This window comes from Melanerpes formicivorus, unplaced genomic scaffold (assembly GCF_026170545.1).
Source record: "Melanerpes formicivorus ecotype bairdi unplaced genomic scaffold, bMelFor1.0.p_v2 SCAF_1, whole genome shotgun sequence".
Classification (NCBI taxonomy): Eukaryota; Metazoa; Chordata; class Aves; order Piciformes; family Picidae; genus Melanerpes; species Melanerpes formicivorus.
In genome coordinates, this window is record NW_027142353.1 from 28,535,410 (window position 1) to 28,658,446 (window position 123,037).

At 41.8% G+C, this 123,037-nt stretch overlaps 3 protein-coding genes across 17 annotated transcripts; all 3 read right to left on the minus strand.

The window, feature by feature from the left end:
• Positions 1 to 8,721: 8,721 nt before the first annotated feature.
• IL18R1 (interleukin 18 receptor 1) lies at positions 8,722 to 36,695 on the minus strand. 12 transcript variants are annotated; one of them, XM_068138031.1, is made up of 14 exons: positions 36,444 to 36,688; positions 35,892 to 35,980; positions 35,621 to 35,760; positions 33,826 to 33,933; positions 33,116 to 33,225; positions 31,880 to 32,120; positions 26,776 to 26,953; positions 25,066 to 25,219; positions 24,496 to 24,558; positions 17,024 to 17,180; positions 16,714 to 16,847; positions 15,216 to 15,377; positions 13,050 to 13,208; positions 8,722 to 11,411 (listed from the first exon to the last, which is right to left on the minus strand). In XM_068138031.1, exons 5-14 carry the CDS (start codon positions 33,159 to 33,161, stop codon positions 11,011 to 11,013), a joined length of 1,695 nt encoding a protein of 564 aa, XP_067994132.1. In that variant the 5' UTR covers positions 33,162 to 33,225; positions 33,826 to 33,933; positions 35,621 to 35,760; positions 35,892 to 35,980; positions 36,444 to 36,688; the 3' UTR covers positions 8,722 to 11,010. The 12 variants fall into 12 exon arrangements, with proteins under 12 accessions (XP_067994132.1, XP_067994154.1, XP_067994173.1 ...); XM_068138053.1 differs by having other exon boundaries at positions 33,813 to 33,933; XM_068138093.1 differs by having other exon boundaries at positions 8,723 to 11,411; positions 33,175 to 33,225; positions 36,444 to 36,686.
• Positions 36,696 to 46,899: 10,204 nt separating this feature from the next.
• Positions 46,900 to 75,126, minus strand: IL1RL1 (interleukin 1 receptor like 1). Its single transcript, XM_068138134.1, has 11 exons — positions 74,621 to 75,126; positions 73,574 to 73,641; positions 70,817 to 71,018; positions 70,363 to 70,531; positions 70,118 to 70,280; positions 67,727 to 67,795; positions 64,201 to 64,333; positions 63,958 to 64,115; positions 55,163 to 55,306; positions 53,169 to 53,327; positions 46,900 to 48,983 (listed from the first exon to the last, which is right to left on the minus strand). Exons 2-11 carry the CDS (start codon positions 73,632 to 73,634, stop codon positions 48,637 to 48,639), a joined length of 1,605 nt encoding a protein of 534 aa, XP_067994235.1. The 5' UTR covers positions 73,635 to 73,641; positions 74,621 to 75,126; the 3' UTR covers positions 46,900 to 48,636.
• A 15,948-nt stretch (positions 75,127 to 91,074) lies between these two features.
• On the minus strand, positions 91,075 to 119,096 carry LOC137441154 (interleukin-1 receptor type 1-like). 4 transcript variants are annotated; one of them, XM_068138162.1, is made up of 12 exons: positions 119,005 to 119,090; positions 118,124 to 118,193; positions 114,961 to 115,030; positions 110,923 to 111,040; positions 110,317 to 110,503; positions 109,175 to 109,337; positions 107,542 to 107,607; positions 106,899 to 107,019; positions 102,964 to 103,112; positions 102,521 to 102,664; positions 100,989 to 101,150; positions 91,075 to 100,528 (listed from the first exon to the last, which is right to left on the minus strand). In XM_068138162.1, the coding sequence occupies exons 3-12, from the start codon at positions 115,010 to 115,012 to the stop codon at positions 100,137 to 100,139; spliced, it is 1,554 nt and encodes a 517-aa protein (XP_067994263.1). In that variant the 5' UTR covers positions 115,013 to 115,030; positions 118,124 to 118,193; positions 119,005 to 119,090; the 3' UTR covers positions 91,075 to 100,136. The 4 variants fall into 4 exon arrangements, with proteins under 4 accessions (XP_067994263.1, XP_067994247.1, XP_067994273.1 ...); XM_068138146.1 differs by having other exon boundaries at positions 110,797 to 111,040; XM_068138172.1 differs by lacking the exon at positions 110,923 to 111,040 and having other exon boundaries at positions 119,005 to 119,096.
• Between the last annotated feature and the right edge of the window lie 3,941 nt (positions 119,097 to 123,037).

The window sequence follows — 123,037 nt, forward strand, 5'->3', positions numbered from 1 at the left end:
GTTAACTAAGAAATATTATAGATTTTGTTTTTTGTTGTCTTTTTCTATCCATGGGAAAATAAATTGCTGACAAGTTGTTTTTTTTCCTAACAGAGAATCCTTTTATTAGAGAACTTTGGAGACCGCATTTTCATTGTGCTTAAAAAGTGTGGTAGAGTATAAAATTACAAAGTGTTTTCTTACAAGTGTGCTTGAGAGGAAGGCACAAATTCACATCAGAAGCAGACAGCAATTACCAAAGGAGGGGGGACCTGAAACAAGACAATCTTAAGCTGATCATTCAGATGTATTTGTACTGCAGGTGAAATTAAGATGATTCAGTGGCTCAATATATTCAGTAAATCATTTTGTCTTGGTCAGTACCTACCAGGAAAAAAAGCAACTTTACTCTGGGTAACATTGAGTTTCTCCACCTTCTCGTGCTCTGTACACACCCATATCATATCCTTACTTTAGGGATTTAGGATGCCATGTAATTGGAAAGTAACTCATATAGAAAGGAAACTAATGTGGTCTTTACATAATTTCCTGTAGCAAAAAATGTAAGAGAGAAGAACAAGGACTGCGTTATTTCACCTATGTGTCAACTCCTAAAGGACACTCACGAGAAAACAGTAAATGTCTGTTTCATAAAATTGTGTATATTTACACAAAATTTAAGCACAGGAAATTACAGTAAATTTCTTGAGAGCTGCCCCAAGTTTCATGGTGTCTCTGAAGTCTAGTAGAGTGGCATGCCACAATCTTACAATCCACTCTTCTGCATTTGGTGAAAATCATTTCAGTGCCAGAGCTATCAATTCCTGTATCTTGTGTTGGACTAACATCAATGAAAAGGCAAACACAATCTGCTTTCAGGAGTAAAATTAATAATCATCATAAAGGTGAAGAAAAAAACTTCACCATACTTATAAAGAAACAAAACAAACAAAAAATAATTAAGCTACTTATTAAGACATCACTGTTTCATCTGACCAAACAAATAAAACAAATTTACTTTAAAATGTATATTCAAAGACAACAAAACCAACTCACCTGTCAAGCAAATGGGGTAGGGAGGACTAAAATCTGAAGATTAAGGCTTTAATTAGAAACAAACTAGAATCATCTGAAAATCTTACCTACACATCCTACACTACACGGTAAGAACTGTGGTTAGTTCTAGCTGTGCACATGGTCGAGTCTGTTTCCTTTACAGGAATTTCCTCTACCTTACTGTGATCATGCCTTCCTTTCTCAGTTTAGCTGCCTTAGGTTCAAAATTTCTGGGTCATTTTCTTGTAAAAAAGAACACAGGAAAAAGTTTTGCTCCTAGTGAAAGATCAAAGTGGTTTTAAAATCTTCTGTTTGCATTGTGTGCAAAAATGCATTGGATTTTTAATTTCTTCATTGAACAGGAAGAAGGGTAAAAGTTTATTTCTTTTTGGCCCAAATGTTGGTACTAGATGATTTTTTAAAGTATGAAATATCTGAAATCTACAGGATCTGAAATCTACAGAACCACACTTCTGTTCAGTACTGAGTAATATTCTCTGTAAGAGCCAAGTTCTCCTTATCCTTTATCTCCTCAGCTGTGGGCACTATATAGAGGCTGTTACACATTATTACTTTCTCTCTATGTTCTCCTGGTTAAACCTTGCTTACCCAAATGCAGCTTTGTCAGAAAGCAAAAAGACAAGCCCTGATGATCCTGAGCTATCTGTGACTTGCACCTTGGACCTGTTAGGCAAGCAGAGCACTTCACTCTATGCAGTCCCACACAGTCCAGACCCTCTCCTAGGCTTCCAGTATGGATGCAAAAGCCATATAAGACAGGCTGCACAGTGAAACAAACTATGTACATCTGAGAGCACCTTGTCATCCATTTAGATCTCAGTTCTCCCAATTTCAGTACAGGTTATATAAATATACAGGTCGATCAGTTTGCTGTGCAACAGGTAATTACAATGATACATCTCTCTATATACACATTTCCTTGTGCAATGATCAGTATTAACACTTGATTCTATTGGGCTCTGAGCATTTGCAGATGCAGGATTTGCACTCTCAGTTTCCACAATGTGTTTAGTGCTCTGGAACGGAGCTCATTGACAATCAAGCTTGGTGATTACCACCTAAAATATAAAAAAGTAGAAAAAAACCACAAATGGACAAACAACAAAAAACCCAACTTTACTTTCCTCTTCCCTTTAGGGAATTGCAGAGTGCAACAGAGTTAAAGTCAAGCCCATACTCCTTTCAAGCCATTGTTCTGAGCATCAGAAATTGGGTTCTTTCACAAAGGCTCATCTTACAGACACAAAATATACTCTATTTGTTTTCAGTATCAATTGTCATACTCTCCATGTAACAGAGAAGTATGTATAGCAGTCCAGCAGTTAGAGTAGATCTTGGCAAAAGAAACAGCCACAGTTTCATGCTGCAGAAGCTACAGAAGAAACAGTCACAGTTTGATGCTATGCTGCCAGAATACTGAGTGGTAAGTCATTCTGATTACCACACTAGATGCATATCTTGTCAAATAAACCCAAGTATTTCGTTGTGCCTCCTCTCCAGTTCACCTCTTCCTCTTTCACCAAAGTAATCTATATACCAAAAAAACAGCCTTGCACACCTGTACTTTGCAGATTTGTATTTACCCTTTGCTGCTAGAGCAAGTTTACAAAGGAGAAGGCAAACAACATCAGAACATAGCCCCTGCTTCCCCTCTCCTTGCTCTCCCCTCCCTCACCCTCTCACTTACACATTGCTATATTTTTTTGCCACCACTCCAGGAAACTGCCTCCTCACCCCTGTGGATAGTCATAGTGGGGTCCATATCTTACCATGATCATCTCACTTTTGCTCAAGAATTTTGTCAGCCAAGAAGCAGGGGGGGAAATGCACCACCTCAGTGTGTATGTAGTGTGGTTTTATAGTGCTGGTAAGATTATGTCTCTTTAGTATTCCAATCCTATTTTAGCTTGACACATTTGCACATAGCCTCTTCCTTAGCCCAGCTATGGTTAACACAAACTGGGTAAGAAATTTTCTGCTCCAAGTATCTTCTACACCAAGTCAGTGGTGTTGGTTCTGCCAGTTAAAGGCTGCCTATGGAGAAGTGGGGCTACTCACCCACACCTTCTCTGTGAAATGAAGGAAGATTCAGTACAAATTTGCTGCACTACAGTGCATTCTACCTTGAGTACAATGTGGCTAGTGCTACAGAAGTACTTTGGATGCACTAATAATTGAAGAAATGGCTTCTTGATAGAGAAAGAGTAAAGTAAATATTCATGACCAAGACCTTTAAAATCTCTTAACTCTGATGATCCTTAGCAGTTAATTAGAAAAGGTTGTTTAGAGCCTCAAATTCCTTGGAAATACCTCCTGCCTTTCCTGATAGTCCAGTCTACCTACTACAAGCCAAGAAACATAAAACTCACAAGAATTATTGTTGTTGCATTACAGGTTTTCTTTCAGAAACTTGCGTGCTCCAGCACAAAAGTAGGCTGGAATAGTTTCCTCATCACTCCCATTGAGCTCTTACTGTTCTAATGGCTTTAATGTCCATCAGAAATTTATTCATGGCCATGTGTCCTTGTGTGAATATTGTTCTGTAGTCAGCTCTTCTTCTTTCTCTAGATTTTTCTTCTCCTGTAAGCTTTGTCAACAATTCCTTTCTCCATTTTACCAGTCTAAACAGTTTAAACACTTCTAAGATCCCCTCACATGGTTTTTTTGGTGATCCTCATGGTCCTGCCTTACATGTCTAAAGGTCTCACTTCAACAGGAGAATTGTATTGTTTGACTTTACTCCTTCACACTGACAGCAATCCTGAGGTTCTCACAAGTTTTCATTTCCAAAGTATGAGTTCCTTCCTTGTAGATGAATTTTTTGCTGTTAGTCCCCAAAGGCAGTATCTCCCTTAACCACTGTGTGGTGGGTTGAAATTTCCCCCAATCTTAACTTTGCCAGACCAGCTCAGGGGGAAGCAAATGAAAGCTCTATTTACAGGCAAAACTACAGTCTACAACTGCATATGTAGATGAATGAATATGTACAAAACAGACAGTATTTACAATATTTACAGATATTTACAATTAACAAACAACGTGAGAACCCCCCTGGTCAAAGACTAAGGAGAGATGTTTCTCTGCCCCTCCCCCCCCCCACATCCAAAAGGGAGAAAGGAGCAGAGAAAAAAAGGTATCTGTTAGACTTCAATAAACAATTCAGCCAAGGTCAAGCAGAAGCAGATTAGTATCCCTTCAGAGCATGAAGCGAGCAGAGAAGAGATCAGAAGAGAGAAGATTGTTTTGGTACAGCCAGTCTGTGGTGGGCTGAAATTTCCTCCGCCAGCATTCACTTTGCCAGACTAGCTCAGCTGGAAGCAAATGGAAGCCGTAACAAAATTTTAAAGGCATAACCTAAAACCGCCACACAGTCTTCACAGTATCACAGTATCGCTTAGGTTGGAAAGGACCTCGAGGATCATCGAGTCCAACCTATCAACACAGACCCCATGACTAGACCATGGCACCAAGTGCCATGTCCAATCTCCCCTTGAACGCCTCCAGGGTCGATGACTCAACCACCTCCCTGGGCAGCCCATTACAATGACGAATGACTCGCCCGGTGAAGAACTTCCTCCTCACCTCGAGTCTAAACCTTCCCTGGCACAGCTTGAGACTGTGTCCCCTTGTTCTGGTGCTGGTTGCCTGGGAGAAGAGGGCAACCCCTTCCTGGCTACAACCACCTTTCAGGTAGTTGTAGAGGGCAATGAGGTCACCCCTGAGCCTCCTCTTCTCCAGGCTAAACAATCCCAGCTCCCTAGTCTTATAGCAGATATCTTTCCAATGTAATCATTTACAGGTATCTTTGGTTTTCCTTTTCACACCCAATAGTGATTTATTTACATTTTTCTGCTTGAAATCTGTAACAAAGCATAGCCTAAAACTACCACACACTACTTAAATAAATCTTTAATATGCTGTATGTTAAGCCACTATACACAGATAGAGGCATTGCTATCACAGCTGAGCTGAATATTTAGTCTTGAGTCTCCAATTGAATGCTTGAACTCAGAAATGAGGTGTACCCCACAATGAAGTCATTCAAGAGGTCTCTTTGCTAGGGATTTTCAGATTATTTCTAGTATGTACTGACAGCACTTCACAAGCAGACACAGTCACTTGTACATTTGCCCAATTGTTTACAAAAATCAAATTCATACAGCATTACAGATAGTTGTGGAACATCTTATGTAACAGAATTCCTTCACCATAGTAAAAAATTCTCAAACAACTACAATTTTCCTGCAGTTTTGTAACTGCACATTCAAATGAGGTCTGCAGCACGACTGAAATGGACCTAGTGGTCAAAAGAATTAGAGCTGTGAATCCATTTGATTATTTTTCACAAATGCCTTAAGTCATGAACTCTTTTATTTTTATATTTGATGGGTAATAAACCACACATTTATAACATTGGAGTGTGATATATCTTGTTGATGTACATACTATATCTCACCAATAGAGGCAAATCCCTGTGATGAGTCATTTCTTTACCTAGCTGACAGTGAAACTAAACCAGTAAGATTATTGTCATCTATATGCAGCTGCTTTCACTGAAACACAGGAAATTTGGATTGCTGAACCACACAAGACTGTTAACTGGTCAAAACTGGAATAGATTCTCATGGAGCCTTTTTATTTTCTGCTTGTATTTCACATAACTTGTAGTTATTGCAGAACTTTATAACTACTGTTTGGCTCAGGCATGTTATCTAATTACAGCTACTAAATCAGAAAATTGTTTCACGAAAATGAAATCACATTTTCTTTTTCAAAACACTGGATGGTTTTCAACTATTTCAACTATTTTTAACACAAGTATCTAACTAGGAAAGGCAACATTTCAAACTTTAGTTAAATATATATAGGATTTAATGGTCCCTTCCAACCCCTTCACCCCTGAGGAGAGGGACTTGGGGGTGCTGGTGGACAAAAAGCTCAACATGAGCTCTCAGTGTGCACTTGCAGCCCGCAAAGCCAATCAGATCCTGGGCTGCATCAGGAGAAGTGTGGCTAGCAGGTCGAGGGAGGTGATTCTCCCCCTCTACTCAGCCCTGGTGAGACCCCACCTGGAGTACTGCATCCAGTTCTGAAGCCCCTATTCCAAGAGGGATATGGAGGTGCTGGAAGGTGTCCAGAGAAGGGCCACAAGGATGATCAGAGGGCTGGAGCACCTCTCCTATGAGGACAGACTGAAGGAGTTGGGGCTGTTCAGTCTGCAGAAGAGAAGGCTCCAAGGTGACCTAATTGTGGCCTTCCAGTATCTGAAGGGGGCCTACAGGAAGGCTGGGGAGGGACTTCTCAGGATCTCAGGTAGTGATAGGACTAGGGGGAATGGAATGAAGCTGGAGGTGGGGAGATTCAGGCTGGAGGTGAGGAGGAGGTTCTTCACCATGAGAGTGGTGAAGCCCTGGAATGGGTTGTCCAGGGAGGTGGTTGAGGCCCTGTACCTGGAGGTGTTTAAGCCCAGGCTGGATGAGGCTCTTAAACCTTTATTAGAATAAACCAAACCAGGTTGGAAGAGACCTTCAAGATCATCGTGTCCAACCCATCAACCAATCCAACCCACCCAAACAGCTAACCCATGGCACCAAGCACCCCATCAAGTCTCCTTCTGAACACCTTCAATGACCGACTCCACCACCTCCCCGGGCAACCCATTCCATAGCGCAATCACTCTTTCTGTATAGAACTTCTTCCTAACATCCAACCTGAACCTCCCCTGGCACAGCCTGAGACTGTGTCCTCTTGTTCTGGTACTGGGTGCCTGGGAGAAGAGCCCATCATCAGCCTGTCTACAACCTCCCTTCAGGTAGTTGTAGAGAGTGATAAGGTCACCCCTGAGTCTCCTCTTCTCCAGGCTGAGCAACCCCAGCTCCCTCAGCCTCTCCTCATAGGGCGTGTGTTCCAAATCCCTCACCAACTTTGTTGCCCTTCTCTGGACTCGTTCCAGCAAGTCAACATCCTTCCTAAACTGAGGGGCCCAGAACTGGACACAGTACTCGAGGTGTGGCCTAACCAGTGCAGTGTACAGGGGCAGAATGACCTCCCTGCTCCTGCTGGCCACACTGTTCTTGATGCAGGCCAGGATGCCATTGGCCCTCTTGGCTGCCTGGGCACACTGCAGGCTCATGTTCAGCCTACCATCAACCAGCACCCCCAGGTCCCTCTCTGCCTGGCTGCTCTCCAGCCACTCTGACCCCAGCCTGTAGCACTGCATGGGGTTGTTGTGGCCAATGTGCAGAACCCGGCACTTGGATGTGTTAAATCTCATGCTGTTGGACTCTGCCCATCTGTCCAGCCTGTCGAGGTCCCTCTGCAGAGCCTCTCTACCCTCCAGCAGATCAACTCTTGCCCCCAGCTTGGTGTCGTCAGCAAATTTACTGATGATGGACTCAATGCCCTCATCCAGATCATCAATAAAGATGTTAAAGAGCATGGGGCCCAGCACTGATCCTTGGGGCACACCACTAGTGACTGGCTGCCAGCTGGATGTGGCACCCTTCACCACCACTCTCTGGGCTCGGCCCTCCAGCCAGTTCCTAACCCATTGCAGTGTGCTCCCGTCCAAGCCATGGGCTGACAGCTTGGCCAGCAGTTTGCTATGGGAGACGGTGTCAAAGGCCTTGCTGAGGTCCAGGTAGACTACATCAACAGGTCTCCCCACATCCACCAGGCGGGTCACCTGATCATAGAAGGAGATCAGGTTGGTCAGGCAGGACCTGCCCTTCCTAAATCCATGCTGGCTAGGCCGGATCCCTTGGCCATCCTCTAAGTGCTGTGTCATTGCACTCAGGATGACCTGTTCCATGATCTTCCCTGGCACTGAGGTCAGGCTGACAGGCCTGTAATTCCCTGGCTCATCCAACCGGCCCTTCTTATGGATGGGCACCACGTTGGCCAGCTTCCAGTCCTCCGGGACCTCGCCAGTGAGCCAGGACTGCTGGAAAGTTATGGACAGTGGCTTGGCCAGCTCATCTGCCAGCTCTCTCAGCACCCTAGGATGAATCCCATCTGGTCCCATGGACTTGTGGGGATCCAAGCTGCTAAGGAGAGTTCCAACCACCTCCTCATGGTACATAGGGAAACTGTGCAGCTCCCTGGCTCCTTCTGCCAGCTCTGCAGGCCAGCTGACAGGAAGACGTTCTGCCCTTCTAGTAAAAATTGAGGCAAAGAAGGTGTTAAGTATCTCTGCCTTTTCCTCATCCTTTGTTACAATGTTCCCCTCCGTATCCACCAAGGAGTGGAGGTTGTCCTTCCCGTTCCTCTTACTATTAATGTATTTATAGAAGGACTTTTTGTTGTCCTTCACAGCACAAGCCAGTTTAAGCTCCAAGTGTGCTTTTGCCTCCCTAATTCTCTTCCTACAAGACCTAGCAACATCTTTAAACATTCTGTGGGTTGCCTCCCCTCTCTTCCAAAGGTGATACACCTTCTTTTTTTCCCTCAGTTCCATTAAAAGTTCATGAACCATCCAGGCTGGCCGTCTGCCCCGGCGGCTCATCTTCCGGCACATTGGCACAGCCTGTCCCTGAGCCTTCAACAATTCTTCATTGAAGTAGGTCCAGCTCTCCTGGACCCCTTTGTTTTTAAGGGCTTTATCCCAAGGAACCCTCTGAATTAGTTCCTTGAGTAACCCAAAGTCTGGCCAGCCTGATCTAGTGTGGGGTGTCCCTGCCCACGGCAGGGGGGTTGGAACTAGATGATCCTTGTGGTCCCTTCCAACCCTGACTGATACTATGATACTATGATACTAATGTTCTGTGATTCTGTGATGGATTCTCTTATTCATTCAAGTAGCCTCCCCAGAACTGGTGCAAACACTGAAGGTAGACACATAGGGCAGGATGCACGGACAATAATTGTTCACAAACCTTCTACATTTCCAGGCTTTTATATGGTACTATGCTGCCAGTACTGATACTATATGCAACAGTCAAAATTCTTGCCAACATTTATGTTCAAATTGTATTTCTGTAAAACATCATTGCAGTCAAAGTGTGGATGGTCTCAGAGTCTTCAAGGTACAACTTCATGATATATAGCAGGCATATGCAGCCACATCAGCTCTCCTGACTGAAGTGAGGGGGCATTCATGGCAAATTTAATCTCAATTTATAGAGATTCTCATAGAGTGTAGGCTCAGTCCACAGCTTTTAACAAACCATGTTCACTAACCATATTGACACGCATACCATAGCAGATTTGATACTGTATACTGTTAAGCAATCTGTCAGTGGCAGCACGTGAACAGCTATGTGGCTGAGGAGCAAGTTTACGATCTCAGTTAAGTATCAGGAAAGTTACTAACTTTTTTCTCAGCTGTCTGGCCAAGAAATGGATGTGCCCAGCAGGTCTGATGGAATTTCTGAAGTAGGAGCACCTATTAATCCTGAAGGAGAATGTTAAAACTGATCTGTGATTACCAGTCTCAGGACACACTAGTAGAGAACAGAACCTCAGGACAGATTTGCAAATATAAAGACACATGTACAGAGCAGAAATACTCTTTAGTAAAACTTTAAGCCAGGAAGCAGCTTTTGCCAAAGTACCACATTTCACTATCTCTAGCTGCCTGATAGAAAGAGGGAGACTGATCTGAAGGACACCACAGATGTGTGCCTTATTCCTTTGTCCCTTTTCATCTGAGTGTTAACCTGGAAATCGTATTGTTTCCATTTTGTAAATCCACATTTAGCCTTTACTTGAACAATTGTCAGAAATTATGCTAGATTACAGGATATTTGACAAACAATACAGTATTTCATTCTCTTGAATCTTGAGGCACTGCCATGACACCCAGCATTCCAACTGTCTTCTCAAGCATACTGAGAAGATAACAAAGCCCCTCCACTACCACTGTGTGAATTGTCAGTGTCAAAGAGATATCTCCTCTGAACTAGCATCAACTGAATACAAGAAAAACATGAGCATGGGCTTAGCCTTGATGGTCTCTTATCAAACTGATGAAAGGTCTTCCAAAATGATTCTCCACTGAATTTTATCCATTGGTACTAGGAGAGTATATGGTTCTGTTTTATCCAGGAAGTTTTGTCAGATTGGTATCTTCTGCCAGGCAACTAATAATAAGGGAGGACTGCCACGGTTTTGAATGACATTACTAAGTTTGTTTTTAAAAAGTGTTCCAAAAGGCTAGGAGTATACATGCCAAAGATGTCATTTGCACATAAATCCCCTACATCCTTCAGCTGAAGGTAGCTCAGGGTATAATGCAGATAGCAGTGTCCATGAGAAATAATAGCATTACCTATGTCCCAGCCCCCTCTTCTACCTGCCAGAAAGAGCATTTACAGTATTCTCAATGAAATAGGAGGATATAAAGTCTTTGCCATGGCTCCAAATCACTCCCACTTGGCTTGTCTAGACCACAAACAACTCAGTAGCTAATGCTGTTAACTCAAATATATCTGTCCTATTCTTCCTAACCTCCTTTCCTGTTTTCACTTGATTTTTCATATTGACATCGCCCAAAACCTGTATGCCAAGCTCTCTAGGGCTTGAGCCATTTGGGTCTACTCTCAAGCAGGATCCTTAACAAGTATCGAAACACAAAACCAAGAACATCTAAATAACAAATTTTTGCAAACACTGAAACATATATTGAGAAGCCACAGAATGTATGCAAGTATAACTAATATTCTACATTACTGGAAAACGTGAAATCAAACTGGTTTTAATTGTGCTTCATGCCATGGGGTAAGTCCTATGCAGAAGAAAATTTCTGTTCCTTTTGCAGATTGCTGAGGAAGCTCTCTGGAATATAATTTGTCATTGGGCTTAACATCAGTTTATTCACTGTAACAATTTCTACATTAATCTCAGATCTCAGAGCTGGCCTCAATAGAACACTTTCTTCCCAAAGTAAGTGTGCATTTTGTATTTTCTACTAGCAAAATACACAGTTTTACACAACATCTTCTGTCTCCAGAATTGTTACAAAGGTGCATTAAAGTCACAGTCCTCAGTCCATGGTTTAGTCCCTTCTGAGCCTAGGTCAAGAATATTGTAGTGCCCTTTGGTGTTTATCTTGGTAGGTTTGGCTGGCATCAGGTACCGAAGGTTCTTCCAAAATCTGGAATTCACAGGAAGAGAGTTATCCTTTTTCCACTTCACCACCCTCTTTGATGGTAAAAGAGACAGTGATTCTGGCAAGAAACTGTAGTCACTTATAGGCATATATTCAATTAGTATGATCTTAGTTTTTCTTTCAACTAGAGCTTTATGCAGTCCACTCTCAAGTTCATATATGGCTCTGTCAGAAACATAGTTTTGGCTCAGTATAATGATTAATCTTCGGCTTTTGTCAATGAATGAGTGGATATCATCAAAAACTGCTGCAAATTGAAGATAAATGTGTTATTAAAGTAAATTGAAAGGACAGGCAATGAACTGACTAATCCTTTGACTATCATATGTGTACCAAAAATATTCTTTTTATAAAATGACAACACATAAGCATATTGTCCCTAAGAAGAGATAACATGCATAATAGATGAAGAGTCTGCAAAAATGAGCTCAGGTATGACCAAAGCTTATTCTCTGGAGCAGGCAAGAACTTTCATACAATCTCCAGCTACCATAGGCAGCTGTACAGCACTGGTGACATGTCTAGAAGGTGACAGCAAACTTTATTTTTACTCCAACCAGACACCTCTTTGCTCTTTCATGATAGATACTATTGGAGTTGTTCCACAGAAAGTTATCAACAGCAATCTATCTCTGCAAATACGCAGTAACCCTCAGGTTACTCCTTCCATTATATCACTGAGCACTCAAATTATTGCCAGTAATCCAAGGTTGAGAAGATTAGCATGTGATGACAGAATGAGTTCCAACTATATTTTAGATCCTCAACTTTTGTCATGACAAGCAATGAATGAAATCAAATGATGATGCCCTTCAAATATCTATGCATCAAACTGAATTCTCATGCACAACTTCCTGTGATTCCTCCAGCACCATGGAACAAGGTCTAGAGAGACCAGAGCTCTAGACAACTTGCCTTGTAGGGAAAAGCAAAGCAAACTTTAGGAACAACCTAAAGAAGAGAAAACAAAGGGGAGAAGGAGGCTAACAAGGATATTACAACGTACCAAATGCTTCTGCAAATAAAAGGAAATACTCTGTAACAAAGACATTTTGCAATATTGCAGGGCAATGAGATTAAACTGATTAAAGAATCAGATTGAACATTCCAAAAAGCTTTTATCTAATACTTACAGAGGGAAAATAACTGGACAAACTGGCTTGGAGGAGCTGTGGCACCTCTTAGGTTAGAAAAAAATGTCAGAAATGGATACAAGGAAATAAGACCCTGCCTTGTGAGGGACATTGACTAACCTTATTGTTCAATGTTTTTAACAATTGAATCTCATTCCTCAGCTTTGGACTAAATTGAATCATACACTACCTTTTTTTCCCAAGCATTTGCAAAAGGCCATATATCCAGAGGCCACTTAGAGAAAAAAAAAAAATCCCATGTTCTTGTTTCTGTGTTGTTACCACACTGTTACATTCACAAAATAGTTTCAACCACCATAATGAAGATAAAGTAAATATACAAGTTACCTGAGAATAACTCAGAGTACCAGAAACACCATCTGCTTTGTGCAGTAAATGTAAGTTCATTCATAGGTGCCTGCTCACAGCAAAAGCAGAGCAAGATCACTGTCACTGTGGAGCACCTGACATATACTGTGTTTTCACTTTCTCTGTGCTAGCTTTTAAATCTGTTCATCTTGGTTCTGAGTAATCAAAGATGTGTGCATGTGGAGGCGCACGTGAATTCATAAATAAATTTATATAATATGTAACATGTATGCATGTGAACTCTGCATGCACATGGTCTAGATTACATGGAAAATACAGCATTTTCATGCACAACACATTTGACAGAATTCCTTCTAATTACAGACTTCTAACTATGTGTGAAGATGCACTTATTTAATGACAAGAACACTTAATACACTTACCTCCTCCAGGGCATACATCCCTCTCAAATATACATAACTTGTACCCAAAGTGTTTTTCTAATACCATGGGTAATATCTTCAAAGCAAATTCTCTCTCTTCTTCAGTAGGAGAAGCACAGTCTTTCAAGTAAGACACAAATGCATCATATTCTTTTCCATCTAGAAAGAAATCACCAATTGCTTTCTTGTTGATAACCATTAGAAATACAATACCTGATCTACCATTCTGGTTTTCAAAGTTACTGCCTCAGTAGCAAAGCACTGAGACACCCTGCTCTTTCCTTTGATACTTAGAACAGTCTTCAAATAAAACAAAACAAAACAGAAAAACCCTGAATCAATTTAAATTCAATAAAAAAGATTCTGATTGTATTTGACAATTGATTTCCACATTTGCTTTACTCTTTATCTAAGACTATCAAGTAGCTCCACAGAATGAGTACTGGCTACAGACAATAAACTAATTTATTATTTTAATTACAGAAGTATACCATGTCTGGTCATGCTTTGGGCTGTAAGTTGCAAACACAAAATCAAAGACCAATCCAGAAGCTGGGTTTACCCCATAGAGTGATATCTAATTGAACTTCACTACAGAACAGCTTTCTGGATTGATACAGTGGGGCACAAAGCTTTGTGTCTCAAATTGTGTTCTTTTTTTCCCTTTTTCTGGATGCTTTACTACATGTTGTAGCAGTTTCAGGCTATGCCTTTAAAAGTTAGCTGCAGAGTTTGAGCAGAGGAGTGGAGAAGTATAAACAATTCACAGTTTGTTGTAAAAAGGAAAACAAAAGATTATTCTAAATGAATTTCATTGGGCAGATGTGTGAGATGTAGCCCCTAGCATCACACATCCCACTTCATTCCTTCCTTCCTTCCTTCCTGGCTGCTGGTTCTGCTCTGCTCGGCTGGGAGAATTTTATCACCACTGACCTTGAGATAAGAACACTAATGAGTAAAGACACTCTGAGCTAACAGTGCTCCTAACTTCTTTTCTCTTTTCATTCTAACTAAGCAGAGAAGGGGGGGTGGGAGGGAGGTTAGGGGAGGGCAGAGCAGTTCCCCCGCTCCTTTTGGGGAATCCCAGAAAGGGGTTCAGTTGGGTTTCTGTGCTGTTTTCTGATTGTAAATACCTGTATACTATTGTAAATACTGTATATTTGTACATATTCATTGCAGTCCATTGTAGAGTGTAGTTATTGCTTGTAAATATAGCTTCCATTTGCTTTCACGACTGAGTCAGCCAAGCTTTTGTTAATGTGGTGGTAAATGCCAAACCATTACACAATAAGAGAGAACAAACTAAAGTACATGAAAACCAACACATACAAGAACTCTACGAGTAGGAAACCCATAGCCTACTATCAGAAGCTCAGGTCCCCCAGGTTGACATAGTCCAAGTTCTCAGAAATCCTCCCTGTAAGCCAGTGACAGCTAATGTCAACAGATAGCTAAATAACAGTGACTGGCATAAATGGCATCCACTAGGAATTCTCCAAACAATGCAGTTTATTTAAGCTATATCCAAGCTGATTTAGCAACTAAGGAAATCTAAAAGAATAATTTTTGAGTACACGTTTCAGAAAAATCATACCCAGGACTGGGTAACTGTCAAACTTGCTCCTTTAGCAAAGGTCACAGCAGTGCTGCTTGGTATGATACTGCTAGCACACTCTTCTGCTCTCCTTAAGTGCATTTCATGACATACCTGCATACACTACAGTCAAGGAAGTATTTTAACCTTCACCTCACCAAGCTGTATCAAATGATGTGAAAAGAAATTTCTGTCTCTTTGCCTGCCTGCCAGCTCCAAGAGTGCTCACCCTCTTTACAGATAATTATAAACTTCTTCACTTTAGTCAGCTTTTGTGATGAAGAATATGTCAGAACAGAGCACATTCAAGCAGCATCTAACCATGGCCATTTTACTACCTGCTCCAGAGACAAATTTTTCTCTGTGTTTATCTCCTGTTACCACCTCAGGTGTATAAAAAACTCGCTTTAGAACCTGACAAGGTTCTCTTTTATGTATTCTTTGCTGTTTCTACTCACAAAACTCTTGGATTTATTTTGTCTTTTCCTCAAAGATGACTGTTTATAGAACCAATCAGAAACAATTTTTTAATGAATACACTTACTTCAACGTCAACATTAAACAAGTCATACCTCCAGCAGTGTCATCTCTTCTGCATAGGTTCCTGTAAAATAGAACTAATTCGATTCTAAACATGACACAGAAAAACATCACAGCTACAGCAACACATGGAAATAGTACAGCAAGGACCATTGCAGTTGTAAATATGTGCTCAGGCATATCTTGGATCTTCCCTGTAAAACAAAACCCAAGAAATTATACCCTTAACAAAGAGTATTATATGGCGAGATTATTGTGTTCAATATTGATGGCACCTTAAAATCAAACTCAAAAAAATCACACTGGTGATGTGAATTCTTTCCTGCTAATACTTGAAGTATATATGCATATCATTTGTCCTGGGATGGAGAAGAACTACAGAACATGGATTACTCTAAAAACTAGAGAAACATTCACACACCCTTTACGCATATAAATCACTATAGTTGGGACTAAGACTGACACTACAAATCTTCATAGATATACAGCATCCCAAACATCACTCACTTCTATGGCCAGGCTTTTTTCCAGTTTCTTTCCTGTTATTCTCACCCCTCTCTCAATCCGTTCATAACAGTACCCTTTAAGCTCTTTGGACAAGAATTCCTTTTCCTTCTACCTCTAGTCTCTATCAGGTTTTATGTTTGGTTGTTTTTTTGTTCCCCTAGTTCCCTTATCTTTGTCTTTTTAGTTCCAAATACATATTTTCAACCCTTGAATCTCTGTGAAGTCTTTATGAAGGTACTGTCAAGTCATGCTCATTGTAGTCTGTATTTCATTTGCTTTATTATATACATCCTTGTTGGACTACTCTAATTTCACATATTTCCTTTTAGTAAAACTTGTAAAGGCCTGAGAGAAATGGAAAATAAGCAAGGAATGACCATTGCTATGAATCTCCAGGCCATCTGGTCTATAGATGTGAATCATGACTATAGAGTAGCAGTTAGCTTTCTATACCTAGAAGGATAGGGTCCCTGACAAGGGAGAAACCATCAACCAGTATGTTTCAGGCACTATCAGGAATATAAAAGACTTACATTTTGGGGAGGAAGGAGTCAACCAATCAACCAAAACCACAGCAACCAATGAAAATACCAGATTTTCATTTTAGAAAGAGCTGCTTAATAAACAAATCTGTCCAAACAACAGACACTAGACTGCACCAAGCTTTGGGTAGTTACGCTCTGTCATCCCACTGATTTGATGATGAAAAGAGGACAAGGAATACTCTGTCATGTGATCTAACAAATTGCCACCCAAAGATCTGTCATCCAGAGATGTGTCCAGAGCAGAGACCAAACTGTAGTCCACACACATCTGCTCTAGCAGATGTAGCAGCAACCCCTGCACCCCTGTGCAGGAGAAATAATCACCCAGGGGATTGTTAGGTCCAGCACTAGGGCCTTCAGAAGCAGACAGACACATCTGGAGGGATGTTGTTAAGTCTGTATCATGTCGTCAGGATTGAGGAGGTTGGCATGGTTAATAGTTACATATGAGCAGTATAAGTCATAGATAACACTGTACCTTTCTTCAGTTTCACTATTTTTATTTGTGTATTTTCATCCATTTGAAACACGCAGGTAAAATTATGATGCATGTCCTCATCTGTTACTTTTTTAATCCGTAGTAACCTTGTGACATAGACCTTGTTTCCCAGCCTACAACAAGGAATGGTATTAGCAACACTACAGAGACTTACAACTGGCTAAGGGGAAGACTTTGCAGAAAAGGCTCTAAAAGAACCTCAGGCTGAGGTTTTACTGAATTTGCAGTTCCACAGAATACAGGAGATTATCACATAGAAACAAAAGCATAGTATTTTCAGGAAACTTACTGTAATGTCTTTGACTCTTCTTCACATATTGAAGGTTCCCTCTCAGGGATACCTGTGCATTTCTCTGGAAATGTTTGATTAATTAACCAGTAGAGGCTGGCATCTTCTTGCATACAATAACCCAAGAAACCTGTGCAATTTAGTACCTCTTCTTTACCTAAACAAAGCATAACATGAAAAGATCTAGTCAGAAATACCATTCATATTTACAGTGCAGTAAAATGTTCACTTTCCAAGCAATGTATCTGATGAACTGCGCTCCTTTCTGGACTTTTCAGCCCCTGCATAGCATTTCACATGCACAGGGCTCTGTTACACCCTGTTGTCGAGTAACAGTCATCCACTGCTTTCTCTCAAATAAAATGTCACAGTCAGAAGAATTTTAAAATATGAGAGAATTTCAAGCTTTAGAGAACTAAAAGCAGAGAACTAAAAGCTCCATAGCACCAACAGAACCTCCACCTTGGACTTCCAAAGGGCGAACTTCAGCCTATTTAAAAAACTTGTCTGCAAAGTCCCCTGGGTACCAGCCCTCATGAACCAAGGGGTTCAGGAGGGTTGGACCTACTTCAAACAGGAGCTCTTGAAGGCACAGGAATTGGCGGTTCCCATGTGCCGGAAGGCAAGCCGGCGGGGAAGGCGACCAGCCTGGATGAGCAAGCAGCTCCTGGAGGATTTAAGGGGGAAGAGGAGGCTGTATCACCTTTGGAAGGAGGGGAAGGCTTCTCGAGGTATGTTCAAGGAAGCTGTTAGATTATGTAGGAATAAAATTAGGGAGGCTAAGGCCCAGCTGGAACTGAAGCTGGCCACCTCAGTCAAAGATAATAAAAAGCATTTTTATAAATATATTAACAATAAGAAGAAGGGCAGGAAGAACCTGAACTCCCTAGTGGACCTGGAGGGGAACACAGTTACTGAGGATGAGGATAAAGCTGAGGTCCTGAACACCTTCTTTACCTCAATGTTTAACAGCAAGGCAGGAGTTCAGGACGAGTGGTCTCCGGAGCTGGGCGTTGGGGTCGGGGAGCAGAGTAATACCCTGGAAATCCATGAGGAGTTAGTTCGGGACCTGCTGAGCCACTTGGATATCCACAAGTCCATGGGACCAGATGGGATCCATCCTAGGGTGCTGAGAGAGCTGGCGGATGTGCTAGCTAGGCCACTCTCCATCATTTTCCTCCAGTCCTGGCTCACTGGTGAGGTCCCAGATGACTGGAAACTGGCCAACGTGGTCCCCATCCACAAGAAGGGTCGGATGGAGGAACCTGGAAACTACAGGCCAGTCAGCCTGACCTCAGTGCCAGGGAAAGTGATGGAGCAGATTATCCTGGCAGCAATAACTGCGCACCTGAAGGATGGCCAAGGGCTCAGGTCCAGCCAACATGGATTCAGGAAGGGCAGATCCTGCCTCTCCAACCTGATCTCTTTCTATGATCAGGTGACCCGTCTGGTGGATGTGGGGAGGCCTGTGGATGTGGTCTACCTAGACTTCAGCAAGGCCTTTGACACCGTCCCCCACAGCAAACTGCTGACTAAGCTGTCAGCCTGTGGATTGGACCACTACACTCTGTGCTGGGTTAGGAACTGGCTGGAGGGCCGGGCCCAGAGAGTGGTAGTGAACGGTGCCGCATCCAGCTGGAGGCCAGTCACCAGTGGTGTCCCCCAGGGATCAGTGCTGGGCCCTGTCCTCTTCAACATATTCGTTGATGATCTGGATGAAGGGGTAGAGTCAGTCATCAGCAAGTTTGCAGATGACACAAAGTTAGGGGCAGATGTTAGTCAATTAGAGGGTAGAAAGGCTCTGCAGAGGGACCTCGACCGACTGGAAAGATGGGCAGAGTCCAATGGGATGGCTTTCAACAAGTCCAAGTGCCGAGTGCTGCACTTTGGCTATGGCAATCCCATGCAGAGCTATAGGCTGGGGTCGGAGTGGCTGGAGAGCTCCCAGACAGAGAGGGACCTGGGTGTGCTGATCGACAGCCACCTGAATATGAGCCAGCAGTGTGCTCAGGTGGCCAGGAGGGCCAATAGCATTCTGGCCTGCATTAGGAATAGTGTGGCCAGCAGGAGCAGGGAGGTCATAGTGCCCCTGTACTCCGCTTTGGTTAGGCCGCACCTTGAGTACTGTGTCCAGTTCTGGGCTCCTCAGTTTAAGAAGGACATTGAGACACTTGAGCGTGTCCAGAGAAGGGCAACAAGGCTGGGGAGAGGCCTTGAGCACAAGCCCTATGAGGAGAGGCTGAGGGAGCTGGGATTGTTTAGCCTGGAGAAGAGGAGGCTCAGGGGTGACCTTATTGCCCTCTACAACTACCTGAAGGGTGGTTGTAGCCAGGAGGGAGTTGGCCTCTTCTCCCAGGCAACCAGCACCAGAACAAGGGGACACAGTCTCAAGCTGCGCCAGGGGAGGTTCAGACTCGAGGTGAGGAGGAAGTTCTTCACCGGGCGAGTCATTCGGCATTGGAGTGGGTTGCCCAGGGAGGTGGTTGAGTCATCGACCCTGGAGGCATTCAAGGGGAGATTGGACGTGGCACTTGGTGCCATGGTCTAGTCATGGGGTCTGCGGTGTCAGGTTGGACTCGATGATCCTCGAGGTCCTTTCCAACCTAAGTGATACTGTGATACTGTGATACTGTGATACAGTTGGAATGGATGATCTTTGTAAGTCCCTTCCAATTCAAGATAGTCCATGATTCTATGAACTAGACTGTGTTCTGCAGACAGGGAACAGGAGAGCATGGCTCATCACCAGTGCCCCAGGGGCAGGTAAAATAAGTAACTGGTAAGGGGAATTACAACCAATTGATTACAATACCTAAACTACACACTATGACTCAATAAAATCAAAACTGTTAGAGCCTCTGCAGAAGTGTCACAGAGGAAATTCTCATCCCAGCACCACTTTGGGAATTCAGCATAATACCAAATATGCAAAGAAGTATCTCAATCAGTCAGCTACATTAGAGAGCTTCAAAGCACTAAAGTGTCAAGAGTCCAGTTAAAGGGTAGGACCCAGTTTCACTATGGGGAACCAGCCTACAGAATGCAGAAAGAATAAAACTAAAAAGACAGATGTACCTTTGGGTGGCAAAGGTCAGAAAACTGCAGCTCTGGAAGGTGAGATCTGATGATTCACAAGGCATTTTATTTTAAACAGTGTCATGGAAAGCATGACCTGAGCTTAGCTGCAACTATAGAATAGAGTAGAGTAGAGTAGAGTAGAGTAGAGTAGAGTAGAGTAGAGTAGAGTAGAGTAGAGTAGAGTAGAGTAGAATAGAATAGAATAGAATTAACCAGGTTGGAAAAGACCTTTGAGATCATCAAGTCCAACCTATCACCCAACACAATCTAATCAACTAAACCATGGCACTAAGTGCCTCATCCAGGCACTTCTTAAACACTTCCAGTGATAGTGACTTCACCACCTCCCTGAGCACCCCATTCCAATGGCCAATCACTCTTTCTATGAAGAACTTCTTCCTAACATCCAGCCTAAACCTCCCCTGGCACAGCTTGAGACTGTCTCCTCTTGTTCTGGTTCTGGTTGCCTGGGAGAACAACCCCACCTGGCTAAAACCTCCCTTCAGGTAGTTGTAGAGAGCATTAAGGTCTCCTCTGTGCATCCTCTTCGCCAGGCTAAGCAACCCCAGCTCCCTCAGCCTCTCCTCATAGGGCTTGTGCTCCAGACCCCTCCCCAGCTTTGTTGCCCTTCTCTGGACACATTCCAGCAAGCCAACATCTTTCCTAAACTGAGGATCCCAGAACTGGACACAGTACTCAAGGTGTGGCCTAACCAGTGCTGAGTACAGGGGCACAATGACTTCCCTGATCCTGCTGGCCACACTGTTCCTGATACAGGCCAGGATGCTATTGGCCTTCTTAGCCACCTGGGCACACTGCTGGCTCATGTTCAGCCTACTATTGACCAGTATCCCCAGGTCCCTCTCTGCCTGGATGCTCTCTAGCCACTCTGACCCCAGCCTGTAGCACTGCATGGGGTTGTTGTGGCCAATGTGTAGAACCTGGCACTTGGATGTGTTAAATCTCATGTCATTGGACTCTGTCCATCTGTCCAGCCTGTCAACCCCCCTCTGCAAAGCTCTCCTACCCTCTAAGAGATCAACACCTGCCTCCAGATTGGTGTTATCTGCAAACTTACTGATGATGAACTCAATCCCCTGATCCAGATCATCAATAAAGACATTGAACAGGACTGGGCCCAGCACTGAACCCCGGGGGACACCACTAGTGACTAGCCGCCAGCTGGATGTGGCACCATTCACCACCACTCTCTGGGCTCGGTCCTCCAGCCAGTTCCTAACCCAGCACAGAGTGTTGCTGTCCAAGCCAAGAGCTGACAGCTTAGCCAGCAGTTTGCTGTGGGGGACGGTGTCAAAGGCCTTGCTGAAGTTCAGATAGACTACATCCACAGCCTTCCCCACACCCACCAGACGGGTCACTTGATCATAGAAGGAGATCAGGTTGGTCAGGCAGGACCTGCCCTTCCTAAATCCATGCTGTCTATAGAACCTTGAAGGGAGGTTGTAGCCAGGTGGGGGTTGGTGTCTCCTCCCAGGCAACCGGCAGCAGAACAAGAGGACACAGTCTCAAACTGCACCAGGAGAAGTTTAGGCTCGAGTTGAGGAGAAAGTTCTTCACTGAGAGAGTTGTTAGCCATTGGAATGGGCTGCCCAGGGATGCGATGGAGTCACCGTCCCTGGAGGTGTTCAAGAGGGGATTGGACGTGGCAGTTGCTGCCATGGTTTAGTAACCATAAGGTCTGTGATGATAGGTTGGACTTGATGATCTTTGAGGTCTTTTCCAACCTTATTGATTCTAAGATTCTATAATTCCATGATCCCTTGGCCATCCTGTATGACTTGTTCCATAATCTTGCCTGGCACTGAGGTCACACTGACAGGTCTGGAATTCCCTGCTTCCTCCATCTGGCCTTTCTTGTGGATGGGTATCACGCAGGCCAGCTTCCAGTCATCTGGGACCTCTCCAGTGAGCCAGGACTGTTGAAAAATGTTGGAGAGCGGCTTGGCCAGCTCATCTGACAGCTCTCTCAGCACCCTAGGATGGATCCCATCCGGTCCCATGAACTTGTGGGGATCCAAGCGGCTAAGGAGGTGTCTAACTACTTTCTCCTGGATCACAGGGGAACTACACTGCTCCCTGCCTCCATCTGCCAGCTCAGGAGGCCAGTTGTCCAGAAGACAACCTATCGTGCTATTAAAAATTGAGGCATAGAAGGTCTTAAGTACCTCTGCCTTTTCCTCATCTTTAGTTACAATATTCCCCTCTGTGTCCATCAAGGAGGTGAGGTTGTCCTTGCCCCTTCTCTTGCTATTAATATATTTGTAAAAGGATTTTTGTTGGCCTTCACAGCAGAGGCCAGTCTAAGCTCTAAATGGGCTTTTGCCTCTCTAATATTTTTTCTACATGACCTAGAAACATCCTTAAACATTTCATGAGTAACCTCTCCTTCCTTCCAAAATTGATACACCCTCTTTTTTTCCCTTAATTCGTTCTGAAGTTCATTGCCCATCCAGGCTGGCCATCTGCCCCAGCAGCTCATCTTCCGGAACATTGGCACAGCCTGTTCCTGCACATTCAAGAGTTCTTTCTTGAAGCAGGTCCAGCCCTCCTGGACCCCTTGGTTTTTAAGGGGTCCAGGAGGTACCTTCTGAGTTAGTTCCTTAAGTAACCTAAGTCCAACCTCTGGTAGTCCAGAGTGGCGGTTTTGTTGCTGCCCCTCTTAGTTTGACTGCATATTGAAAGCTCAATTATCTCATGGTCACTGGACCCCACACAGCCTCCAACCACCGTATCTCCCACCAGCCCTTCTTTGTAAAAAGAAGGTCAAGCAGAGCCTTACCCCTGGTAGGCTCACACAGCAGCTAGGATAAGAAGCTATCCTCTATACACTCGAAGAACCTTCTAGACTGCCTCCTCTCTGCTGTGTTAAGTTCCCAGAAGATATCAGGCAAGTTAAAATCACCCATAAGAACAAGGTCACGATTTCTAAGTTATGACAGCATCATTTCCAGGGAACACATCTAGAATGCCCTTTATTAAGCCACAGAAGACAGTTGTTCAGACCATCATGCACAAACGCTTTTCAGTAAGCAAGATCTCCCCAGGAATTCTCTAAGGCCACACATTATAAGCTGACTACAAGATTTATCAGTGTGGATGCTTCTAGTGGAAGTTTAAAAACTTTAAAAGTAGGATCTATCTGAAAATCTGTCCTTCTAAGATTTGAATCTTGGAAACTCAAATCATAGTTGCACAAATTGAAATATAATCTTCTAGTATCATCTACCTCACAGCTTTTTCACCATACACAACAGCCATTTTCAGGGAAATATTATAGAATGCCATCTAAAAAATTACGGGTTAGAAAGACCATGGCCCTAGCTCATCCAAGCTCCCCTTCACTCTCTACCATGTCATCTGTCTCATCACTTAGCAGGTAGTTCAACGACTTTATCAAATGATCTTGTCAAGGTAGATAAGGAATGGAAGACAGGGGGTTCATAATCACTTGAATCCTGCTACATTCTAAGGGCTGGGACAAGCACAGTAAGTGGAAGGTAAGAGAGTACTGGGAGGTTGGGAGCATCGTAGGATTGTGGCATAACCACTGGAAAAAGAACCTCCTAACTGGTATTTGTAGCAGGAAATAAAATCAGCATATGCAGGTCCTGGCTAAGCAAAGGAGGTAAATACAAATTTTGAGACTTGAAAAGGAAAGACTAAGTAACCAGGTGAGAGATGCACTGTGCTAGAAGCACAGTTAAAGTCTTGGCTTTTAATAATACAACTAATTCTTTGGAGCAACAGACCTTCATGCTTGCTTTGCCAGGGCTGTCAGTCCTCACATTTCTCATTTCTCTGCAGAATAACATCCTCATCTGCATCAGGTACTAAGGTGATTAATCATTACTGCTGTAATGTGTCAGTGAACATACCAGGTGTCTTTCACACACTACTCCATAGGGTTGCCTATCTACAAAGGCGAGCCATAGACAGATGGTTTTGGCAGTGTTAGGTTAATGGTTGCACCCCTGTTATAGTTTATGATCAAAATTATAAGCCAGAAATATGATTAAATGTGAATGTGATTTATTAAATACCAAAAACATTTTTCCAACCCATGAATTCAACCTTTACAGCCTATGCAATTCTATGACTCTGTGGTTTCATGGTTTATCACCAACACCATGTTTCCTTGCTGGTCATAGCAGTTTCCACTTCTGCATCTGTAAATGGGTACATTTAGTGTACTTGTATATCAGTCATGAAATACACTATGCAAAATATAACCAGATGTGAGGACAGATCAGATCCTGAAGGGTGCACACAGATAATTATTAGTTTGATTACACACAACCAGGCTATCAACCACAACAGAACAAAAGTATGCATATGCAGTAATTACCACAAAGATTTATGCACTAATTTCATACCTATTTCTGTTTGAATTTCTTCATTGCGTCCAACAATCTCCAAAGTTGTAGCCTCTGGTGCATCTAAAATACAAAGTACTGCTATTGAAGTAATAGTTTGCTCACATTCTACCACAGTAAAAGTTACAGATTTGCTTTATTTCTACAACTAGTCATATACATTCCATTTAATTTAAAGAACAACATCTGGGGCCTTGAATTACTGAGTAATTTAAAACACAGAATGCCCTGTTGATATTTTTCCACATGCACATATACACAATGCAGTTTACAGTGCTTGGGAAGACTCCTCCCTGCAACTCTTAGTAGGCTTTTATGGCTTACTTAGAACAGCTAATTTTGAAAAAGCACAACTGTAGGGAAAACATTCTAAACACATTTTTCAAATTTGGTAATACATCACACAAACTTATGCTGCTGCTTTCTCAGTTTTGAAATTACTGTGAAATAGTTTAGATTAGCAGATCTGATCCCTCTTGTATATATTTGTCAAATGAGAACTGTGGTTAAAATGTTATATAGCAAAGAGAACTAAAAAGCATGCTACAAAACTTTAAAAAGCTTTCTTACCTTCTTTTACTACCAGCTTAATTGTATTCGTGCTGTAGTATGTCTTCCCTTCATGATGAATTAAAATTTTACAGGTATATATCCCTGAGTGCTCCACTGCTAAGGTTTTAAAATCCAGTTCCCGCTCTGTTTCATTTTTGTAGTTCTTACAGTCCTTCACAGAGACAGAAAATGTCATTCTATAACAAACATGCATTCAAAACTTTAATGATATAAATAGAAAATTTTATACACTCCTCATCGCTTTGTCACTATCTCAATGACATTCATCTGATCCAAAGGAGGCGTGGGGTTGTTGGGGTTTTGGCTTGGGTCTGCAGATGTCACCTGCTTGTGGCCAAAAGTTGTCTAGACTTCTGAGGAGCATTCAGGTTAAAGCGAAATGCCTCAACATTAGGGAAAGTAACCATCTCTGGGGACTTATGTTTGTATACTGTCCCTATACCACAAAACAAATTTTGGTTTTGAGTTGAATCACAGAATGGTCTGAGTTGGAAGGGACCTCCAAAGGTCATCTAGACCAAGCCCCTCTGCAGAAAGCAGGGGCATGCTCAACTAGATCAGGTTGCCCAGTCATGTTGAGCCAAAGCTTGAGTATCTCCTTCTAATTTTTCCTTCTGATTCTTCTGAATATCTTGTTTTAATTCATAGCACATGATAAATTCAATGTCTGGTGAAAATGTAGCAATATTTGTTTCTGGTCTGGGAAGGGAAATGGTCACTGCTAGAAATTGTCCACCAAAAAGGCATTTCCTCAATGCATATGGAAAATTACTAATGGGATCCTATACACAAAAGCACATATAACCTCACCTGTTTTATCTCAACCAAGAAGGCTTTGAAAACTTTCAGAGTTAAGCATCAAAGACTGTTTAGATGCAAGGATGGCTGCATCATCTGTCTCACACAGTATTTATTGGGTTTTGTATTAGGCACTGGCGTATTCAGATTAACTAAGAGGAAGTTTGGGGTACGGTCCTTCACTAAGGACAACATATCCACCTATTGCCCTGCTCATCAATGGTCCTATCCCCCCAGGCCCTGAACAACAATGAATTGAAAAAGGTCTGTTACTCTAACCAGGACCCCGAGAGGAAAAAGGAGCACTGGCCAAGGTAATGCATATCAACAGGGTGGAAGGGATCTATTCAGAGTGTTTCATCTAGTAGATGAGCACAACATCCAATAGTTACAGGTGTTTTACACAACTATCATCTGTGCTCTGGAAAAAGCTGCTGGAGAGAAGACTATGTCCAAAATAAGCAGAACAGTATCTGTTACAGACTTTGTAAAAAGTGTTTAAAACCAGCAAAACCAAAATGTTTGCTTTTTCCTTTTTCTTATTACAAGCACATGTCAACTGTAAAGCAAGTATCTTGGCACCTCATTTAGTTTCAGGATAATGCATATATCAGCAAAGTAGTAGCTGGTTAACTCAGCAAACAGGCATGTTCATCAGATCTTTTAATTCCAAACTACCAGTTTATTAATGATTTCTGATTGCAGATATCTTTTTCTAACAGAACAGAGAGCAGAGAAAAACTGTATCTGTCTAAAGGTTGTTGTTTATTTTCCCCCAAATAACCTGAGAAAGTAAAGCATTACAAGATTTGTAGATGAATTTAAAAATTTGTTTGCAATGCATTTTTCCCTGTAATCACATTTTTCTTCTGTATCCAATGATTTCAGTGACACTGTTTCAGTAATTACCTTGAACCATGCTATGCTGTCATTTTCATTGACAGACAAATCACTGCATTTCAGCGAGTGGCCAGTTCCAGCATTTTTAATTTCTGTAGTTAAATGATTTTTGTTGAAACAGCTGCTTTTATTTCTTTCTAGTACATTCAATGTCCACTTTTGAACTGTGAAATTTTGTTTTCCACTGCTATGAAAAAAAAATAAAATAGGAAAATCAGGTTTAGGAACTTTTTAAAGGAATGCATCTTAGTAAGTTAGACAATAAAATACAAATAATTTCTTTAATGTATCTGTTAGGCAGAAAGTACATCTGCAGTGACCTAGTTATTTGTATTCCTTTTTATTACATTTCCACCCCCAAATATGTGTTATTTCCCATAGTAAAAGAGATTATGTAACTAAGGCATAGTGTGGCCAGCATGAGCAGGGAAGTCATTGTGCTCCTGTACTCTGCATTGGTTAGGCCACACCTTGAGTACTGTGTCCAGTTCTGGGCCCCTCAGTTTAGAAAGGACATTGAGACACTTGAGCGTGTCCAGAGAAGGGCAACAAGGCTGGGGAGAGGCCTTGAGCACAAGCCCTATGAGGAGAGGCTGAGGGAGCTGGGATTGTTTAGCCTGGAGAAGAGGAGGCTCAGGGGTGACCTCATTGCCCTCTACAACTACCTGAAAGGTGGTTGTAGCCAGGAAGGGGTTGGTCTCTACTCTCAGGCAACCAGCACCAGAACAAGGGGACACAGTCTCAAGCTGCACCAGGTGAAGTTTAGGCTCAAGGTGAGGAGAAAGTTCTTCACTGAGAGCGTCATTCGTCATTGAAATGGGCTTCCCAGGGAGGTGGTGGAGTCACCATCCCTGGAGGTGCTCAAGAGGGGATTGGACGTGGCACTTGGTGCCATGATCTAGTCATGAGGTCTGTAGTGACAGGTTGGACTCAATGATCTTTGAGGTCTCTTCCAACCTTGGTGGTACTGTGATACTGTGATACTGTAATATCTATCACAAAACATAAGACAGTAAAATTGTAAGTGCAGAATATGACGGTATATATTGTATCAACCAAGGATGCATCAATCTGTGGTATCGTGTGTAATTACAAGGGAGCATGAGAGTTTTAGGACCTTGAGCCAGATAGTGGTCTTGCAGGTTCAATCTCCTAAGCGTTGCTAAGGTTTAGAGGAGTCACAAAAAATATGTTTGTAAAATAGATTAAAAAAAAAAGATGGACAACTCTGTTATCATTCACAAAGCAACAGTATTCATTGTTTGAAGTCATGCAGATAGTCATGGATACTTTGGAAATATTTAAATATTACAGAAGTCTCATGAATTACTGAATCACAGTTGGACTCAAACACGTCTGCAAAACAAGACATTTTGGAAAGGATTCACCTCCTTTGTCTTTCAGTCTGCACTGATAAGAGATCTATGATACCTGGCCATCGCAGGTTGACTGGTAGAGACAGGAACTACACTTCTAAAACAGAGTCATGATGTCCCATGCAGTTTTGACAAAAAAATCAGGAGAATATGCTAAAAAAATTCCTCTCTTGAATATCTAGAAACTGAGTGTTGACCTTTAGATATCTGCTATGTTCTATCCACTTATTTCTCTAAAGAATCAGATTATAGCTGTGGGTTATTTCATTGCTAGGTACTTCAAATATAAAAGAAGAAAGAATCATTCCTAGGAGAACAGAAACCACGTCAAGAACCATTTTGATGAGAAGAGCTAATGGACAAAGCAGTTGAAATGGAGAAGCAAGCCTTACAAAATGTATCAGCTTAAATACCATTCTTGATGGCATGCCTTTTAATAGAGAAGATTCAGAAAAACTATTAGGACAGGCTTGAAGGGGCTCTGAGATGTCCCTGCAACTGTAGTGGGTTTGGACTATATGACCTTTAAATGTCCCTTACAACTCAATGCATTCTGATTCTATGATCATTTATATGATGAATTTACACCAACTTTTGAGTTGGCTTTGGTTTGTTTTCTCCCTGCCCCTTTTTAAGATCGCCCTTTTAAGATCACTCATTGTACCTTTTTTCCAGCCTTCACAGATTCTCCTTATTTTCCTTACTCACTTGACTACCTCTTTAGTCATAATGGCGACTGACTATCTAAATCAAACCATCGGTGTTTGGTTTCTCGATCAGTTAACTATGGTGGCATAAACAGGAAAAAGCTTATCAAAACTTTCCCATCAGAGATGTACTCGCTTGGGTATTCACAGTGGGTGGAGTCCTCACCTATTGTTCAGCAAGACAACCTGTGCCCCAGAAAGGCCTCTCTCTCCCCCTAACAATAGAGATACCTAAGATAATTTTAATTGTATATATAAACATTAGTTCTGATTAATTCCATGAGTTCTTTGTGTCTCTTTAGGTAACTACACATCTAATGATAAAATCCAAATGATTTTACTATCTGGATTCAGCAGACAGAAGAGAAGGATCAACACAGCTACACGTTCTCCTCAACACTGTCACTCCACAGAGGCTTTCTTCTGTGATCATATGTGGTGAAATCACTTCAACAAATAGGAGTATTTCACCTAAACTGGATCGAGATATTCTTCTACCTGGTGAGCCAAAATCTGGCAAGGAACAGCTCTCTGGAAGGTAACAAAAACATGCCTATGCACTCTAAGATTAGTTTGGCTTACATAACTTTAAGTTGTCTGTTATATACATGATTTTCAACAACGACAAATATGCATCAAATTGTCTTGTTTAAGCTGCTAGGCTGTGAACTGTTATATTTCTGTTCAGATTTCACTTGTCTGAGTCTTTACTGATAATTTGTGGGGAACAAAACTATTTCTGGCTTAACAGCCTTTCTACTTCCCCCACCAAACACACCAAGTAGGAACAATTAAAACTATCTTGACTCAGGAAGTGAAAGCCCTTAGAAGATTTTATTTTTTTTTCCAGGAACCTACCAATTCCCCCAGTTTCTAGGTCACTAATACAGAGCAACCAAACAACCTGCCTTTTTTTATGTATTCTACTTTTTCCTTTGATAATCACAGGATATAGGCTATGAGAAAAACATACAAATTAGAAATCTGGACAGAGATGTGTGACAGTTTTTCTCTTTACCTCTGCCACTACAAGTGCATGTGAAACCTTTCATTTTCAAGAAGTATTGCTGAAGATGGACACATACAGGCTTACAGATGATGTCTGTGAATTCCTGAATTTATATCCTAAGTCTGCTATACTAACAAACACACATGAGCATATAACACACACAAACACACACTAGCTATCTGTGCTGTGTCTCAGAAGGACATTTCTACATTAACTGGAAAACTTCTGATTCTTACATCCAATATATTTAGGTGTATTACCTAAATATTACCACACATACATGGTTACAGCATTTTTACCTCTTGCTGCTTGCATATTGTTAGTTGTAACATGATAAAAAAAAAAAATAAATCTAAATTTAGTTAGATTGCAGTATCTGTTAATATGTGTTCTTTTACTTGTCTCAAAAATCTGCAGTATGTTTGTAATTACGCTCTCGAAAACTGCCCAAACAGTTACAGGCACATCATTTCCCTAGAGCTTACAAATACTTATCTCTAAACAGATTAAAATAAAAAAAAAAAAAAAGTTAAATAAAAATATACTTGGAGTTTCTGCTTTCAACTCTCCAAATTTTAATCTATTATTGATATTCTGAACTGAAAATTATTCCATTCTAATTGACATTGTTATTAAATACTAAACATCCCTATCTGAAGAATCCCTAGCTGCAGAGATGGCTGAACTCCTCTATCTGAAGAAAGCTGTATCTGTAAATAATCTTTTGCATTTGCAGAAATGTAATTCCATTAACATGCTCTCCAATAGCTAAATATCCCAATTAGAATCCCCTAATAATTGCCTTATTCCTATTGCTCCAGTGGTAAGGCCTGCGAAGAGTTCCTGCATGAGGAATCCTGACACATGTTTTCACTCTGGTCCTAACAAAATTGAGTATTCAGGGGGAGGGGGGGAATAAAATTAAAGTTATTTCAATGGTCAAAACATATTTTTAATGAAGAAACATTTTCTTTTTCCAAAATACAAATGCTTTCCTTGCAAACTGAGTTTTAAAATGTAGCAGTATTATAAAGTCCTAGAAAATTAATAAAAAGGCAGAAAATTAAAACTTTGAATCCCAAATGAATGCTAATTCAAAACCTTTCTTCTGAGTTTCTAGCTTAAGCAGATCAGCAAATCAAGACATTTCACAAAGGGTTCAGACATTTGTGTTTTCCAGTGAATACTTATCTTAACAAACTCCATCCTAACAGTTTGACTTAGTCTTTTTCTGGCATCTCTTCCTATATAAAAGGCTGGTTTTCTCAGTTTTGAAACTTGCATAATTTTTTATATTCATTTGTAGAGTTCTTGTAATTTACTGTATTTTTTTCTGCTTAAGATTAATGATTGCTTCAATTTTAAATGCTGAGGTACAGTTTTGGTGCAAGTTATTCATCAGAACTCCACACAGAAAACTTTTCATTTAGTCCTTTAGTCTTTCATGGTGGTCTAATGGAGATTATAACCAAATAGCTGAGGCAAACCCTTATTTATCATTTTGACTCATGATGTTCTACAACAGTAAGAAAACAAATCCAATTATTTCACTTTTTCTTTCAATGTCCTCAAGCATGCAAGGTTTTACACAGAAAGCAGAGTTAAGATATGTCACAGCTTGACAGGCTTCATAGCATAAGATCCACTCAAGACATTAAGGAAGAACAAGTCTGGTGGAAAAGACAAGCAAATGTTTCCTTTTATTTGCCAGTGGATGGGAGGATTGCCTATCACTCATTTTGCTTAGGTAATTAATCACAAAGCAGCAGATATGCTACCTGCCTTACCAAAGAGTTTACAGAACCTTTAAAAGGCTGAAACTGCTGATTGGAAATTGTAAATATCATAGGTCTGCTGGATGGTTACACTGAAATGAAATGGAAAACAGCACTACAGTTAATGCTGTTTCCTGCACCTCCTTTGTACAGATGCCACAAGCCATACAAAGCAAAACAAAGAAATTAGCTTCTTCATAGACAATTGCCAAAGGAAGAGGTTCAGCCACCAGCTTGTGTACCCACCTGTAAGTGACAGAGTAATTCCCGGAGTCACTGAGTTCAGCTGGCCAAAACTCCAGCAAATTCTTTTGGGAAACAATCCTGTGTGTTTCTTTTATCGGTTGCTGCTTTCCAGCATTTTCTTTGTACCAGTTTATTGTGTACACTTCTTCCTGAAAATGTTCTTGCATTGACTCAAAATAACAAAGGAAAAAATATTCCCCTTCTAGCACATCAATGGAGGCACGAAGGGGACACAGCTTGTCTTCAGAGAATGAAGGAAAAAGACACATTAGAAAGCCAGGTACTACTTTCAGGAAATTACATTAGTCTGACTTTAAAGTGATTTGTTACACCGTTGGTCTTTTACAAAGCTACTTCCCTTCAGCAGAGTGGTTTGGCAGTGTTTATTTATTCCAGTTATGCCCACCAGAAGACTCAGTTTTCCAAATTGTTATTTTATCTCACCCAAGCAAAACCAGCAGGAAAAGAAAGGTAACAAAAAAGGCATCACCCTAAGATTATTTCTTGTGGGTCCAACAGCATCAGAATCAAATAGGCACAAATGCACAAATCTGACCTCACTCTATAGTAAAGCAGCTACAACAAATGGAAGGAGGGGAAGAGAAATTATTCACATATGGTTTGACATGACAAACATGGCTAATCCTTAGAACGGTGCAGCTACCACAAAACCAGAGATCCTATGAATTAACATTTGCCTTTTCTTCCCAAAACTAAGCCATTCCACATCTAGATTTCTTTTAAAATTTAGTCTCAAAGTCTGCTTTTCCAGTCAAATTTCCCATATGTACCTTTGCATAGAGTAGTCATTAAAAATACAGAAAAAGGACCATGGTCTAGCATTATTAGTCAAGAATAAAATAAGCCTTCGGTTTCTATTTCTCCTGAGGTTCTCACAGAGATTTTTGCTGTTTAGCAGCTGTTGTGACCACACTACTGACTAACAGAAAAATAAGCAGACTCATCCTCTTCCTAGTGGTGGCTCTTTATACAAACATTCTCCCATACCACATCATCAGATGTCTTCAGGTAGCCTCTTTACTCTTTTTCTGACTTTGGTATTTTGGACCAAATTTCCTAAGTCTGGAACTGGGCTAAAATTGCCCAAACCTTTAAGATTTTGTTCAAAACTGCGAAACACCTAACTTGCCCCACTCTAAGCAACTATCAAGAAAATGCCACATATTCAGCAAATGTTTTGACAGTTCTACTAGTGAAATGAAGATTTATACTTACCAGTGGCAGCTTCAATGACAAGCATTAAAAAAAATATTAGAGACATTTTATTGACCTACTTCTCACTTTTCCAGAGGAATGAAACAATGGTTCTTTCTTGTTCTGAAAGCCTAAGAAAAACAGATTCCAATTTCATCACAAGCGCAGTGAAACAAATGACTTTGAACAAGTCAGCAGTGTAACTATTGCCTGATACTGAAGAGGATGTTCCAAATCCAATGTTTTATTTTTTAATCACAACATGTATCAGAAAAGGTATCTAGATTTGTCATGGTAATTTTATTTTAAATTCAGAAAGCAATTCCTTCTTTCATTTTCTTGTTAACTAGAGAAATTTTACATTTCTGATTAAACTGACATTCTCATAGAAGCATTCAAATTTAGAGGCCAAGCCAGCTGACACCACAGGACAAGGCAGTGCTTTTTTCCTGCACACAGAATATAAACTTTGCAAGACTGGATCTTGTAGACACAGCTATCAGGAACATCCCTTGCTTTCAATGAGAACAACACAGTGATAGAGTGGACATATTTTGACAGCTAAATTTGAGCCTGCTGGAAAAAAATGTGATCAACAATTTTGTCTATATAACCAATAAGCATTAGCTGAGGAGGAGAAGGAGCAGCTTGTACTGAACTGTTTCATATGTAGTCAACTGTACTTTCAAACACAGTGGGAAACACCTCTAAATAATACCTATGTGGAGTACCTTCTCTGAGATTCCTCAGAACACCAGTTTAACTGGCAACCAAAGGCAGAGCTAGTCCTTTGCTTACAAATCAGACAGATTAGGAGCATCATCAGCTCAATTCAACATCTGCAACCAAGACAGAAAGCATTGCTTGGTCACTGACCCAAAAATGCATGGACAAATCACACACACATGCAGCACATTTCACAGAGAGCTGCCAAAAGAAATCTTGTTAGCATTCCATTTGGTTGGGTTTGTTACTTAAACCTTTTGCAATTTCAGAAAACATATACTTACTGTTGTAAGATTGCTGCCCTGAGATTTACAATCAGAAATTTCCTAGTATCTGAAGTAGCTGGAGGCAGGAGGCTACAACATTGCCAGCAATATTCTAGAATGACTTCAAAGTATGTAGCTACTCTCTCTCTCTGATTATTCTCTCTTGTTCTTTACAAGTATGCCATCGTCCCACAAATCACTCAAAGGAGATGGAAGAAGTATTTCACATCCCTTTTTTTCAGACTGCCTGGTAGGCAGATCCAGATTAGGAAGCATCTAAAAGAATGTGGATGCTGACTACTGCAACAAGCACCTTTAACAAGCCATACAGTAAACCAATCAGACCTGGTTTCAGTTCCCATCTACATATGGAGATTCAAAATGCTACACTTTAAAAGGAAAGAAGTGCTTTTCAATTCTTGTATTTTCATTTTTCACCCCCTCATATCCAGAAGAAATACAGTTGTTATAAACGATGTAACTATGATCCACTACATAAAGAAAAATCATTTATCACCAGATTTTTAATTGTAAATCCCTGTTGGCATACCATATCAGCATACAGTGGAAGTTCTGTTGAACGAAGAATAGTTCCCTTCATTCTTTTGACAAGGATTTAAAAAACACAGTATAATGCAAGATACTTGGGAATAACCAGGTTGGAAATCAGCAGTTACTATTAACAAGCAAAACATAGGTCCTTAATCTTACACGAACTTTTTTGTTGCACCTGATCAGCTTGTCTGAAAGTGTTCTAATCTGGGCTAACAGTATTTGCATTTGAGCAGTATGGTGTGAAGTGCTCTTCAATGAAACACGGGAGTAGGGGCACATGGGGAGGGAAGAGCAGAAAGAAAGACACATGCTTTTGGTGAAAGCTAGTATGAAGAGATTCTTCAAGGAACAGAATAAGATTTTTAATTTTCAAAAACAAATGGAGAATTAAAGTAAAAGTAAGGATTCTCTCTCTGATAAAGGAGTACAGAAATACTCAATGGACAAAATGCTAAAGCAATAGCTGAGGATGACAGTTTCAATGAAAAAAAGTATAAAAATTCCCAGGTCTAAAGAAACAATAGCTTTAGGCATGCTTTTAAAATTTCATACATGCTCAAAGCCACTGATGGAATTCTAATAATAAGAAAAGAAGGTTCTTAAAAATGTGCCGTTGTGGAGCAAAACCAACCAACCAACCAAAAAACCCCCACCATTTTTAAACAAACTGAAGCTATAAGTTATGTAAAATACATTAATGACACCTTACAAGCTAGAAAATTTTGTGTGTTTAAGCATCATTTTAATTATTCTTTATTCTTGTAGTATGATCAGAAGATTTTGGAATTAAATGGTGCCAGAAGCATCAAAGCAATCCTCAGTTTTTGTCAAGCAAATAATTTTTTATGAACACTTTTGGAAATCAGAATTTGATCCCAAAGGCTTGTGACTTACTTTTTGTAAAATCAACAGGTTCTTATGAATGTCATACTGTTTGAAGAAACATTTTGTGGCCAAAGAAGGAAAGTACTAGTCTTACCCCTTTAAGAATGGCTTCTTGTGGAATTTGAGTGTTTTTAAATATCACCACGCTGTGCCAGAATTTGTTGAATAAAAGAATCTAGCAAGCAGTTGCCTTAACCATAATAGATCGAAGCACCGTTCTGCCAGGACTGCAATCTATTGATAAAAGTAAAAATCCATCTTAAATTCAGACAACGTAACTGGTTTACTTACTACAAAAAGTTTGCCAAATGGAAAGCTGACAGAGGCAGTCTTTCAAACTCCAGAAAGTTATAATTTGTACTTACAAAGATCTTCTGATCCTCATTTGTCACTGAAAGAGAGCGCCATCTCTTCCAGTGTGTGAGTCAATACCTAGCTCAGTCTGAAAAACATCCTGAAAGAGGAAGAGTGGAATTTCTTAATTAGTGATCTGCTGACTGAAATAAAGGCAAAAATAAAAGCATATCAAGGGCCCAGGAGGGAGTCAAAGAAAGGTGCCAGAGTCGGCTAAGGGGAGCACAGCAGTGAAGGCAAGACTAGGGGGCCAGTCAGCCTTGGACGGGCAGGAAAGTTTAGGGAGACTAGCAAGCATGCGTGGGGGCAGTCAGGGTCTCTCGGAGGTGGAGCCGCAGCCCGTCCCGAGCAGCGACCGCCTGCTCAGCCCGCTGCCAGAGCAGGGCCAGAGGGAAGGGGCTGGCCCGGCAAGGCGAGGGCCCGGCACACAAACCCAAGGAGGTAGGCTCTGGGCCTCCAAGAGAAGGAAGACGGAACAAACCTGTCTGCCTTCCCTCTACCCTCCCCCTCCTTCCTCGTCCCGTCCGCCCCGCTTTCCCCTTCCCCTTCCCCTTAGGCTCTACCTGGTCAGAGCGCAGGGTCCCGTGCCGGGGCTGAGGCCGAGCAGCAGCGCGGAGGCGCCAGTGTGAGGTACCGCCGGGGTGCTGGCACCCAGAAGTGCCTCCCGCTAGCAAAAGGAGTGAATATCAACTTTTTAGGTTCCCTCTCACAACTTTCGGGGAGGAGGAAACATAAGGAGGTGATGTCTTCGGTCATTATAAGTCGAAATGCCTGTTCCTTTGCTTTTCTTCTGAATGCCCATTGCAGGACTCTTCCCATGAAGTGTCGTGAAAGTAGGATGGAGATTTAGCAATGCATCTGTTAAACTAAGCACAGTAACTTTTATCTCTTCTACAACTTCCTCCTCCCCTCACTGGCTGTTTTAACAAGGACGATGTGCAAAGAGATAAACTGTCTCCTGAAAAGATGGTGCTCGGCAAAGATCTCAAAAGGAAAAAAACTAAATTAAAAAAATGTTACATAGCATCATCTGCAGGAAAAGAGATAAAGCAAGGCACACGATCCTACCATACTTTGATCAGAAATATCCTGATTTAAATGGTATTTTTCTGTAATAGCAGTCCCTTTGTGGGGAGAGCAAGGCAAACTTTCAAGATGTGAAACATCTTGCGGCTCCATTGCTGCAAAGGCAGAGCGTGTGTTCACTTCCAAATAAGCCATCACGCCAGTAGCTGAGCCTGCTTTTTAGCCAAGTGGGGGTATATTGGAATTGTGGTTCTATTAGGGATTTCTGATTAGCGTATTTCCTATTTAAGTGCTGTTCCTGAGTAAATGACATGTTGTCACTGTTTCTTTCACAGGAATGGTTTATTTGCTATGTGTTGGGCAAGGATTTGCTATACTTGTAAATAAAGTTCTTTTGATAGCAGCAGGTAAAAAATCATCCTCTCAGGATTTTTTATTTTCATGTAATCCTTTCCATGGTCAGAAACTTGTTTTGTAACTGCTACCCTTTTGGTTTTTTATCCAGGACAGCTGGGGATGTAGAAAATCCACACAGCAACAGAAGTTGTCTCTTCAGAGGTAAAACAAGCAGGTTACATTAAAAAAAGGACCCAGCTTTTTTGCTTATTTTAATACTGAGGTGAAGCAAAAAGGTCTATAGAATTTTACTGTCTCACCTTATTTGTTTTCCTCATCAAAAATTGCATATAAAAGCAGTCAGACCATTAGCTAATGTAAATCAGCACAACTTCAGGAAAGCCAACTAATAATCTGGCCCAGTATAGCCACTTGTTAAAATAATACAAGATACTTTGCAGTAATTTTGGGGTTTACAATGCAATTTCCAATTTCAAAATTCAAAGGAAAGCATATGTAATAAAGAGGATTTTACAAGAGAGTGCAAATGCAGTTTAGCAGAAGGAGAGCTTTATACTAGAGTTTCTGGGGGAAGGAGTCCTCAATGCATCCCACATCAAAGCCAATGATACTAACAGACAACCTGTTCCTGGAGGTGACTGGCAGGCTGGGAAGAGAGCACCTAAAATGCAGGATAAGGGAACCCCAGTCAGTAAATCACCTTCAATGGAGGCCCAACTTAAATGCCTTTACACTAACCCCCAGTCAAGAGCCATGTGCATGCCTGCAGGGCTATGATGTCCTTTGCATTACTGAGACATGATGGAATGGCTTTCAGGACTGGAGAACAGGATTAGATCACCCAACTCTTCACAGTATAACAGTATTGCTAAGGTTGGAAGAGACCTCGAGGATCATCAAGTCCAACCTGTCAACACAGACCCCATGACTAGACCATGGCACCAAGTGCCATGTCCAGTCCCCTCTTGAACACCTCCAGGGATGGTGACTCCACCACCTCCCCGGGCAGCCCATTCCAATGACTAATGACTCTCTTGGTGAAGAACTTTCTCCTCACCTTGAGCCTAAACTTCTCCTGGTGCAGCTTGAGACTGTGTCCCCTTGTTCTGGTGCTGGTTGCCTGGGAGAAGAGACCAACCCCTTCCTGGCTACAACCACCTTTCAGGTAGTTGTAGAGGGCAATGAGGTCATCCCTGAGCCTCCTCTTTTCCAGGCTAAACAATCCCAGCTCCCTCAGCCTCTCCTCATAGGGCTTGTGCTCAAGGCCTCTCCCCAGCCTTGTTGCCCTTCTCTGGACACGTTCAAGTGTCTCAGTGTCCTTCTTAAACTGAGAGGCCTAGAACTGGACACAGTACTCAAGGTGTGGCCTAACTAATGCAGAGTACAGGAGCACAATGACCTCCCTGCTCCTGCTGGCCACACTATTCCTAATGCAGGCCAGGATGCCATTGGCCCTCTTGACCACCTGGGCACACTGCTGGCTCATATTCAGCCAGCTGTCAATCAGCACCCCCAGGTCCCTCTCTCTTTGCGAGCTCTCCAGCCACTCCGACCCCAGCCTGTAGCTCTGCATGGGGTTGCTGTGGCCAAAGTGCAGCACCCAGCACTTGGACTTGTTGAATGCCATCCCATTGGACTCCACCCATCTGTCCAGTCAGTCGAGGTCCCTCTGCACAGTGACCAACATCTGCTCCTAACTTGGTGTCATCTGCGAATTTGCTGATGACTGTCTCAATCCCCTCATCCAGATCATCAATGAAGATGTTAAAGAGGATGGAGCCCAGCACTGATCCCTGGCGGTCGCCACTGGTGACTGGCTGCCAGCTGGATGTGGCACCCTTCACCACCACTCTCTGGGCTCAGCCCTCCAGCCAGTTCCTAACCCAGCACAGAGTGTTGCTGTCCAAGCCAAGAGCTGACAGCTTAGCCAGCAGTTTGCTGTGGGGGACGGTGTCAAAGGCCTTGCTGAAGTCCAAGTAGACCACATCCACAGGCCTCCCCACGTCCACCAGATGGGTCACCTGATCATAGAAAGAGATCAGGTTGGAGAGGCAGGACCTGCCCCTCCTAAATCCATGTTGGCTGGACCCAAGCCCTTGGCCATCCTTCAGGTGCACAGTTATTGCCGCCAGGATAATCTGCTCCATCACTTTCCCTGGCACTGAGGTCAGGCTGACTGGCCTGTAGTTTCCAGGTTCCTCCATCCGACCTTTCTTGTGGATGGGGACCACATTGGCCACTTTCCAGTCATCTGGGACCTCTCCAGTGAGCCAGGACTGGAGGAAAATGATGGAGAGCGGCTTGGCCAGCTCATCTGCCAGCTCTCTTCGCACTCTAGGATGGATCCCATCCGGTCCCATGGAATTGTGAGTGTCCAAGTGGCTCAGCAGGTCCCAAACTAATTCCTCATGGATTTCTGGGGCATTACACTGCTCCCTGACCCCATCACCCAGCTCAGGAGGAGATGGGTATAAACTCTTCAGTAAAGACAGGCAGGGATGAAGGGGAGGCGCTGTTGCCTTCTACATCAAAGACCAACTGGATCCCCATGGAGCTCCACCTGGGGATAGCAAAAGAGGCAACAGAGAGCTTACGGGAGTGGATTAAAAGGAAGGCAAAGGAAAGGGACACTGTAGTGAGGGTCTGTTACAGGCTGCCTGACCAAAAAGACCAAGTGGATGAAGCCCTCTGTAAGCAGATAGGAGCAACTTCACATTCTCAAGTCCTGGTCTTCATGTCAGATTTCAACCACACATATAACTGATTACACCAGCAATCTAAGAGGTTCCTGGAGTGAATTGATGACAATTTCCTCCTCCAAGTGATAAAGGAACCCCCAAGAAAAGGTGTTATACTGGTCCTTATCCTCCCCCACAAGAAGGGGCTGCTTGGCAGAGTGTCATGGCATAAAGCCCTGGAGGGAAGAGGGCTGCATGAAAGCTGGTCAGTATTCAAGGACCATCTCATCCATGCCCAGGAGCAGTGCATTCCAAGAAGGAAGGTGGCAAGCAAGAGTGCCAGGAGACTGGCATGGGTGAACAAGGTCCTCCTGGACTTAGCTGGCATATAAACAACAGAAGCAAGAATGGGCCATGTGGGAGGACTACGAAGAAATTGTCTGAGCAGCCAGAGATCTGGTCAGAAAAGCAAAAGCACAGATGGAATTAAATCTGGGGACATAAAAGGGAATAAGAAGAATTTATTCAGGTACATCAGTGACAAAAAGGCAGCTAGGGATGATGTGGGGCCTCTTCAAAGGGAAAATGGAGACCTGGTCATGAGGAATACGGTGCTCAATGACTGCTTTGCTTCAGTGTTCACTGGCACGAGCTCTAGCTGTACTGCCCAAGTGCCAGAAAACAAAGGTAGGGAGTAGGAAAAGGAAGATTCACCTACTATAAGTGAAGATCAGGTTCAAGACCATGTCAAGAACCTGAAGGTGTACAAGTCCATGGGACCCAGCATGATCCACCCATGGGTCCTGAGGGAACTGACAGATGAAGTTGCCAAACCACTGTCTTTCATATTTGAAAAGTCAAGGCAATCTGGTGAAGTTCCTTATGACTGGAAAAGGGGAACCTTAAAGTTTGGAAACTTTTAAAAGTACTTTTACAACTGTATCTTCCATTAGATATTCTCACATTCATTTGCTTTCTTATAGTTCTGAGATACTCTCAAGTTTCTGAACTTTCTTCTATGTGTTAGAAACTGATGACATAGCAAGCTCTGAAATGTGTGAATGTGTATGAAAGGAGAATAAAGTTTGGACTTTTTAGTCCTCATACCAATAATATTTTAGTGGAAAATTTGTAGCCTCGGAAAATAAATTCAACTACAGATCAGATTTTCGTTATGAAAATGCCATGATGAAAGTGAAAGTTTGCACTAGTATCAGACCCAAGATTTTTGTAAGCTTTTACCACATGACCAATCAGCTAAGGAAAACCAGTTACTTCTCACAGTTTTTCATGTCTTCCTTTCCATATACTACACAGAGGTGCTAACTGAAAACCTAAAATGAAAATATTTCCATCATAAATAGCAACACTGGTAACCGCAGCTTAAACTTGTTTGCTTCTAGCTAATATAGTCCTTTTTAATCTGCTTCCATCATCTCTGTATAACAGTTACATTCATAACTAGTAGAGGCTAAATTGTATTCTGTTGTGGGTTCTTTTTTTCAGTATTTTCTGTCTGTGATGTCAAAAGGCAAATTCTGGACTATTACCATGTCTGTTAAAGCCTCATTTGTTTCTCAGAGTTTTTAACACAAGTTGCACATTTTCAATCTTTCCTCTACGTTACAGTATCATGGGATAATTCAGGTTGGAAGGGACCTCTGGAGGTCCAAAAGTCCAGTACCTGCTTAATGTGTGTACAGCTAAGACCTGAACATCACCAAGGATGTAGATCTCACAGTTTCTCTGGGTATATTTTCCAGCATTTGATCATGCATATGTTTTTTTCTTTTTCCTAATATGACTTCTGATTTGCGGCAGTCGCTTCTTGTCCTATCACTCACTTCTTTGATAAGAGCCTGGCTCCATTCATTCTTTCTGTCATTCCATTAGATTATTGTAGACATGAACAGGACTTCTTGTCCTCTCCCTCTATGTACCATGCTCTTGGTGGTCTCTCCCTGGACTCATTCCACTGAGTTAGTGCCTTCCTTTTACTGAGGAGCCCAACATCTGACATAGCACTCCATATGTGATCTTGCAAATACAGCATACAGCAGCATGAATACTTTCCTCAGCTACACTCATGCTAGTAAGGTGCAGGGGGCAGTATGTCCTTTGTCACAAGGACATACTATTGACTTCTGCTGTTCTTAATGTCAACCATCTGGTCCCTTTCTGCAAATTTACATTGTGTTGTGTTGACCTCCAGGCTGGTTTTTTCGGTTTATTCCATCCTAAATGCAGCATTTCACAGTGAAGGTGGTAAGACATTGGAACAGGTTGCTCAGGAATGTCGTGGATGCCCTCTCCCTGCAGACATTGAAGGCCAGGTTGGATGAAGCCTTGAGCAATATGGTCTCATGGAAGGTGTCCCTGCCGATGAGGGGGGGGGGGGGGGGGCGGTGTGGGTGTGGAGAGACAACTAAGATCCCTTCCAATCCAAACCATTCTATGAATCTATGAATTTCCCATTCTATGAATCTATGAATTTCCCTCAAGCTGAGGATTGCATGCTGATCACAATCCACTGATACAATATGGATCCCGTCCAGATCACTGATAAAGATATTAAAAGATAACTGAGCCCTGGGGAGCACCACTTCTGACTGGCCTCTAACTGGGTTTAAATCCATTCATCACTACTCTTTGGACCCAGACACCCAGCCAAGTTTTTTTACCCAATGAACTGTCTACACATCCAAGACAAGCAGACAGTTTCTTCAGGAACATGTTGCAGGATGTCATTACATATTATTATAAAGGAGTAAACACTTTGTTCTCAATGCCAAATCCTAAGCTGTTGTTTACCGGCAACACTTTATGGGTTTCAGGAAATTACAGCAGTATGCACACCCCGAAAATTTCAGTCTTTATGTCTGATGTTACCAGAGCATGTTCACAGTATCACAGTATCACAGTATAACTAAGGTTGGAAGAGACCTCGAGGATCATCGAGTCCAACCTATCAACACAGACCTCATGACTAGACCATGGCACCAAGTGCCACGTCCAATCCCCTCTTGAACACCTCCGGGGATGGTGACTCCACCACCTCCGTGGGCAGCCCATTCCAATGACGAACGACTCGCTCAGTGAAGAACTTTCTCCTCACCTCGAGTCTAAACCTCCCCTGGCGCAGCTTCAGGATGGTCAAAATCTCTTTACACCCATATGTCCACCAGATGGCGCGATGACTCTGCTCTAGTAACAAGTGAGAGGGAATCGGTTCTCCTCTGTCCCCTAAGGTAACAAAATCAGGGAAGGACAAAGTAGAAATTAAGAGGGCATTAATCTCTAAACGAAAGTTCTAATTCAGCTCAAAATTAACTTTGTCCTGTGTATTTTAAGCTTCAAACATCCAAACTGATTCTCTATGACCTTTCTTTGGTGAAAGGAGATATTTTTTTGAAGAGGCCAGACTGTTGTGTTATTCCACTAGGACAGACTGCCAGCTGTAAAAAGTTGCTAAAACACGTTTTAGAAAATTTTTATTCTTTGTAAGTCACATATCACAGAATGGCTTAGGTTTAAAGGCACCTCTGGAGGTCATCTAGTCCAACATTCCTTCTCAAGCAGGACCATCTAGAGATGGTTGCCCAGAACCCAGACCTGTCAGCCTGACCTCAGTGCCAGGCAAGATTATGGAACAGGTCATCTTGAGTGCAATCACACAGCACTTACAGGATGGCCAAGGGATCAGACACGGCCAGCATGGATTTAGGAGGGGCAGATCCTGCCTGACCAACCTGATCTCCTTCTATGATCAGGTGACCACCTAGTGGATGTGGGGAAGGCTGTGGATGTAGTCAGCCTGGACTTCAGCAAAGCCTTTGACTCCATCCCCCACAGCAAACTCCTGGCCAAGCTGTCAGCTCGTTGCTTGGACAGCAACACTCTGTGCTCGGTTAGGAATTGGCTGGAGGGCTGGGCCCAGAGAGTGGTAGTGAACGGTGCCACATCCAGCTGGTGGCCAGTCACCAGTGGTGTCCCCCAGGGATCAGTGCTGGGCCCTGTCCTCTTTAACATCTTCATTGATGATCTGGATGAGGGGGTCGAGTCAGTCATCAGCAAGTTTGCAGATGACACCAACTTAGGGGCAGATGTTAGTCAGTTAGAGGGTAGAAAGCCTCTGCAGAGGGACCTCGACCGACTGGACAGATGGGCAGAGTCCAACGGGATGGCATTCAACAAGTCCAAGTGCCGAGTGCTGCACTTTGGCCACGGCAACCCCATGCAGAGCTACAGGCTGGGGTCGGAGTGGCTGGAGAGGTCCCAAACAGAGAGGGACCTGGGGGTGCTGATCGACAGCCACCTGAATATGAGCCAGCAGTGTGCCCAGCTGGCCAGGAGAGCCAATGGCATCCTGGCCTGCATTAGGAATGGTGTGGCCAGCAGGAGCAGGGAGGTCATTGTGCCCCTGTACTCTGCTTTGGTTAGGCCGCACCTTGAGTCCTGTGTCCAGTTCTGGACCCCTCAGTTTAAGAAGGACATCGAAACACTTGAACGTGTCCAGAGAAGGGCAACAAGGCTGGGGAGAGGCCTTGAGCACAAGCCCTATGAGGAGAGGCTGAGGGAGCTGGGATTGTTTAGCCTGGAGAAGAGGAGGCTCAGGGGTGACCTCATTGCCCTCTACAACTACCTGAAAGGTGGTTGTAGCCAGGAAGGGGTTGGTCTCTTCTCCCAGGCAACCAGCACCAGAACAAAGGGACACAGTCTCAAGCTGCGCCAGGGGAGGTTTAGACTCGAGGTGAGGAGGAAATTCTTCACCGAGCGAGTCATTCGTCATTGGAACGGGTTGCCCAGGGAGGTGGTTGAGTCATCGACCCTGGAGGCATTCAAGAGGAAATTGGACGTGGCACTTGGTGCCATGGTCTAGTCATGGGGTCTGTGTTGATAGGTTGGACTTGATGATCCTCGAGGTCCTTTCCAACCTAAGTTATACTGTGATACTGTGATACTGTGATGCTAGTGGTGTCCCCCAGGGATTAGTGCTGGGCCCCATGCTCTTTAATATCTTTATTGATGGTCTGGATGAGGGGATTGAGTTCATCATCAGTAAGTTTGCAGATGACACCAATCTGGGGATAGGTGTTGATCTGTTAGAGGGTAGGAGAGCTCTGCAGAAGGACCTTGACAAGCTGGACAGATGAGCAGAGTCCAACGGCACGAGATTTAACACATCCAAGTGCCAGGTTCTGCACATTGGCCACAACAACCCCATGCAGTGCTACAGGCTGGGGTCAGAGTGGCTGGAGAGTGGCCAGGCAGAAAGGGACCTGGGAGTACTGGTCAACAGTAGGCTGAACATGAGCCCAGGTGGCCAAGAAGACCAATGGCATCCTGGCCTGTATCAGGAATAGTGTGGCCAGCAGGACACAAGCCCTGTGAGGAGAGGCTGAGGGAGCTGGGGTTGCTTAGCCTGGAGAAGAGGAGACTCAGCGGTGACCTTATTGCTCTCTACAACTACCTGAAGGGAGGTTGTAGACAGGCAGAGATTGGTCTCTCCTCCCAGGCAGCCAGCACCAGAACAAGAGGACACAGCCTCAGGCTTCACCAGGGGAGGTTCAGGCTGGAGGTCCGGAGGAAGTTTTACACAGAGAGAGTGATTGCTCATTGGAATGGGCTGCCCGGGGAGGTGGTGGAGTCACCATCATTGGAGGTGTTCAGGAGGAGACTTGACAGGGTGCTTGGTTGCATGGTTTAGTTGGTTGGGTGGTGTTGGATGATAGGTTGGACGCGATGATCTTGAAGGTCTCTTCCAGCCTGGTTTATTCTATTCTATTCTATTCTATTCTATTCTATTCTATTCTATTCTATTCTATTCTATTCTATTCTATTCTATTCTATTCTATTCTATTGGCATGGGGAGTATAATACAGCTTTGACGGGCCTCGGGAGAGAAAAATAAATGGGGGGCAGTTTGGGCCTAGCCAGCCTGAAACCAGCCTACCAATGAGGGGGGGGTGGGGGGGGGGCGAAGAAAGAGCGCTGATGCTTATGGTAAACCCCAAGTGGGGTTTTCATCTGATTTCATCGAGGTATTCTGGAAAGCTTGGTTCTAATGAGCTTGTGTGTTAAGCCTAGACTGTAGATTTCTTTGTATTTTTATGTTTTGCTACACTCACCGCTATGTAACAGTAGTGCTGTAGTTTGTAATGAGCTTTTCCATTTAAACTTTCCATCACTATCCAATCTATTTGTGTGAGCATTATTCTTTTGCCCCTTTTTGGATCAACAGAGCAATCTGTCTGCTCATCAAACCATGCCAGAGTGTCAGTACAAGACCCATTTGTTTTTCACCATCATAACTACATGTCTGGCTAACAGAAGTCTGCGAGATATCAGGATGTTTCAGAACAATTTACCTCATTAATGACCCCATGCACATCCTCATTGTACCTTCCCCTCTTATGCCTTTCTGGCATAGAATCATAGAATGGTTTGGGTTGGAAGGGACCTCCAAAGATCATCTAGTTCAACCCTCACAGCAGTCAGCAGGGACACAACATGAAAATTCATGCTAGACTTTTTGTTTCCGAGATACTCAGTTTCATTCTTTCTTCCTTTCTGTTAAAATTTGAGCTTTTAATAATCTTGGAAGTGAAAATTCTCTCTTGCTCAGAAGCTGCTGGGAAAACCTGTCATAGTATAAAGCAACAGGCTTTTCTGCCTTTACACATGCCTTTTGTATTAGTATTCTTTCTGTGGGAAGAAAGAGTATTGGAGGAATAATCCAAATCTCTTATATTGGCATGAATTCATTTTGTGGAGCTTCCACAGAGACAGTGAGGTTTATCTAGAAGGATCTTTTGGAACAGGACCCAACACTGCACACAATCTAATGAGGCAATAATAAAATATAACATTAGACTTTTACAGCTGTGGTGAAGAGAACAGTGCGTGCATGAACACTTGAAAACATAATTCAATTAAAAGCTGTTTAATTTGCCATAGACCTTTTATTTTAATGTTGACAATTTTCTATACATATGTATACATACTTTCCTACTTCAGATAGCTATCCATAAGTCTGTGTGGTGGTTTAGGCTGGGTGCTGGCCCGGATGCCACTGCATAGACCACACCTGGGAGGTCCCAAAGGGGTGGGCCCAGCCCAGGGGGTGGTCACAGGCAGGTATTCCATTCCCATAATGCCCTGCTCCCCTATAAAATGTCCATGTGGGGTCTTCACTTCCTCTTTCGTCCCCTGCTGCTCCCTAGGTAAAATGGCGTGAGCCGCCTCTCTTGGGCCTGCCCAGGCCCAAGGCTGGGTTGGGGGGGAGGAAAGAGCCCTTGGGGGGGGGTTGGGTGTACCCCCAGGTGGGGATGGGATGTTCTTGGGTATGTTCTGGGATTTCTCTCTTTGTCATGGTTCTTGTGGTTCTCTGTAAAGCTTACATTGTTGTTTGTTTTTAAATTGTTTTTCTATTTAAACTTTCCATCACTTTTGCAATCTGTTTGTCTGAGTTGTTGTTTCTGCCCTGTGGTGGGGAGGGGGTTTGCCCCAACCCATTACAGTCTGAATATCCGAATTCAATAAAAACTTACAGCAAAGGAAAGTACTTGCTTGTTCTGTAGCCTGGATTTGATAACATCAGATATTCTGCATCTAATTTTCACTTTTGAAGTCCATTCTGCAGCAAGTCCGAATCTCAAAACCATGTCTTCTTTGATAGAAAGTAAATTCCTGGACTTAAGAAGCTAAAAAATGAAAGTTTGCACTGATATCCTTACTAGAATATATTTAGTTCATACTCTTCTGACCTAGGATGTTTAGCTCTGATTTTGCATGTGAGGGTGTTCCCCATGAGGTGTAAATAGGGATATGGTCAGAGCAAAGGGATGAGAATGAAAAAAACAAAAAAAAAAAGTAAGTGGATACTGCATGTTATCAAAATGCAATCACTTTTTTTTTTTCCAGTAGCTTAAAGGAATGCTACTTGTGTAGAAAAAAAAAAAAAAAATCCAGAATTTTACAATATTATATCTACCTGGAAATAATGACAAGAATAACAACATGGTCTGTTGTACTTGAAAGATTTCAAATTCCCCTTTGTGTGACATTCTTTTATATACATATGATAGGAGAAACTGCATGTAAATATTATTGGTGTATTTATTCCCCTTAACATTGCTCTTTTTTCTTAATACTGTATTCACACTAGTCTCAAAAGAGCCTTTACTGAGACATCCATGCTAAGGAAAAATAAATTTTTCATGGAGTTAGTTGAACTAAAATAGAACAAACGAGGGAAAAAATAATCAGAAGCAGAACATTATAGTTTCATAGTGCACATTATACTTTTTAGTCAAATAGTAGGGAAAGCATTTCTGTTTTATCAGTGGCATTAGAAAGGTAAAACATGGGCACTGAGATCTTCAGACTCATAACTTTTAGTCATATGTACAGCTACATATGGGAAGTGTATAGTTACATTTTGTTTGCTTTGACATGCAAAATTCTGCACACAGCCTAGAATGATTTATATCCTGAACTCCCATACCATAAAAACTACCCTTATTTCCCCAGACCTATTCCATTAGTTCACCTTATTGCTACTTAATTGAAGGACTGAAAACAGTTCAAAAATGCATCTAGAATTCCAGACTGCAAAATTGTGTACCTAGTGAAAGGAAAAAGAGCTGCAGGCATGTAGTCCATCCAGATAGTGTAATGGTATTTTCATAGACATTCACCCAGTATCAGTTGAGGGTGAGGACTTGCGTCTCAGTGGCATATGATACCTCACCTGTTTCCAGAACTTAGAATTGGATGACTGTGGTTGTGCAGTGTGCTGCTCTTTCCATTTGATGGTGCCTTGCCGCTTAATAATAAACCTAAGAGATTCCTGAAGCTTCTCATAAGTTCCAATTGCCTCCATTTCCAGCAGGATCACCTTTGTATCATTTTGAATGAGGGCATTGTACAAAGCAATGTGTTGATCATAAGCCTGTTCTTCACAATTAATCAACTGGTGTGTTAGGAGGATAATTAGCCGTCTGCTCTTCTGTATCGTCTTCTCAATTGCACTGGCTGTATCTAGGAACATGCAAGAAAATGATGACACCCTTTCTTATATAAACTCTTTCATGTTTAGGCACTTTATTTTCATTGACTTTTAACCAGAAATAACTTCTGTAACACTTCAGCCTGGTTTATTTGGTGGAAAGGTTCATAATTTCACTGCTATTGAGAATTGTTAGGAATTTCTCATCCAACAACCTAGAATCAGCTTCAGTATATCTGGATTGCATCATAAATATGTGCTTGATCAGAAGTCTCCATGTAAGAAATCACGTTGTATCAAGTTTAGTGCTTCACAGACTAATCCTGCAATACTTACCCAGGAAAACTGACATTTGCAGGCTCTTGGGTGACTTGCTTCTAAGAGACTTTCTTGTTGGCAGAAGGATGGTCAATTGTCCTGAGCTACTGCATGCTAATTTACACTCTAACCTGCACTTTGGGTTGGCATCTGCCCTGCTGGCATGAATCCAGACTTGCAGGACACTTGCATGTCTGCAAGACTAAGGGTCTGTTTCTTTCGCACTGCTGTGTTAGGGATTGCAAATCAGCCACAACTGGGACTGTGATGTTGAAGGTGTTGAATCCAGGAAACTCAAGATCCACCCACTATGGTATGGCAGAAGCTTCTGGACCAGCTTGGACATCTCCACATCAAGTCTCCAGGAGCTGCTTTTCTCACTGACCAAAGCTGCCCAGAGAGGTAGTGGAGTCTTCATCTCTGAAGACTTTCAAAACACACCTGGATGTGTTTGGCAGGGGGTTTGGACTAGATAATTTCTAGAGGTCCCTTTCAACCCCTAATATTCTGTGATTCTGTGATGTCTGTGCAGATGAATGCCTATCCAGTGAAATGGACATCCCAGTATGAAGAAATGCCTGTGGTCTGTAGAAAGAAAGCTGGAGTTGTTTATGTGAAACCAGATGAGGCTAAGCCAAAAGAATGGAGGTTGGAATCAAGCAGTGGAAATTCAGTGTAACACACATTTAACAAAGTCACTGATTTGCATATATCATCAGCCAGCTGCATGTATGCATCCTGTTTTCCTTTGATGGGGACTGCCACCACATTGCAAGGGTCTTCTCATTCTCAGAGAGGCCCAGACTTTTCACAGAATCACAGAATTGTCAGGGTTGGAAGGGACCCCAAGGATCATCTAGTTCCACCCCCCCGCCATGGGCAAGGACACCTCACACTAGAGCAGGTTGTGCAGAGCCACATCCAGCCTGGCCTTAAAAAAATCCAGGGATGGGGTTTCTACCACCTCCCTGGGCAACCTGTTCCAGTGTCTCACCACCCTTAAGGTGAAGAACTTCTTCCTGATGTCCAATCTAAATCTCCCCTCCTCTAGCTTGGATCCATGCCCCCTAGTCCTACCACTACCTGACACCCTAAAAAGTCCTTCACCAGCTTTCCTGTAGGCACCCTTCAGATATTGGAAGGCCACAATAAGGTCTCCTCAGTATTGTTTTTCAGGTCCTGTGCCGTGAAAAGAACTCTTTTAATGACTTCTCTGTCCTATTTCTTGGCTCTGACAGTATTTTGTGAAAACAATTTGCCTTTTTCTTTATGTTCACCAATTATAACTCCTTTCATTTTCTTCTTATTTTTCATTAGATTTTTCTGATGTGAGAAGAATAGATCCTTTGGAAGGTGAGAAAATTAAGGTAAGGTGCTATTGTATTAAATTCCCAAAATAACAAAAACTTAAATAAATGAATGAAACCTTTCTCAATTTTGAGGGGCAGTCCCTTGTGCTCAGGACTGAAAGACCATGGACCTAGGAAAGTATTCACTTCTACATCTGGATTTCTGATGCCATACTTGTGGCAAGAGGAAAGATTTGGCTGCATGATGCAAATACTTTATCTGAGGGATTCACTGCAACCTGATTTGTGACTGTTAGAAGTTTATATTAGTTCAGAATGTGACAGAAAACATTGTGAAATGAAAGTCCATTAACTATTACACACAAAAATTCCAGCACCTGAAATCCACATACTGCTGGGAGAGCACCTTGGTGGAAGTATAATATAAGCTCGCCCTGTTTTTTAAGTCTTTTCCAGACTTTTGCCTGTGGCCACTGCTGAAGATAGGACAGTTGGCCACACAGAACATTGCTCCAGAAAAGCATGATCACTTCTCTGTTATTTGCTCATGGTTTTGTGTATTGCAGACAGTGTTTGGTTAGATTTTGCAGCAAGAAATGCAGTTGGCAGGACAAGGAAACAAAGAGAAGAATGGAGTAGAAGGTGACGGTGAAAGCTTTTGGTTTGCTGGGTAATAGTTGCATTTGCACCTCTTCAGGCAACTGTTAGGTTTTAGGAAATGCCATTAATTAGTAATACCATGAAACAGAATGCTAGTTTAGAGAAACATAGAGGGAGTCCAATATCAATGCAATGATTTTCCACTTGAATCATTCTGTTTAAATTTCATTTATACTGGAATAACACAAGTTTCAAGTAACAAAGCTTTACTGTGGAACAAGGAGTCGTAACCATATCTTGAAATAATACTTCCTTTTTATATCCTCACTGCATTTTTTTCCAGAAACACAAGGAATTTTACAGTGAAAAATATGAATCATCAAATGCTATGGTGTGTGTTCATGAAGGATTATGATAGCTCAGAGTGGCATTTCCTGTTTTACTCTCTTAGTATATTTTAATTGTGAGGTTTGGGATTTGAAAGTTGGTAATTGAAGGCTCAAGATCAGAAGATAAACAAGTGTGGGGAGCATATGTATAAAGTTCATCTGCCTGGAAGCAGAGAATTTTTAATTGTTCCCAGTGGTAGGCAGATTTGGAATAGCTTTTCCATCTAAGTGAGAGCATTTTGGAGCATGAAAATGGCCAAGGAAGAGAAAAGCGGAAGTCTAGAAAAGTAGGCAAGAAGAGAAAAAGAAGGACAATGTCAATGCTCAAGACATTTTTAGAGTTTTAATTAAATCTGATTGAACAAGTCAAATAAAACTTACTCACTGTCCAAAGCTGGCTTGGTGAGTCCTCTGTCTGCCACTCCTGGGCAGAGGTCAAAATGTCTTTGTTTTCGCCCAGCTTATTAGTGCCATTCCTAGCCCCGCAGGCTTTGCCTCAGTCGCATGTGATGCTCATTTTTCTTTAGGACTGCCACCCATAAACCACAATTTGAGTGTAGCAATCCATAAAAAAATATTGTGCTGTCCCTAATCACCTGAAGAGGTGGCATATGTTTTTGTCACTGACAGTTTTGTGAACTACTGTCAGTTCCTCATTCTACATGTGAACAGTGTGGTTCATCAGCAATTACAGTTATTTTTTTACATTCTCGTTGCAGTGGCTTTTCCCATGGCCAGGCAGCACTTTTCCTACTCTCCAGAAGTGCATCAAAGATTTCAGCCCCAAATATGGGCAGATGAATGACATCTGGCCCAATGCAGATGACTTCAGAAATGTGTAACAGATAATGTGCCAGTTTTGGCTTTGTGCCTGCTTACTGACAGGGAGAGGCAATCTGGTCCACAGAATAACAAGAGCATAAGATAAAAAGACAAGTCAGCTCTGGCAGAAAGCAGCACGTAGATACCAGCAGCCGTAAGAGACAGTGTGAAGGTGTCCATATGGAAATTAGCACAGATTAATTAATATGATTCTGTTCTGGAAGCAAGGAAACAGAATTAAAGATCATCAACTCTCTCCTGAATTAGAGCTGGGAATTGTGTGAAATGAAAGCAGGTCACATTAGTGAACAGAAGCTGAACTTCCTGTGATTCTAATGCCCTTTTAACAGGTTGAAAGACCCTGAGTGATAACGAGGTTAATCTGTCAGTTTAGTTTGTGGGGTTTATCTCTTGTGTCTTGTAGACCTTCTCATGCATGGTTTGGTTGTGGCTTTGCCCATATAATGGCAGTGCAGTCACACTACTCCAAAAGCACACATATGTTTAAAAGAGTTACACTGGGGTCACATTTCCTGTATGACTCAAGAAGACACTAAGCAATCCATACCATTCCTTGTAGCTTGCTTGCCTTAGCACACCAGCAAACAGAGAATGCCATTAGGTTACCCTGCCTCAAAGAGCAGACACACAGCTGCTGAGGAGATGAGCAGCAAGCTCTGGAATGTAAAGGGATCTCCTATACTGCTAAAAGGGACTAGAACCATGATCTGCCCAAGTTTGACAACTCATTCAGTGCATTATCTGATTTGAAACTTACCTTCTCCAGGGTACATATCTCTTCCATCAATACACAGTTTATATCCACATTTATTTTCTAGAATATCTGGCATGATTTGGTAAACAAAATGTTCCACAAAATTAGCTTCATTGGTGTGGCTTTTGGGGTAGACAACATATGCATCATATATCTTCCCATCTGTAAGGCAAAACACAGCAGAAGTGTTACATTAACATGAATTAGACCTGTCCATTGCAAAACCTAGAAGAGAAATAAAACTATCAGTCTTTGAAATACATCAAAGTAGAAATTCATGTTAATCTGACTAATTTGTATCATTGGATGTATGCTTGGAAATTAGAGACTGTGCACATTTGGAGTGTTCCATGCTCAATTATTATGTTGTCTTTCGAAACTTTGGAGAACCCAGCCTTTGGAACATGAAGACTTTATCCCAAAGTATACAGAGTAAGAATTCAATTGGCTGACGCATGTTAGCATGAAATGAGACAAAGCTCAGAATTTCAGTGATTTCTATTAACAGCCTCAGTCTTTCAGGACAAGATGCTCCACTTAAAAATCTCATGCCTTGAAGAAATTGCTCATCATTTCCACAACATTTCATACTTCTGAGTGAAAAGCTCTGTGACTCAAGAAGCAGTCTTGTATTCAGAACCAAATACAAACTCAAATATTTCTTTTGCTCTTTTCTTAATTTTTCTCAAATCATTATGGTACTTTCACAAATATGTCATTTATTTCTGTCCAGTGTTGCTATCTAGGTTGTTGTTCAGACTGTTCTTACAATAAATTCATTTAAAACAAACAAACAAACAAATAAAAACCAGCCACTTCCATGGTCTGATTAATTTAATCATAAAATAACTGGAAAATACCCTAAATAGCACACTTCTTTCCTCTTTAAAGAGAACATAAGTAATTAGATCAGCTGTGGACATTCAGACATCTATTGTAGGATTCAGATTTAAAAGATGTAAATTTAGATGTCTACATGAAAGCTAGGTGTCTGAAGTCCTGCCACAGTCAGTGGGGAACTGACTATTGCAGCTAGTGAATTCTAGAGTGGTTCAGGTTATTCTCATGTAAATGCCAGGGACCCAGCTGAGTTGCCTTAGCATAGGTATCTAGTGCCATCTGAGCCTTCCTCTGGTACTCTGTCTGACGTCCAGATCCTTCTCCAGCAATCTGCAACATCTGGCAGATCTGTGTTTGTGTTATGTGTTCAGTTTTTTGGCCATCCCAAATGACTCCAGATGCCCATGTTCAGACCACTGACACAAGATTGTAGTGCCTGGTTACCTCAGTTGATTTTATTAGTGAGAAGCTGGATTTGGTCACCTAAAAACATGTATCATTAGGCACTGCCTGCCTTCAGCTGACACTGCAAAGGGGTTCAGGTTTCTCTTAAGTCCTAAGAGAGTTTCAGTGGTACAGCTAAACCCAGTCCCAGATCTCCAAGTTCTGTGTCTATGATGGGAACTTGCATGTGTGCACCTCAGTTGCATGTAATTAAATTTAGATGTCTTAATCTTGAGCTGATGTCCATCGCTGTAGTTGGAGTCTGCCCAAAAGTGTATTCTACAATCTTAGTACCTTTCGCTTTGGCTTACAAATATTGCATTGCACTAATGTGCTCTAATGTGTGTAAAACATTAGCCAACAGACCGGTTCCTTGGCATCAGAGAGCACATAAGTACTGGTAATAGCACTGTAAATTGTATTTTCACTGGCATTCAATGTATCTTGGCAAATATTTTTGTTTAAAAAATATGAAACCAGGACTGAACCTCTTTTACATCATGCATCACTACAGAACCCAGGAAACAAGAAAATGTTAAGCACTACCATATTACTTATGTCTCCTCTTCATTAAATTATTTCAGAAGGCATGAGAAAGTGAAAGATCAGGATGGTGTGTCATACGAGTTAATAAACAACTATCAAAAAATTCTATTTTCATGTGATTTGCTTTTTTTCCCTTTTTTTAACTTCCTTGCTCAATCCTTACTCACCATCCTTGACTGAAAAAGGCTGGAATATCTCCCGATATAGCAGGACGATATCAACTCGGAAGGACTGATAAAGTATAACAGACACTGCTATTGTGAATAGTAGAACTAGAGATCCTGTGATCAAGAGGATGTTAGGGAGACCCACTGCAAAGAAGAATATATTGTTAGCCATTAGAGAAGTTAACCCACATGCTGAAGCCTCAATCTCTTGTGTCCTTCTGTTGCCTCTTTAAGGAGCTCACAACGATTACAACAAAGCTTTTTCATTCTCCTGGTAGTGTAGCCAACACAGAGAATGAACTATAAGCATACAAAGCAGTATATAATTAATATTTATTTCCATTGAATCCAAACCTACCTACACTAAATACCGCAGCTGAAGACAATGTTGAAGTATTTTGTAACCTTGCAAAACTGTTAATAACACAACCAGCAACAACATCCAAGCACTTTGTAAGGCATCTAAGACTATGCATGACAACTGTAAGTGTCCACAAAAGGACAAACTGAGGCTTCTGGCAAAATTGCACAAACAGAGTATAGAAGGACATGTGCAAATAATAAATCTGCAAGATGAGAACAAAGTACAGAGAACAAGCAGGAAAACAGAGCATGCCCTGGTCACAAAAATAATATAAACTATGCTAGAGGCAGATGATGTTCTCCCCTGCCTTTTCCTTTGAAGATGATCAAGGATCATAAAATATCAATGACAAGTAAGGAAAACTGGGAAATAAAGCCACTCACTTATGTTTCAGTTTTCCTCATGGGAGAGCTCTTGAATCTACCCACATTCACATCAGAGATTAAGACTTATCAAGGACAGAGTCAGACTACATAGAGGAAAAAAATTTCTTACAATGAGGGTGATTAAACACTGGAATATGTTGCCTAGAGAGGTGGTAGATGCCCTGTCCCTGGAAACATTCAAGGTCCAGGTTGGACAGGGCTCTGAGTAACCTGCTCTAGTTGAAGATGTCCCTACTAATTGCAGGGGGGTTGACTAGATGACTTTTAAATGTCCATTCCAACCCAACCTGTGTTGTGATTCTGTGATTCTATGAGGATGTCAGTCACCAACACTCTGCTATCATATGCACACAGCTAATCTAGGACAAGACATAATTATCACTCTCCTAGGGAAAAGATACATTCTATCACATCTCACATAGCTGCATTTCTGTAACAGCCTGTTTTTCCTCCACTGTGACTCACAGAGCAGAAAACAGTCTAGATATGTGCATCCTTCTAGATGTCATGTAGTTCTGCTACAGCAAGAGACAATGAGAGGAGAAAAAGCAAGGTCATTTTGTACTCCTTCCAAAGTATCACAGTATCACAGTATCACTAAGGTTGGAAGAGACCTCAAAGATCATCAAGTCCAACCTGTCATCACAGACCTCATGACTAGACCATGGCACCAAGTGCCACATCCAATCCCCTCTTGAACACCTCCAGGGATGGTGACTCCACCACCTCCCTGGGCAGCCCATTCCAATGACGAATGACTCTCTCGGTGAAGAACTTTCTCCTCACCTCGAGCCTAAACTTCCCCTGGCGCAGCTGGACATATCGAATTCACCTAGGATTTAGTATTTAAAAGAGTATGAATTTCAGATAGCCAAGTTTGAAATTAAATTATCTAAAGCTTCACAGAGCAGTTGTACAAAGAATTCATTATTCCTGTGGGAGAAGAATAATGGCAAGTGTCTCATAGAAGAAATCTGCTCCTTAGAAAGGTACCAAAATGTTCTCCAATTGCCTTTAACACATAGACTCAGAGCAGTTCCATGTACATTTTTTTCTCTGGCATCTAAACTCATTAAGACATTTCCATTCACTATCCACCTTTTTTACAGCTTCACAGATTGCATTGGGTTGGAAGGGACCCTCAAATATCATCTTCTCCAATCCCCCTGCAGCAAGCAAGGACACCTCTAACTAGATCAGGCTGCCCACGGCCACATCAAGTCTAATCTTGAATGTATCCAGGTATGGGGCCTCAACCATATCCCTGTGCAACCTGTTACAGTATTTTACTACTCTCATTGTAAAGAACTTCCTCTTTATGTCTAATCTAAATCTACCCTGCTCCAATTTAAAACCATTGCCCCTCATCCTATCGCTGCATGCCCTTCTAAGCTTCTTTACTTAATTATTCCTGCCCAGCATGACAACTCATCATCCTAAAGCTATAATAATGTAAGCATTTTAGGAACTTTTCTGTGATGCAGATAACTGAAATTATTTGGATTAAAAAAGATACCTCCAGATGTCTTGGACTGGGTGATGAACTTTTGTTCCCAAAGAAATATACATTACAGTTTCCAGATTGCACATCATGTCTGCATAAAATGACCTGTTTTTATTTTACTATGTTATAGCAAATATAATAATTAATTGTCACATGGAATGCCCTGGCTTGGAATATCACTATAAATTTAAATACCAGCATTCTGGCAATATAAATGTGGAGGTCAGTTCTGGCATCCTCACTGTAAAGACCCTTCACAGCATCTCAGCCCATGGAGGGTGATTTTATGTACTGGTATATACTTCCCCCAGCCAAGCCTTGTGCATTCAGGGTAGGGATCAGACTTTGAAGGCTTTCCCCCTCTCTGCCTGCAAAAGACCCATAAGACACATGCCTGAAGCAGCAGGCCCTTCCCCAGCACTTCAGGAGGTGCATCTTGCAGCAGGTTGAGGATCCAGTCCACATTTCCTCTACAGAAGAGGCAGCAAAACAGATTGTAAAATGCGACAGATTGTATGCAGCCACTAAGTATGCTACAAGGTCAAGTCACTGATCATCACTAAGGAGCAATTTTAGAGCTTTTGCTTGGACCTGTCACTGAGTGAATGAAATAAGGCAAAATATTTAGCCAAGAAGAGTCTCATATTGGAATTTACAGGTACCCCAGCTTCTGCAGGAGATGTTGAATAAAGTAGTACTTATGAAAGAATCCTAAAAATATTAGAGCCTGAGAAATTCCACCAAAAAGGTATCAAAATAGTTTACATGGATACTTTCCCTTTCCTCTAGTAGGATGTGAGGTAAATTTGACATGATTTTCATATTCTTGATGTTTCTTTCTTTACTGTTTAAAGGGAAGGAGAAAGAAACTTCAGGCATGTGATGAAGCATAGCTCACCAGAACTAGGAGTTTTGAGGAAACCACTTCTGTAAGAGTGAAGTGGACAAGAAAACAATCTATCTATTTTATAGTGAAGTCTGGCCATTTTTTTCTTAGTTTTATATGTGTTATATGATGCCTGTGAAAGAACTTTCTCTTTGTGGACCCCTTCAAATTTTATGATTGGATTGAATTTCCTGGTCAATACACATACATGGACACAAAATCTGGAAACCACTATGTGGTGAGGACAACCCAAGCATCAGAGAATGCCTGATATTTCTTACTGCTTCATTTGATGGCAGCATTCCAAATACTTCTGCAATGCATTGAGAAAGTATCTATAAAACATCTTGATAAGAAACACGTTCCAACAACAGCTCCTGCAATTATGAGCCAAAAAATCCCCACTGTTTGCAATTGGTTTTGCACAGATTAGACCGAGGCTGGAAAAGAAGTAATCCATTTCCTGTATTTGTAAAGCTTCAGTAAAAGCACTCCACATGGGTCTCCCAGGAAGAGCAGGTTCAGTTCCCAGTAAGGCTGACTCAGTCTGTCATTTCTCTGGAATAAATTAGGTCTCTTCATCACAATAGGAACAAGGGCCAGAAGTCACTTCTGGAGGCCTTGCATAACAGATCCTGTTGTTCAGTTTGACTTTGCTGTATCATTTAGCAGCAAAGAGTTCATGCGTAGACTGTCTTCTAATACTATTTATTTATACTCAATAGCAATGGGAATACAGAACTATCAATTCACAAGAAACTATATTGGAAAATCCAGCCCAAACAAGTCAGAAGTTAACATTTGAAGGATTTCCTGACAAACTCTGGAAGAACAGCAGGGGTTTCTGTAACCAGACAGTAAATGCAGAGTTCTGGGTCTGGAATTCCTGTCCACATCTGTCTACCAAAGATGAGCCTGAAGATTAGGTTCAGCACTAAGTACCTTTGAGGAAGAACAGGACTAATGTTCTGGGCCAAACTCATCTCTGCTCCAAATGTCTGGAATTTTAGCATTCTCCAGAGAAGAGCATTGAAGCCAGAAAGATATGTGGTCTTCTGGCTATTTTACACTTCCTTGTGATTAAGAATTGAGGAATGATCAGGGGGGTCAGACACAAGAAAAGCCATCTCCAGTCATGTAACCAATTCGGTAGTTCTAGTGAAGAACTAGAAGCCAATGGCAGCTTTTATACTAATAAAAGGAGAAGGACTTGGAAAATATTCAGCCAGCCTATGTATTCTCTAGCAGACAAGTTTAAGAGGATGCTAAAGGGATATTTCTCACTTGGTACAGCTCTGCTGGTAGAAGGATTTAACACTGTCAGTGTTTCTTCAATTGCTTGTCATTGCCTTTGTCTCAGGAGCTAGCAGCTTCCCTTCCACTGCTTTTGTGAGTACTGATCCACAACTATCAGTGGACTGAACTGGCATAACCAGTGTAGCTGGTTAGCTTTCTGATTCTTGAGACATTCATTTTCCAGCATGAGAGATATCAACCAGTTGTGGAGGGCAACAAAAGAGTAGTCATGCAGGCAGAGTCGTTATCTCTTGCCAGGTGTCCAGCAAGACTAGCTACATCTTTGTCACGAAAGGTGGAGGAAAATGTAATTAAAAGAAGTTCTTGCAAATTCCTTAGACTTGCTGTGACCCAAGACATACTACACATCAAGTTACGTAGATGATCTCAGAGCACATGAGAAGACATGTCTTGGGGCAGAGAGGGAATGTGAAATCTGGGATGATCTCCATCTCTGGAATTAAAAAGGGAGACATAGGATTGAAAGATCTGGAGGAAATTAGAGTTTAAAAGTTGTTATGAGTCATGAAGAATGTTTTTTATGAACAAGTGTTGATAAAGGAGTCAGAAAATACCAAATAGCTTCAGGCAAATAGAGGAGACAAAGAACGTGAAATAGTGTTCAAGGATGAGTTCCCTACTGACTGGCAATGATCAAAGTCTAGGTACAGGATGGGTGAGAAATGAACAGAGAAAGATCTTCCTCAGAAGGAGGAGAAGCAGCTATGTAGCAGTACCAGCAGCTGAATGATTCAGGAATGTTAATCCCTCCTAATGGAGGCAAGAAAATAGCTGCAGAAACTGTCAAATTTCAAGCCAAATCCTCATTAAATCCTTCTGCTAAAGCAAAGAAAGAATTTACTCAGTTTCTCTGTGTCTACAAGGCATAGCATGTGTAGTCTAGATACCTCCAAATCATATCAAAAGGGGCTGACTGCACCACATTACTCATGATAACTGAGGAACTTAGGTCATGTAGCTTATCTCTAAAGAGCTGATCAGGTTCTCTTAGCAGCATCTATTTCCTATGTAAAAATCTAAATGCAAAGACACTTGGGATGGGTAGACATTTGGGGCAGACAGCTGAGACACTTTTTTCACAAGACAATATTTTCTTTGTACACTTGCGTGAATGCATGCATGTGAGCACTGCACATACCCTAGACTGGAAAATATCCTTTTTGCCCTGTGAAGCGTCAAGCAGCTTTGACACTGACATCCATTCTTGGCAGCGTTAAGTGAGTGCTTTTATTTTCTATGGAGGCAAAACCAAACATTTCTCACAAGTCTTGACTGTGAAAGAAACTCCTCCTTTTCTTCCATGTCCTCTCTGGCAATTTTTTCTGCTCTTATGCACATTACAATTGTTACCAAAGTAAATTGCTAGGGTTAATTACAGCGATATTATTAACAGTGAACTAGTACTCTAAGTACTTGATTATGACTCAGAAACATAGATTTCATTCTTGGTTCCCACAGAAAATTTCCATGTGGTAAGCCAAATCATTCATTCAGCAGGTTTTTGAAAGCAGAGACTATTGCTGTGAGATTGAACAGTTATTAACCCAGAAGACTTCTAATGCGACTGGTTATAACACCTTTGCTTCCTCAATCTTCCACTTGTACTGCTAAACGCTTTTTCTCTACTTCATTAAACGTCCTCAAAATGCATTAATCTGAGTAGTGAGTGACACAAGCCCTATTTATATCTTACTTCCTACCACAAATCTATGCTACAAATAATGATAATGTAACTCATACTGAATGTCCTGAAAATAAAGAAATTAATCAGAATGCAGAGTAAGAACTCGTGTAAAAAGAACATTAACAAGAAAATAGCTAGCAGATACACCTTCTGCTGTGGGAAACACTAAGGAGCAATGACATATTTAAAACAAACAAACAAACAAACAAACAAGCAAACAAAAATACACACTTTTCCCCCTATTAAAAATAAACAAATCAAACACAAAAAAATTAGAGTACACATTTTTATTACACATTTACAAGACAAGAGGCACAAGCACACCCTAAAGCATTTTTATTGTACTCAGAGGCAAGCTGTCTTCTGTTTAACATAAATATTGCTCAGCTGTGTGAGGAATGAGTGAAGAAAACTAAAGCAGAGCAAAACCATTTCTGGACATAACACTGCTTACACCAACAATGCTGAGGAGCAGAAGCAGGCATCTTGACAATAGAGGCAACAAGAAGGGAACAGGTATCCACACAAAGCAGGCAGCAGCAAAGAGGGGTCACAGTCAAGAGCTTTCATGAACATTTAATGGAGACCTATGGATTAAAAAAAAAAAAAAAGTAGATTTGTCTATAACAGAAATCAGATTCATTGAATCACTTGATGAAAGCAGAATGTAAAATATACTTCTTCCTTCACCTAATCTGTAATATGGGGCAAATAAAGAGACATTGCATGAACTAGAGCAAGCAGGAACTGTTACTCAGTTTCCTTCATTCTCACTGCAAGTACACTCCCACACTCAAATACTTCAGTGCTGAGCTGATGTGCTTCCAGATTCATCAGTGATGCTATGCTTGCACTCAATATTCAACCAAAACATCACCTGCTACCTTCCTGTGATAGTTTCAGGCTGTACCTTTAAGAAAGATAGCTGCAAATTCTCCAGCTGTACAGTTGGGTGTAAAAAGGAAAACAAGAGAGATAATTATAAACTAATTTAATTTGTAGATGGGTGGGATGTAGTTTTACGATCTTACATTCTTTTCTCATTCCATCTTTCTGCTGGCATGCTGGCAGTTTCTTGCTGGACAGAGACCTCTTAATGGCTAACTGTGAGATAAGCATTGCTAAATTATTAATGACGCTTTTGAACTGACTGAAATTTTCCTCACATCTCTCCTTTTCTCTTTTCTTCTGATTAACCAGAAGGTTAATCAGGATTAAGAAGGGAGGGGAGATGCTGGGGGGGAGGAAGTGAGGCAGCATCCCCCTGGATAAGGGGGATTTCTGTGCTGTTTGCTTTTTTGTCAAAACTTGTTTAATATTGTAAATACTGTGTATTTTGTACATACTCAGTGCATTCCTTTTAGCTTTGCAAATACAGCTTTCCCGTTGTGCTTCCCCAACTGAGTTCAGCCAAGCTTTTGTTGATGTGGGTGGGTTAAACCATCACATTTCCTCTTGAGAGTAATTGGTGACATTCTGGTAGATGATGCCATATCCTCTGGTACAGTTTACCTACATCCCCTCTAGTGTAGATTACAACAAGGAGATAGGTCTATGCTTTGAAGCCCTGATCTTGCAGGAAATTATGAACAGTCAAGTGTATTGTTGGACATGGAGCTCTACACACTCTGTGATCACAATACACTTGACTTTGTTCTTCCCATCATCCTCTTACAGAAAATTAATCCTTATTAAGTGCCTATAAAGGACCTTGGGATTTCTTCTTAAGGTTCTCTGTGGGTCAGCATACCTGAATGGATAAGAAAGGAAAGCACTGACTGCAGCTTCTTTTTGTTCCTTCACAGACAGAAAAGCATTTTCTGCCACAAGAATCTAACCAAATGTTTCTGGCAACAGTGCTTAGGGATATGACTATCCCCATTAGAAAATAATTCCTATAGGAGTTATAGACCATCCCAGTCCCCACCATTTACTACCTTGGATTTTCCTTCTTTGGCAGAGAGAAGGGAAAACCTGTGAACACAGTGACACTCAAATCGAGGCAGGATAAAGCCAAACACTACAGAAGTTAGATGTTCCAGTTATCATGGAATGGGAAGTAAGGCAAGCAAACTGGCAATCTGGCAGATGAAATTCTTGGTTTTAAATTTTGCCTATTTTCTGCCAGGGTTCCACACTAGAAACAACGGTTTCTCACAATGCATTGTAACAGTGATGACCAAAGAAGAGGTGGATTCCTTGCCCAGCTCTCATCTGCTGAGGATCCCCTACAGCCTGAATATTTTGCAGAGAAAACTGCACTATACCAGCGTGCTTCAAATCCAAGTGCATTGCCTGCCTTCAAAGCATGAGGAATTTTCACCAAGCAGAAATATTCTAGAAACAGGATACTCTTATCACAGTGCTGATACAGTTGTGCACTGTGTATTTAATCTCTTGCTGATACCATTTGAGCAATGCCCCTTTCCTCCCTCCCAAGCTCTAACTTCCACTCTCCACACTCCCACCATCAGAATTACCCTAAGGACTTACATAACCCAATGAAGCCAAGCATATCTTGCCACTGGCTTGAATTTGTAAGGAGGAAACACTCTGTTTTTTCTTATTATTAACAGAAACAAATAATAAAATACAATCACCAATGTATTTCAAACAAAGGTCAAGGTGCAAGAAAACAAAATGAAAAATCCTACCTTCACACTGTGCTTTGAGTTCTAATGTTACTGTGGCTTTTGTGTTGTGCATTTCATTCCCCACTACACATGTGAAATTTGCCTGCAGATCCTCTTTTTTTACTTCAGATATATCCAGAGTTGTCTCTCCATAATGTACTTGCTCACGTCCTTCAAAACTAAGAGAAAGAGCTGGTGCTGTTGGCTTTAATGGCTGGTACAGCTTGCATAGAAGAAAGATTATTCTGTATTTTATGTACTTACAAGTGAGTTTTTTCATGAAATCTTGACAAATTTAAATGCTTCACTGGGTTGTTATCTATATCCCATGTGACAAAAGCTATTGGCTGTTTCTTAATCCCCAGGCGGGCCTTACATTTCAGAGACAAAGCATCACCTAATCAAGATACAGAGACATGTAAACACTCCTTGATGAAAAACAAGCATCATTTTATTTCCCTCACAACATTTTTTCCACAAATCTTTATACTACCTGTGAGTTTTATCTTAACAATTTTGACGTATTTTTTCTGAACTATCGGTGACAAAATGGTGACAAGAAGAGACTTGAAATGAAATAGTAAAATGAAATTTTAAACAAATAACCTAATACAACACCAAGGACTATAAAGGGAAACATTTATGTTTGTTAGGATGAAGGCAATGTAGACTTTACTTGTGATGCTTAACCCATGTAATCAGCTATTGAGGGACATGGAAAGCAAATGCTGGTTTACACATGAATGTACATTGAAATCACAGAATTGAATTTTGACATATATTATTTTGAATAAGTCTAGTGTGCAGAGTCTTATCTTGGATTTTATTCAAGATGGACAAAAAATAAAGTTAATCAGTCCAAGCACAACTAAAGCAGGAAATTACTTAATAAGTATTTGCCACTGGGAAATATTTATTCCAAACTAAGAGTTGCCATTGCACCAGAAGAAGAGATAACTAAAACTTTTAAAATCATTTCTATGTAAATCTGCATCTAAGCAGAGCTTAGATAAGATTAACAAATTTTATTATTTACTTTATGAATTGGCATTAGGGAGCATGGAAAAACCCCTTGATGTTTTCAAACTGAGACAAGAGAACCAGTATAGCAAATGTTTTTTTAAATGTGAAGTGAATTTGCTCCACACAAGCAGTACTGGAATACTTATTGTCCAAGGAGCCTGGGGAGGCGGGGGGAAAGGGAGAGGAAAGGGGCATGAAGAGCCCACAAAGTGCTAGAGATGCACCATCTTATTAGAGAAAGGTGGTCCTGCATCACAAATCGTCTAATCCTGAGTGAAAAACTGGTGAGAGAAAGAGGAAAATAGAATGGGAATGTGAGTCAGTACAGCAAACCTCTGAACCACAGTGCAGGGCAACTCAGACTCAAACCTGTGCCCCTGCAGTACCTGACATCAGAGCAGCATGGCTGTAGAATAGAAGCAGTGGAGTGGTAATTGAGATCCCTTGTTCCAGTGGCCCAGATTCACCCGTCCTGCCTTGGGAGACAGACACCCTGGGCTGCCTGTTTAAGTTTCAGATGGGCTCGGTCTCTTTTTGGAGTTCCACCTTTCTCTGTTGACTGTACAAAAACCCCAAATCACTTGCCCTCTTACCACAAGCATCTTGCTCTGATGCTGTAAGTTTCTCTGGGTAAATCTAGATCACTGAGAACATCTATGGTTATAAATGTAAGGAAGCGAGGCAGCAAGTTCTGCATCACAGGCTCTCCAACCTGCTATTTCAAAGTTCACTTCCCTGTCCTGTCTTTCAGCCCTCCCAGTATCTTCTGACCAGACAGATCTGCTAAATGCTAGCTAACATAGACATGAGCCAGGCCCTTCTTGTGGATGGGCATCACATTGGCCAGTTTCCAGTCACCTGGGACTTCTCCAGTGAGCCAGGACTGGTGGAAAATGATGGAGAGAGGCTTGGCCAGCTCATCTGCCAGCTATCTCAGCACCCTAGAATGGATCCCATCTGGTCCCATGGACTTGTGAGTATCCAAGTAGCTCAGCAATCCCAAACTAATTCCTTGTAGATTTTAGGGGTACTACACTGCTCCCTGATCCCATCAACCAGTTCAGGAGGCCAGTAATCCTGAGGTCCTCCTGCCTTACTGTTGAAAATTGAGCCAAAGAAGGTATTTAGAACCTCAGCCTTTTCCTCATCTTTACTTACAATGTTACCCTCCAGGTCCAATGAGGAGTGGAGGTTCTTCTTGCCCCTCTTTTTAGCATAAATATATTTCTAAAAATGCTTTTTATTATCTTTCACAGAAGTGGCCAGCTTCAGTTCTAATTGGGCTTTTGTCTCTCCAATTTTCCTCCGATGATTAAAAAGGAATTCAAGGCCCTTGGACAATTGATTGATGGGGCAGGAGCTCAAGTGGTGGTCTGCTCAGTTCCCTCAGTGGCAGGGGTGTACACTGAGAGGAACAGGAGAAGTCACACCATCAACAATTGGCTGAAGGGATGGTGCCAGTAACAAAATTTTGGGTTCTTTGATCATGGGGCAACTTTTGCTGCACCTGACCTGCTGGGTCCTGGTGGCGTGCATTTATCTAGAAAAGGTAAGAGAGTCCTAGCACTAGAGTTGGCAGGGCTCATTAAGAGGGCTATAAACTAGGTCTGAATGGGTTGGGTGAGGAAACCAGTCTCTCTGGAGAGGAGAGAGTGGGACACAAATTAGGGTCAATTGAGAAATCAACAGCCCTGCTGAAGTGCATGTACACCAACGCATGCAGTATGGGTAACACACAAGAAAAACTGGAAGTCTTGGTCCACCAGGAAGACTATGATACAATTGCTATTACAGAAACGTGGTGGGATGGTTCAAGTAATTGGAGTACTGCACTGGGGGATTACAACCTCTTTAGGAGAGATAGGCGAGGGAGAATAGGAGGAGGGGTAGCTCTGTATATTAGGGAATTGCTAGATGCCACAGAACTTGAGGTTGTGGATGAAAGGGTTGAGTGTCTGTGGGTCAATATCAGAAGGAGGCCTAACAAATCTGACATCCTGATTGGAGTCTGTTATAGACCACCCAACCAGGATGAGGAGGCAGATGAAAAATTCTATAAGCAATTGGAGGCTGTCTCAAGATCATCAGATCTTGTTCTTGTGGATGACTTTCACCTGCCAGACATCTGCTGGGAACTTAACTCAGCAGAGAGGAGGCAGTCCAGAAGGTTCCTAGAGTGTACAGAGGACAGCTTCCTGGTGCAGCTGTTAAGTGAGCCCAGCAGGGGTCAGGTTCTGCTTGACCAGTTCTCAAATAGAGAAGGGCCGTTGGGAGACGTGACGGTGGGAGGCTGCCTAGGGTGCAGTGATCACAAGATAGTGAAGTTTTCAATATGCAGGGAAATAGGGAGGAGCACTAACAGAATCCTCACTTTGCACTTCTGGAGGGCAAACTTCAGCTTGTTCAAGCAGCTTATTCAGAAAGTACCCTGGGCAGCAGCCCTTAAGAACAAAGGGGTCCAGGATAGTTGGACTTACTTCAAACAGGAGCTCTTGAAGGCACAGGAACTGGCAGTTCCCATGTGCCGAAAGATGAGCCGCCAGGGAAGGTGACCGGCCTGGATGAGCAAGCAGCTCTTGAAGGAATTAAGGGGAAAAAAGAGGATGTATCACCTTTGGAAAGGGGGGGAGGCAACTCGAGATATGTTTAAGGATGCTGTTAGAACATGTTGATCATCAGGAGTTGGAAGGGGTCAAAAGATCAAGTCCAACCCCCCTGCCAGAAGAGGACCATGTTAATTTTACAACAATTTAAAGCCTATACTTACCAAGCTCCACTTTTACTACATCTTTATCCTTTGGAAATAAAATTTGAAGAGGTAAAGGTGAGGGTTTTGCTTTAGAAATTAAGAAGAGAAAGAAAGCACATATTAGAAAGCTGTGAAAATGCATTTTGTAGGATAATTATTATCACCTGTACGGTTAACATTTTAATACCTCAAAGTATATTTTCAAGCAAACACTATGACAGTGTTTCACATGTCTGTTGTGGTTCTCTGGGTTTATTACTATAATGAAGTATTTGGGGGAGTCTGTACATGTTAATAGTTTAAGTGTTTCTCACTGTTAATTTCAGTTTTTACCTTTGCACATAAAGAGAAAGGGAAAGTTTTTGTTTGTCAAGTACTGTTATAGCGATTGAGTGGGGGGGGAAAAATCCAAATTAAAAAAACAGAGAGAGAGATAGAGCTAAAGTGATTCCTTCCAACATCTGAGAAATAACGCACATCTGTGACATCAAATAGCTAGTTTATGCTTATGAGTAGCATTTCAGCCGTGTACTCTCTATACCCTCTATACCACAGTTTCCTGCCTGTGTTCCTCTCTGTCTCCCCATATCTCGCAGCCTGAAACCAAGCACATCTGCTTCCCAAGACTCTCTCTGCTGTCTGCATACTTACTGCTGCACACAACTGCTTCCCATTATCAGTCTGCCATGACATTTCTCATCTGTCATCATTAGAACAGAACAGAACAGAACAGAGCAGAGCAGAGCAGAATAGAATAGAATAGAATAGAATAGAATAGAATAGAATAGAATAGAATAGAATAGAATAGAATAGAATAGACAAGACCAAGTTGGAAGAGACTTTTGAGATCGAGTCCAACCTATCATCCAACACTATCTAATCAACTAAACCATGGCTCCAAGCACCCCATCCAGTCTCTTCTTAAACACCTCCAGTGATGGTGACTCCACCACTTCCCTGAGCAGCCCATTTCAATGGCCAGTCACTCTTTCTGTGAAGAACTTCTTCCTGACATCTGGCCTTAACCTCTCCTGGCACAGCTTGAGACTGTCTCCTATTGTTCTGGTGCTGGTTGCCTGGGAAAATAGACCAGCCCCCACCTGGCTACAACCTCCCTTCAGTAGTTGTAGACAGCCCTGAGTCTCCTCTTCTCCAGGCTAAGCAACCCCAGCTCCCTCAGCCTCTCCTCATAGTGCTTGTGCTCCAAACCCCTCACCAGCTTTGTTGCCCTTCTCTGGACATGTTCCAGCAACTCAACATCTTTCCTAAAATGAGGGTCCCAGAACTGGACACAGTACTCAAGGTGTGGCCTAACCAGTGCTGAGTACAGGGGTACAATGACCTCTCTTACATTCTAGAAGAAATAGTATTTTTCCTTTGATATATCTATTTGCCATCCTCAATAATAATTGTTATAGATGGATCCAAACTATATCCATCTGCTTGATTTGAATTGGGCAATCAGAGCTTTCAGATTTCTTCCCCTTCATGCATGTTTCTTCTTTTCTTGCCCTTTATACTGTCTCATATTTCCCAATCCAAACATATTGCTTGCAAGCCTTTCTGTCATCTGAAGACACCTCTGTGAAATCTTTATTTCCCTAAAAAAATCTGCAGAAACTCCTGCTACCCAAGCTACCAGAAAAGCAATTCTCTTTACCCATCCTGTTTCTAATTTTCATTAGCTGGATCTAGTGAAAAATAAATGCAGCCAAAGTCAGTAACTTCCTAACCAACTGACTATGCTAAGTTCTTAGCTGCCAGCTCTCACTGGCAGAAGTTCCTTTGAGTCAGTCTGGATCAGCAAGGAAACAGGAATATAGGTCATAAGCCAATATTACAAAAAAATAACAGCCCCATTCATCAACATAGTAATTTTAAAGACTGATAAAAGCTCAAAGAAGTTGTCATTAAATGCTTTAAACTTAGTAAAAACTGGAGCAGACATGTCTCATTCAAGAGAAATCTAAAAGTTTTTTCACTCCTACTATCAAATCAATGCTAGGCAATCAGGATGGACCAGAAGGTGTTGAATTGTAGGCCAATTAGCTACAAATTCTTCTCCACTTGAACAAATAGAAAGCAAAGGTTTATGGCATTCCATTGAGAAAACCCTTAATTTCACAAATAAGTGCTGCCAGACAGTTCTACCAAGCACAGTATATAACCAGAGATGTTAAGACACTTTTAGCAACAAGCTGAATGTGGCCAGGTCCAAATTTACCCCCATCTTGCTCCAATTGCATCTCAATCCACAAAATTACCTAAAAAAAAAAGCTGATCTAAAGTTTCATTATGTAAATAATACAAACCAACAGAAACACTTTTTAATGTACAAAAGCAGCTTCCTTTGCTTCAAGCAAACATCAGTCTCTTTTATATCAACAAGCTACAAAACGACAGTCTTACCCTTACTTATGAAAATCCTTGTTGCTGATACATTAAACACCTTTCCTTTATGAGTGTAGGTAAATTGACAAGTATAATAACCATCATCCTCCTTTCCTGGGTTGCTAAAAAACATATATTTTCCTCTCTTGAAGTATCTCTGTTCCTGAAGAGGTTTGCAGTCCTGGAAAAGAAAAAAATATTCGGCTGCAAATAGCTTTCATAGTAATGTGATCTACAGCTGGCACTGTCAGGGTTCTATTTACCTTGTACCACTGGATGATAGTAGCATTCTTGTAATTGTCAATTGTAGGACAAACGATTTTTCCAATTCCAGTGTCATTTGGATAACGAATCTGACTTGGGAAACACACTCCTTGCTTGAATGGGTGCACCTGCACATTTGCGTTGAATGAATTTGTGCGATTATCTGAACTTGAAAAATAGTATAAAGATATGTCAATGATAGCATTTTTGTGTGGAATATGTTAAATACGTTTAACAAAATATTTGAAGTCTTTTTATGTGAACATGTGGATGATTACTGTAGTTCAGCCACAGATTTCAGTTACCTAGAAATAACAATTGCAAAATGAATACTTAGATAAATTGCTGCATATCATGAAAAAAAATAATTCATTACTTCCACAGCTAACAATTGGAATATATTATTAAAACATGTAAGTGGGTAAGGGTTAATTTTTTCAATGTTACACTTACAAATATGTAACACAGGTGTAGTTTCCAGAATCCTTTCTAGAAATTGGCAGAAACCAAAGAAATCGTTGCGAGGAAAATATTTGTGATCCTTCTTCTTCTGCAGGAATCATTTGGTTAGTATCTGTGTGATACCAGCTGACCTTCACAGCTGACCTCCATCGTGGGCATTTTATAACAAAAGCCTCACCTTCCATTGTATCGACTGCGAATGAACAAGAGAGAAAAATCCCACATGAATTAAACCTTAACCCCACTGTGACAGTAGAGAACTTTGAATTCTTGGGTCAGTATACCAGTGTTACAGTTTTAAGGCTATAACTGATTTTTTTTATCTTTTTTTTTTTTTTCATTTCCAGATGTTTAAAGTCTAGAGATGGACAACTTTTAGAGCGTGTCAATATATCTCAGTCAATTGGTCTGCAGAATTTCTCATATTTGCAGCACAAACTTGTTTGGTCTCTTCTGTTGGGGCTGCCCCTTGCTTTGGTCCCAGCTGCTTTATCTCTGGTTTTGCATGCAGGCTGAATCATCTTTTATTTTGGCTGTGTAAGGTACTGGGGGGGGGGAGGGAGAGGGAGAGAGAGAGAGCAGGCTGGCTGTCAATACAGTTCCCTGGGTCCTTTATCCGGGGGTGGTGGTTTTGTGCTGTTGTTGAGCTGTAAATATATGCAAATATACCTTGTACATGTTTATTGCATTTTATACTTTTATTTTTAGTCTACTTTTGTAAATATAATTCCATTTTTCTTCCAAATTCTGTGTGGGTGTGGTAAATTTACTCCGGGGAGGTAAATTTCTAATATGTAAGAGTGAAATCAAACTCACAACAGCCATTCATATCCCTCTGCCTTCCTGGGGGAACAGTAGTAGGAGGATGCAGTAGAGCTTCTTTCTGAAGCTCATCAAATTGCAGGGGGAAAAAAAAGAGATAGAAAGAAAGAAAGAAATGGAACCAACTGAAAGGAAGAATCTTATGGAAAGGTGAAGAGACGCCAGAAAGGAATGAGACAAATAAGAAGCTTAGGTAAATAAATCACACATGCTCACACATAAGAAGAAAGAGGACCAAGATGGAAGTTTTTTGATAGGTTTGGTTTTCACTGGGTGTATATCTGCTTTTCAGTGCTGAAACCATCATATATAACTGACATGTGAATCAAGTAATTTGGATATATATTTCAATTCTGTCTTGAAGGGACAAAACCTCAAATACGCCCTGAAACAGACAATGGAACAGGAACCAGGAGGTCCGGTTTTCCAGGATGTTGCCCAGGCTTGTCTGAATATGCCCTGGGGTGCAAGTGGGCCAGGTGTGTGTGCCTTTGGCCATGTTTGGAAAGAAAATGATTCTATAGATTAAAGTATCAGGTTTCTATCTCTTAATCTTTGTTGCCCCTTGCCATCATTGTCAGAGGAAATCTATAAATGCTAGACCAAACAGAGAGCAATTTGCCTTGTTTTACCGGCAGCAGCAAACAGCAACAAGCGCTGCTGCGAAGGTTGCAGCTAAAGAACCTCTCCATAGCAGGCAAAGCTACAAAAGTTGCCAAGCCCAGAGCTGCAGGAATGAGAGCTGCTCAAAAGCCCATGCACCAAAGCTACTCCAAATCACAGCCCACCCAGATAGCCACATTATCTGCCTGCCTACACCGTGACAGGGACGCATCCTTCACAGAGAAGCCTCTCCCCTGCACAGCAGCACCCACATGCAGATGCTGCCATTGCTTTGTTCAACCAGCATGAATTCAAATGTGCCATCCCATATTCTTGGGATTATAAGCACAGTAACCAAATACACTGGATAAAAGTGATTTGCAGTGAGTAACCCAGCAAATCTGGTTTTTATAGGCATCTGTTAAAAGGTTCTGTTGCCCTAGCTACTCTATTGGGCAAATTCTAGAGTTCCCCTTAGTGGACAAAGCCGGCATGTCGCCCAAGTCTTTCTTTACACTTTAAATTACTGTTTTCCGTTTCTGGTTTTTGCTAATATTGTTTACATTGTTACATGTTCCTGCTTGTGAGATACCTTTCCACAATCAAATATTTCAAATCAGTAAATAGATTTTGTTAATATTTTATACAGGATGCTTTATTAATAAAGTTATTAATAGTTTTATTAACAGTTCAGCCCAATATTTAAAATTAATAACCAGAACAAATTCCCAGGCCCTTGAATAGTGAACTGGCTGCTGAAAACAGACAGGTTAATCTGAAAGTGAAATTGCATTTTGGAGAAGAGAAAGGTGAGAAAATAAGCAAGAATCAAGACTGGACAAAGATGGAGCTTGGAAGAGGGGCTACACTGGATAAGGTTGCATGAAAGTGAGAGCAGATAACCAAATAGCTAACCAAAATAATGAATATCTATCAAAAATGATGCTCTGTGGGAGTATTGCCACTGCCTGGCTTTAGACACACAGGTGCACAAATCAGGTATTAAGTCTCTCTATATATATGAACCCTTGGATTCTGCTCTGGTTGTTCCTCAGGCAGTGGTCCATCTGCAGTGACATTAGATATCATCTCACTTCCTAATTTAGGTACCTAAATTAGCCATATCAGGCAGAAATACCCCCAACCCTGTCCTTTTAAAATCATTCCTCTGAGCCTCGCAAAGGCAGAAGGATGTAACAGAGATGTCAGGAAAGGAAAGGTGGCACTGTTCTACTGAAGGAGAAACATATTCAAATATGGGAACAACCTGAATATTTCTACAGAACAAATCACAATAAAAAGTATTTTTCAAATGTGACTTACACATTTCAGATGTCACGGGAATTGAGAAGATGCATAGGAAGATCAAATGTGCATACCCCATCGTATTCCTAAATGAAAAACAAAACCAATGCATTCTCAGAACATACTCCAAATCAGCGTTCTAATATTATGGCACTGAGGTATGCCTACTAACAGGTACATATATGTTCTCAGGGGGGGAAAAGGAGCTCATAATAGGTGCGTGTTATGAACTTCAGTCTAAGCTGAAACTTCAGTCTGAGGAGAGTTTCAGTATAGTGATGAAAAAGCACTGGATCTGTGTTAGTACTATACCTGTGATTATTTTTTTCCCCTTCCAAAATTGTATTTGGCAACAAGCTGTTTATATTGCCATTTATAAAAGTGAACAAACTTTATAAAAGAACCACAACTTGCATGTTGACAAAATTTGGAAATGTTATTGAAATTTTCACTTTTAAAAGCTTAATAGACTTTACAACATAAATGTACTGTGAAACAGTAGTTGTATGAGATTTGTTTACTAAAACATAAAATTCATTAATTCACTTTTTGAAAGTTATTTTCATTCTTTTATGAAACCAGAAAATCTATTCTTATTGAAAATAGGTTATTAGATTCAAACAGCAATGACAGTGAACTTATTCCAGAACTAGCACTCAGCAGATGGCACCTATACTAGTTAGAGCTGTTAAGTGTAAAACATAGCAATTTCTATAGTAAAGTATAGAAACACTAGAATTGATATGGATGCTATTCTTACAAAACATATTGAGGAAATAAAGTACATAAATATACTACACTCTGAAAAGAATCCATTGCACAGTAAATATTTTCTGTGTCTTTGAATAATTAGTAAAAATACCTGAAGGCAAGTCCATTTCTAAATACCCTTCATTATAAGGCAAATCTTTGTTGCTCTTAAAATTATTTGTCCATCACATAAACATATCTACTATTTTAATCTTGTTCTTGAGATAAAGAAACACGTAAGTGAACTGAAATAAACTTTCTTATAAAATACTTCAGTTATTTTTGGATAAACGATAAGATAAAAATTTGACTTACCTTCTGGAATACTCAGAAAACTGAAAAGTGGCTTGCTCTCTGTGGCTGAATCCTTTACACTGATTTCCCTGCTGTAGCTTGTACCACCTACTAAGGGAACTCTGTTTCACTGCCTATTGCAGTTCGTGTCTCTAGGAACAACATACGTAGCTTCATTATGAGACACCTCCCACTAAACAGAACATGGAAATGACTGTAGCAGTCTTAAGTACCTATCAGAGATATCTCATATCTCATAGTTACAGTTAATTAGATATCTTATGAGAATAGTGTAGGTTTTTCATTAATCACAGATTATTCCATTTCTGCATGATTCTGATGCAATAAATCTGGGAGATGGTTATGGGATTTCTCACATGCGTGGGATAAAAAAAGAACAGACGCTGAGCCAGCAGAGGGTGCTTTGGAACAGATTTTGTCTGAAACCAAGTGGCAGCTTCACCTGCTCCAGTCAGGCAGCAACTACTAGAGGACAGTTCTAGAAGTCCCTGGAGCACCAGGAATAGTTTTTTGAATGAAGTTGCTTTGCTGAAGTCAAGGTGATAAAAGAAGGCTGCTGAGAAACCATTTGTCTACATTTCCAGCTAAATTAAGTCTCTGAGGCAAAAAAAAAAAGGCTGGAGGGACAGACAGTTCCACAGGAAATCAAGAAACAACTCTGAGCATGGGGGAGATGAAGAAGTCACCTCAGTGTACAGTGACTGACAATAATGACGAGAGCAGGAGAGGTACTCAGCAGACTAAACACATATTTTTAGGGAGCATTGTTCACAAGCTCTGAGCCAACTTCTAAGCATCAGCACTAAAAATAACCTACCAGATGAAAGATTCCAAACTATTCTCTTCTTGTGTAGCTGCCAGTCTAAAGGGGCAATTTCAGTACAAAATCAGCCAAATTCCCTAGGGCAAAACAGGCTGTACATCTTAGCAGGATAACCACTAAAGACATTTCGAGAATCAACTGTCCATTCTTTCTTTTACCAAACAGGAAGATTTTAAGCTATGGTCAGCCAAGCTCTTATTTTTCCTGGCAGTGTTACAAATACCACTTATCATTTCCAATGTTCCTGGGACACTGTATGCTCATTTCAGCATACAGTAACTCCACATCAATACATACAGATGTAACAATTATACATCAACATTACTGATGTCACATCCATGTTTTTCCTACTTAATGCAAAAATGCCAAGAAAAAAAACAAGATCAAAAAAGCAAACAAAACACACCACAAAAACTCCAGCCTGTAACAATGAAATCATATAATCTTAGAAAGCTTTTAGCCAAGTCCACCACTAATCTATGTCCATAAACACCACAAAGACATGTCTTTTAAAGGGTGACTCCACCACTTCCCTCCAGTAGCCTATTCCATTTCTTGAAAACCCTTTCATCACAGAAAGTTTTCCTAATGTCCAATGTAAATCTCCCCTGGTAGAGCTTGAGGCCATTTCCTCTCATCCTATTGCTTGTTACTTGGGAGAAGAGACCAACCTCCACATCAGCCTCCTTTCTGGAAGTTGTAGAGAGTGACAAGGTCTCCTCTGAGCTCCTTTTCTCCAGACTAAACAACTCCAGTTTCCTCCACTGCTCTTCATAATACTTATGCTCTAAACCCTTCTTTGGACACATGCCAGCAACTCAGTGTCTTTCTTGTAGTGAGGGGCCCAGAGGAAATAGTATTTGTTGGTACGGCTTCATTAGTGCTGAGTCCAGGGGACAATCACTTCCATAATCATGCTGGCCATGCTATTCCTGATAGAAGCCAGGATGCTCTTGGCTTTCTTGGCCACCTGAGCATGCTTCTGGCTCTCATTTGGCTGGCTGTCAACCAACACCCCCAGATCATTTCCCAGTGGGCAGCTTTCCAGCCTCTCAGTCCCAAGCCTGTGGCACTGCATGAGATTACTGTGACCAAGGTGAGGATCCAGTGCTTAGCCTAGTTGAACCTCATACTGCTGCCCTCAGTCCATCAATCCAGCCTGTTCAGATCCCATTGTAGAGCATTTCAACCTTCAAGCAAATTGACGCTCCTACTCAACTTGATGGGGTCTGCAAACAACCTGAGGGTACACTTGGTCTTCTTGTCCTGGTAACTGATAAAGATATTCAAGAGACTGAGCCCTGGCAAATGCTACTTCTGACCAGTCACCAATCACATTTAACTCCATTTGCTGCTACTCTTAAGGTTTGGCAAGTCCGTTTTTCACCCAGTGTACGCTTATCCAAGCCATGAACAGCCAGTTTATCCAGAAGAATGCTGTGAAAAGCAATATCAGATGTTTTACTAAAGTCCAGGTGTGGCAATGCCAGCGATGAGCAGTGTGAGCACTCTGGCAGTGCAGGCCTAGAGCCTGACATGGTGGTAGGCCATTCTCAGCAGAAGTGCAGAGCCAGCTAGCAGTGTAGCAAAACAGTGCTGTGCCTGCAGCATGTAACTAAAGCAGGACACTGCTAGCTATAAACACAGAAAGTTATCTTGGAACAACAGGACATGCACCTGCATCAACAACTTCATTGTGTCATTAGTAGTTGGACCAATAATCTGTAATAGTGCGATGTGTGGTCACTCATAGGGGACCAATGAAGCCATGCCAACAAGGCACTCCAAGTTTATATGAGTTGTAGAAGTTCCCTTGCTATGCACTTCTGCCTTTCCTTTCTCTTCTTCTACACCTTACTTTACTGTGCTATACTCACACCATAGGCCTGCACCATAGGCCTGCAATACTGGAACAATAAAGGAACAATACTAGATCATATTGGTCAGCTGTATTGACTCCATCTCCGTCGTCTATATCCAGGTAAACAACATTCACAGCCTTTCCCTCATCCACTAAGGTTTGACGCAGGGTGTAGGCTGGCTTAACCTCGGCAATCCCACAATGCTTTGGTCAGCTGGTCAAGGTCAGCTCATATCCCTGCCTTGAAAGACTCACAAACCACTCCCTTGCTCGGATTCATGCAGTTTCATTGGAATCAAGGCCCTCCTCATTTTGGGACTACAGAGAATTTATAGTCTGGAGTAACTATCTGCATTCAACGGTAGATTCAGCATCCTCTCACCACAATGTGTCAAGTTAATTTAGAGGAAGGTCAGATATATTCAGAACAAACTAACTTCCATTGTCTGGGTACAGGATAAGCTATTCTATCATAAAGCCCACTGAAATGTGAAACCAGAGATGTTCATTTTGTTGCTCCATGCCTCAGAAGAGCCCTTCATCCTATAGCCCATTCCCAATGCCCAAGTTGTTCCCAGATGATGGTGCAGGTAGGAAACTGATTTCCTGGCTAAAAGATACAGTGGCCTGCCGAACAAAAGCTATTCTGCAGATTTCTTAAGAACCTACGAGCAACACTGAAAGCTTTATAACTTTTGGCCCAGCTTCTCAATAAAATCCTGTTTGGTAAGTATATGAAAAAATGTGTCCAGAAAAACCTGTCAAGTAATTTCTTTGAGGACTTAGATCCCATGGCAGCCTGTATGCATAGCACTTCAGCAACTGAGAGAATCATTCATCTTTCAAGCAAAGAGGTCAAGTAATGGGTTTAAAGTGAAGGATGGAATAGTTATGCAAGATAACAGGAAAAAAATAGCAGGAAAGGTAGTGGAGTATTGGAAGAGGTTGCTGGGAGCCTAGTGCCACTAGGTGTTAGATCATGCAGGAAAAAAATTAGAGAGGCAAAAGCCCATTTAGAACCAAGACTGGCCACTGCTGTAAATGGCAAAGGAAGAGGCAAGGACAAACTCCACTCTGTATTGGATGCAGAGGGGAATATGGTAACAAAAGATGAGGAAAAGGCAGAGGTACTTAATACCGTCTTTGTCTCAATCTTCAATAGTGGGACAGGTTGTCTTCAGGACAAGTGGCCTCCTGAATGGGCAGATGGAGCCAGGGACCAGTATAGTTCCCCTGTAATCCAGGAGGAAGAAGCAAGGGACCTGCTGAGACACAAGTCCATGGGACCAGATGGGATCCATCCTGGGGTGCTGAGAGAGCTGGCAGATGAACTGGCCAAGCCACTCTCCATCATTTTTCAACAGTCCTGGCTCACTAAAGAGAGGTCCCAGATGACTGGAAGCTGGCCACTGTGATGCCCATCCACAAGAATGGCTAGAAGGGGGAACCAGGAAATTACAGACCTGTCAGCCTGACCTCAGTGCCAGGCAAGATTATGGAACAGGTCATCTTGAGTGCAATCACACAGCACTTACAGGATGGCCAAGGGATAAGGCCCAGACAGCATGGATTTAGGAGGGGCAGGTCCTGCCTCTCCAACCTGATCTTCTATCATCAGGTGACCTGCCTGGTGGGTGTGGGGAAGGCTGTGGATGTAGTCTGCCTGGACTTCAGCAAAACCTTTGATACCGTCCCCCACAGCAAACTCCTGGCCAAGCTGTCAGCTCATTACTTGGACAGCAGCAGTCTGTGCTGGGTTAGGAACTAGGTGGAGGGCTGAGTCCAGAGAGTGGTGGTGAATGGTGCCACATCCAGCTGGCAGCCAGTCACTACTGGTGTCCCCCAGGGATCAGTGCTGGGCCCCATCCTGTTCAATATCTCTATCAATGACCTGGATTAGGGGATTGAGCTCATCATCAGTAAATTTGCAGATGATACCAGGTTAGGAGCAGGTGTCGAACTCTTGTAGAGTATGAGGGCTATGCCAAATGACCTTGACAGGCTAGATGGTTGGGCAGGGGCCAATGGGATGAGATTTAATAAGTGCAGGGTCTACACTTTGGCCAAAACAACCCCATGCAGTGCTACAGGTCAGAGTGGCTGGAAAGCAACCAGGCAGAAAGGGATCTGGCGGTACTGGCAGATAGTAGGCTGAAAATGAGCCAGCAGTGTGCCCAGGTGGCCAAGAAGGCCAATGGCATCCTGGCCTGAATCAGGAATAGTGTGGCCAGCAGGACAAGGGAAGTTATTCTTCCCCTGTACTCAGCACTGGTTAGGCCACACCTTGAGTACTGTGTCCAGTTCTGGGCCACTCAATTCAAGATAGATGTTGAGGTACTGGAAGGTGTCCAGGGAAGGGTGACAAAACTCGTGAGGAGCCTGGAACACAAGCCCTGTGAGGAGAGGCTGAGGGAGCTGGGGGTTGTTTAGCCTGGAGAAGAGGAGGCTCAGGGGAGACCTCATTGCTGTCTACAACCACCTGAAGGGAGGCTGTAGCCAGGTGGGGGTCAGTCTGTTCTCCCAGGCAACCAGCAACAGAATGAGGGGACAAGTCTCAAGTTGTGCCAGGGGAAGTTTAGGCTGGATACTAGGAGGAAGTTCTTCACAGAAAGAGTGATTTGCCATTGGAATGTGCTGCCCAGGTAGGTGGTGGAGTTGCTGTCCCTGGAGATCTTCAAGAAAAGACTGGATAAGGCACTTAGTGCCATGTTCTAATTGATTAGAAAGGGCTGGGTGATAGGGTGGACTGGATGATCTTGGAGGTCTCTTCCAATCTGGTTGATTCTATGATTCTATGATCATGAAGAAAAATCTGGTATTTGTATCAAGATGGTGGAGCTGGCATTACAGGTCCTTACCATCTCTAAGAGTAAATGGCTCAGAGACTCAGCTATCTGTCACTCAAAGGATGGATTTAGCAAAGCATGGCTGTATGAACTCAACTCAGATGTGCTGACAAAATCATTCTTGACTCAGACTTTACCTACACAGTTAAAGATGTACCAGATAAAAAAATGAAAACGTAGAGCAAATTAAGTGTTAAGATCAGGAGAGACAGGAGTTCAAACATTCAAGAGGAGAAATTATGTCCCCAAAGAAAGATAAAATCTGTGGTAAAAAGTAGAGATAGGAAAACAGTAGCTCAGCAACATCAGGGTTCACTCTGTTCCAAGAAACAGGGATTAGTCTAGCAGTGTCTTAGTCCTGGCCATCTAATACCTACCCCTATTAGCCAGGAAAAAATTGCTGTGCACACCTTCCAGTATCTGAGTGGGACCTGCAAGAAGGCTGGAGAGGGACTGTTTACATAGGCCTGCAGTGATAGGATGAGGGGCAATGGTCTGAAATTAGAGAGGAGTAGATTTAGATTGGATGTCAGGAAGAAGTTTTTTATAATGATGGTGGTTGAGCACTGGAACATGTTGCCTAGAGAGGTGGTTGAGGCCCCCCTCTTGGCAATATTCAAGGTTAGGCTCGACAGGGCTCTGAGCAGCCTGATCTGGTTGAGGATGCCGCTGCTCACTGCAGGGAGGTTGGACTAGACGACTTTTAGACTCATGCGGGCTGGAAGGGACCTCTAAGATTCTGCTACGTTTTGCACCCTGCTTGCAGACTGTCATTGTACTCAGTGGGGGACACCACAGAAGTGCCTATGGTCAGATGTCAGGGGAAACTGTTCTTGGGTGTGTCTATACCCATGATAGCTCTAATGTTTTTGAGCTGGTGGGGATCTGCCCTACTGAGGGTGCAGCATCCTTCCTGTTCCACTGTGTTGTGGTGTCTTGCAGCTAGAATAAACACCTCATGCCTCATGCAGAAAGAAATTAGAAATATTTTTCAAGGGTTATAAAATTCTGATGGAGGTGGACTCCTGTTCCCCTGAGGTAAGGATTGCCCCTGGTATTTATAATTAACTATGCTATTTTATAACCACCCATATTGTAATAAAGATGAATGAAGTGGTGCCCACATAGCTCTGCTAGATCATTTCACTGAGAAGTGAGGCAGTTATCCCAAGATGTACTGTTGGCATGTACATGCCTAACCAGAGTGTATCAAGTTTATGTGGCAAAACTTGTGGAGAACCAGGAGCAGCTACTGTGAAAAGATACCAGGGGCAGTCCTCATGCTAGATAGAGCCAGTTTCACCTGGTTCCAAGGAAGACCCACCACTGGCCAAAGCTAAGCCCATCACGGACATTGGTAGCACCTCTGTGATAACATACATAAGAAAGGGTAAAAACTGCTGCAGAGTAACTGTGAGAGAAGAGTAAGACAATGTGAAACAAATAATCCTGCAGACAACAAGGTCAGCAAAAAAAGGAGGAGGTGCTCCAGGCACCAGAGCAGCCTGTGGTGAAAACCATAGTGATGCAGGTTATCCCTCTGCAGCCCATAAAGGACCCCACACTGGAGCAGATGGTGTGCCCTGAAGGAAGCTGTAGCCCATAGAAAGCCCTTGCTAAAGCAGGCTCCTGGCAGGACCTGAGGCCATGGAGAGGAACTCCCACAATAGCAGGTTTTCTGGCAGGACATCAGGCATGCAGGGGACCCACACTGGAGAGGTCTGTTCCTGAAGGTTGCACCCAAAGGAATAGACACAAACCAAAGCAGTTTGTGAAGAACTGTAGCCCATGACAAAAAGCTCACATTGAAAAAGTTTGTGAAGAAGTATCTCCCATGGGAGGAACCTCACACTGCATCAGGGAAAGAGTGTGAGGAAGAAGGAGCAGCAGAAACAAAATGTTATAAACTGACCACAATCCCCATTCTCCATCACCCTGCACTGCTCAGGGGAAGGAGGCAGAAGAGTTAGGAGTGAAGCTGAGCCTGGAAAGAAGAACTGGGTGGGGAGAAGGTGGATTTAGTTTTATTTCTCACTATCCTACTCTCTTACTACTGGGCACTAAATTCAATTAATTTCCCCAAGCTGAATGTAATTTACCCTTAATGGTAACTATAAGTGATATCCTGTCCTTATCTCAACTGGTAAGCCAAAGATTATTGTATTTCCTCCCCATGTCCTATTGAGGAGGTGGAGTGATAGAGTGACTCGGTGGGCCCCTGATGGCCAACTAAGGTCAACTGGCATGGCAAGGCCCCACATAACAGTAGATGAGGACATGTGTGTGGATAAAAAAGGATTGAGAAGAATTTAAGTGTTACAAAGCCATCAGTATTTTCATCATGCTCATCTTTCTCCTTCATCCTGCCAAGGTAGAGCTCTTATGAGATTTTCAACTCCACCGTAGTGGCCGGCAAGTGTACTAAAGTTCAGAGGATGAAAAATAGAGGTGAAAGTATCTCAAAGCAATTGGCTAAAGTAACAAGAATTATGTATGCCCTCCTTAATGTGACTGGCATGTGTTTACCATTGGGTTGCACACTGATATGTTACTTGGGAAGTTATTTGATCCCCAGAACTTTATAAAAGATCTTAACAGTGATATTGATGCTTGTCAGGCCTCTGATATTATTCAAACAAAAATCTTAATGCCTTCACCAAAGCCTTTATATTGAGAAAGGGAGCCACTGCAATGGTTAAGCCTTCTTTGTCTCCATCTATACTGCTGCAGGCTGTCTTTGGAAGCCTGAGGCACCCAGAGAAAGGCAGGACAAAGGAGAAATCTTCCTTGGTTGATGAGGTCTGGGTTAGAGAACAGTTAAGTCATCTAGACATCCATAAATCTGGGGCTCCTAATGGGATGCACCCAAGGGTGCTGAGGGAGCTGGCAGAGGTCACTGCCAGACCACTCTCCATCATCTTTGGTAAGTCATGGCAGACAGGAGAGGTGCCTGGGGACTGAAGGAGGGCAATTATCACTCCAGTCTTCCAAAAGGGTACGGAGGACCCAGGTAACTATAAACAGGTCAGCCTCACCTCCATCTCTGGAAAGGTGATGGAGCAACTTATCCTCATCACTGTCCTTAGGCATATCAAGGACAATAGGGTCATCAGGAGCAGTCAACATGGTTTTAACAAGTGGAAATCTTGTCTGACCAACCTTTTATGAGGACCATGTGGATAGATTATGGTGGAACGGTGGATGTGGTTTATATTGATTTCAGTAAGGCATTTGGCACTGTCTCCCACAGCATCCTTGCAGCTAATCTGAGGCAGTGTGGTCTGGATGATCAGGTAGTGAGGTGGATTGAGAACTGGTTAAAGGGAAGAAGTTAGAGAATTGTGGTCCTTGGCACAGAGTCTAGCTGGAGGCCTGTAACTAGTGGAGTCCCTCAGGGGTCAGTAGTGGGACCAATGCTGTTCAATATATTCAAGGACCTGGATGAGGGCACTGAGTGCACTGTCAGCAAGTTTGCTGATGACACCAAACTGGGTGGAGTGGCTGACATTGTGCTGCCATTCAGTGGGATTTGGACAGGCTGGAGAGCTGGGCAGGGAGAAATTTAATGAAGTTCAACAAGGGTAAGTGTAGAGTCTTGCACCTGGGAAAGAACAATCCCATGGAGCAGTATAGGTTTGGGACTGAGCTGCTGGAGAGCAGTTAAAGGGAAAAGGACCTGGGGGTCCTAGTGGATGGAAGGTTGACCATGAGCCAGTAATGTGCTCTTGTGGCCAAGAAGGCAGATGGTATCCTGGGTTGTATTAGAAGGGGTGTGGTCAGTAGGTTCTCCCTCTCTACTCTGCCCTGGTGAGGCCACATGTGTAATATTGTGTCCAGTTCTAGGCCCCTCAGTTCAAGAAGGACCTCAGGGAACTGCTTGAGAGAGCCCAGTGCAGAGCCACAAAAATTATTAAGAGAGAGGAACATCTTCCTTACAAGGAGAGTCTGAGGGAGCTGGGGCTCTTCTGCTTGGAGAAGAGGAGACTAAGGGGTAACCTCATTCATGTTTATAAACATGTAAAAGGTGAATGTCAAGAGGATGGAGCCAGGCTCTTCTCAGTGATGCCCAGTAACAGGACAAGGGGCAATGGGTGGAAGTTGATGCACAGGAAGTTCCATGGAAACAGGAGAAAGAATTATTTCACTGTGAAGGTGACAGAACACTGGAACAGGCTGCCCAAGGGGGTTGTGGAGTCTCCTTCTCTGGAGATATTCAAGACCTGCCTGGATGAGTTCCTGTGTTACCAGTATAGGTGATTCTGCTTTGGCAGGGGGCTTGGACTAGATGACAGGGGGCTTGGACTAGATGATCTCTCAAGGTCCCCTCCAGCCCCTAACATTCTGTGATTCTGTGATTAAACCCAGATTCCCTTTCTAAAGAAGTTGTCCATTTTTCTACATCTGCACTGTCATCCCACAGAGGCTACAGAGCAAAAATAACAGCAGCAGTTCTGAATGTCACAACGCCACCAGAAGGATCCTCACAGGGGCACCACAAAGACCATTGAAATGAGGGTTGATGCAGTACACCTGTTACACTTGTAGAAATAAAAATGCTCCACTGAGTCTCCAGGATCTTCCATTCCCACAGGTGGCCCTGTCCTTGCTTGCCAGAACACCTTAGATACAAACATGAAAGTGAGTCTGAGCAGAGAAGTATCTTTGAGCAAGAAACCTATCCAAACCTTATCAAAAAAAAAAAAAACAAAAACCCAAAAGATGAATAACCCAGCCCTTCTCTGTCCAAGTAACTTCATGGCAGAGTCAAGATGTGCCTAAGTAAGATCTTCCAAATTTTAAGTCAAAGACCATTAGATTCAAGAGGTCATTGCTTGGTACAACACTGTGAGAGACTAAATCTTGTCTCTCTTGATGTGACTCAACAAAGATAAAATCACCTTTGCTGCTTGCCCCAAAAATAGCTGATGTGTATTGGGCAGATGCCACTGGATAATGACTCTCTGGAACAAGATAATCTCTACCCATCAGCTACCCCAGAAAGGAAGGATGGTGCAAAGGACAATGAATTCACCACCTGGACACATACCTAAAAAACTGTATAAAAGACCTGAGCTGGGCTATGCTGTTCTGAGAGAAAAGGACAGACACAGGAGAAAAGACATCATCATGTAGATTGGTGGCAGCAGACCAGGAGGAACCCTCTCCCTGTGTCCTAAGTTCCACATGCTGCAACTCCTAGATCTGAAGAGGCTGCTCAGAGAAGGACTTGGACTTTGCGATCTCTCACTCCTTCCTCCAGTGGAGGACAGCACAGACAACATCTCATAGTAGTATCATAGTATCAGTCAGAGTTGGAAGGGACAACAAGGATCATCTGGTTCCAACCCCCCTGCCATGGGCAGGGACACCCCACACTAGATCAGGCTGGCCAGAGCCTCATCCAGCCTGCTCTTAAACTCCTCCATGCCAAAGCTGCAGCACCCTTCCTCCACAGACCCAAACTGTCTTGGGGGGTGAGGGGTGTGGTAATATAATTCCTTTCCACTTCTCTCTCCCTCTTCACCCTCTCTCTCTCTCTCTCTATTTTTCCCTCTCTTTCTCCCTTCTTCTGTTCCATCCACTTAAATCTGTTAATAAATACCCTCACTGTTGATAATTTGGTCTTGTTTGTACCTCTAATTTCATAACACGGGAATATTCAAAAGAACTGAGTCTCTTATCCTCTCTGGACTGAGACAAACACATGGACTAATTCCAGAAGTCTCAGGCCCTTACAGCCAGCTGTCCCCTCAGAGTGCACTGGAAGCTAATCTCCTCCTTGCAGCATCCACTCTCTTTCCCATTAGTGTGGAAACACAAGATTATTCAGCTTACGACTGTTTGTTTCTATCTGACCTCTTTCCTGAGAAGAAGGATTTTCTTCTACACAATTTCTTAGGAAGAATCTTCTACAAATACATGGCATTTTGGAAATCACAGATGTGAAATACACAGCTATTAATTTACACAACTAAAATGCATTGGGATTCTCTGGAAAGTCATCAAAGATAATTTGTTGACAAAGCATACTGTTTATAATGATTTCTTACTGAATAGTCTTATTTGTTCCTTAATGTATATGAATTACTGGAAGTCTTACTGATAAAAGAGAGTCATGACATACTGACAGAATGCAAGACCAGAGCTTTAGTTAGAAAGATTATTTATATTTTTCATATAATATCACTATTGAACAAAATGTTTTACTTATTCTACAGGTTATGGACTGTGCTTTTAGAAGTGTTTGGTTTGGGATCCAGTGATGACTTCAGGGAGGCAGTGGAGCACAAGCTCCCCCAGAGCCCTGTGAGGTGGGTAACTCACAGCTAATCAGCACCTACACTAGACATATGAGTCCCCAGCATAGATTCAGCTAAAAATGGAAGTCAGTTCATGTCTGGTTTTAATTTAAAAGTGTTTTATTAAAAACATCTCTCCATTATACTTCATTTCCATGACCAGCAGCAGAGCTAGCACAGTCTCCACAGTTTTTGTGGACATCAGTACCTTCAAGAGTTGCAGGTTTCAAGTGCTCCTGTCTGACTGCTCAGAGTTATGACAACAGCCCAAAGCCTTCCTACAAACTACAGCTAAGAAACTGTTCCAAACTCTTCAAAACCACAGCTAACAGCCTGCAGAAGCATACTGGTTGGAGACCTCACACATTATCACTGAAGAGTGTGCTCTGCATTGCACAAGATGAGCAGATATTTCTCTTTGTCCTTCTCTCACCACATCACACCCTCATGCACTGGAGCCCAACAGCCATACTATCTGTAGTTCCCAGATACTCCAGCTGGACTAAGGTTCTTGTACAAGATTCAAGTGTTGGAAGTTTCCTAGGTCCTGTGAAACTAATTGAAATGCAAAGGCCAGCTGTCAGTCAGCTCTGCAGCAGAATGATTGCTTTTGGACAGTGGATAAATTTTCATTGAAAGTCCCATGAGATCAGACATCCTCTAGCTTTAATTGGTTTGTTATTGTTAGCTATTGATCTACACAAAGCACTATTCTGAGAGGAAGAATCTTACAAACACATAGAAAGTGATCAGCTTTCACTACCTGGGAATGGTCATTGTGGATTTTCTCTGAAAACAATCTGCTGTTCAGCAGCTGCCAAGAGGACAAACAGACTGTCAGTTGTTACTAGCAAAACAAACAGGGAACAAAACCAAACCAGGAAATGTTATTATATTGATGCAACATATCCCTATCTTGAGAACTGAATGTAAGTCTGGTCACAAGTGATAAAAAGGATATAACTTTTAAAGTTATTAAGAAGAGCAGTAAGGATATCAGAAAGACAGAAAGCTTTTGCTATAAGGATAAACCAATTTAACTGGCACTTTGTAGCTCAGAAAATGGTGGATGTACAGCACCAGGAAAAATTACACATGGAGAGCTATGTCAGTACCTCTCAAGGTCAATGAATAGTTAAATGATCAGGTGCATGATTTAGCCAGAGAACAGTACTCCCTCAGATAAACAAACCCAGAAACTAATTGCCACATGAATTTTCAACTGTTGGGTTCAAAATGCAAGATTCAAGTTTAAGGAGAGATACAGTGATCACCATGTAAGACGTTGTTGGAAAAGCTACTTTAAACTGAAGGTGTCCATTCCATGTAATTGACACTGGCAGGGTTCCTCATCCTTCCCTTTGCCTTTTTTCGATAGCTTGCGCTTTTGGTTAGTAACAGGATAAAGACCTGTGGATGGAGGATCAGGGGAATTGTGTACAACAGGAAAACGAAAGAAAAACAAAAGCAGAAGTAACTCAAATAAGAGTTTTTTGGTTTGGTTTGGGTTTGTTGTTTGGGTTTTTTTCTGTATTTTTTCCTTGTTGTTTTTTTTCAGGGGGGCACTTCACTTTTAAGGTTGTTTGTTTGTTTGTTTGTTTTTTGTCAATTATTTCATTTGATCCCAAACCCACTGTGATTGCTAAGAGCCAAAAGAGCAATTTTCAATCCTTGCAATGAGGAATTCCTGCAGAACCTGAAGTCCTGTTCCTGTGAGGTCTCAAGCTGTGCTTTTTGATACAGCTTGTGCCTTTCCTCTCCTTTGCAGAAGTATCAATAAAAAATGTTTATAAATAAATAAAAATGCATAGAAATTCACTGAATGTCTGTCCTGCAGTCTGATACGTCACGGCATGCAAGCCCTCACATACACTTAATTTCACAGAGTCAGCTTGCACCCTGTACTGTACTTCAGTTAAGTGCCAGCCACCCTACACAGTTTGTTCAGGTAATTGCAGGTGAGTGCTACAGACTGCATCCAGATTGCTGATTAGCTCTGCAATGATCTTGAGGCCTTTGTGTCTTAACTGACTTGTCTGACATCCTCTAGTAACACTGCATAACTGCACACTTTGTAACACTCTGCACAAAGGATGCTCCTGGCCAGCTCCATGTTGCCTCAGTAGAGGTTGCTGTGCGCAGGATAGGATAGGTGGGTGACAGGGAAATTATTGGATCAGCCACTACACATCCAGATAATATGAAGATTTGCTATTTTCTTATTTTAAAGAACTTGAAGACTGGCAGGAGGCATTTTTCCCTGGTATTCATTTTCATTACCCAGGAAAATAGTTTTTTTTGGCGTGTTATGAAGGACAGAGTCAGTTTGCTGCTCCCAAAGGTCATTCAAGCCCAGACAACATAGACAGGGACAAAAATTGCCTAACATTCAGGCTCCAGCTGTTATGTATGTCTAGCCAAATATTGCCTGAATTGAGATTTAGAAAAAAGGACTGACCCACACCTCAGACAAAAAATTCCATACATCTGATGTTCTGCACTGCCTGACCTCATCTATTTTCTCTTCTATGCTTAAGATAGGCACTCTACACACTCAGAACCTTATCCTGTGGAAAGGATAAGGATTTCTCCTCAACAGAAAATCATTTACAGCTCAGAATGAGAGCAATCTGCAATGCCCAGACAAGACCTTTAGTCAGAGCACTTACCCAATTTCTAAGGTCTCTAGAGGCTTCTGTGTCATGGCAAGAACCCTCCATGCTGTGGATGCTACATGTTGGGGTTTATAAATCATGGGGAAGACACCGAATAGCCACGAGTGAATTTTACTCTAGCCATGTGAAGGGTGGACATTAATGGAAGTTTGTATTCTGAGGCATCGACTTCTTAAGTGTGTTGGGCTCCCTCACATTTGCTTTCAACAAGGAAAACTGTACTACCAGGCACAAATTGGCCCAAGTACCTGAGAAGAAGCAGAAAGTGTATTAGGAAGAGTTAAGGGAGCACATTCTCATTCAAAACAAGAGAAGCCACCAGCTTCCAGATGACTGTTTTACCAATAAGGCTAGTATGAGGATTGAGACTTGAACAAGGATACATCATGCATTCAGGTTTTTGTTATCAGCAGAGCTGTTTCTGCTCTGTTATCTATTCTCAGAAGACAGATACCCAGTTTACATCATGACTGTGGGTGGAAATAAGCATATCCTATTAGTCAGCAGTAAGCATTGAGATTACCGTGTAGGGATTAAAGCTCCTTCTACAGATTTTAAAAGTCCTCACCGTATGCCACTCAGCAGATTAGACCATCCCTTGCCCTCTTGGGCTGCAGGGGGCTTGTCTAAATTTGGGCAAAGACACTGCCCATAGACGCTGACATTTCTAGCTCTGCAGGGTAACACAGAAACAATACTGTGTTCATGTAAATTATTTTACCCTCATTTTCTCAGTCAAACAGAAGTTTTCTGAATAATGGTGCTTCTATAGAGAACTCTTCCCGTAGGCTTTCCTCTTGCTGCTATCACAAAGCTTATCAATACTGTAAAGTTTCTGCCAGGCTGAAGTTCTGCCCCAGCAAAACTTCAGGTGTCAGATCTGACTATTAGGTAGCCACAAAGTTTGAATTTTAAGAGCTCAGCAGAAATACAGTCTATCTTGAAACAAAACCAGCAAATCAGTTTAATCTCTCACCATATCACTAACGAAAGCACTCTTTTGCTGTGAATATATATGCCAAAGGATGGAAAGACACAGTTTAGAAGCAGTCATAACTAGAACAGCCGCTCTGTGGCTGATAAGACAATGAAGGAAATACGTCTGTAGAGCCATTGCTACACTATACTCTTAGAAGAATACCTGGGGGATACTAAAGTCCTTGACTTTTCATTCTTATTAAAATATTCTGTTCAGTTTGTGTTGCTTTTCTGGAGTAGTTTATTACAAAGTGTCAAGGAAGGAAGGGAAGAGACCAGCATGGCTAAGTCAAGACCTGCTAAGCAAACTAAAAGGCAAGGAGAAATTGCACAGGCAGTTCAAGCAGGGACAGGATATTATTGTGGCCTTCCAGTATCTAAAGGGGGCCTGCAAGAAGGCTGGGGAGGGACTTTTTAGGGTGTCAGGTAGTGATAGGATGAGGGGGAATGAATCCAAGCTAGAGGAGGGTAGATTTAGATTAGCTGTTAGGAAGAAGTTCTTCACCATAAAGGTGGTGAGACACTGGAATAGGTTGCCCAGGGGGGTGATGGAAGCTCTATCCCTGGAGGTTTTTGAGGCCAGGCTGGATGTTGCTCTGTGCAACCTGATCTAGTGTGAGGTGTCCCTGCCCATGGCAAGGGGGTTGGAACTAGATGATCTTTGGGATCCCTTCCAACCCTGACAATTCTGTGATTCTGTGAATTTGGAAGATGTGTGGATTTGATGGGTGGACAAGAAGATGGACATGAGCTGGCAATGTGCACTTGCAGCCCAAAAGGCCGGTCGCATGCTGGGCTGCATCTACAGAAGTGTGGCCAGCAGATTGAGAGGGGTGATTCTACCACTCCGCTCTAGTGAGACCTCACTTAGTGTCAGCTGCTGGCCTGACTCTGCAGAGCATTTCTCTTGCTCTTCTCAGGTGTTTACTGTTCCTCTTTTCTTTCCCAGCAGCCCTCATAAGTAAACTTGGTCCTTTGGCTCTGAGACAGCACTCAGCCCTAGGATTTGGTCAGCTGGAGCTTCTGCAGCCAGCCTGTCTCCTTCCAGCCTTTACAAACTCCTAGTTGGAGTAACATGCAGACTCACAGCATATGTAACTAAACTTCCTTGCATGTCAAAAGCCTTGTTTTCCTCCCCAAGTACATGGGATCACCTGCAGGTGTATACATCCTCCACTTGGTTTTGAAATACAGGTAAAAATTAAAAGCCTCCACAACTCAGTGCTTGGAAATGCTTTGCTGACTACCAACCAGGAGCTTTTAGGGGAGAAAAAAAAATGCACCTAAGGCAAGGGAATTTCCACGACACCCTGTCTTGTGAGAGGAACATATTGATCCAGGAGGTGGCCTTGCTTGTGAAATCAGAAGAAGGTAAGTCAGGCTAATTGGAGTTATCTTGAAAGAGAAAAGCCAAGAGCAGTGAAATATACCTTTAGTAAGTACATTTGTGGTTAGAGAGAGGAACGTACAAAGATAAAATAGCACTTTGCTCCTTCACGTGTTCCACAAGTAGCTCAGAACAATGCAGGTGATCTTAATCAGTAATTATGTAGAGTGCTGCTGGTTTTATTCCTCCTCACCTCCTCCATTCTTCTCTCCCAGGCCAGGCCACAAAGACTTCTTAATGTTACCAGGTCTAAACACTTTTGAAGCACTACAAGGACTTTTTATTATTTTTTTTTCCCAGTTAGCCTCTTACTTGAGGTGGAATTCACTGCCAGTGAAGATGAAACACAGTTGGGGGGCGGGGGATAAATGTTTTATTTGACAAAACATGCACTTTGATTTAACCTCCATTATGATATGGATAAGAATTCTCATTTTATTTCACATCAAAGACCATCTCATACTATTGTGAGAGACTAAATTTTGTCTTTGTTGATGTGACTCAACAAAGTCACCTTTGCTGCTTGCCCAGACAATAGCTGATGTGTATTTGGCAGCTGCCACTGGCTAACGATTCTCTGGAAGGTGCATAGATAAAGATTGCTCACCAGACTGCAGCTACCCTGGAAATAATAGGAAGAAGCCACTGCTATCGATGCTCTCTGGAATATACATACCTTAAAAACTGTATAAAAGATCTCAGCAACTACTGGCTTGGGAGAAGGAAAACACAAGAGAAGGAAAAGCCCGGGGCAATGCTGCTCTGAAGCAAAGCGGAGAGAATACTAGGAAGGAAAAAATGACAGACATCACCATGTAGCCTGGAAGAAGCAGACCAAGAGGAACCCTCTCTTTGTGTCCTAACTTCTGCCTGCTACAACTCACAGAGCTGAAGAGGCTGCTCAGAGGACAGCACAGCCAACAAGGACATCTCCTCCACGCCACAGCTGCAGCACCCTTCCTCCACAGACCCACACTGTCATGGGGGGAGAGGGGTGTGGTAATATAATTCCTTTCCTCTTCTCTCTCCCTCTTCTCTCTCTCACTATTTTCTCTCTCTCTCCTTCTGATCCATCCACTTTATTCTGTTAATAAATAGCCTTACTGTTGATATTTTGACCTCGTTTGTACCTCTAGTTTCATGACATGGGAATATTCAAAAGAACTGAGTCTCTTTCCCTCTCTGGATCGAGACAACTATCCACCAAGACTCTACTTCATAAATGAAAATGGCCAGCACCCTGCATTATTCACATCCTTGAGAGAAATGTGACTCCCTTGTCAAGCACTCTATCACAATTCCAGCTAGGACCTGTTGTAACTCACTAGTGTGGGGGGTGTAATTAAAGTTCTTGGGTTTTGTAAGAAATAGATGTTTGCCACCGAGTATAAGGTGAACAGGAGGTAGCCTGTTTCGGTGGGTTTCAAGGAAGAGAGAGAGAGACTGGAGAAACAAGTGCATGGCCTGACTTCTAGATTCAATTGCCTGAGTCGCACACAGTTGGTAACAGTTCTCCAGCCATCATGCATACCTGGATCTGCTGGAATGCAAATCTCAGATCACAGATTGATTATAAAAGTCTTTTCCATCACATCCAATCATTAGCCTGACAAGTCCTCAACTAAACCATATCCCTAAGCACTGCATCTACATGACTCTCAAATACTTCCAGGGATGGGATCTTCCCAGGGCAAGATGTCTGGTAGCCATTTCAGTAAAGAAATTCTTCCTAATACCCAATCTTAACTTCCCTTAGTACAAACCAAAGCCATGTCTTTCCACTTATTCTGTCACTTGTTACTCGGTTGAACAGACCACCCCCCACCTCTCTACAATCTCCTTTCAGGTTGTAGAGAGCATTCTCCACTTCTGAAGACTAAACAGCTTCAGTTCCCTCAACTGCTCCTCCTAGGACTTGTTTTCCAGACCCTTCATCAGCTTTGTTGCCTTTCTGGGGATGCACTGTAGTACCTCAGTGTAGTGAGGGGCCCAGAACTAAACACAATATTTGAGATGCAGCCTCACAAGAGCTGAATATAGGGGTGAAAAAAATCACTTCTCTAACCTCACTGTTCCTGATACAGGTCAGGATGCCATTGGCGTTCTTGGCCACTTGGGCACACTGCTGGCTCATGTTTGTACAGCTAGCAATCAACACCCCCAGGTCCCTCCCTCCTAAGCAGCTGTCCAGCCACTTCTCCCCAAGCCTGTAGCACTGCCAAGGCTGCTGTGGCCAAAGTTCAGAACCCAGCATTTGACCTTATTGAAATTCATACAGCTGGCCTTGGCCCATACACTAGATAATCTAGATCCCTCTTCAGAGCCTCCCTACCCTCAAGCAGATCGACACTTCCACCCAGCTTGGTGTTGCCTGCAAACTTTGTAAGAGTGAAGTGGTCTTCATTCATAGCCTTTTTCTTGGAATAATCAATGGGAAGTGTTGCTCAGCATAAAGCAGTCAGAGGTAACTGATATATGCTGGAGGCTAATAAAGAAACACAGCCCAGAGGACAACTCCTCCCTGTTTGCCAAAGGCCAAAAATTTCTTTTTCTACTAAATTCCCTGCTAGTTTCTACAAAAGATGAGGAAAACACTAAAAATAATAATTACAGTATAATTCAGAGCAGCAGTTGTCAGAATATCTTTTTTTCAACTCCCTCTTGGTAGGTTTTCTAAGCATTGTGGCTTGGCATTATTAGCAACAGAACTTTTATGATGATCTTACGTACACAGCATGGCTTTTTGTAAAAGGGGACAACTTTAGTCCTAGATATCACTAGGTGGAGGTATTGCACAGTGCAATGCTCACACAGCTCACTGATGCTGCTTCAGAATCTCCACAACCATTTCCCATGCCAGATGTTATTACTCCCTCACTCAACCTTCACCCTGAGACCCCTGATCTTTTGCCATCCTCAATTGTCTGCTCTCTTGGATGTAATCCTTTCCTCAGTAACAAGCCAGTTCATCTCTAACTTAGATACTCAACCAAGCTTACAGCCCAGCCCTCAAAAAATGTCAAACACTCTGAAGTTAGCAGTTTGTAAAAAGTGACAGCAGACAGTGCTGGCACATCCTTGGCTCATTTAAATATGTGTACCCAGCCATTCAGATCTAGGCTGAGGAGACATAATTTTGTGAAAAACTTGGCTTTTCTTGCAGAATTCAGCATGTGGTCTATTCACTTTGGTCTCTGAGGAGGATCAAGCCCCTTTTATTCTAAAAATACAGGAATCTGAGCCAAATATCAAGCAGAACCAGATGCCACAACCCAGAAGAGAGCATACACAGATGGTAGGAGGACATATGGCACACCAGTTCTTTCCCACTGTTAGAGTCCCTGTCAAGACAGCTCTTTAGCTTTTTCACTATTTGTTCCTGTAGGCAATATGTAGGGGAGTTAACTGCCAATTTTCTGTTTTAAAGGGGCAGATAAATACTATTTTTCTGTAGCTCCCAAATACCCTGCTTACTCACCATTTCAGAAATGAGAGAATTTATAGCCTTCTTTACCTGTCTGTACATTGTTATTCCTACAAAGATGCATTTGTCCTGCCACTCCTCTCATCATAGAATCACAGAATGATCTGGGTTGAAAAGGACCTCCAAAGGTCATCTAGCCCAACTCCCTCTACAGTAAGCAGGGCATCCTCATCTACATCTGGTTGCCCAAGCCTGGTCAAGCCTTACCTTGAATATCTCCAGGGATGGGGCCCCAACCACCTCCCTGGGCAACCTGTTCTAGTGTTCTACCACCCTCATGGTAAAGAACCTGCACCTTACATCCAATCTAAATCTACTCTTCTCTAGCTTGAAATCATTGCCCCTTGTTCTATCACACAGGCCTTTGTAAATAGCCTCCCTCCATTCTCATAGGCCCCCTTTCACATACTGGAAAGCCACTATAAGGACTCCCCAGAGCTTACTCTTCTCCAGGCTGAACAACCCCAGCTCCCTCAGCCTGTCCTTGTAGCAGAGGTGCTCCAACCCCCTGATCATTTTCATAGCCCTCCTCTGGACCAGCTCTATCAGGTCCACGTACTTCCTGTATTAAGGGCTCCAGAGCTGGACACAGTACTCCAGGCAGGATCTCACCAGAACGAAGTGGCAGAATCACCTCTCTGGATCTGCTGGCAGATCATCTTTTGATGCAGACCAGGATACAACTGGCCTTCTGGACTGCAAGGGTACATTGTCTGCTCATGTCCAGCTGCTCATCCATCAGCACCTCCAAGTCCTTTTCCAGAGGGTTGCTTTCTATCACCTTATGCCCCAGTCAGTATTGGTAGCGAGAATTGTTCCAGCCCTAATATGATCTATTTGAAATTATACAGCTGTGTCACATCCCACCTAGAAAGTACAGACCTAGCTGATTACAGTCTGAGTGTGAAGTAGGGTAAGATGTAATTTCCAAATCCAACTGTTCAAGTCATACACTTTCAGAGCACAGAAGAAAGAGTTATGCTGCTCTATTCTACCCTGATGAGACATCACCTAGAGTACAGCTCTGGAGCCCTCAGCACAAGGACACAAACCAACTGAAGTGGCTCCAGAGGAGGGCCATGAAACTGATCAGAGGGATAGAACATCTCTCCTATGAACAAAGATTTAGGCAGTTGGAGTTGTTAAGCCTAGAGAAGGGAAAGCTCTGAGCAGACCTGATTGTGGCCTGTCAGTACTTAAAGGTGGATTATAGGAAAGATGGGAACAGTCTTTTTAACAGGACCTGTTGTGATAGGACAAGTGGTAATGGTTTTAAACTAAAGGAGGGCAAATTTATATTTGATAAAAGGAAAGACTTTTTTGAGAATGGTGAAACACTGGAACAGGTTGCTTAGAGATGTGGTGGATGCCTCACCTCCAGAAACAGGCAGGGTTATGTTGGATGAGGCTCTGAACAATTTGATTTAGTTGAAGATGCCCCTGCTCACCCAGGGATATTGGACCTTTAAAGGTCCCTTCCAACCCAAAGCATTCTATGATTCTATATTTGAAAAACAGAAAAACAAACAACAGCATGGGTATTGAAACAATATGATCAAAGAGAGAAAAAATGCTTTAAGGACTTAAATGTGGCCCTTCCCATCTTTCAGAGAATTTGTTTATATTCAGAGTATATAAACTGAGGAATAAAGTGCAAAAGATCAAAATCATCATTAGAGAATAGAGGAGAGAGGAGGTAGCACTGGAGTGTGCTACCACGGGCAGTGTTTGAAAAGGAAGCACTCTCACATTGCTGGTGAGATAAGGGAAAGAGAACATGGATTTCAGTAATTGCCAACAGAAATATAGTCCATCAAGGAAGTGCTTATTCAAATGATGATAATAATAATAATGCACAATCTACTGGGACTGTTCAAAATTCCCCTTCTACTACAGTCACTACTGCACTCAAAAAACCATAAAGCACAAGCCAAAATGAGTGTCTGGGGGCAAAAAATGAACCAGAAAAATCATTTACACAACTAAGTCACCTGATCTGGAGCACTGATTAAAAAATCAACCTCTCTGGAGCAGAAAATTCACCTTAATGACTTGGTGACCTTTCTATTTTTCTTTGGGGTGAAATATCAACTCGTGATTGTCACCACCATTGCCAATCAGAGCTTTAGCTCCAGCTATAGTGCCCCAGTGACCCAGGTGCTCTCTCAGAAGTCACACACGCACTATAGGTTCTAACTGCACCCAGTGCCCAGTGGACATCAGATTTCACTGTTCAATCAGTTTGCACATGGAAGGCAATTTGAGTGGACTGAGGGCACAAGTGGTTTGTACTACTTTCTAGCTCACTTTTAGTGACTAATACTCAGTTCGTCTCAACCAATGCACCAAGTCCTGGCTAACATTGTCTTTTACTTGTATTCTGAAGCTCTACAGTGGAACACATTCTTAAGTATTTCTAGACACAGAAAAAAAAAGTTTCTCCTTAGCTCAGATTTTACAAATATTAATTGCAAACATAACTGCCCCATCTTCAAACTAACTACAGCTATGGAAGGAGGGATAGCAGGTAAACTCCTATAGCCTCTGAACAAAAGGCAGAATGAACTTCCTCTAGAAACTCAAGACAGTAAGATAAAAAACTATATTTGATTAAATTTGGAGGTAAATTAAGATGGAAAAAAAAAAAAGGGGGGGGGGGGGAAGTCTGTCAGGGCCAGCCTGGGCACATCACAGAGGTTCCACCAGGTTATAACAACTGCTTGTGGGTTTGAGCTCAGAGGATTTGCTCCTCCTCCCCATCACATAAGCCTCTATCCGTGAATTAATAGTCACAAATGTGTACATTAAGATAAGAAACTGGCCATATCTTGGCACTAGCTGCCATAACAGTAAGAAAGGGAGACATAGCAGGAAAATTATGAAAGAAGAAATGTCTCCCAGAAAAAAACCTCACAGTAAGGATGGAAAGACATTGTGAAATTAGAAAATTTGAAACAAGTTAATCACAGGGCAATAAAGGAAAGGGGCAATCTGTACTGCCAAATAAATTCACATGAACAAGCCAACAGAAGAAATAGTATGGTTGAAAGTAAAAAAAACAGTGCAGAGAATGCTTTCAATGTATCTTACATGACTTACCATTCAGACTGCTTTCTCTGTCAGCATGGATAGACAACACATTGAAATATATCTACTATGAACAAATACTTTTTCACAGACTAATATAGATTATTTGCCATTTCATTCTGAAGTCACCAAGTTTCTAGAAGCAGATATCTAGCCAACCAATAATTTGTGGAGATTGTTTTTAATAAAGAGCAATCAGCAAATTTGTCTCTATGGGATTTATTCTATTGTACCATAAAATATAGCTTTTTTTAAAAGAAAACTCTTTTTTTGCACCAAAAAAGAAGAAAGAGTTTTCAAAGGGATGAAAACAGAGACAAAATTCAGTTTCAAAACAAAGCCCCATGACAAAAAGATATGCCACTTCGTGTCATGCTACATTTAAGTGGTTAGCTAACAATAAACCACAATAACTGAAAGCTTTCTCCCACACTCATTTTCACACAGGAATACTAGAATGCCTGCATAATTATACTAAATGTGGTTGCTCAAAGCATCATGTAGAGAAATGCTGGCTCAAAATCATCTGTCTTCACTCATAAGAGTCTTTGGGAATCTCATTTATTGAGGAAATGTGTATCTTGAATATTGTAGCAAACCTTTCCTTCAAAGATTTTGTGAGCAACTCTTAAGTCTGAACACAAGGTAAAAATCTGAAACGAGTGATTACCTAAACTCTCCAGGATCCTAAATTTATTTTTCAAAGGTTCCAGCCTAAATGTTATGCATTTCCAAAGAAGACTGATTTAACATCTGTTAGAACAACAGTAGCTCATCTGATGGACCTATCCTGCTCTGAGTTGTCATGGTGACATCTTATAAGTCTGTAGTCAATGGAGGCTATTGAAAACTACACAGCTGTGAGCCCCACAACCAGGACAATGAGACCCTGCTCATAAGGAGTATTTGCTAGTGTTTCTGAAAGAAAAAAATACCATGAAGTGATATCAAAAAGCTTTTCCTTTAAACATACATTCAATTCCTGGACTTTGCTTTCTCTTCCATCAATACAGCTCAATGAAGAGTATATTCTACAACATGCACACTTCTGAGAACCAGCTGAAAGGAGTTCAGTGGTAGATGCTATTCTATTAATACAGGTAATCTAAGAACAAAACAAAAAAAGGCAAACCAAACCAAAAAAAGCATCCAGAATTCACATTTGCATTCAGATGGTGCTCTTCAAGGCTGAAACATGAAAACAACTGCCACATCAGACCACCTTGAAAAGGAGCAGCTTGCAATTTTCTCATGGTGATACACACAAAACAATGACCTTGGCTCCAGAATACCAAACTACCCCTAGGCAGGTTAAGCCCCCAATTTTCTTGTTCACAAGTAGACAAAATATTATTTCTTGCCATTAGCACTGGGTCATGTTTCAGAACTGGCCATTTCCTGCTCTCTTCAGGATATCCAGTCCAAGCAGTTATTTGATAAATTCTCAGTGAACTTCTATGCTTGTAGTTAGCACAGCTGAGACACAGAATGAGAACATCTCTCTTACAAAGTAGCAGCACAGTTTACAAAGCTGAAAGCTTCCAGCTTGCAGGTCATCTGAAATATTTTCAGTTTCCTATCCATTTCAAAAGACTCAGTTTAGAAACACCCCATAGACCAGATATCACAAAATTATTCAACAAGTGTAGTAAAAAGCCACGGACCACTCCATGTGTCCATTCTGTGAACACTTTTAGTATCAACTGTTCAGCTGAAACACATTTAGTGTTGTGAGGAGTTTTAAATACACCTGCTACATCATGTATTTCCCCAACCCCTTTAAGAAGCTTCATTAGTGATATTATTAAATGGTTGTGTTCCACATAAATGTAGTCTACCACCATCAGCCACGTTTACTTCTCATATCTGTGTGAAACTAACACAGCAAACTGCATTACTATTCAAAACCCAGAAGAGAAATAAAGTTGCACTGAGGTTTTCTTTTAGTGTGTAACATGGGGAAGGGATGGGTAGTTTTCACTCCTTTAATATAAATTACACTCCTTGTCACACAAAGAGTATGTGTGAAAACCCCACATTTCAGAATTACCTCCTCAGTGTTTTATCAAGAGCCTGTCAACTTCCCATTGCCGCAGAATTGTTCCAGGTTCGGGGCAACAGATACACTCCAGAATAAGATACTTTTGTCCTAGATGGCATTCGATAGCGCACATTTTTCCAGAATCTTGTATTTGCTGAACAAGATTTCTCTGAGAATTCCCCTTTCCACTGGATAGCTCCATGTTTTTGCTTAATGTATCTGATTGATTCTGGCAGACTTGTGTAGTCTTGTATTTCATCCATTTCTATAAGAATCACTTGAATCCCATCACAGATGAGAGCCTTATACATTGCTAGTTGCTGTTCAGAGGTGTCTTCTAACAGGCAACAACAAGAGGTTTCTGACCCCAAAATAATCATCAGTCTTCTGCTTTGCTTAAGGGTTTCCTCAGCAACACTGACCACAGCTGCAAGTATGAAGAAAAAAAAAATACTCAAAGTATTTATAGAAATTTTAAAACTTTAAAATTGCATATATAGGGAGCAGTGGCTAGCTCAGAGTGGTTTAAGATCTCCATACTGTCATTCATGATCCACTGCACAAAATTACTGAGAAAAGTTGTTTTCTTCAGTCCCCAAGAGCAAATATCATTCAAAAAAACCTCAACAGTATTCTTAATGCTGCTGAATCCTCATTTGTTCATCTCTAAAAAGAAAATGCAGACCCTCATAATGTCAGAACAGAATTTTCAGTAAGAAACAAAGCAAACCAACCAACCAACCAAATATTATCTATTGGACAAACGGAAATAAACAAATTGATTTTCTTTTCCAAAAATAGGCTTCTTGAAATTGTATTATATTATCTTCTAACCCAAGAAAAATGTGTCAAAAGACAACCTATTAACTGTATCATTTAAAACGTACCTTCTCCTGGTAAATCATTCCTTCCTAATATAAAGAGATTATATCCACATTGTTGCTCTAAAACATCGGGGAGTATTCTATGAACAAATGTTTCCAGACGATAGAAGCTTCTGCCTCCTCTGCTTTTGGTGGACAGGACATAGGCATCATAGACTTTCCCATCTAAAACAAACAAATGTTTGTATTAAACTAAAAATCAGCAACATGCCTTTATTGCAAGGTTTCAGTTTGGATTGTGTAAAAATAATGAGGCTGTTGATTCACCTGACAGAACAGTGTCAAAATACAAAACTTCTCTACAAATCGAAAGATGGAGGCAGGTCCTGGGACCCGCAGGAAGGAGCCCCCAGCCCTAGAGTTGCCAGGACATTAACAAAGTGTCCTCTCACAGGGGTCTTTTCACCACCTGTCCTGAAACAAGCTTAACTCCGCTTCTGATTAACCACAAGGGAGGGTGACAAATGGTAGTTCTTGTAATCATTTTGTGGGGGAAAGGCAAGCAGAAGAAAAGAGCAGAAGGCAACTGTTGTTTGGAGAGATAAAACTGTATAACAAACACAAATGAAGAAGTGAAGCCAAGATCAGATTTGACTCAACAAGCTATGAAACGGTTTCTTTGATTACTTGTTTTTTGTTGTTTGGTTGGGATTGGGGTTTCTTCATTTGGGGGGGGGGGGGGGGGTGGGGGGTGTTGTTTTTTTTATATTGTTGCTGTTAGAACTCTATTGAAGTGTTCTGGGGAAATGGAACTTTTAAGCAGAAGTTAAAACTAGTTTCCTGTGAAAACATTTAGAACAGCCACAAGTAAACATTAAGTACCTCAATGAATGTAACTGATTTACTTTCAAGCTATGAGGAACTTCAGACAGTGTAATTCTGAGCACTGCCAAGCAAAATACCTGCAATATTGCATGTAATTGAATTTTTTCACACCTGTCCAATATATTTGTCTACACCACAGCAATCAAAACACGTAAGAAGAATCACAGAATAGAAAACTATTAGCATTTTTTCTCTTTGGCATATAAACATCATAACAGGATTTAGAAGGCAAGCATTGGGTAAAAGAGAAAAGTTGAAAAACAAAAGAAGAAAAACAACTTAATTAATCTCCAAGAAAATGAGAATCAGATTTTGAATATAAATATTTAAAGCACATCTTCAAACAGTTTACAGGATGTAGCTCTGCTGACACCTATTGACCATCATCAGAGTGACCATAAATCTACATGTAAAGACACCACAGAAAAGCAAGAAGCATGATGATAATTTGGGGATAACCTGTTGTTCTTTCTGACCTATCTCACCATGGCTGCCTGCATATTATGCATGTTTATTGCCTCAACTATTTTACCACTACGTCTGAAAAAAATCCCCTCCCTCCATGTCTTTGTACGTATCTGGAAATTCCTCAAATTCCACACACAGTGTACTGATTATTCACATCACTGCTTAGCATTAATGGCAACTGAAAAAAACATTTAAAAATCAATAAGCTAGTTACACCAACATACCCGGTCACACTCACATACCTTCCTTACTTGCAGAGGCACATACAGAATCCCGGTACCACAGCACCAAGTCAATCTTGAAAATCTTGTAGATTAGTAAAGTAATAAATGTTAACATTAACAGAGAGACAAGACCTCCAGTCAGCCATCTTTGTATATCAGGAACTGCACAAAAAATATAAGAAGAGTGGGTTCTTCGGTGTTGAATTTGTCCATATCTGATCTTTCACAAATATGCAACACAAATTTTGAGTATCATAATTTTCACTTTCATCTACCCATTCTCTTACAATTATAAATGCACTACTACAGTGACTCCTTCCCTATGAACAGGTGCATGCATGCACATAGCTAAATATAATCCACCTGTTTTCTATCAGCACAATATACGAGCATTTGCTATCAAAGGCCCTTCTGGGCATACCAAATCAAACACAGGCCTGAAAAACAACAGCATTTCTTACCTCTACGTTTTAGTATAATGTAAGATGCGACCTGTCCAAAGGCATTTGAAGCTTGACAGACAAACGGTTGTTCGAAATCTTCACTATTCACTTCTGAAATTATTAGCTTCTCAGAATACATAGGGCGGCCATCATAAGAACTTTCCTCCCTATCCAAAAAGGCAACAAATAGAGCCATAAAACCACAGCCCTCCCAGGAATGGCTTCATCACCTACAGCTGCAGCATGGCAATGGTTGTTTCTATCTGCAAATGTCAACCACTCTTCAGAACTGATGAGTAAATGATTTATAGGAAGGAAAACCAAACATTCAGGTCTCTTACTGATCTGTAGATTAGGCATGGAAAACATCAAGACATTATCTTATTTTTGGGGGAGACACAGCTGTGGTCATAACTTGTATAGGCTTAAGAACAAAAATACAACTCACAAATCTAGGCAAACCCCTGTTACAAGCTTCCTAGCTCCTCTAAGAGTAGGGGGGAGAGAGAAACCCCACAGTGCGATATTACACAGAAAGAGGCCCTGGCACAAGGGTAGCATCTTGCAGTAAATAGCTCTGGGACACAGAGGACATCACATGTGGTAACCTGCAGCAGACATCAGCTGGAGTTAAATCCAATTGGTGGCCAGTCACTAGTGTCGATCCCCAGGGCTCAGTATTGCAGTGAGTTCTCTCTAATACCTTTATCAATGATCTGGACAGGGGGATTGAGTACACCCTCAGTAAGTTCACAGTCTGCACTAAATTGTGTGGGAGTGTTGATCTGCTCTGCAAAGGAATCTGGACAGGCTAAGGTCAATTATATGAGGTTTAACAAAACCAAGTGTCAGGTCCTTCACTTGGGACAAAAAATACCCATGCAGCACTACAGGCTGGGCACAGTGGCTGGAAAGTTGCCCATCAGAAAAGGACCTTGGGGTGCTGGTTGACAGGTAACAGAACATGAGCCAGCAGTGTGCTCAGGCTGCCAAAAAGGCCAAGAATATCCTGTCCTATATCAGAAATAGTGTGGCCAACAGGAATAGGGAAGTGATTGTGCCACTGTACTTGGCACTGGTGAGGCCACACCTCAACTACTGTTCAGTTTTGAGCCCCTCACAACAGGAAGGACATTGAGTTGCTGCAGTGTGTCCAGAGAAGGCTAGCAACAAGGCTGGTGGAGGGTTTACAGAGCAAGTCCTATGAGGAGCAGCTGAAGGAACTCAGATTGTTTAGTCTGGAGGAGAAAGCTGAAGGGACACCTCATATTTCTCTCCACAACTAGCTCAAAGGAGGTTGAAGTGAGGTGTGTGTCAGTCTCTTCTCCCTAGTGTCAGGTGACAGAATAAGAAGAAATGGCCTGAAATTATGCCATTAGAGGTTTAGATCGGATATCAGGAAGAATTTCTTTATGGAATGGTCAGGCACTGGGATAGGTTGTCCAAGGAAATGATGGAGTCATTATTCCTGGAGGTGTTCAAGAAACATGAGGACCTGACACTTTGGGATGTAGTTTAATGATGGTGTTAGATTGATGGTTGGACTTGATCTTAGAGGTCTCTTCCAATCTAAACAATTCTATAATTCATATATTCTATAACTCACAGAAGGGATGGAATCTAAACTGATGCTTCACCTAATGGATCAGAACAGACTTACAATAGCTTAAGTGTCAGGCTGCATCACAAACAGACACACACCGCAAAGAGACACAGAACACCCCACACACCCAACATAAGAGCACAAAAATGCTCTTCATGTTGCACACTTGGTTAGTCATGTGTATCGTAATGTGACTGATGTGTTAACTAAACATTTTAACCACTAGCAAATGGAGGGATGCCACTACCTTTTTAAGAGCAGATCTCAATGCAAAGTGAACTAACTACTCTACTTAGCCAAGCACTATTCATTCCTGAAAACATATTCTAAGTACCACTTAAAATGCAAAATAAAAGCTTGAAATATAACATAAAGGACTTATGTCAGACCACACAACATTTCCTAGCAAAAACTTACAGTAATTTGAACATTGTAACAGGGAATAAATGAACCAACTTCACTAGCCTGTACTACTAATGGTTGCAAAGACTTAAATGCTAGTAAATATAAACAATAACATTGCTTTTATGATACCATTCCAGTGTGCTTCTGCATTATGGCCCAGTTGTTTATGGTGATGAGGTTTAACAAAACCAAGTGCCACGTCCTGCACTTTGGTCACAATAACCCCAAGCAATGCTACAGGTCTGGGGAAGAGTGGCTGGAAAGCAGCCCGGTGAAAAAGGATCTAGGACATAAGCCAGCAGCGTATCCAGGTGGCCAAAAAGGCCAACAAGATTCTAGCCTGTATCAAAAACAGTGTGCCCAGTAGAAGCAGGGAAGTGATTGCCCCTGTACTAGGCCCTGGTGAGGCCACATCTCGAGTACTATGTTCAATTCTGGGTACCACAGTACAGGAAAGATATTGAGGTCCTGGACACATCTAGAGAAGAGCAACGAGGCTGGGGAGGGGTTTGGAGTGCATATCATATGAGGAACAGCTGAGGGAGCTGTTTAGTCTGAAGAAGAGAAAGCTAAGGGGAGATCTTACTGCTCTCTACAACCACCTTTCAGGTGGTTGTAGTGACACTGGTGCTGGTCTCTTCTCCTAAGTAACTAGTGATAGGATGAGAGGAAATAGTCTTAAGTTGTACCAGGGGAGGTTCAGATTGACCACGAGGAAAAAAAATTCTTTAAAGAGAGAGCAGTGAGGTGAGGTGAGGTGAGAGAGTCATCACTCTTGGAGGTGTTCAAGAAGCATGTAGATGTGGTGTTTCAGGACATGGTTTAGTGTTCGTGGTAGCTGGGTTATGGTTGGACTCAATGATTTTAAAGGTCTTTTCCAGTCTTACTGATGCTATGATTGTTTTTTATGGCAGTACAATATATTACTTTTGCATAATTTTTTCTCTTGGTGAGCACTTAAGTCTGAATTTTATTTCTCTCTTTTTTCTATGATAAGGACTTACTTCTTACAACTACATTCTTTCTTTAAAGATAATAATTCTCATTTCTTTATCAGTTTCTCAATCATAGATAGTACTTGAGAATTTACCAAAAAAATTCAATTTTTTCTTCAGTGTACCAGCATGAAATAAGGGCTGACAATAAAACTGCAATTTTTAATTCCTAACCCATTATACCTAAAAAAATTTCAGATTACCTTCCACTCCAATTTTAGTTGCTTTTTCAAGTCAGGTCTAATTTCTTCTTGTTGAACTCTATGTAACCTGCTTTTCACTCTAAGTTTATTTCCCAATTGCCCTTCTCATGCTTTGCTCAGTACAAGTCCATTTTCCTCCCAAAGCCTAATTCCCAACTGGAAATTTGCCTCCCTTTTCTCCCTGCACTAAGCTTCAGTACAAACGTCCTCAACAACATCTTCCATTAGCTCTTCAGTGACATTTCTTCAACTCAAGGCTCTTAAACATTGAAGTATCAATTTCTTCTGATCTCTTACATCTTCTTACATGTCTGATCTCTTACAACCTTTTAGAGAGGCAGATTTGAAGTGAAAGGAGAATGCAGAAGAAAGAGACAGTTTGAAGATCATGTACCTGGGCATGCTTGATGCAACAGAAAGAGGTCTCTACCAGGCCAAAGCCTGCTCATGCTCAGTAGAACCTGACAATTATGAGGTTGCAATTCTACAAAACACTTTTTTCCAAAGCTTGGAAATTAAGATAAATTTTTTACAGTGACCATAAAGAGTACAACTACATGTAAAGTCCACGTGCCTACTATGTTCAAAGTTTCTACTTCAAAGAAGAAAGTGAATAGGAGGCAAGTTTTAACAGTTTTTAAAAGCAAAGCTATTTAAGCAAGTAAAAAACATGTTATTAAATATTTTAATGCCAAAGTCTCACTTTGGTTGCCAAAATGGTATTTTCTAATGTGAAAGCATACTTACTCATAAGGACTTGCAAAAATTCTGTTCGTATAAAAATCACCAATATACCCACCATGGCCTGTCCAAAACACGTCGTACCCATCAGCACCTGTTGTGTTGCAATCCACTGTAACCTGTGAGCCTAAAAAATTGTGTTAAAGTGAGAAGTTATTTTCCATACTATAATTAAAGTTTATAAAGTTCTATTCAAAAACTCCTACACAGACCAGATAAGGATGGTCCCACAACCTTTCAGAAAAACTATTGTAACAAAGGGTCTATGTACACAGTGATCTGCAGTTTTGGAAAGATACTGGTAGGATGGAAGGTGCTTCTGTCTGGAGCATCACTTTCCCTGCAGATTCAAAGATGAATCTATTCTCAGAATCTCTTTCAGAATGGAAAGCAACACATGTGACAGAGAATCACTTGGGTTCCCTACCATTTTCTTCCCACCACAGAAACTTCACTAGGACTTTGTAAGCAACATGTTGTGTTTCTTTCCCTCTTTCATTCCCCAACACTACTTGAGATCAACATAGAGCAATTGAGCTGATCACTGAACTAGGTTTTTTTGGGGATTAAAAATACAGAATATGTCACTCTGCAAGTATAAATTCTCACTAGGGTACAAAATAATATTTTTATAAAGAAAATTGCTCACCAAGTTCCACTTCAATGGAGTTGTTTCTTGGATAAGATATTTCTGGTGGCTGTTTTGGTGGGCTCACTAATCAAAAGAAAGAAAGTGCTTTTCAGAAAACACATCAGCCTGTTCTACATTCTGTAACCCACGTACACTCTAAAAACCCCTGTACTCTGGGCAAGGTTGTCAGTAATTTTATAAAAGATATCACTCAATACTGGAAGTGTCATATCTCAGACAGTCATTGCTTCCAACTTAAAACTAAACTCTTCTTCTCCCCACCGGTTTCAAAATATCCACGCACTTGCTGTGTGGCTTGGCTGTCCCGTGGCATAAAAATCTTTTAATATTGCATGCACAGGTGCTGAGAAGGACATGGGTAAATATATCCTCTCCAATCTGGATAACCTGTCACCCAGCAGCTCACATGTATAAACTGGAACCCAATACTTTCAGAGTACAATTAATGTATTTCAGACTCCTACTACTGTAAAAGGGAAATATAATTTCCTGTACTCTAGTTAAAGGCCCTACAATTCTTCCCACAAGACTATCCATAAGGAAGTACAACACCAGTGGCACCTTTCACATTTGTATTAGGACTAGATATACGACACACAGGAGAGCCTATTTCAGTATTCAGTATCACTAAGGTTGGAAGAGACCTCAAAGATCATTGAGTCCAACCTGTTACCACAGACCTCATGATGATTTCTTCCTACAGGCTACAAAGGGAGAGTAGAGAGAGATCTAGATGTCTAGACTAGAAATGTCTCATTACAGCTATGGCCGTTTAATCTGATCTGACCTTATGGTCCTCATATTTTGCTGATCTATGTCATATACATACGACATTTAATCAATATGATACATAGCCATGAGATATATATACACACACAGGCAAAACAGGCAAGCACACAAAAAAGACCATTAAATGGTAATGTAATCTATTAGTAAAGCTGAAAACATCTTTTATCACCTGGAACGTGAAAGCATTATTGGTATTTCATACCTCGATACAGCACAGCTTTTTCAGTGATCCAGTATCAACCTCATAATGCTGTGCTAGCAAAGGCGTTCAAGTGTTACAGCTAGGTCTTCGCTTTTGTTTTGCTTGGGCTAGTAGCCCCCCAACATAAATCAGATTCCACTGAGTTAGACATAGAATAACAGAGATCAGCAGTTCTTGTACTAAGGAGATTAAAACCAAAAATAGAAGAGAATAAAGTTTGAAGGAGTCATATTGGACACAAAGAGTCAAGATACTGCAATAACTTGGACTTGTTTAGATCACTGTTATTGCATCAAGAGGACCGTGCAAAACAGAAGAAAGCAGGACAGGCAGTACAGAGGGTGCAGCTAAAGCAGAAAGTAATTGTGCCTATCAAGCCTTACAGGCCACCTCTTTAAGGATCTTGGCAGATGGTCTGGGCAGCAAGTCTTTGATATTCTGCAACTTTGAAAGGGGGAATGAATCTTCAATGCAGCAGCAACAACAGAAAAAAAAAATATAAACTCTCAGTCAGTAAAAGCTAGGAGCCCTTAGCATGCATATGCTCAAATTGGGTCTTTTAGCTCTTACCTTTAGAAACCTGCACAGAAATTTAGAGTCCCTGATATGAACACAAACACAGTGAAATTACCTGCTTACCTTCTACAGTCAGAGTGACATCTCGTGAAATGTTGTATTGTTTTCCATTGTAGGTATATGTTGTTTCACATGTATAGTTTCCTCGATCATGTACAGTCACATTGAAAATAATAAGATCACTGTTTGAGAAGGCAAACCTCTTCCCTTCCAACAGCTGGCACTCCTAAATATGTGCAGAGAACGCTGTTAATTCATACCACTCTCTCCCCACAGTTTGTCTCTCTTTAATGCAATCTGAATTTTCAACAGATTATACAGCATAAGAATGGATGCTTTGCCAAGGCTGAAGAATCAAGAGAGAAGTGGGATAAAGAGCAAAGTATACATTATTTTGGCTCTTTAAATTCAAAGATACTCTAGTATATTTCCTATAGAAAACAACTTTCAATATCAGCAAACAAAGTAGAAATTTTCAATAAGAAATTGAAATGCAAGTGTCAAGATTCATAAAAATATTCATTTATGAAGAATCGATTAATAATTATTTTAAGTACTTAAATACTCTTGGTACCACATGGACTGCATGGCCAAGAGGCAGGAATGCTGCAGAAGGCACTACATTCTTATAAAGAATATAATAATAAATAAGTATGAACAACACAACGTGGTGTTTATTAATTAAATAATATCGAGTGTGCCATGGATATGTCATCTCCTACAAATGGCATACTAAGTGTTTTTGCACAGAACAAATACGCAGCAGCATGTCACTAGCAGGTAAGGAGATGCCACCTGGTGGATACATGCATCAACATCTTTCCTACATTGAAGCTGGATTTCTATACCACTAATCAAAACATCTGGATGCACTTTTAAAAGATAAGTAGTCTTAATCATCTTCCAATTTATTTTAAAAGCATTCTTCTCTCATTTACAACAAATCCTTAGTTTTCCTCCTACAGTTCACAAACATCAATGATTACTTTAAGTAATGGAGTTGTAACAGTACAGAGCACAGTAAATGGAATGGAATGGACCAGACCAGGTTGGAAGAGACCTTCAAGATCATCGTGTCCAACCTATCATCCAACACCACCTAATCAACTAAACCATGCAACCAAGCACCCTATCAAGTCTCCTCCTGAACACCTCCAGTGATGGTGACTCCACCATCTCCTCGGGCAGCCCATTCCAATTCTCACCTTATACCACTGAACAGGCTGAATGTGCTTCCCATTCCTGAAAAAATCCAAGTGGGGACACACAACCCTTGCAGATGATGATGTGAATATTACCTCCTCTACAGCAAATTTTTCATTTATGCATAAACCTTCAATCCTCTCAAAGACTGTTACTTTTGTACGCATTTTCCTGAAGCTCGTCAAATTCCTGCAATTAATATAGCATAATTAAATTAACCTATTTGGCATATTTTCCAACTGAAAAATATATTGCATTCATTTTAGGAGAAGAAGTTTTTGTTTCCTTTTGCCTACTAGAAAAAGAAAAAAAAAAAAAAAAAAAGAACCCCAAAATAGACTTTGCACAATTTCAACTTAGTTTTGTGAACACACTCTCCCATCTTCATTTATTTCTCTTACCCCCAAAATTCTACTTGCTTTATAAAAGCTTTTCCCATTGCAATTAATTTCTGTAGCAACATAATTTTTTTCAACTTTCACCTTATGACACATTCATAATCTCCAGAATCTTCTAACATTGCAGGAAGAAACCAAATTAAATTCTTCTGCTGATGAATTCTAGAAAGTTTGTCTCTAGGCACAGCTGTCTGGTTACCAACTTTATACCATGTTAAGTTGTAGTCTCCATTTTTGAAGTTCTTCTCCACTGAACACGTAATAGCCAGAGGCTGCCCATCAGGCACAAGACTTTGCCTCAACATCACATCATAGGCTTCACATTTTTCTAAACAAAAGAGATAAACATTAAAGAGAAGCTCAAACGCTGTAAAAGAATGTACCAAGCTCACTTCTTGATTACATTTTAATAGTTCATTGGAATTTTTACCTCTATTCTCAAGTGATATACTAAAAATATATTTATAACCCATTTTCTTTACAGTTTTAAGTACAGATGCAGTTATGCCACTACATGGTTTCTTGAATGCAAACTATACTCAGTAGAATCTCTCCATTTGCAGCAGACTGTCATTTGTAGTTTTTCAGTTCAGAAGCAAATTATCAAAGTACTTGTATTTCTCCAGTCTGTTGCATGCATATGTACACAAACACACCCAGACAAATCTCACATTTTATGTCCCTATTCACTAACTTTACTTAACAGCAGTCAATCTTCAAGACAGGCCATGCTTTCAGTACTCAAACATCCTAAGAGGACACCAAAATTAAAGTCATTGTTGGAAAAATACTAAGTTTTGCCATGGAAATTACAACTCATCTGTTATTCTATGAGCATTTAGAAAGGAATTATTACAAGCACTTACCAATAAGCTCATTTTCTTTACTCCTGAGCCAGCAAGAGTCACACAGGAAAAGAGTAACACCATTACTTTTTTTTTACTTTCTTTTTTCATTTCTATTTTTTATTCCCTTCAATGTGACAAAAAGGCACCAACTCTGGATACTATAATCAGATTACTGTTTCCTTAGAACACAAGAACAGCTGCATAGAGTCGTATGTCTGTCCAAACCTTTGTCTCTGAGAACAGCAGTGGCAAATGTATAAAAAAAGAGAGTAGGGCATAAAAAGGAGAGTAGTACTTTGCTTTTGGTTCCTTTCTTTCCTCTTATGTTCTGCATGAAAAACCATTCACTGAATTTTATAATTTCTTCGGGTATCACATATTTCTTGTTACAAGAAACACCAAACTAAACTTTCCCTCATCTGCCTGGCATACAGCAATCACAATTTTATACAACTCCAACACATCTTGCCTCAGTTGTCTCTTTCCTTTACTTCAGAGTCCTCATTCATTTAATTACTTCTTATATGGAAGACATCCTATATTGGACAACACTGTCACTCATCTCTCTAACTCTTCTGATGCAGTCTTTCCATGACAGAATGACCAGAATTGCAGAGTTCAGTTGATGCACACTCACCAAAAGGACACAGAGTAACATAATGAAGTTTGGAGTTTTCTGCCTTACTGTTTTCCCAAGATTCTGCTTTTCTGACCACTGCTGATGAAAGAGCTAACGCTTCCAGAAAGCATTCAGAGATGTCCAAGTAGCACTTTTCCCAAGTTGCTATTAACTAAGCTCGTGCTAAGATCACACACATACAATGTACATGTGTGTTACCTTTCCATGCCCTTCCACAACCATTCGACTTTATTTATCGACACTATCACTAAACCATTTAATATCCAGACGAGCTCTAAACAGTGAGCATCCCTTAACCAGCGAGGGATAATTTTGCATCATTCACAGTTCTCACCACCTCACTATATACCTTTCACAAATTACTTATCAAAACATCAAATTGCTCATCTATTTGTACTGATTGCCCCACAACAACTTTGATGGTTATGAAATGCTATGGTCACAGGAAGTGGTAAGACTTTTCTTCTGCTGTTAAATGCTAATATTCTGAAACAGTGTCTTTTTTCTTTGGATTTTGGAATTTTTTTTTTGGTGGGGGTTTTGGGGGTTTTGCTTGTTTGGTTGTTTGGTTTGGTTTTGTTGGGGCTTTTTGTTTGGTTTTTTTCCCCCACACATTTCTTGTCTCATTTTCTCTAAAACCCCCTCCCCCAATGCCATCCATTATTTCAGTAGAGCAGGAAAAAATTATAAAGGTACACACATAACTAAACAGATGATAAAAACGTCACTGGGCAGATGGGCAGCCAACTAATCACCTCTTTATATGGTTATTTACTTAGCCAAAAACCAGACTGTGCAGTGGATTGGTGAACCCTGCACTGCAGCTTGTCCATGGGCACAAAAACTTAAATCAAACCAAACCCAAACCATTTCCAATCAGATAGCCTACTAGAAATTCAAGCAAATTCATTATTTTTTCCCTCTCTTGCTAGAAATTCAAGGAATGGAAATTCATTATATTTTTCTTTTAACAGTATGGCACTGCTGCAAGATTCCAGGTGGAAAGACAAGATGGGCAGAGTCCAACAGGATGGCATTCAACAAGTCCAAGTGCTGGGTGCTGCACTTTGGTTGCAACAACCCCATGCAGCGCTATAGGCTAGGGACAGAGTGGCTGGAGAGCAACCAGGCAGAAAGGGACCTGGGGGTACTGGCAGATAGTAGGCTGAACATGAGCCAGCAGAGTGTCCAGGTAGCCAAGAAGGCCAATGGCATCCTGGTCTGCATCAGAAACAGTGTGGCCAGCAGGATCAGGGAAGTCATTGTGCCCCTGTACTCAGCACTGGTTAGGCCACACCTTGAGTCCTGTGTCCAGTTCTGGGCCCCTCAATTTAAGAAGGACATTGAGACTCTGGAACGTGTCCAGAGAAGGGCAACAAGGCTGGTGAGAGGCCTCAAGCACAAGCCTTATGTGGAAAGGCTGAGGGAGCTGGGGGTGTTTGGCCTCAAGAAGAGGAGGCTCAGGGGAGACCTTATTGCTCTCTACAACTACCTGAAGGGAGGTTGTAGCCAGGTGCGTGTTAGTCTCTTCTGCCAGGCAACCAGCACCAGAACGAGAGGACACAGTCTCAAACTGTGCCAGGGAAAGCTTAGGCTCGAGGTGAGGAGAAAGTTCTTCCTAGAAAGAGTGATTGGCCATTGGAATGTGCTGTCCAGGGAGGTGATGGAATCACCATCCCTGGAGGAGTTCAAAAAAGGATTGGAAGTGGCACTTGAAGCCATGGTTTAGTTAGTCATGAGCTGTTGGGTAATAGGTTGGACTGGATGATCTCTGAGGTCTTTTCCAACGTTTTTAATTCTATGGTTCTATGATTATGACACTAACTCATACAGACCATCTGAAAAGTTTTAAGCATGAATTGTATTGTTGGTTGATGGCTGAAAGGCAAAACCAAACAGTAGCAAGTAAGGTCAGGCAGACTGGATTAGATGATCTCAAGAGTTCCCTTCCAAACTAAATGCTTCTGTAGTAAGTTAGTACACAAAATGTAGAGTCATACAATTTTTAAGGCTGGAAAAGACCTATAAGATAATGAAGCCCAACTATTAACCTAACCAAGCCTGCTGCTAAACCACAGATTCATAGATTGCATTGGGTTGGAAGGAACCCTCAGAGGTCATTTTGTCCAAACCCTCTGCAGTGAGCACAGACAACTCCAACTACATCAGGGTGCCCAGGGACACATCAAGTCTGATCTTGAATGTCTCCAGGGATGAGGCCTCAACCACATCTCTGAGCAACCTGTTCCATGTTTTCACAACTCTCATTGTAAAGAGCTGCTGCTTTATGTCCAACCTAAATCTATCCTGCTCTAGCATAAAACCATTGCCCCTCATCCCAACGCTACAAGCCCTTCTAAGCAGTCCTTCTCCAGACTTCTTAGTCCCCCTCAGATAGTGAAATATAGCTATAAGATCTCCCTGAAGACTTCTGTTCTCCAGGATGAACAGCCCCAATTCTTGCAGCCTGTCTTAAACTATGACCTTAGGCACCACATCTATACATCTTTTAAATACCTCCATGATTCAACAACTCCCCTGGGCAGCCTTTGCCAGTGCTTGACAACCCTTCCAATAAATATTTTTTTCCTCACATTCAAATGTACGTCTTACAGGTTCCTGCTTTTAGGACTGTTTAAAAGAATTCATTGGTGAGAACATAAATTTGACTTTCACAACCATTGTCACATAAAATTAGTATTACTTGTGTGAAAAAAAATGTGTCAGAACAAGACCTTTCATAGCCATCCATGAACTTACCTACAATAATTAAAAACAGAAGTGCTGTTGTGATATTACACAAAACCAACATTTTTGCTGTCGTGTTTCCCTGCAGAAGTGAAAATAAAACCTTTGGTTAGTGGTTTCCAGTATAAACTTCCATAATTTGAAGTCATCATTTGCATTTGTTACAAGTTAATATAGGAATTACACAAGCTAATATAGAACATAGGAAATACAGGGATTCTCTTTAGCTTGTTCTGAGTTTGCAAACTGCTTGTTCAACCTGACAGCTCCTAATTATTATACCAAAAGGGGGCAGGGTGGGGAAAGTGACCCTTTTGTATTCGGTTTGTCAAGCACCAGGGATTTTTTACATCTCTAGCACACTCCTCTCCAGTTCCTGCTTTCCCAAGCTACAGTCTCAGTGACTCTAAGCATCCCCTAGATGGAATCTGATTTCATATTTCTGACCATCTTTGCCACCCTTATCCTGTACTATCTCCAGTGATGCTACAGCCTTTCTGAGGTAGGGAGGGGAGAACAGAACTTACATATAACCATCAAAAAATAGGTGCTCTACAGATTTATAAACTAAAACATTTCTGTTCGTTTTCATGTTAATAATTTCCTATTAATTTCTGACAACCTATTTGTTCTTCGAGTGCTACTGACCTCATATTTTCCATGGGCCTATGCAGTAAAATCCCAAGATCTCATCATTGAGTGTTAAAAATCAAGTAAACCCAGTCAGCCACCAAACACACACTGTTTTCATTGTAATTTTTCTTCACATTTATCTACCATGAATTTCTTCCATGCTTATTACCCAGACATTCACTATCACAACATCCTTCTGCCACGCTTTGCAATTAACATCTCTGTGTTCTAGCCTGAGTAGCTTTGTATTGTTGGCAAATTCTGCCACTGCACCAGTTTCCCTCTGCCCAGATAAATACATATATACACTGACCAGAAGACAGTGTGGGACTACAGTAGCTATCTTCCTCCATCTGAAAAACTGAGCATTTATATTCTACCTATTTACCTACACATGTGAGAATAAATACATTACAGCAGATTTGCTTCATCAAGAGCCTCAGCTGAATGCCTTTTGGAGATTAAATCAGATGGCATCCAACCATGTCTCCTGTGTCCAGCATGCCCACATACACACGTACAACTCTAGCACACTTCCAATATCTGAGAGCTACGACTGCTTTTTACTAAAGTCACTGTTGACTCTTTTCCTGTATAATTTATCTTTCACTGACTCAATTTTTTTAAGCAGTTTCTACCCAGCTGCCTGCTGCAGATACCAGGTTCACTGGTCTTTAGTTCTGGGCTTCCTTGTGATCTCCTGGGGAGGATAAAAGAAACATTCATCACTTTCTGGTCTTTTGGTTCCAAATGAGACATTTACAACAAAAGAAAACATACCAGCCAGATGTGAACTATTTTGTTCTTTTAACTGCCTTTTTTACTGACTTTTCAATTTGAGACAGACCCTTCCGCAGCAGGTCAGTCATAAGAAAGGGTACTAGCACTGAAATCCATGCTCTTTCAGGATAAACAAAAATGCAAAAATTAACTTTTATTTTTCCCCTTGCTACATTTGCACCTTCCCACACCCCATCTCATAGGGAGTTTTATACCTGAATGATCTATTGACTATCAGGGCTCTGTGGTATGTTTCTTAGATCCTTCTCCAAATATATTAGGGTTATCTGTTGCATGCCTCTAGCAAGTTGTTCTTACACTTTATCTCCCTTACTTCATTCTGTTCAACCTACCACAGTTTTTACAGCACTGTGGAAGGACAAATGGAATTATTTAAACTAAAGAATGAGCAGGAGTATCCCATCCTATTGTGAAGAATCTTTTAACTGATCACCAGTTTCTACAACAGTCAAAGATGGCACTTCCGGCTGCTGTGTCTTACTTCACCGAACTGACTCAGAAGCCTGCCATATATTGAGTCATCTACACTGCTGCATGCACTGCCTGCTTTCTTCCTTCTTCCTTTTGTCTCCTCCTCCCTCAATGCAAATTTCGGCTCAAATGACCAGGCAGGCCATTTCTTGCCCAGCTGTAAGAAGGAACAAGTCCCTGCAAGAATGCTAAGCATATGAAGAAGTACACAAGGTGTTATGTGTTTCCACAAAAGCTCTAACTTCCTTCACTAATTCTGACAGACAGAAACTCTTAAAATTTCTAGGTTTTAACTTTGAAGAAAATGAAAATATTATAATTTAAAGAGAAAATGGGACTGAATAGACTCCACTCAGAACCAGGTGTATTCTCTTTCTGGCTTTTCTGAATTGCTGTTTTTTCATACAGCCTGTTCTATTAGAGTGCTACTTCTAGTGCTCTGTGTCACACATAGTGTCTCAGGAGCAGATCCGGTTGATGTAGTAGCATTTTGATATGTTCTGAAGGAAAGTCTTAACAGAAAGCTACTTCTCTCTAAACTCAATGTTCAATTTAAGTCTATAATTGTATCTTTTGCCAACAGGGAAGGCCTGAAATCATATGTAGCTCTGTGTAAAACCATACACATGAACTGCTCAGAAGATATTTCTTCTTGTCTCTGACTTTTCACTATGAAGAAGCTTCCATTTCTGTGGAAGGTATACCCAGCAATAAAACCAATCCCTGCTGTGTGCATGCACTCATGTAATTCATGATACAAATACATGCAGTCAGGTGCAATGGTTTTCCTACCATATTGCACCATGAGAAACAGCTACATTTTTCTCTTTTCTCAGACATTTTGTCCACATCTTGAGCCTGCAATTGGTCTATGGAGCTTTACAGGACAGAATTTAACTAGAGTTATCTTTGCCCAAATTTTCCAGAGAGAAAAACAGTCTCTGCTTCACTCTTGAAAGGAAATACTTGTATCTATTTCAGATTAAAAATAAAACAAACAAAAAAAAGTCTGAAGGAGGACTTCCTTGACATACATCTAAATTACAACTACACCATTTGTATCATACAGTAAATCATAATTCTCACATGGCTCTCACTAATTTGTGCAGGCTTGTAGCATTTTTTCTCTGAATCATTTATTCAAAAACACAGATTAAGCCATTCAATGGTCCCAGAATTGAGAGAATTGACAAGTCAGAGCATCTCACCATTCCTTTTTACATTAGACCACAAACATTTTAAATCATCAACAAATATATTCTCATACTACCTGAAACGCTTCTGTTAACTGCAAGGCACAGCATGGCTCTTCAAGAGAGTGGAATTGTCTCACTTCCGATCTAGGAAAAATGATTACAACAAATGCTTGGATTCCTTCGATACTGAGCCATCTCTAAACTGCTGCTGAAAGAGGGACAGGAGGTATTTCCCCTGTGTTCACAAGTTGTCACAGCACTGCGATTCTCGATACGTTGGTTTTTTTTCCCCGACATCCCTCACCAGGTACGGCAGGAAATCACCTATCAATATTCTTCCTGTAAGTTCTTACGTTTCCCTCTAACCATTAACCAGAAAGGAAGGGGCTATGTCGTTAGTGGCGCTTCGAGTCTCCGGTCCGGGCGCACTGACGGGCCCTTCGGCAGGCTAGGGCTTGCCGTGTGCTCCTGGAGGACCCAGCAGACCCGGGGGGCACGACTTAACTTCCAGAAGTTAAATCCGACGCTTTCTCTGGGAAAGCGAGCCACGCCGCACGCTCGGCTCGCAGATGAAAATGCTTTCTAAACAGATCTCACTCCCGCTCCTCAACTGTCCCCAGCTTCCTCAGGAGGAACCACCTCGGGCTGAGCCATCTCTCAGGTGCTCCTGTTCAAGTAAGGGCGCATGTCTTCAGATTCCCCCCACCGGATTATTCTAAACCGGCTGACATCGCCCGCCCCGCTACACCTGACCGTTCCCCGCCGTCCTCTACTCGCTGTGACACCGTCGGCCACCGGCGCTCATCACGGGCGGGCGCAGCCCCTCACTCCCCAGCCGGCGCTGCCGACCCTCCGTCGCATCGCTGCGGGGTGAGCCCTGCCGTCCCCTTCACGGGCAGGCGAATTTCCTCCGCCGGACAGGCCACTGTCCACGGGAATGCCAGGCGGAACGTACCTGCTGTGCGACTGCCCGCCCGGCCGTGGGGCGGCGGAGCGAGGAGAGCGCTGCCCTCGCTGCCGTCTCTGCCGGCCCTCGCCCTCTGGCTGCGGCAGCTCCTGGCGTCCGAGCTTCGGCCTCCCTTCCCGGGCCACCGCTCGCAAACCTAGGTGCAGTGAAGTAGACTCGAGTCAAGGCTGGGATGGCCGGAGCTGGCAGGCGGCGCTGATTAAACCCAGCTGCGAAAAACAAGGAACTTGGGCAAGAGCCACTTTCTGCAGGAAAAGGCACGCAAGGCGGCCGCCGCGCTGCAATACCCCCCCCGGCCCTGCTGCCTGAGCCACCATCCCCAGCACAGCGGAAATCCTCCACGCCTTGCATGGTTTGGGGTGACTGGCCCTCCTTTTTTTTTTTTTTTTTGGGGGGGGGGGAGAAGGCGGGGAGAAGGAGGGAGTGGGGGCGTCGGTTTGTTTGCTTTGTTTGTTTGTGGGGGTTGTTGTTTTGGTGGGGGCGGGAGGCGAACACAACTGTGATTGGTTGGTTGTGTAGCATGTGCAGCTGCAAATTGCCTTGGTCCAAGAGTCTGTGCCACTGTGGAAGATAAAGATGCTGTCAGGACTGTGGGGATTGTTGGCAGGAGCATCTCAGGGATGTCACTCCTTTTATTTGCTTCTTCGACAGGCTACTCTGACAGCTTGGTCTAAGTTCCCCGGACTAGCACCTGTCACTGAGATAGTTGGAGCAGAAGCTTAAACATAAAAGTTTAGTCCCATTTAGCCCATAAATTTTTGCCTACAATTTAACAACTGCTAAGCATCCCCAATATAATTTAGATGTTATTTAGTTTGTGGCTGTTCCTTTCATTTTGGTGTTTCTTCTTTGTTTCACTAGGATACCACAGCTGGAGTCGAGTTCTTCAAAGCAGAAGCTCTTGAAATGTATCCTGATGAATAAATAATCTGATATGGGCATTTTTAAGGCTGCACTGTTTTGTTGACTAACAACTAAAATGGATACGAAGATAGAAGAGAGCAGACAGCTCAAAGAAGACAGCAATCATGGACCTTCTAGAATTATCAAGGCAGACATTGATGGTTTTTTACAATACATTATAAAAACATTTGCTAAGCAAATTACAAACATTCTGCAAAAACTGTGGAGAATGATCCAAAAGTCCTACTCCTTCCACCCAGATTTCTCATTTACTTCTGGTAAAACTTTCATACTCTATCCCTGTATAGTACCTAAAATACATTTGATTGTTCTGGTATTGTATTTATAAACCATCCTGCCCTCCATGTGGTACCCACAGGTAAGCAAATAGAGGATATTACATCCCATAATACCTGCACATGTTGTCCTCCATCAATGCAGGGTATGTAGTGCTGGTTGGAGGCATGTTGTAACAGCTCCAGGTGTTGTGCTGTTGGGAGGAACACAGAGAATGAATTAATTTCTGGCTCAGCAGGATTTGTGCAGTCAGCTAGTCTCTCTTCAATCAGCAATTATGTCTACATCTCATTTTGGAAATGTTTCTTATTCTCTGCATTAGGTCAAATAATTTTTATGCAAGATTTCTAGTTTCTGTCTAGTTACTTTGCACCACCAATAAACATCTATGAGTTAACTCTGATTAACTTAAAGGCAAGTGAGGTGCTCCCTAATCTGCTTTACAATATTCATCTAGAAGCACTCATATTAAAAAAAATCATTTTTTGGAAGAATTCTGAGACATACATACTGGATGTTCTGCTGTATACAGTTTGGGTTTCTTTTCATATATTCATTATATGTTTCTGGTATAAAGGACATCAAAATGGACAGGTAAAATAAGAACAATCATTCAACTCCTCAGTGTTTGATATGAATCAGGATTTAGGAAAAAAACAGATGGTAAGGCTGAACAAATAATAGGAATGGCTGGATTCTGTGAGACAGAAACATACAGAACACGGCAGCCACAAGGCAGAAATTGCAGGGAAGAGCAGAGAAACCACTTGTCTGAGGAAAGCAGACATTGACAACAGTCTGCACAAATTTTTCATGTGGTTGCCAGGAACACTTCAAAGGAGACCAAAAACCACCAGCTCCAGCAGTGAAGATGATGCTAAGCAAAGAGTTTTCCAAACATCCACCTGGTCAAATCTGTGCAGAGGAATGTACTTTTTTAAATTTTTTTGGGGTGTGTGTGTGCATCAAAAAGCTCCAAGCTAGAAAGATGTGTTGTAATTAGCACAGGGAGGGCTCTGACTCAACTCCCCAGTGCCATCTTTGAAATTGGATTGCAGCAGAACAATGATCATGTCATGGCTTATTTTTCGGCAACTGGTAAGGTGTTGAAAGCAAGCCACTTCTCTCCAAATGAGGACTGGACTTAGGTGTAGCATTTGATATATTGCATTTTTCCAAAATGTTGTATTTGCTGAATAAAGTGTCATAGAATAGTTTCATTTGGAAGGGACCTTAAAGACCATCTAGTTCTGACTCCCATGCCAAGGACAGGGATGTCTTCCACTAGGTCAGATTTAAGGCTCAACATCCCATCTGAACTGCTATCTCTGTGAAGTCCTTCTTCCATTGGATGGCCCCACCAATCTCCTTTAATTGTTTGATAAGTGTTGTAAGACCAATGAAGGGAGAAATATACCCACAACAAATAATTCAATCCTTTTTTAATTAGAAGGAATTTCACCGTATCACTAAGGTTGGAAGAGACCTCGAGGATCATCGAGTCCAACCTGTCACCACAGACCTCATGACTAGACCATGGCACCAATGAATTGATACTGTTACTTTCATTACCACAAAATTGGTTTTCTGCACCCTTTGGTAGTGATCACCCATATTCCCCAATTTATAATACTGACAACTTGCCCTTTTCACCTATATTTATCTCCTTCTGGCCTATGCATGTGACTGTATTAGCATTTTAATTTGGAGCAGGGAAGTGCATTTAGAGTCCATCTCTCTCTCAACCCCATACTTTACATCACTAGGCAAGCATGGAACTTATAGAACTGATGACTTTTAGAAGAGACAAAACTTGAAGACAAGCTCCAAACACTTGAGCCACATGGGTAGACTTTTCTCACTCATGCCCTGTGATATGACAAAGGGCAATGGATGTAAACTACCGCACAGAAGTTCCACCTCAACATGAAGAACAACTTCTTTACTGTAAGGGTCATGAAGCACTGGAACATGCTCCCCAGAGAGGTTGTGGAGTCTCCTTCTCTGCAGACTTTCAAGACCCATCTTGAAAGAAACTTAGTTGAAAGGTGCCATATCTTGGAAGAGGTCAGGAATGAAGAGCCCCTTAGCAGAAGCAAATCATCCACCATCTCCCATTTAAAAAGAATTTGTGCTGTGCTGCTGTGAGCATGAAAACAATGCCTATAGTGATCTCCTTCCTAAGGGGAAGCAACAAATACATAGGACCTTCAAACATACATTATTTTACAGCCTGAACCCTTACCTGGGCTGTAGATAGGTGTATAGTATAGATTAGGCCAGAAAACAACCAAAAGCATTATCAATATAGGTCTTGAAAATAGTTCATCTGGAAAATTTCACATGAAAATGCTGATATAAAATACAGAATTAGACTTAATGCTGCTGGAGTTAACAGAAGTTAACAGAAATTGTTGGTTCAGCAGCTACTGCAAGTGTTATACAAGTATTTAAAAACTCATTTCAGAGAACTCAAATGGCTTTCTTACCTACTTACCTATTTTGCATGGAACAATAAGCCCAGGATTAAACCAGCAAGTAAACAGAGCAGGAATTACACGTGCTAGGAAGCCAGAAATGGTATTCAGTAACAATTTTCAAGCTCAAAACAATCAAAGCCCCTCCCTAATCAACTTGAGGTCTTGTGCAATACCAACTCCCCAACCACACTGCCAAGGCCCTTGCTTTCCTTGAGCAAATTAGCAAGTCAGGGCTTGCCCAAGGAGACAAGCAGAGAAGGCAGCCTCTCCTCTTCTGCTGAGAAGCCCTTCACACATCCCCGGTTTGAGCTCTCCTGCATTTCCCCCAGCTCTTGAGGAGC

What these genes read in the sequence shown, in the direction of transcription:
- LOC137441154 (XM_068138146.1), bottom strand. Translation starts at nt 115,012, where the DNA reads ATGTTGGTTTTGTGTAATATCACAACAGCACTTCTGTTTTTAATTATT. An exon ending in CATTATACTAAAACGTAGAG is followed by an intron (nt 102,665 to 102,963) that starts GTAAGAAATGCT and finishes TTTTTTGTGCAG; the next exon opens with TTCCTGATATACAAAGATGG. An exon ending in TGCCTCTGCAAGTAAGGAAG is followed by an intron (nt 101,151 to 102,520) that starts GTATGTGAGTGT and finishes TGTTTGTTTTAG; the next exon opens with ATGGGAAAGTCTATGATGCC.
- IL1RL1 (XM_068138134.1), bottom strand. Translation starts at nt 73,634, where the DNA reads ATGGGGTATGCACATTTGATCTTCCTATGCATCTTCTCAATTCCCGTG. An exon ending in TACACCTGTGTTACATATTT is followed by an intron (nt 70,532 to 70,816) that starts GTAAGTGTAACA and finishes CTATTTTTCAAG; the next exon opens with TTCAGATAATCGCACAAATT. An exon ending in TTTCATGAAAAAACTCACTT is followed by an intron (nt 64,116 to 64,200) that starts GTAAGTACATAA and finishes TCTTTCTCTTAG; the next exon opens with TTTTGAAGGACGTGAGCAAG.
- IL18R1 (XM_068138063.1), bottom strand. Translation starts at nt 33,161, where the DNA reads ATGTCTCTAATATTTTTTTTAATGCTTGTCATTGAAGCTGCCACTG. An exon ending in GAAGAGTCAAAGACATTACA is followed by an intron (nt 16,848 to 17,023) that starts GTAAGTTTCCTG and finishes TCCTTGTTGTAG; the next exon opens with GCTGGGAAACAAGGTCTATG. An exon ending in AAGAGATGACACTGCTGGAG is followed by an intron (nt 13,209 to 15,215) that starts GTATGACTTGTT and finishes ATTTCTTTCTAG; the next exon opens with ATGGAAAAGAATATGATGCA.